We start from the raw sequence: 144179 nt of genomic DNA on the forward strand, positions 1-144179 counted from the left end.
TAGTGGTCACTACCTAGGTCTTGTCCCGTATTTTCCCAGGACACCGCCTTGGTGTTCTTCGACAGTGTTAGGTCAGGTGTGGTGTCTGCAGTGACACTGTTCCCTTTCCTCGTCGGGGTTCCTGGATCAGTGTGTAGTGTCAGACTCAGTTTTTGTATATCCTCCCAAAGCTGTCTTCCCTTACTATCTTTTCTATTGTATCCCCACTCCTCATGCATTGCGTTTATATCTCCTACTATGAAGAGGGGGTTTCTTCCTGCTGCTTTCAGGGCTTTCCTGAATATGGCCCCGAACCTTACTTTTTTTTGTTTGGGACTTGAGTAGATGTTAAGTAGGAAGAGGCCAGGCTCTTCTTTCCTACCCGTGAGCATTTCTACCAAGACTCCTTCTATGTCCCTGGATTGAATCTCATGTTCGATCGTCGCTATATTTCTCTTTACTACAGTCGTTACTCTCGATTTTCTCTCCCCTGTCGCTGTGGAATGCCTGATATCCTGGCAGGGATGCTGGTTTCCCGGTCTCTTGTATCGCTATCGCTAGCGGCTTCTCTTCTAACGTATCCACGCAATTTTGCAATAACGCTCGCTTGCGTTGGAATCCTCAGCAATTCCATTGCCAAATAATGGACTTACTTCGTGCGTTTCTGGCCATATTGAATTTGGGTAAAAGCGTCCTCCAAGTTTTTCTGTCGTTCCCCTAGGGCAACCAGCTCAGTTCTCTGCGTTTGCAATTCAGCTCTTTGCGCCTGTAATTCCGCCATCATGCTCTCAAATCTCTGATTCATGTTCTCTTGTGTCTGGTTGAGTGCTGCCATGACCTGTGCCATGAAGTCTCACTGTTCTGTTTGTATCGCCTTTATGGCATTCCTATTTTCTTCACATTCCTTCTTTACCTCTACCCATATATCTGTTTCGTTGTCCCCCTTTCGCTTAACCGGGGGTCTCCAGACCGTTTCTGCCTCCTCAATTTTGTCCTCTACCGTTTCCTGCCGCTTAGGTGTCGAGGGGGTACTTTGTTGTGCTGCCTGCACGGGCTGTATAGGTAGCATGCGAGGGAGAGGGGGCGCTGCCTTCTATTTTTCCTTTATTGCTTTCGTAAGGTTACTTATTAACCCTTGGAGCTCACTCACTTTCTTTTTCAACGGTTCTATTTCTTTATCTTTATCGTCTTTAGCCTGGGAAGACCCTTCTACAAAGCTTACTTGCTTGGGTTCTTTGGTCGGGGTCCTGCTTCTGCTCTGTCTCCTGCCCCAGGGATTCTTTGGATCCCTGGATCTCGATCTTCTTGTCCCTTTCGGCGTCGCTTGGGCCCCAGGTGTTGCCTGGTCTTTGCTTTTGTTTTCCCCAGTCTCGAGACGTTGTCGTTCCTGCGACGCTCCTTCATCTCGCCTGCTCGTGGTGTTTGGGGCCTGTGCTTCTTCTTGTTTCTTCTCCCATATCTTCTTCTTTACTTCGTACGGTGTTCTGTACATCTCCTTGCATTTCTTGTCTTCCAATGGGAGCTCCTTTCCACAGAGCTGGCACTTCGTCTTGCACTGATGACTTCCCTGTGGGTTTTCTTTCCCACAGTTTCTGCACTTTTTGTTGTCTGGGTCCAGGCATACGTCCTGCCTATGGCCCATCCTGCCGCATGCGTAGCATACTTCGAAGCGTTTCTTGTATAGTACGCATTTGGATGGTGCGGGCGGCAGGTACACTTGCCACGAGGCCTTGTTGCTCTCGAAAAGAATTAGGACTGCCTTTGCTTCTTTCCCAAGTCTTCTCACTCCCAATACGGGTAGGTTCTTGTTTCCAAAGTAATCGAGTCTCTTTAGGATCTCTTCCTCCGTCCAAAAAATCGGTGCATCATATATCACCCCTTTTCCGCAGTTCTCCGGCGCTGCAACGTAGGCGCTTACCGTCGTCTTTACGTCGACCACTATGAGTTTAGTGAGCGACGCGTACTTGTTTCTTCTCGACGCATCTCCCGTTGCCACGAGTATAGACTGCTGCTTCGTGTTGAACGTGATTACGTCTCCCGCTCCTCCATCTTCGTTGCCCGCCATTTTGCTGATTGCATCAGCCAGGAAGGCTCCCCAATATTTCATCAGCCTTTTGAGTCCTCCTTGGGACCTCAGAATGATCTTGTCAAATCCTTTCGGAATCCTCATTTGTTGTCTCTCCACGGACTTTTCCGCGAGTTTTCTCCCCTCGCGTCTCTCCGTCGTTCTTCCTCCGCCTTTCGAGCCGTCCACGTGGCTTCCTGTCTCCGCTTCTTCTGGAATTGTTTTCCCATTTCTCTTCGGTCTGAACACCTGTTCCGGAATCTTCAGTTCTTCTGGATCCATTTCTCTCCCCTCTACCACCTCCATGATGTACGAGGTCGCTTAGGCGTGGCCGTAGGCCTAGCCCTCTTTGTCCTTGCCGCTAGGCCTCGTTAGGCCTAGCTCTCCTCGCCTCTCCTGACGCCTCGCTGGCTCGGTATCGTAAAAAGTACGGCCCACCTGGCGCTGTAGCGTTCGGTCCACCGTCTTTACTTCTTCCTTCGTTGATCCCAGCCAGTTTCGCCCACACTCAGGTCCTTGAGTGCGATGCAGCCCCTGTTGTCGACGGAGCGCGCCAGGCGCACGTCCGATCACTTCGACAGCCGGCGGAGGAATCCCGGCTCCGCGGCGAGGCGGCTGTGGTGACGTCATCTGCCTCCTCGGAGCACCGCCACGGCGAAATCGCCAGTTCGCAGCCAGTAAAGCTTTCGCTTTAAAAGAAACAGTCCAGTGATTGTATAAGGGAGTATCTAGTAGAAGTAAGCCAGTTATACTGCGCCCTTTCATGTCCTGAAAAAAAAATATTGGCGGTGGTTTACCTCTGGTTAAACCTGGAGTGGCGCGATAGCTACAGCTGGCCGAGTGGGACTCGCTGAGTTGAATTGCAAAATCACTTTTTCGCTGCTCCGTTTCGCTGGTCATTCTTCATCTTCGTCCCACTTGGCAGGCGCATGCGCACAGCTGTTGCAGCTCGGATTCGCAGCAGCAGATGCTCCGGACCACGTGGCTGGTCACGTGACCAACAACATGGCGGTGACGTCACCGCCACGCCGTGACTGCACAGACACCGTCACATGGTGCCGCCGCGTTCACGTGCCGCCGCCACGCTGAAGGCTCGAGATGCTACCGCAATGTAGTTGTCGCTGCAAAATACCGCAGTAAATGTCTACCCTCCGCGGTGGCTTCATTGTTTGGGCGCTCGGATACTGATCCGGAGTACCCGGGTTCGAACCCGACCGGGACAGCAGCGCTTCGATGGAGGTGAAACGCAAAGGCGCCCGTGTTCTGTGCGATGTTAGTGCACGCTAAAGTGGTCGAAATCATTCCGGAGCCCTCCACTACAGCACCTCTTCCTTTCTTTTTTCAGTCCCTCCTTTATTCCTTCTTTTACGCCGCGGATCAAGTGTCCGCCTGTATGTGAGATTGATACTGCGCCATTTCCTTTCTAATAATAATATTTGGTTTTTGGGGAAAGGAAATGGCGCAGTATCTGTCTCGTACATCATTGGACACCTGAACCGCGCCGTCCAATTCCTTTCTCCAAAAACCAATTTTCTTTTTTGTTTATTATCTGTGAAAAATGGGAGAACAGGATCGACCTGAGATTATTGCAGTCCAGGAGTGCGGGAAAAATGCTAAATTAGCGGGTTACACACCTTTTGCGTGGTCGGGTAACCCTACCCCGGTGACTACCTTTGTAAAAAGAAACATTTCAACGCTACAACACGAAACGGGGAATGCGCTTATCGATCATGTTTTGGTCGAACTCATCCCTCGTAACCGCATAAACAGTTATTTTTTCATCCTGAACGTGTATAGCTCACCCAAGCAGCGCAAATGTGACTTTGACGATCTTTTTACGAAAACAGTGTCAAACACGTAGCCGTACATGAGAACCTTAGCGCGCTAAATGTTCGAGTCAAGACATGTAACTACGTAAAGAACTTCCTCTCAAATCGGACAGCCACCATCAGCCTGGGCGGACAGTCACTCTAAAGCATCAGATTGGGGAATAGAGCGACGCCGCAAGGGTCCGTTTTCTCTCCGACCCTGTTTAATGTCGCGATGATTGGGCTTCCAGGACAGCTGGACGGAATCACAAATCTGCATCACGCCATATATGCCATATATGCGGATGATTTGACGCTGTGGGTGAGCAGGGGTAGCGATGGACAGATTGAAAGCACACTTCAGAGAGCCATAGATGTCATAGAGAAACGTTTCGAGCCGATTTTGTTATAGTGCTCGGCAGAAAAATCAGAGGCTCTTTTCCTGTCATCTCGAAAACGGAAAAGAAACCGTCACCTTTGCAAGGGCTGTGATATTGCTTCACGAGTAAATGACAATGCCATTCCGACGGTAGACGGTATTCGTGTCCTGGGGCTGCGCATACAAGCAAATGGCAAAAACACAGACTATCACGAGACTTGAAGCGAGTACCAGCCTGACGTGCCGGCTACTCAAGCGCATTTCTAACAAGCATGCGGGGATGACGGAAGCAATCTTTTGAGAATGGTTCAGGCTTTCGTCATAACCCGAGTGCTATACGTTGCCCCCGTCACAAACTGGCCAAAGCAGAAAAGGACAAAATTGAACTCCTAATAAGAAAAGGAATCAAAACCGCACTAGGTCTTCTTCCATACACTTCGACGGTAAAACCTCTAAGGCTAGGTGTCTCCAAAACTCTGAGTGAGCTCATAGAAGCCGCCGCGGAGACGCCGCGTCAAAGGTTTTTACAAACCAAAACTGGAAGGAAAATCATGGAGCGCCTAGGTTTCGAACCCTCGAGTGTTCAAATCGCACAGATAACGTGCCTAAAGCAACCAGGGATAGACTCAAAATTCCACCGCTGCCAAAGCACATGCATCCGGTATTTCAGGAAGGTAGACGCAAAGACAGGGCTGTTGTCCTCAGGGCAAATTTCGAGGTCAATCTGATGTGCTCTACACGGCCGCTGTCGAATACGATCGCAAGGCAGCACACACAGCGGCTGTGGTTCGTGAGAGTGGAGACCCGGTCTCGTGCTGCACCGTTAAAAAAGTGCAACTGTGGCAGAATAAGTTGTCATTGCCCTAGCAATAATACAAAACGGTACAAGGGTGATAGTGAGTGACTCTAAGGCAGCCATCAAGAATTATGATATGGGCGAAATCTCTGCTGCAGCTGCCAAAATTCTGAGAGAAGGACAAGTACCATCAGAGCTAATCTCACTGATCTGGCCCGCGGCACATCAGGGCCTGTGGGGGAACGAGAAGGCGTACACGACCGCCCGAGTGCTCATTTTCCGGCCGATCGCCGCTGACGCGCCGCCTCCACGCGAGGAACACCTCCTATCGGCTGACGAATTCATGTCATTCCAAGAAATCATTTCTCATTATAAGCTCTGCCGTAATATCTATCCAGCAGCAGATAAACAGCTCTGTAGGAGAGAGGAAATGATGTGGAGGAAACTGCAAACCAGGGTGTTTCCAAACCCTCAACAATACCGTAAATGGCACCCAGAAGTCTATCCTGGACGTAAGCACTGCAATAGCATTGCAGATCTAGTCCACATGGTTTGGAGCTGCCATTTCTATAACGACCCGACTAGAAACGTACAATCCTGGGAGACCTGATTGCTCAACCACGAAGCGGAAGAACAAAGCAAAGTCATCAGTCTCGCCCTGACCGCCGCCGAGTCCCAAGAAATTCCGGCCGATGGTTAGGGCACTGAATAGTGGTTTAGGCTACAGGCTTCTCCCCTGTCAATATTCACGGGTGCAAATTAAAATTATTTCTCTCTCGCTCTTTCACATGGCATCTTACGTGCACTCGTAAATAAAGAAATACAATAATATATTTTTTCACATAATGGCGAGGTTAAAAGTAGAAATGAGGATACTGGTCCTAATAATCAACAAGGCTTGAAAGAACGCCACTATGATAAAGAAACTCAAGGACCAGGCGGAGAAAGTTTGTGGGATACTCAGAAGGACCACCGACAGAGACAAAGGCATCAGGGAAGAAGATGCGATAAGAATCATCCAAACATTCATCATCGGTAGAGTGTGCTACGCACTCCCGTATATGAAACTAACAAAACGAGACAACAAGGATATAGAAATCATCATAAAAGGGTGTGCCAAAAGAGCGATAGGACTGCCGATTACAACACCAGACACAATGTTGGAAGAAATGAGCATGCTAAATAAGCTAGAAGAATACGTGGAAGCACCGAAGCAAGCGCAGAAGGCAAGACTCGCCAGGACTGTAGCAGACAGAGCAATATCAAAAATGGCAGGAATAAAAGAAGAGGAACGAGCCCCTAAAAAAACGGCTCAAATCGCAACGAAGGTAACGGACAAAATCACCGCGTCCGACATAGAAAAAGAAGTTCAGTTCTGACCGCACCATGACACTGTATACACTGACGCCGCGGTGGGAATCTACCCCTTCACAGCGTCGGTCCAGCCGTAGATGCGGCTGGGAAATGCAAACGTGACATCATAGCCGAAGGCCTATCAATTACGGGGGCAGAGGAGCTGGCGTTCGCGTTAGCCCTCACCGCTACGAAAGCCAAAGTCATCATTAGCGACAGCAGAAACGCGGTGATGAACTACTCAAGGGGAAGAATCAGCAAGAAAGCGGTCGAAGTAATAGAAGGCGCAATTATAAACAGATATGTAAGATTAACAAGAATCCCAGCACATACTGGGGATCCAGATAATGAAGCCGCTGATAGAGCTGCTTCTCTAGTATTATCAAGACGAGGGCTGTACTGCGCTGGAGCAATCAAGGTAGTGGAAGCGGAACACCACACTCCAAGGGAGAAGATGGCCATGCAAATGGAGGACAGAAGAACGCTGCCCATTCCAGACAGGAAGGAGCTAAACTACAGAGAGTGCAAGATATTAAGATTTCAAGCGAGAAACTCCCCTTCCCCAAGATGGAGGGCATGGACAAAACCTAAAAAGAAATAAAAAAGGCCCTAAGTCAAGAAGAGAGATGCATATTTTGCGGAGAGGCCGACATGGACCACATCAGAAAATGCGAAGATCTAGGAAAAAGCAAATATGAAGACGATGAAATTTGGAATGAAGTATTAAGAAGCCCAGACTCTAAGGTGCAAAAGGAACTGACCAAACTGGCAGAGCTGCAGCATCGTTTAAGTTTTAAGTGCTAGTCTTGTGAATAAACCCCCTGCTCCTCTCCCGGAGGCCTGCGTGCCGTGCCGCAGAGGGTAGGTAGGGGGGCCGGTTCAAACATTGAAAGTTATTCTGAATCTGAATAAGTACCTCGTGAGCTGCAATGCACGCCCTCCGCTATTTAGCCGCCTGTAATAATGCCACGCTTGTCTCTAAATCTCATGTTGTTTGCACCTTCGCAACAAAAATGACTGTACGCTATCGGGAGTGCTTGTTTGTAAAAACTTTTATTATTCCGTGTTAAAACTGTCCATCATTGTCGCACTTAGCACAAAATTGCGTTAAAACTTTCAAAACATTATCCGTTAGTATTTTCCTTTTAAAAACGGACGTACATCTACTGTTTTTTCTTGGGCATACCATTTCGGCTCTAAATGTTTTTATAGGCATAAAGAGGGGCTCCAAAAGTTTTTAGGCGAACTTCGTCCCGCAGCTACATAGACCCTAAAGCCGGCCCTGCAGGTCATACTGAAGCCGAATTATCATCTGAAATATTCCGAACATTCTTTCTGTCACAATGGTTCCCAGCGCAAACAAACCCGAGCCCACAAACCGCCTTCGCTTGCTGTCAAATGGCTCGTTCGGGCGGGTGATATCAGATTCGCCGAAACGCCGGATGAGTGTGCGGTGGCTTGGATGCAGCGAAAAGTGCCGGTGTGTCCGCACGCTGACGTCACACACATCAGCGTGCGCTCTTGAAGCGGACGCTTAGTAGCCTGAAGAAACAAAACAGCCGCGGTGGCTCAGTGGTTAGAGCACTCGGCTACTGATCCGGCGTTACCGGGTTCGAAGCCGCCCGCATCGGCCGCGTTTCGATGGAGGCAAAACTCTAAGGCGCCCGAGTGCTGTAGGATGTCAGTGCACATTAAAAATCCCCAGATGGTTGACATTATTCCGGAGCCCTCCACTACGCCACCTCTTTCTTCCTTCACTCCCTCCTTTATCCCTTTCCTTATGGCCCGATTCGGGTATCGGCCTAGATATGAGACTGATACTGCGCCATTTCCTTCCCAAAAAACCAATTCGAAATAATGATAATAATAATTGGTTTTTGGGGAAAGGAAATGGCGCAGTATCTGTCTCATATATCTTTGGACACCTGAACCAGGTGTCCAAAGATATATGAGACAGATACTGCGCCATTTCCTTTCCAGGTGTCCAAAGATATATGAGACAGATACTGCGCCATTTCCTTTCCCCAAAAACCAATTATTATTATTTCGAATTGGTTTTTTGGGAAGGAAATGGCGCAGTATCAGTCTCATATCTAGGCCGATACCCGAATCGGGCCATAAGGAAAGGGATAAAGGAGGGAGTGAAGGAAGAAAGAGGTGGCGTAGTGGAGGGCTCCGGAATAATGTCAACCATCTGGGGATTTTTAATGTGCACTGACATAAAATTGCTTTTCGGGGCAAAAATATGGCGCAGTATCTGTCTCAAGTATCGGCAAACACCTGAACCGCGCGGTAAGGGAAGGGATAAAGGAGGGAGTGAAAGAAGAATGAGGTGCCGTAGTGGAGGGCTCCGGAATAATTTCGGCCACCTGGGGATCTTTAACGTGCACTGACGTCGCATAGCACACGGGCGCCTTAGCGTTTCGCCTCCATGAAAACGCGGCTGCTGCGGGCGGGTTCGAGCCCGGGAACTCCGGATCAGTAGCCGAGCGCCCTAACCATTGCGCAACAGCGGCGGGCGAGAATAAAAATCAGTTTCAATTTTTCTGTAGCATATACCATTCCTAAACCGGGAAAAAGACTCGAGATTGGGAACCTCGGCCCAATTCCGCTAACGTCATGAAATGGACCACGTTGTCTTAAACAGGCTCCAAATGCACGCCGACGGGGAAGACACGTTTGCTCCATTTGCACTGACAACCGTCCAGTACCCCCGGCAGCGACGTTCAGGGTTCTTGACATGTTGTTTCAGTGTAATACTCAAAACAAGGACGCGGTCAGCCGGCTACGCGTCACGGCGCACCGGATAGGCGGGCTGGTGAGGCGCATTGCCACCCGTTGCAGGGGTATGAAAAAGAGCGACTTAATAGCTTCATTAGAGCCAGGTCATATCGACTGCCACAGCTGGGAATATTTAACACGCTCGCTGAACTAATCGAACCCCATGAGACGGCACAAGTGACCCGGTTGTCGCGCACTGTTGCGGGAAGCGTAATTCTTGACAAACTTCACATACACCCCGCTGAGGAGGTATGTCTTTCATCACGTTTATCAGTCGACATTACTAGTAGACTAGTTGCTAAACCAGTAACCAAGAGCATGCTCCCAGGCAGATACGACACCCGAAGGGAAGCAAGGGCGCAGGCACTTGAGAAACGGTACGACAACGAACCACGAGCAGTGTACGTGGATGCACCTCTACACATCAAAGGCGGAACATACGTGGCATATATTGTTACGGTACACAGGCGCGAAGCGAAGAGGAAGTTAATATGTCTCTGGACAGTACACGACGACAAGGACGCGGCCGCTAGTGCTATAGTGCTGGTTTCTGGTGTTTATTCTGCGTACGGCCCATCGATCCTGCTGCTGAATTAACCCCGTAACATTTGGTGGAGGTGCTGGGTACTACACCACGACCTTGACCTCCGCAGCGGTCGTCACATTGAATCCATCGCTATGCCGTACAACCCTCCTCCGGTCACAGCGTCAACCCCAGCGCCGATCGTTGTCGTGGCGCAGCCTCGCGACCCGCGGGCACCTTTTGTGGCACCGATGACGTCGATGTTGAAGACTGGCTAGCCATGTATGAGCGTGTGAGTAATCACAACCGCTGGGACGCGACCCTCATGCTTGCAAACGTGATCTTCTACTTGGCGGGCACGGCGCGCGTCTGGTTTGAGACGCACGAGGAAGAACTTAATTACCTCATGGGACACCGGTAAGCAGAAGCTCCGCGACTTAATTGGCAAGCCAATTGGACGCAAGCTCGGCGCTAAAAAAGACCTTGCTTCTCGTTGCTCAGTCATCCACCGAGTCTTACATCTCTTACATCCAGGACGTCCTCGCACTTTGCCGTAAATTAAACAGCGCTATGTCAGAGACCGACAAGGTTGGGCACATACTCAAGGGGATCGCTGACGACGCTTTTAACCTGTTCCTCTGCAAAAACTGCGCAACGGTTGACTCTGTCGTCCAGGTATGCTGGCAGGTTGAGCAAGCCAAACACCGCCGCATTTCTCCCCGTTTCGACCGCCTTCAGAACACGGCAGCGACATCTTCCTGCGAAGACCTGCCAACTCTGCGACAGCCGTCCCATCCAGCCAATTTAACCCGAATTGTACCGAGAGAACTGGAGGCTATGACTCCCGTCACCTTCGCCCCTCAGCCGCCTGACGCTACGATTGCCCTGATCCAGGCCGTTGTTCGCCAGGAGTTCGCGAACGTGGGTCTCAATTCTGGCCTGCCCTCTGCGTCGCCAAGTACACCATCCATCGCTCCGTTGGTTGGTGCTGCTTCACTGACTCCGGACACCCGGGCCCGCCGCGTTATACCGCTACCGGAATCCTGAGAGACTGGCGAACCTCAAACGACAGGCCTATCTGCTTCAACTGCTCGCGTGTCGGACACATTTCCCGCCACTGCCGCAGGCTTTGGCTTTCCCCACCTCGCCGTAGCTTAATTATGATCGTCGTGCCGACAATGGACCTCGTTCTGGATTACGATCGACGTGCCGACTACGGCCCACGCCAGATGTGTTTCCGTCCTGAGTTCTCACACGCCAGCGACACTCCGACCAGGTACAGGCGCTCGCCTTCACCTCAGGTCCGTCGCTCCGGTTCGCCAAAACTTCAACGCCCGGCCACTCCGCCCTTAGCCGTCCTTCACATAGTGGATGCCACAGTGGATGTAAATTACATAGCTGATTTCATTACCTGGATAAATCAGACACTCGTTTCTCAAACTGTAAAGGCACTTAATTAATCTCAATAAATTGAGCTGCGCTGCCGGATGTTGCAGTGCCGTCGGGACTGCAACACAATCATGGTTGCTCGGAATCGGTGGTCAGCCCAACCTGAAAGCAACTTAAACTAAGTGCAGCAGCGGTGGCCTCAAGGCTTTCAATGCGTTGAAATCCGCAGAGAAGCAGGCGATGACACGGAATAGTATCGCGGTCAGCACGCATCTGCTATGCGGCCGAGCTGACGCGGACGCAACGGGCACGTAGTAACGCACAGGGCCACCACGGCCAGTCTCGAGGGGGGCGCGTGCTCTCCCCTCGAGACCGACGTGACTGAGCGTCCGGTTAACGCGGCGAGTGCCACGAGGCGGCGCTCGCGATGTGGTCGCTGCTGGCGCCACCATGCCAGCTTATGGAGCTTATAGCTGTGGCTGCTTTTTGCATGGCCGATTCTATGTCACCATTCAAGCCGTATGTGGTCCAAACCGTGATATCAGCCACGTAAATTGTGTGTCCAAAGAGCCTGATGCGGCTGAAAGCCTTGGCTAGAGGGATGAGGGTCAGGTTGAAGAGGAATGGTGAAAACCCTGCCCCTTGCGGGGTGCCAATGTTACCAAGGGTGAAAGAGAGGGTCTATTATCTTTATGCAGGGAGCTATAGGCAATGTGGTTGTTTAGGAAAGTCCGGATATAGTTATAGGCAACCCTAACTGCAGCTGTTGGATGCCCTGCGGGATGGTGCTGTGCATAACTCTTAAAGGCTTTCATGAGGTCTACTGCCAGGATTGCTTTGGTGTGATGTAACATACGTCATTGAGGATAGCGTGCGAAATCTGAAGCAGGGTGTCCTGTGCCGAGAGGTGGGCTCGAAATCCTACCACGCTATAGGGATGTAGTCCATGGGATTTCATGCACTGCATGAGATGGGCGAGGATGACATGCTGAAGCAGTTTGCCCCAGGCATGAAGCCAGTGAGATGAGATGGGGATTTTGGGCATTAATGGGCTTATTGGGTTTAGGGATAAAACTATTTTCCTGTGCTTCCATTCAGCAACTAGCTCCCCCGTTTCCCAGCACTCATTTATACCTAAGTACTCGGTGAGAAGGGAATTGGAAGTCATTTATATTTCTGAGCATTGCAAATACTTCCAGTTCTTCGTAGCCGTTCGATTTCTTCTTGGCGGCCGAAACTGCAGAGCATTAATTTTTTCAACCCGGCTATTAAAATTGTCCGCCAGGCAGAGTCGAAAAATGTGCAGTTAATTTAGATTTAGATGCAAAATAGTTTAGATAAAAATGGCAAGCATAGCCCCATCTAACAATTTTATTTCAGAAAAAAAGCAGCCCTATAGATTGTTTCCTGGTTTCCCGGGCTGAGGAGGAAGTGGCGACAAACATACCACTCTATATATGGTCTCATTCCTCCCATATGGTCCAGGCCTACGATTCACTGACAGCGGATCAGCCCAACGGGTTTTCGCTTATGCCATACTGCGATAGTGGTATCGTTTACCCTGCTCCCAAGAATTCAGTTCGGCGAAACCCTTTAGTATACGGAGGCCTATTAAGAAGGTAGAGGGGGTAAGGTTACATATGTGTTCTCGGTGACCCGCCTCTGTGCCGATGCTAGCGAGTCTTAGTGCGCTCGTGAGAACCCATCTGATTAATCCAAGCCGCGCGAGTATAGTTAAGCAGTTACACCGGTTGACAATGCGTATATTGGGACGCCAGCGTATTCTGCAAGTGTCCACCAAGTGAAAATGTCTGCTTTGTTCCGCATTGATTGGCTGGTGCCCGAAATGCGGATCAAGGTGAGAACAGTTGGTCGGTCTTCCTTGTTGCATCATCTCTGCAATATTACCATTTCCCCTGCATGTGTAATAGTTGTGCAAAAGTAAGCGTTACCAGACTTCTTCGATAAACATATGTAGTGGAGGTGCCCTTCCTGTTCCCAACTTCTCGCTTTCAACCAGTCTACCATTCTCCCTTCGTTTGTATCCACGGCACTCAGGTACGAATGAGGGCAAAGGAACATGGCCACCCCTCCGCCCGCTGCATCTACCATGGCCTGGACAGTCACCAGCCGCCAGCACGATCCCCAGAACTTTGCCCGGCTTCATGGAGACGATGTCGAGGACTGGCTTGATAGTTACGACCGTGCAAGTGCTTTTAACCACTGGGAAGCCACAAGTTGCTCAACGTTGTGTTCTACTTGAGTGACGTCGCAAAAACGTGGTTCTTGAATCCCGACGGCAACATCTCCGACCGGCCCACTTTCACAGAGCAGCTGCGCAAGATCTTTGGCAAGCCTTCTGGTCGGTCTGATCTGGCTAAAAAGAAGCACGCTACTCGTATGCAACAGCCTGGCAAGTCCTATTTGTTATATCGAGGACAACCTCGCCTTTTGCTGTCGGTGAATGCCGACATGCCAGAATCAGAGTGCATTCGCCTCATTCTGAAGGGCAGAGGCACCGTCGCTTTTAACACCTTGCTGGCCCAGAACCCCGCTACTGTCTGCCATTACTTCCACCTGTGACCGCCTGGACGAGCTGCAGTTGTGCTGCCTCCAGCAAGACCTCACTGATGGCGGCGCCCTCTTTGATGGGAACCTATGTTCCATTATCCGTGCCCTGATATGGAACGAGCTGTCCGGGCAGGCCACTCAAGTCCCGCCAAGCTCAAATCTCCCGCCTGCCACAGTGGATCTACGAAGTATCATCAAAGATGAACTTGCTGCTTTCACCTGCACCGTGGCCCCCACACCGTGTAACCCAGTCTCTCGCACAGCCACCTATGCCGAGATTGCTTTACTACCACCTGCCAAGTCTCCCCGCCATGTCCTGCACCTCCACCACTTGTGAGCCACCGCTTCGATGAACGTCTTTAGTCCAGGACAGCCTGGCCCTCAGCGTGCGACCTTCCGAACAAATGCGAACGATAACAATGACGAGTATATGCACTGAAAGAAGTAGAAGTTTGCGCAACGCGCTTAAAATATTTATGTACGATGTACATCTGTGAACTGAAAGGGTTAGCCACATTATTTCATGCAAATCGAAAATGTGCAAACCATTTCTTGAGAAGGCTGTTGTGATAGGAAAAAGCAACAACATGACCACGCGATTAATAACTGAAGCCGAAAGTATAAATGCTTAAGGTGTGACGTGCAATAGCACTTCGTCTATAGTTTAATGTTACAAACAACTATCATTTCTGACGAAATCAGTACTGTTAGCATAAGATAGCATGCCTTTGGCGTATAAATATGACGCATGTGCGAAATAAAATTTGTTGGAAGTTAGCGCTCGTGTTGTTCATTTCTTCTTCGTGCATCCTCCTCCCCTGCTGTGCTACAGTCTCGCTATGCACATGCACCAACAAGCCCAAAAAACCACGCTGTTGAACACTTGTATGGTTTGATGCAGGCGCTTGACAAAAGTCAGGTGCTCAGCATCGACATTCACCAGCCTGATCTCGGACCGGTGAATCGAGGCCTGCGTGAAGCCCGGGCAGAGAGACTGGTCGAGGTTATGTCTTTTTCATGTGCCTCTTCAGAAGTCAAGCGAAGGAAAAAAAAGAGTACACAGGAACACTTAACCGACTGCACCGAGGTGTCGCGCCAACCCAAATCTGTCGGCACATGTGACCCCCGGCAAAAAGCTGCGAGATTGCTTTAGCTTGCCTTGTGCAACTGATTCGACAAGCTAACCTACTATATGCGACAGCTTAAGCAAAAGAAAATACTCCTGTCAGGCACAATATCAAATTGATGAAAAGCCGATTGCTTCGACTGGGTATGGTGGATGGTTAATTTACAGAGTTCATTTATTCAGGTTTTCAATTGAGACAATCGTAATGAATGGTTTCGTTACTGTTGTGAGGTTTGCAACACAGGAGGAATTTTACAGGACTGACCTGGCAGCACTCTTTCATGGTCACTGTTCCCTTGACTATCACCTTGGCATGGGATTTCGTAGCTTTATACCCCTACTTCGCCACTTGCCAATCTGTGTTAGAGGCTCAGCTGTACATAACTTTAGGTGCATGCTCCAGGAAAGAGAATTCAGAAACAAGTAAGCTTCCAAATATCCGGCAGGTGCTTTCATGAATTGAATACTGCCATTTTCTTTTTCTGTAAGAGCAAGCTAGGGAAATGACATACACTGAACTGTCTCGGCCAAAGATGTGACATGCTGAACCGATTCACCTGAACGGACGTTTGTTTCAAGGCATTCCCTGCAGTCCACAGTGCAGTCAGCCGCCCGTCTGTATGGCACCACTCGTGTGAAAACGTGCAAGTGTGTTCTGCTATTCAATGCTCATGTTCACAGACATGAGCTGAAAGGATCAGCGAAGGAACTTGTTTGCATGCTTTATTGCATTTGTCGCTGTTATGCACAAAGGCTGCCACACAAGATGCGTTAACGGTCCAGAGATGATGTAGACCTGAGTTTGTGGCTGTGGCCGAGAGAGTGCATGGCTTCTTCAGAAAATAAAAAAGGAAACATCTTTGTGGTGGGCACACAAATGCAGGCATTCACTCCTCTGGACTTGGTCGGCAAGGCTGCACACGTGGGTACAGCTGCATGAACCAGAATAGAGAAATAAAAGGTGAGGACTGTGCTGAGTAAACACACATAATGAAGCAATACATAAATGCAGCAAAGATGCATAAGCCGTAGTTAAGACCACTCTCCTTTTTGTGGTAAAATCTCAAACTCCCCGAATTCGCAACAAAGAATCTGAAATATTATCCGAATTATAACACACACAAAATAAATACCGCATTTACACGATTGTAAGTCGACTCGAATGCAAGTCGACCCGCCCAAATCACATTTCCGAAAAATAAAAAAAGTTTCCGAGGTTGTTTAAGCTTGGCCCTGAATAGTTGAACGCGATAGCATTATCCAGTGGCCGCTGTTTATCGCCAGGTACTATCGGCTGCCGCGCGCGGGCGTGCCCGTGGGCACACATTCCTGAACGAAAATGCGTTAGTCACTGGAATACTCGCCCACACTTAATTTGAGCCATCGTCCTCACTAGCGCTGCCATCGTGATCGCTGCTGCGGTCCCACAGCACGTCGTTTCAACGTCGTCAACCAGCAAAATCCCGCACTTCGTAAACAGCCACCTCACGGCATTGCGTGGAACAGCTGAAAATTTTCCTCGCTACAGCTGCTACACCTGTATCATCCACTGCGAACGTCGAACTTGCGGCCCGGTGCGCGGCTGTTTGTTTCTTCGGTGTAAAAGATGGCAGCTATCTTGAATGTAGCCGTTAATGAGCGCCGGTTGCTTGCCGGACCTGGAGCACAAATGATGACTGACGAAGCACTACATTAAAAACTTGCAAAACGCGGCCGGTAGTAGTCAAATGTGTCAGAGCCAAAGAGAACTACGCGTGAATGGCGTTAGCTCTTCCGTCAGCTACCGACACACCCCGGCACTGCTGCCGTTTCGAGTGGGGGTGCCGCCTCAACTGGAACAGCGGCCCTTCCATCAACTATCAATGCTCCCTTGAGCGCCGAGCGCGCATTTGAAAGTAAAAAGAAAACTTGTTGGATGCTTGAGCTTCCCCTAGAACACGATTGCATTATCTGGCCGCCGCTGCTTATCAGCAACTGCAGTCAACAGCCACATGTGGGGTGCCCAGTTTGCTGTTTATCGATAGCCGCCATCGGCCACTGCCCGCACGTGCGGGGAGCGGATGCCAGTTTTGCGTGTTGACATAGCAGCTGCTCAAGGCCAGCACTAAGACTGATGCGACGGAGCTGCGCAACCAAAATGCAACCACGCTGTAGCATGCCCGATATCTCATTTGTCTCGCATTTACTTACAGTGTGATGTTTTCGTTTCGATTGTAAGTTGACCACCCCACTAAGGATTTTCAAATTTAACAAAAATAGGTCGACTTACACTCGTGTGAATACGGTATACAGGGTTTGAAATATGCCTTGCATACTCAACAAATGTACCTCCATCAAAATCGACAATAGCTGACACATATCAGAGATAGGCAGTGCTTATCATTTCCTCCACTCAGAATGGCACCTGTCTGATCCAAGGGGACAAAAGAATTGTTCGAAATACAGTGAGTTCAAATGAAAGGAGCTCACAGCAGCTACTTTAATGCACTTGATGCTGAAGAGACCAAAGTGGGAATTCAAATATAAACGGAATGCACAAATGAAGCGAGCTTGAATTAATCAGCATGCACTGTAAGTGGCCTCGGTGGTATCAACTTTGAGTACCTTGTTTTTCTGCAATGCATATGTTTTGCCTGCCAGGTGGTGCCAGTCAAGCCTACTGAGGATCAGCAAGCCTGTTTTGTAAATGTGACCGCTTCTGCACCATAAAATTATTATTATTATTACTATTAAAAAAAATAGCAGACTGCAGTTTGCACCACCTAATACAATGCACTCTCTTTAAATTGAGTTAATTTAATTCAAGCAGCAAGTTTATTCGAACACTGGATGTACAATAGAGGCTCTCCTTAATTATTTTGAACTCTGAACGATTGAAACAAATTTTCAATAAGAGAGTATTAATCTTTAGCATCCACCCAAGAGAAGAAAATATATAGGGACAAAAAGAAAAGCTATACAGCTTGTACAGAAGCTTCACAGCTGAAGAAAAATTTGTTCAGGTCCAGGGTTCGAACCTGGAGCTACAGCCTATCCAGCCACTCTACCAATCTGTCTTTTCCACAAGACGTGGTGCCCTCTAGGGAGCGGTGAAAATTCGTCTGCTACTAGCGGAAAACAACTGCACGTGGGAGGTGCAGGCCTGATCCAATTCCGTGATGTGCAAACTGTGCCTGTGAAGTCGCATGCGCCTGTCACTACCATGAACTGCGCACGCGCAGCAGGAACTGGCTGTTCTTTTTTCAACTAAAATGGTGGATTGAGCTAACAAAGAAGGCTGGCAGATGGCAGGGCGTCTGCTAACAAGGAAGGCTAGCAGAAAGGACTGTAACAAATTTTTGTCCCCCTCTGAGTTCAGAATATTGAGAGTTGACTGCCCATTATACTTAGTGGTATGGGCAGGGACACTTTATTTCTCATTCTTTTTATCGTCCCGCAATAATTTTTGAATTAACTGCAAGAATTAGACAAAAGTCACCTTGCTGTGCTAATGCTTCCCCAGATGTTCTGCGGACCTAATGAACAGTGGACAAGTTGGATTGACGAAGACCAAGCTAGGGAAGAATAATTAGGTGCCAGGCACAAGACAGACGCTAGTCCTTAAAACTTCAGCTCCACAATGCCACTCGGCTGGCATGATAGAATTAGACAAAAGTCACCTTGCTGTGCTAATGCTTCCCCAGGCGTTCTGCGGACCTAATGAACAGTGGGCAAGTTGGATTGACAAAGACCAAGCAAGGGAAGAATAATTAGGTGCCAGGCACAAGACGGACGCTAGTCCTTAAAACTCCAGCTCCACAATGCCACTCGGCTGGCATGATAGCCAATGTTGTGCAACAAAGCATAGAAAACACACCCCGAGCAAGTTCCGCGGCAGGTATCCCTCGCGGCCATCGCGGAGGCGCGCCCACCACCAACCGCAGGGTTGCTCTGCATCACCCTCAGCTCCTCCTCGCCGGAGGATCTGCACCATGTCACCCTGCTGAAAACTGAGCTCGTCCGGCTGTCTCGCCTCGTAGTCAAACACCGCATACACCACACCGCCATTCACCACGCCGAGCTTCTCTTGGACCCCTGCATGAAAGATCACCAGCTGGGTTAGGTTCCCCCCCAGGACACAAGTCCTGAATCTTTTTAGCCTCAGGCAATGCCAGCGGCTTTCGAAAGTATCAAGAGAGCCTGCACTTCTTGGCTTCCATCCCTGCCTGCCCAAATGCAAGCAAACAGCAGAATACAGACACATGGCAGCTCAAAATAAATGGCTAAATTCAATTAGTAATTACTTCCAGTAAAGTGAAACAGTGTGCTCTGGGTAATTTCAGCACAGTCAGTCCAAAATACATAAAGTGTGTCAAAGGATACTTTGGGGTTGAAGGATACATGGATTTAGGCACTCGGGAAACCCAGAAAGCCCTCCAAGGAACTCAATGGGCACACGGATCACAGTCAGAGAAACCCTGCTCCAGGACAAGGGCCCCCTGGTGCACTGAAGCTCTCAGCTATGCTTCTATTTTCTTTTAGATACAATTCTGTCTTTTTAAAAGAATGCTAATTATCTCTTTAGAATTTTTAGAAGAAATGTTGATTACCCACTAGCCCAGAACCTAACTCATCTCTTAAGAATATTAATCAAGCAATCTTCATCATCATCAGCCTGACGATTACCACTGCAGGACAAACGCCTCTCCCATATTTCTCCAATTAAGCCTGTCTTGTGCCAGCCATAGCCAACTTATCCCTGCAAACTTCTTGATTTCATCTGCCCACTTAACTTTCTGCCACCCCCTGGCCACGCTACTCTTGCTTTCTTTTGGTAACCAGTCCGTTACCCTTAACAACCATCGGTTATATTGCGTGCACACTGCATGTCCCGCCCAAGTCCAATTCCTCATCTTGGCTTCGGCTGGGATATTATTAACTTGCATAAACTAATCATATTCAGCCAATAGTAGCCAAATGACTATGGCCACAAAACAGCTGCTTTATACAGGTGTAATAAAAGCAGCTTACTTTCACAGGTGTTCACCGCATGCATGTGGTGAATACAAGGCTCACTGAAAGCTGACAAGTGTCCAAAACACATGTTCTTGTTGTCAAAACCTTGCAATTTCATAGAATTTGTTCACAGCACAAAACACACTTGTGTGATTTGGTTGCAGTTTCAAAGAATAAAATAGCTGAAATAAATTTGCACGTGCCACTGGCATCCTAATAGGTTAATGCAAGTTAAGAAAAAAAATGCTGCTTCTTGTTGCTTCTTGCAAAGTGCACCTGTTATTTTCGCCTTGGATTACATTATAATGCAATTGTGAACATACAGCTGAACTCGTTTATAACAGACATGCACTGGACAGCAGTTTTTGTCTATTGAATGAAAAGCTTCTTTTGAAGCAGGTTCCATGCTCTCATTATTTACACACCCATTACTGTTCCAATATTTGTACAGTTATTTAGAGACATTTACCAAGTGCGGCCAGTAGTTTCGAATTCCGTACAATTATTTCAGAAAGAGCTGATCATGGCACAACTGCTCTCCAAGAAGTTTTGTAATTTTATGCGAGGTTTCATGTCCGGAAGGAACACACTGACTAAGCGGAACACCACAGCGGAGGGCTGTGGACTAACATCAACCACCTATGGTTCCTTCACGGGAACGTGGGGACCAGATCGCGAAAGTCACGAAAAAAAAATCGATTTTTGGAAACCAAGCGTTTTGGTATCTGCAACGCCAATCTACGTTGTATCAAAATGGTTTCGCTGAAAACGCACTAAAAGTGCCCGAAAGAATTTAATATGTCAGTGCGCAGGGCGAGAAAAGTTATAAATTGCACAAAATCACCGCAGTTCGCGGAGCCATATCTCGTCTTTCCCGCCACCAAGCGCCACCATCTTGGTATCGTTTCAAAGCTCAAAGTTCCGCCGTTTTGTTTCTGAATTCTTCAGTCGTCGCCATCTTGTAGCAGTTACACAAACACAAAAGAAGCGCAGGTATGCCAGGGGTGGTCACACGGGCCCTCCGATGAAAGCTGGCCTCCGATTGGCTACCGGTCTGAAAGGCGCCTGCCCGTTGGTTGCTGCTGTGGCAGCAGGCAAGCTGGCAACCACAGCAGACTGCTGTTTTCTGCATCGCAAATCATGCCGGGGTCTTCATTTGACACGCAGAATTCAGATTTCTGAAAGCTCCCAGGTTAGTAATGAATCATCGCTCATTTGAAAAGAAATTTTCGACGAAGCATGCCTTTGGAAAACGAAAGCGCAAGCCTCCTACAGCGAGAAAAAGACGGCGGCCAGCGGGAGAAGCAAAGCACCTGACCGAACATACGGAAACATTCCGCGCTATCTTGCACCGCGTTACTCCAGCAGCGAAGGCGAAAGTCGCCTTGTGCCATCGACGCTGATAATACAGTCAACGGAAGTCGTGCCAACGGAGTCTCTTTCGCCGAGATCGCAGCGTTGGAGGCGACACCGACAGAGACGGTGTGCTATGTTTCTGGCGCATCGTGCAATACAGACACGCAGCCTGTGAGTGAGCCCCAACCGTCGACGAGCTACAGTGTGATAGCTGAAGATTCACTGGACGAATCGTCGCCCGAACGTAGCATCATTCAGGCGCGCCTCGAGCCGCATTTCGTGTCGGCAGAGACGGCAGACATACAGCGTTCGCAACTCCCTTCGCGCAGCGTCCGCAACTGAACGGAAGTGTGGTCAGCACTGTCAAGGGACGAGCATGCCTCGCTTTTGGCGATAGAGACGGCAGTGAATGAGGCAGTCCTGAAGTACAATTCAGAGAGCCAAGGAGCCTACTCGGCAATGTGTGCCACCTTGGGTGTGCATCATGGTGCCCTTGCCGTCCAGAGGGCTCAAGAAAAGGACCAAGGACACCTGAAGAAGGCGTCCAAGGACCACCAAACAAAGCGGCAAAGGTACAAGAAGATGCCTGACAGCAATGATGCAAAATATTACAGATCTGGTGCTTTGTAATAAACGCGCAGTGCTTGCAATACTTTAGAGCCAGTTTTCTCAGAAGTGAGTGTTGAGCCGACTGTCCTGCTTGCAGAAAGCATAGAACTATGCCTTGTGGGATTTGCATGGGGTTTGTTGCACTGTATTTCTTACTAAATTCTCTATGCAGTGACATTCCTATATTTTTAATAACTATCTCAATTTTTTTTTACTGTTCAGCTAAATTGGCATATTGATAACGACCGCATTTTTCGAACATGGACATAATGTCCTGTGTAAAAAAAAAATAAGGGTGATAAAAATATTTGCAGAATGTCACTGCATGAACTACAGTCACCGACCGATATTTCAGACTGGAAGGGACCCGGAAAATGGTCCAAATAATCGAACAGTCCAAAAAATACATGAAGTACAAAAAAACTACCTTATTGAGATGAAATCGGCTTAAAAATGTCAGTGATTTTACCTCGTGACAAATTTCTCTTGCTGGCGACGATTTGCGCCTGTATTTGCGCCAAAGTTATGCTTTCCCTGTACATGCTAGACAGCAAGGTCACCGCATTTAGTTGGAATACTTCCCACGCTTCTTTGATGGACCCGATGGGGCAATGTTGTCCACAACCCGAGTGTGCACCACACCGCTCGTCAAACACACGCAAAGATAAGGCACTTTTCGTTCAAAGTGGCGGAACCGCCGGACGCAATCACAAAACGGCGAACAGATGTAACTCCATGAAGACTGAGCGCCACTCGGTCGACGCGGTCAGAGGAACACAAGAAACGAAACGACGAATGGCAAACGTATGAGACCCGCCGCGGTGGCTCAGTGGTTAGGGCGCTCGGCTACTGATCCGGAGTGCCCGGGTTGGATCTCGACCACGGTGGCCGCGTTTCGGTGGAGGCGAAACGCTAAGGCGCCCGTGTGCTGTGCAATGTTAAAGATCCCCAGGTGGTCGAAATTATTCCGGAGCCTTCCATTACGGCACCTCTTTCTTCCTTCCTTCTCTGAGTCCTTCCTTTATTCCTTCCGGCCGAGATGCGAGATAGCTACTGCACAATTTCCTTCCCCCAACAACCAATTTTCAACGTACGGGACAAGCAATAACTTCCCGCGACAACGTCGGCGACAAAAACAGGTTGACGGCGATGACAATCCGGCTGCCACCTCGAAGTGTCAGATATCGCAGGGACCTCTACTGGCAACAATGAGGTACCAAAAGTATGTCAAGCCAATCCAACTGCAGCGTAAATTCACCTCAATCCAAGATGGCACCTTTTGCGCCAGCGAAAAGCCGATAAGATGGCAGATTTTGGCTCGCAGGCGACTGAAATTAGCCCGAAAAATCAACTTTCGAACTTTTGATGTCTGAAATATCCGTCGCGAATATGTATGTGCTTCTATGGGGTGACTGACGGCACCTCATCGTGTTCCGAAATATCCTACAAGTCCGAATTACCCGTTGGCTACTGTATTCATTTGGCTAAAATATAAAAGCAACTATGGGCTTCTACCACGTTTTTTTGTCACCCCAGGTTTTCTGCAAGATGGGTGCAAATAAAAATTTGCAATGTCAAACCTACTCAAGGAACTTGGTATCTAGTCATTCAGCACACTTCCCAATAATTGTGCCAAATTTCATTGCTCTACTACAAAAAAACAAGGAATTTCACTACGATCCCCGCCTCCCCCCTTAACAAGCTCTGAAATCACACAGCACAGGATCGTTTTTGCATTTCACCTTCACAAAACAGTGAATTTTCACGCCCACTGTGGCCTGAATCTTCATCCTGTGACATTGGGATGAGGAGGGGAATGTCAAAGGTGCAGAGCCATCACAATGGGTCCAAGAAGAAGAGTGGAGAGCATACCGTAGAGGTACTCGGAGCAGCTGTCGAAGCCCTCCTCGTCCTCCTCGCACTTGTCCGCGGCCGTCTCGTGGTCACTCAGGGTGGCTGCAAACACACATGCCCCGTGCTCCACCAGGAAGCGCACCATGGCCAGGTTGTTGCATGACGCTGCACAGTGCAGCGGCGTCCTGCGCACGTCGGCAACAATTGCAACAATGAGGCTCCAAACAGCAAAAACTGAGGCAGGTTCCCGTAAGAAACATTTAGCGATATGTGAAAAAAAAAAAAGTAGACCGATAGCCGTGGCCTGGCTAGGCACAGTTTTGCAGGGTTAAAATCTTCATTGCACAAGATTACTAACAATGCCGTCAGTGACTGCAAGCATACAATCAAAGTCAGAGGTCAAGCCGATGCCACATGGTCGACAAGGCCAACATGGACATGGCCACCATGGTGAATCGTGGTGGCCGTGATTTACCCCGTTATGCATAGTTTGGTATAAAGTGATTCTGCTGCTACGCTGGCTTATCAAGACAGACACAGAGACTTATGCATCAAGTAGAGCTATCGCTCTAAAATGACGGTCGATTTGCAAAGTCAGGCTAAATGCCAGTTAGGTGCGGTAGCATTGCTTGGGCATTGTTGTGCTTTGTTTGGTGTTGTTGCATTGTTTATCATGCAGAAAACAGAAAACAGAGGAAAACACCCACTGTTCGAGCGTTCCACCACAATGCACAGCCGCTGCAGTTGAAGAAGCAATTTTTCAGAGTACTCCCCGGTCCAATTCAGCAATGAAACTTCGGGGCAGCATTAAAAACTAGGCAGACAAGCAGATACATATACCGTATTTATTCGAATCTAGGCCGATAGTTTTTTTTTTTTTCAAATAATCATATTCCAAACTCTAGGGTCGACTTAGATTCGAGGATTTTAAAAAACGCACCAGTTTTTCATTGAAGCTGCTAAATATGGTGCACAGCTAGTGCCATCTAGAAAAGTCAGTATCGCAGCCGCTACTAGCCGTGCCAGTAGCCGACCGTACACAAGCGAGGTAGCCATTTTGACCTGTGTCGTGTTGGCCGTATCGGTGTGTGGCATGGTGTTATCGCAATGACACCAAGCAGGAGATGCCACTACAGTGCCGCTTTCAAGCAAAAACTTGTGACAGCCGCAGAGGCATCGTCGAACCTTCAAGCTAGGCGGGACTTCGGCATCGACGAGAAAAATGTCCGTCGTTGGAGGGGACAACAACAGCAGCTTTTTGTGTGCGCCACAACGAGGATGGCATTTAGCGGACCAAAGAAAAGCCGTCATTACCAAGTGGAGACAGTTTTGGCCGACTTTGTTCGGACGCAGAGAGCAGCTGCCCTTCCAGTGACAACAGAAGTGCTCCAAGCGAAAGCTAGGGAACTTTCCAGGGAGCGAGGCCCAACACCAAAGGATTTCAAAGCCAGCCGGGGCTGGCTTCAGAAATCATGAAACGCTTCGGCTTCAGCCTCCGACGTCGCACTTCAATAACCCAGAAGCTACCAAGCTATTTCGAAGAAAAGCTGATAGCTTTTCAGCGCTACGTGCTGAAGCGGCAGGCTACAACCTTGGGCAAATTGGCAACGCCGACCAGACGGCTGTGTATTTTGATATGCCAGTGGCGTACACCATGAATGAAAAGGGTGCCAAGGAGGTGAAGGTCCTCTCTGCGGGCTACAAGAAGCAGCGCGCAACTGTGATGCTGTGCTGCACAGCTGATGGATATAAACTCCCTCCTTCTATGATATTTAAACGGAAGACACTGCCTGCTCGAAAAACTTTCCCAAGAAATGTCATTGTGCAGGCAAATGAGAACGGGTGGATGACGGGTGCGATGGTGGAAGAGTGGGTTAAGATTGTGTGGCGACGATGTCCAGGAGCCCTTTTGACAAAGAACTCGCTCCTTGTTGTCAACTCTTGCCGTGGGCACTTGACCGACAACATGAAGGCTGCGCTCACCCAAGCGAACACAGACCTCGCTGTCATACCGGGCGGCATGACGGGCCAGTTGCAGTCACTTGATGTCTGCATCAACAAACCTTTCAAGGATCGTCTGCGGAAATATTACACGGACTGGCTGACTGACGAAGTCCGCATGCTGATGGCAACAGGCCGCATCAAATGTGCATCGCTATCGCAGCTAGCAGGCTGGGTAGCTGCAGCGTGGGACGACATCCCAGGTATTTTGATCGAGCGCGCCTTTAAAAAGTGCAGCATATCTAGTGCGCTTGATGGTACCGAAGATAGTGCACTGTTTGAAGGTGACAGTGACAAGGAACACAGCGACGAATTTAGCAGCGACAACACCACTGAATGAGCTCTGCAGGTTCAGATTCAATAAATGCTGCTTGCATTTTGTGAACGCTGTCCTCCCTTTTTTTGTTCGGCCTACATTCGAGGTAATATATATTTTTTTTGTTGGCTTCAAACTTTAGGGGGTCGGCTTAGAATCGGGGTCGGCCTAGATTCGAGTAATATGGTACAGTTGAATCCCGGCGCAACGAATGCCGCTTCAACGAAATTTTCGCCACAACGAAGTATTTTTCATTCCCTGCGAAATCCCCATAGGAGTTCATGTATTAAAATTCCCTCGAAAATGAATTACTTTGTGAGCACGCATTCGCTTCTACGAAATTTTCGCGAGCCTTCACCGATCAGTGGCCCGCCTTTCTTCAAAAGTTGGGTGCTGTACGAGATTATTCCCTGCTAAGGCAGTGGCTTGGAGCAGCTAAATAATGCATGGAAATAATGCATGGTTTATTACATTTTCATGTATTCTTCATCAAAAAATTTGGTTGGGAGTCGTTTACTCGTCATAGGGAAGCAGCGAGGGGACTTGTTGGCGCCGTGCGAAGGCCTCTGGCTGTACGAGGGCCAAAGACGAATCCAAATCCAGATGCCAGCCTCCCCTCCCTGCCTTCTCCGCAGCCCTTGCCGCCATTTTCTCGTGCGTTGGTGTGTGTTGATCGTTGATCTCTCGCTGCAGTCTGATCTCGTCGATCGCCTCTGCCATGTCGCCGCCAATGAAGAAGTGAAAGTTTATTTCGCTAGAAGAAAAGGATAGAATTATCGCCGAAGCTGAAAGCGGGAAGAAGGCAATTATTGCCGTAGATTTCGGCATCGCGCTGAGTTCGCTATCGATGATTTTGAAGAATAAGGACAGCATTAGGAAGGCACTTTCATCTGGCACTTCAGCGCAGCACAAGAAAGTGACGCAATCAACATATGAAGAGCTCGACAAGGCTGTCTATGCTTGGTTCGTCGATACGCGAGCAACAAACATGCCCCTGAGCGGCAAAATTGTACAGCAGAAGGCCCTAAATTATGATTGTTTGCTAGGGCTGAACGACTTTAAGGCAAGCATAGGATGGCTGAATCGCTTTAAAGAAAGGCTTAACATCGTCGGCAAGGTTTTGTGCGGTGAATCGGCATCTGCGGATGTTGACGGCGCATCAGCATGGGCGGCAGACAACACGACTGACATAATGAGCAGTTACGCTTCGTCTGATATTTATAACGCAGACGAGTCGGGCCTCTTCTTTAAGATGCTGCCAGCGAAGACACTTGATTTTAAAGGCCAGCGTTGCCACGGAGGCAAACATAGCAAGAAACGAGTGACTGTGCTGCTGTGCACAAATGTGGATGGGTCTGACAAACGCCCCCCGTTAGTTATTGGCAAACGTGCAAAACTGCGCTGCTTCAAGGGGAACAGGAGCCTAGCTGTCAAGAACGTGGCAAACAGCCGGTCGTGGATGACCCGTGCCATTTTTGCTGACTGGGTGGTGGCACTTGACCGCGACATGAGCAGACAGAATCGGAAGGTTTGTTTGCTCTTGGACAATTGTTCAGCGCACCGCATTGACGACGTCAAGCTGTCAAGTGTGGAGCTGAAGTTCTTCCCGCCGAACTGTACCTCAGTCATTCAACCCCTGGACCAAGGCATCATCCAGAGCATGAAGTCTTCCTACTGGGAGAGGTTGATCCAGCGGCTTCTCCTGAACACCGACACTGGTAGGGAGACGAAAGTCCATGTTTTCATGGCTTTAGAAATGATGGCTGCAGCATGGAGAGAGAAATGATGGCTGCAGCATGGAAAGCAACACGGTGCAGCGTGATCCGTAACTGCTTCAAGCACACCGGGTTTGTCGACAGCAAGGCGACCAGCACGACTGCAGCCGCAGAAAGTGTACCATCGTCATCGACTCCAGGAATTGACGTTACTTGGAAATCGCTCCAGGAAGCTGGAAACGTCCCTGCTGACATAGCGCTGGACGATTTCCTCGACGCTGACGTGGACGTGATTGTCCACGAAGACCGAAGCGATGAAGACATCATCAAAAGAGTTCGCGAGCCGGAAGAGCCCTCCGATCATGAAGATGACTCCGCTCAAGATTTACCTGCCCCGGCAGCCTCATCGCAGGTACTGGATGCCTTCGACGTTATTAGAAAATTCCTTCGCACACACGATGATGACGTTGCGATGTCGCTGTTAACAGAGTGCGAGAGTCGCGTGATGCCGCTGCTGGCAGTGAAACACAAGCAGGCTAAGCTCACAGATTTCTGGTAATAAAACTATGTTTTGCTGGAGTTATTGCCTTGCATTTTTGGTTAATTTCTCAACAGCGAAATTTCGCGACAACAAAATTTCTCGCGTGTCCCATCGATTTCATTGTAGCAGGATTCAACTGTATTACCAAACAATCAAATTTCTGGCAATTTTCTGCAGATTTCAAAGTTGTGTCCTACCTATAGGTGACACACTTGGCAATGCGGATCTGGCATTCAGTTACTGAACCCTGTGGTTATAATGTTTACTGAAGGTGAACTACTTGCATGGCTGGAGTCAAAAATGAACAGGCGGGTGTGCTAGCTATGCGTCACTCTGCTGCATGTCACTCTTACTTCTCGAGGTCCTGGCTACACGCAGGACGAAAATACAGTAAGAGGTAGTAGTGCAGGGTATTGCCAGATGCAGCGTTTGAGCTATGCTGCAACGAAAAAGGCTTGTCCATATTGGAACGCATGGTGAACCACTTTTCGGCACGGACGCAAGCAGTGCTAGCTTTGGTAGTGTTGCACGCTATGCACGAAAAGGAGCATAGCTAATGATAAACTAGTCCAGCTATGTACACTGACAGACGCTGCGGTGGCTCAGTGGTTCTGGCGCTCGGCTGCTGACCCGAAAGACACGGGCTGGATCGCGGCCGCGGCGGTCGAATTCCGATGAAGGCGAGATTCTAGAGGCCCGTGTGTTGTGCGATGTCAGTGCACGCTAAGGAACCCCAGGTGGTCGAAATTTCCGCAGCCGTTCACTACGGAGTCCCTCATAGCCTGAGTTGCTTTTGGACGTCAAATCCTCACAAACCAAACCTATGTACACTGAAAGGGATAGGGTTGTTAAGCATGTGTCCTGGGAGCTTATTCCTACTGCATGTGGCAGAATACCTACATATCCCTCACGAGGAAAGTACATACCGTATTTACTTGCGTAATCCTCGCACTTTCTTTCCCTGAAAATCAACGCGAAGTTTGGGGGTGCGATAATTATACGGGGAAAATTTTCAAGCAAATGTTTCGGAGTGTTAAATGCAAAGATGAATGGGTGCAATATCAGGATTGTCAGGTCCGCAATTGTAAATATAACGAAAACATTACTTTCAAGCGTAACTTACCTTCGTTATGAAAGTACAGGCTGAACATAAGCTCAAGCTGCTAAAGCACTTTATTTGTCGCTCGCAACCTCGCCGTCACTACTCGCGTTGCGTACGTCCTGCAGGCAATTCTACTCTTCATCAGAGTCCGTGTCGACACTGGCATCGATGGTTTCTTCATCTTTCGATGCTTCTTCGTCGTCCCACACCAGGTGGTCCTCGGTCGCATCCAGTGCGTTCGAAATTCCTGTTTTCTTGAAGCTTCTGGCCACCATGTTTACATCAATCATCCCCCATGCCTCTGATACCCAGCTGCACAGCAGCTCCACGGACGGTCTTTTGATCTTGCCGCCCGGCGTCAGAGCATGTTCACCTTCGGCCATCCATTCTGCGTACAGCCTCCGGACGTTATCTTTAAATGGCTTATTCAAAGATACGTCAAGAGGCTGTAGCATTGATGTGAGGCCGCCGGGTATAACAGCCAGGTCCGTGCGCAGTTCCTTGAACTTCGCCCGAACAGGCTCTTGAAGATGGCCCCGAAAGCTATCAAGCACGAGGAGCGACGGAAAAAGAAGCGCTCCCGGTCGCTGCCCCCACACAGTCTTCACCCAGTCCACCATAAGGTCCGCGGTCATCCACCCCTTTTCTTGGACACACACGTGTATAGACCTCCTGCATGTTTGTAAACAAACGAGGTGGCGCTGCAGTCGCTAGCGAGCTCGTAGTAGGCAAAAGGTCGGGGAGTGGCGTCGCGGATAGGTGTTGAGCGCGGGTTTTCAAGGCTTGTAGGCGCGTTTCCAGTTTTTTCGAACAATAGCAATGGTCGATGCTTCCAACTTAGTAATTTGTTGAAGTACACGAGCTCGCGTTGGCCACGTGCGGCCTATAAAGAGAAATAGTTTGCCACTGTATTGTATATATGGTTTGTAGTAAACATGTAGAAAGCGTTCCTGCCGTTTATTTATGCGCCAGGCATTGAATAAAACAAGTTTTGACACTCTGCACTAGCCGGAATGATTTTACTTCGGGACAATAGTGAGGGGAAGTGCTGGCCTTGTTTCGTCGGAGCAGACATGCGCTCATTGTCTGCTGACAAAAGTACGCGTCGCGCTGTGCGAAAAGTGGGGACAGCGTCGTGTCCCTGATCTCCTGTCTCGTTTAGCGCTGTTTTTAGCCGCATGACCACGCACCAGCCAGGCCGACTTGTCCTCTTGTTAAGCTGGTCCATTTGGTGAAAATTTTTGATTTCTAGAATTATTTTCTTTCCTAGCCCTGAAGTCTAGTTTCGTGACGAAAAATTATAGCAGAATATTGAGTACAAATTTATAAATTACGCTTTTTAGAAGTGTGGTCGTCAAAAATTGTGAGGCAATTTCTTTGATTTCAGTGCCGCATTTCTTTGACCAAAGCGAAAGCGAAGATGCAATAAACGAGGGAATAAACTTTAAGGTTCGTTTTGTGACCTCTCACATTTTCTGCGACTGGATCGCTCACCTTCGTAATTCGCATGAAAATCAAATGATTCCATTTGTCGCAAACTATTCCTGAGACGTTGAGGAGCGCAATAAATCTCTCGATTTTTTTCCCTACACGTGCAGTACTGTGTTAGTTATTTCTTGTAAGAAACGTTTTCATGTAACTATGCATGCATAAGTACTGATCATATAGAAAAAGAACTAATCGCGTCATCGTACAGAACAGGGCTTTATGTACATGCTGGCTTAAAAAAACTGCGCACTATCTATTCAATTATTTGAGACCTTAGGGGGACATGACGACGGTGTTAATTATAATTACCCAGAACTGCACCAGGTATAGCTATAAATAAAAGGAATTACTGAAACTAGCGTAGGAATTTCATATTTGCACCAAGTTTAGTTACATATCGCATGCATGAATAACGAAACCACTTTTCATTGCCGCGTCCCCTCTCAATCTTGCCACGTGTCTGTTAGTAGCACGCCTGCGGCTGCTTCTTTCCAAACAATCTTCGCGATCATGTACTACTTCATGAAACATGACACATGCATGATGCAATGAAAAAGCATATGGCGTTTAGCACACTTAAGGTACGCTATTCTAAGCACACCAACGCGACCGCGCAAGATTGACACAACTTACCGGACTTCTTTCTATTCGAATGAAATAATTACGTCGTCATATCAAGAAACAGTTTCAAGTAAATATTAAATGTCATAAAACGCGCCATTAAAACATGGTGTGCTATTAACAAAAAGACGCATTCCTGGGGGGCGAGTGAACGTGCCGGCGCCCCGTGCACTCTGGCTCAAGGTGATAAGTACGTGTGCAGCTGCATATGTCTTTTTTTTCCTTGAGCAATTATCAGCCTACTATCCTGAAGTTCAGGTGAATGAACGCAGTAACTTGCATGCTATTAAGTGCATTGAGTGGCAGTGCCTATCGACTCCCAGACTTCGTGCTTTACTACCGTGGCCCAATGCCTGTTAGCCAGTTTCCGAATGCGGCATTTATGCGCGAGAAATCTATCGAGGCTAATTTAATATTTTTTATGCTACTACACGGATCCAGCAGTGACGCAGCTAGTCAATACATGCTGCTTCTGCACTGCACAGGCTTGAAGCAACCGCCGGTACCTGCGGCAGCTGCGGTAGGCACGGGCGAGCGGAACCTGTTTTGCCTACCATGCGAAAGTCGCTGCTAACATCAGCGCCACCGCATCTTCGTGACGTCGCGAGGTGAAGGAGGTCCATACCAGGGGGGAACTTTCCTTTCGGGAGGGTCTTCCGCTTGAAAATGATGTACGGTAGGAGCTTCCGCCCGTCCGCCGTCACGCCTAGCATGACCGTGCACAGTCCGAGCGCCTGTCTGTTCGACTGTCCTGCTGCTGGGCATATTGAAATTCAGCGGAGTTTGGTCCGTGTTCCCTATCTGAGAGAGCAAGAAGTTTTTCTCCTGCCGGATCCTGATAACGAATCGATGGAAGTCCACTATTTTCTCTTCATAGGCTGCGGGCAGGCGCTGGCAAAGCGTCGTTCGCCTCCTGAGCGAGAGTCCATTGCGCCGCATAAACCGTGTGGCCCACCCGTTACTAGCGCGGAAGTCTTGCACCGGGATGCCCTCCTTTCTTGCGATTACGAGCGCCTGGTTCCGTATCAAATCAATCGACACAGCACACCCATCCGCTCGTCGAGCCTTGATATATTCCAGTAAAGAGGATTCGACGGCAGGAAATTTCCGTCTTGGGTCCACAGAAGGCCCGGCGTGTCTTACCAGTCGTCTTGAGTTCGTCGTGCTGCCGTCTCCAATACCGGACGCAAAACTCGTTGACGCCAAAGTGTCTGCTGGCGGCGCGGTTGCCATGTTCCAACGCATACTCAATAGCTTTTAGCTCAAAAGCAGCTGTGTAGCTTGCGCAGCGTCCCATGGCGAAGCGGCACAAAGAGCACGGTGCAACATGCAAACAAGGCATACGAGGCCTACGAGACACCGGAGAGCTGGAGACACCTTCGCAAAATGGCGTAGCGGTGGTGAGTGGATGAGCGGTAGCGGCGATGGCAGCGGATGATAGCAAAGTACCGCCGTCTAGTAGCACGCGCGCCCAACCATGGCAGTTAGTTGTGGCCGCAGTCAACAGATGGCGATCGCTACGACAAGCAGACGGCTCGCGGCAGTAATTTTGGGGGTGCGATGATTATGCGGGGAAAAAAAAATTTCCCAATTTCTGATAGCCAATGTGGGGGGTGCGAGCATTATGCGAGTAAATACGGTAACAGCTGCATCTTACTGGCAATAACTTAAGAGGCCGAAATGTGGAGGCTGACAAAAAGGGTTTGAGGAAAATGGAGTGAGCTATGGAAAGGCAAGGGAAGGTGTAAAGTTAAGAGACTGGAAGCAGGCAGAGTGGGTGAGGGAATAAACGCGGGCTGATGACATCCTAGTTGAAATCAAGAGGAAGAAATGGGCCTGGGCAGGGCATGTAATGCGAAGGAAAGATAACCGCTGGTCCTTAAGGGTAACGGAGTGGATTCCAAGAGAAGGCAAGCGTAGCAGGGGACGGCAGAAGGTTAGGTGGGCGGATGAGATTAAGGAGTTTGCGGGCATACGGTGGCCGCTGGTGGCTTAGGACAGGGTTAATTGCAGAGACATGGGAGAGGCCTTTGCCCTGCACTGGCCGTACAGTTAAACCTCAATGTAACAAACTTCAGTGTAACAAAAATCCTCGATGTAACGAAGTATTCCAGTTTTCATACTTTTGCGTTGATAGAGCACCATGTATTTTTTGCCGCACTATAACGAAGTAGATTTTGGTGCGTTTTCAATGTAACGAAATTTCATTGCTGGCTGGAAACGAACCTGAGGAAAAATTGTATTGCAGGCCGAGTGGTTCAACGGAGTGAGTGCCGAAGCACGCGTTGGAGCACTTACATAATATGGGTGTCGCACGGCTCTCATATACAAAGCGTATAGACAGTCGCAGATACAACGATCATCATAGAGCTGAGTGCGCCACCAGCCGCGACATCCGGGGCAGTATGGGCGTGGCTGGCACAAGAGTTTGTGCAGCATGCCAGGCCAGCCTGCGGCTTTCGCTATCTCACTCAAAATCGACGCCGAATGTAACGCGCTGCTCGTGCTCGAATTTATCGTGCTTACAGATGCCCAAAGCTTGGTAAAAGGACTAGAAGGTCACCGCCATTGGCACACCCATCAGCTGTGAAGCTCGTCGCGTGCTCCACATCTGACAATTTCGCTTCTCACTCGGACGATGTGCATACGTGCAAAGAGACACGCACTCATACTTGTGGCGGAAAACGAGGAGCGTGATGGGTCTGATTTGATGTCATTGGTTGGTGACTGGAGGACACTCTTCTCTAATCTTTTCGACATAGGAAAAGGAAGGAAAGTAAGGGAAATGGGAGGAAGGGGGCGGGGGCTGCCAGGAGGCCGCCGGCCACGAGGTCTGGTAGTGGTGGAATGCGTCGTCGTGTCGGCAGTGTGCTCGAGCCCTTACAAGAGGGTGATGATGACAGTAAAACCAAAACTCAACACAGCGCGCTGTTTCTGTCCCCCCCCCCCTTTCCCTCGAGATGGTTGGCATGATAATGGTGCGAAAGACGTGCTGAGGCGGCTCACGAGCTCGCAACATAAGCAAGACCCGTGTAACGCCGTTGCTGCTGGAGAAGAAAGGGCAGAAGTAAAGGGGCACTTTAATCGCAAATAAAGGCCCTTCCTGTGAGTTATCCGCAGCGGATTTTTGGCGGTTTATTAGCATGCTAGGAGATGAAATTCGATGTAGCGAAATTTCAGTATTACGAAGTAAATTCAATTCAATTCACTTTATTTTACCAGAAGTTTGGAAGGATATCTGGGCTAAAAGCTGTGAAATCACAGCTTGACATGGCCCAGACAACCTCTACAAGACAGTGGCAACATAGTTATTAAAAATAGTTAAGAGAAACAATGGAAAGATCTAGAATAGCAGATACTATACAATATTAACTTTGAGTAGTATTCAAAACACAAACAAGCTTAGTTTCTAAATATTATCAGAAATAACCCAAGAATACATCATACATACATATTTGAATAAAACTGTAGATTTGTACAATCATAACTGAAATCAAGATAGCATACAGGTACGAGAAATAAATTGCCAATTTTACCGACCTCATTAAATCGAGGCTTAACTGTAGTCAGGCTCGAGATGATGAAGTGGCAAAAGGTGCAAAAGGAGTGGTTAAAACCATTTTCAAGCAATGTACAGGCCACAGATGCAAAGGGACCTCACCAGCCATCGCTGTCCTGCGCGTTGACGTCACACCCAAACTCAACAAGGAACTTGACAATGTCCAGGTGCCCTGCACAGATGGCGTTGTGAAGGGCTGTGATGCCTTCATCGTTGGCAGCACTGGGGTTGGGAACCTGCACATTTTTTTAAAGCAGAATGAGTTCCAGCAGTGGCCTGCGTACGCCAAGCATTACACAGCTGATGACTGCAGTTGATGATCAGCACAGTCTAGCTCATGGGTTATTCCAGCCTGGTTAAAGAAACATAGACACCAAATTTCATAGTGTGCTAGCACTTATAGATGCCATTCCCCCCAATTAGCCATTGTGTGTTATTAGTCTGAAGCCTGCCTTGTGGCAGGCAGCCCATATGCGCACTGGGTTGTGGGCAACCTTCCCAGCTGTGTGTGTCATGTGCATATATATGCAAGGTGTTTCACCTAAAACGTTAAACACTTTTTAAAAATAGGCTTTTTGAGTTAGAAGAGCACTTTTTCCAGCATGGCATTGTCAGCGGTCCAGCAAATCAGAATCAAAGTTCATCAAAGTTCCAGGTACCCACTGTGCAGGCGTAGATACCAGTTTCAAAGTAACGTGCTCTCATCCCTTTGTCCGGTTACGGCAGAGGTGCTGGCATCGAAGCACCTCCCAACCTTAACAGCATCAATGTGTCCGGCGACGGTTGACTGTGCACAATGCCGGCCTGCGCCATCTTTGAGTAGTATGCCATTTTTAGAGGGCTAGGTAGACCTTTGTTCAAAAAAACTATCATCCGAAAACTCGGGGCTGACATACACGCCAAGCTGACTAATCTACAGGGTACGAGGTAGTTTTGGACGAGCGCCAGGTAATACGTGATCTATGACGGTGCCCGTTCCCAGCAAGACACATGGGGCTCCTTGCGTCAAAAAAAGTTGTTAATTCGTATGCAAATCGGTTCCGGAATTCCAATTGCGTGCCGTTTACCCGGCTCATTCATGCTGGAAGCTACAAGTTCACGCCCACTGCCTGCTTGCTCAACAAATTTTGAGGCATGTATTAGGTTGTCTGTAGCATTTTTGACCCCTCAGAAAGGCAGGGATCGAAGACAAGATATGTGGGGTTTCTTGGCACCTCTTGAAACCTGATGGCATTCCTCAAGAATAAAAAGACTGAGAACACCTGCCTTACAGACAGTCGACATACCTGGGCAGCCGTGGTTCGGACCAAGTCAAGCTCCCCCTCGAGGGCGGCGTCCAGCAGCAGTGCCAGAGGGTCGAAGCTCACCCGCTGTGGTCCCTTGCGGCGGCCGGTCCCACCACAGGTGCTGCCCGCTGACCGCAAGTTGCCCCGTGCTGCAAGGGAACAGCACGGTTGACCGCCGATTATGGTACTCTCTAATGCGCAGTCTGAGCGCAGCTTGATTTTGTGATATGCTGGGGCAGAAAGCTTGGACGATGCCCAAGATACCCGTAAGAGTACAGTGCGAAGCACTGCCACTTTCAGCAGAACACGTTCTTGGGCAACTTGGTTCATAGCTTGAGTAGATGAAGTGCACAAAAACACAGCACACAGGAAAGGAAGGCACGAGACAGGCGCTACTTGCAGCTGTTTATTGAAGTCAAGAATGGCTTATTTATAGCCAAGAGGAAGGCGTGGTGGAAAGGGCGACAATAACAATATAACAAATAACAGGTAAATGACTAGTGCGAGGGGAAGGATACTACAGAGGGGGGAACAAACGTGATTACAGTGAAAGCTCATTCATTCACAACTCGTTAATTCGAAATTTTGGATAATTCGAAATAGTCATTGTGGTCCGGTCCGCAGTGCATAGAAGTCTATGCGCATAACAGCTCGTTAATTCACTCAAAAATTGGCGCCGCCACCCATAATTCGAACTGCGGGCCGCCAAGCGCCGCTGTTGAAAACTATCGTTGGAAGCTTTCACGGCACAACAATAGATGGCACAACCATCGGGGCACCGCTAGGGTGCTGGAACAAGTACTACCCAGTCTTTCCTGCCGTGACTGCTTCGAGGAACGACGTTTTAGTGTTTTAGCCCTCGTTTTGCACACCGCTTGCTGTGAGCTTGTGTCCGCGAGATGTGTTCGCGTGGGAAATACTGCGCCAAGACGGTGAAGAAGAAAGTGGCGATTTTACGCGAGGTGGACGAACGGAAGGCCAGCAAAGTGGAAACCGCGAAAAAGCACAGGATTCCACCAAGCACGTTGTCGACCTACGTCCAAAATAGGAAGGCCATCGAGGATGCCTACGAAGCCGAAGATTTCGCCAGCAACAGAAAAAGGCTCCGATTAGTCAAGTATCCGGAAATTGAGACCGCTGTGATCACGTGGGTGAAGGAAATGAGAAGCGCGGACATTCCACTAAGCGGCCCAATTATCATGGCGAAGGCGGCCGATTTCGCCCTGCGCATGAATGTGGAAGATTTTGTCGCCTCCTAAGGATGGTTTCACCGCTTTTGAGACAGACATAATCTTGTCTTCCGGGTGTTGTACGGAGAAGCCAAAGAAGTGGACGCAGGGGAATCAAACGCGTCCATTTTTGCTCACTTTCATTAGTTCGAATTTTGGTTAATTCGAACTGGCCTGGCGGCCCCGTAAAATTCGAATTAACGAGCTTTTACTGTAATATCTTTCTAAACTTATCTAAAAATATACTTTCGTTCTTATGAACGTCCAGCGATGGGCTGCTGACACAGGAACTCCCGTTTTTTTCTAATCCGGTGGGCTTCTAGCAGTTCACGGGCAGTCTTCTCTTTACTGCTACATAATACCCGAGTTTCTTGGACCTTTGCTTCACAAATTTTCTGCTCTTCTTTACCGCAGTCCTTGCAGTGATGCGGCAAATGTGATCCGGTGCCGTTTCTTAGCGAGCGTTTATGCTCCGTCAGGCGTTCATTAATACATCAGCCTGTCTGGCTGATGTACACCTTTCCACAAGTCAGCGGGATGCTACAAACTACCCCCATAGCACATTTTAGAGAAGGGTTTGAATGCTTAGTTTCGCATTCTGCTGATTTTGTGTTATCATTTCCAATCTTCCGACACAGCGATACAAGTTTTCTGGGTGCAGAGAAGACCACCGGGACTTTGTATTTCACGGCAACATGCTTGAGATTATGAGCCACGTCTATTACGATTATGATTATGAGTGCCTGTCTCGTGTCTTTCTTTTCCTGTGTGCTGTGTTTTTGTGCGCTTTATCTACTCAAACACTGCCACTTTGTCACACGAGGCCTCCTAACCACTGCACTGAGTGAGCGTTCCTCAGTGGTGTAGTGCTCCACAGTGCAACCCTTGCCTGGTTGTGGCATCCCCTCCCACGTTCGCTACTTGCTGCGAGGACGCGTTGCAATGTGCTTATCTTAGAGCTTCAAGGAGAAATGCTGAAGCCACAAAGTACGCATGTCCGTTTGGTGTGGGACGCAAGGCGTGTGGTCCGCACATTCAGAGTTAGCACGTGCCTGTTGCCATAATAAACGGCATAGACTCCACAAATGCCCTCTATGGACATGCCCATGTATGTGCTGACTGATGGTTCGACTGCTGGTTCATGACCGACTTAATCCGTGACTGGCAGTTTTGTGGTAGATTTTGTGCCGATTTGAACATAATCAGCTGTGCATCTGTATGACAATTCAGGGGCCCGCAATCCTTGCACAAGGAATCACCACACCTGGGCAAGGAAGTGCGTCGTTTTTCACAAACTCTCCAATGTGTGCTGCCTGGAGGGGCTGTGAACATATCTGCCTGCTACAGTATCCACTGCAGTCTCTTCTGTGCACATGGTTGCGGTGTATGTTTTAAGCATGACAGCCATCCATAAATGCATTTAGAAAGTAGTCATTACACAACAGCCAGTGCAAGCTGGGCATGACCCTTCGCCACTTTCCAGGTTTCTCTCTCCCACTTCTACCTCACCCCACCCCCCGCCACACTACTCGTTATCGCCCTCCTTTCGCTATCACCCTGCATTCATCTTTTGCTGTGCTCTTTGCTTTGATATACTTCTGCCGGTCACAATGACAACAATGCGCAAGTTGGGAACAAAGAGCTGCACTCTAAAGCTGGCAGATTTATAAAGAAAAATGTGATGATGACACAACAAAAGTGAGTGAATTATGAAAATTTTGGCATATCACACAATGATGCAACTGCAAGCAACAGCTGAGTGCACACAATAAATTGGCATAAAAATTTTTAATTGCTCTCTCACCATCAATGCTGCAAAACAGCTGCAAAAATCTTAGGCAGATTTCCCGTTAGGGTTAGATTGCAAAAAGAGTTAACTACAAGTAGGCCCCCTGCATAGCCTGGAAGTTTGCACTTTGATCCTGCTTTGATAAATATGTTGGAAAATGCCGCTACTACCTCAATGTGAAGAAGTATAACATACGAGGGGGTGCTGAAATGTTCCTGGCTTTGCCCCTTTTCATGTCGAAGTGAAAGATTAATTTGGTACCATAAAAAAGCCTGATATATCTATTATTGTAACTGTGCAAGTTTCAGATGTTTCCGGTTTTTATAACTATGTTTAATTTCAGCTAGAACCTGAGATGGCAGAGGCACAAGCAAGTTTCACGCCTGTGGAGTTACAGGTCGTCATGAAATTTTTGTTCCTGCAGGGAAAGTCTGCAAAGGATATTCACAGTGAGGTGTTACAAACACTAGGGGAGAAGTGTCCTTCCTACAGCACTGTCAAAACCTGGGTTCCTTGTTTCAAGGCTGGGCATTTCACTGTTGAGGATGAGCTCCGTAACTGGTGCCCCACAACCTCAACAGACCCGGCAACAAGCAATGCTGTCCGTAAGCTATTTCTTGAAGGTCCGCGAATATCCGCCAAAAAGACAAGCCAGATACTGGACATCTCCCGAGAGCGTGTTGGTTTTATTCTTACAAATATCCTAGACATGCGCAACCTTTCAGCTAAGTGGGTGCCGAAATGCTTGAACAGTGAACAGAAGGAGGCACGAGTTGGGGCATCCAGAGTTGTCCTGACCCATTTTGATGCTACAAAGGACTTTTTGGATATATTAGTGACTGAGGATGAAACATAACTTCACATTTATGATCCCAAGACCAAGGAACAGTCAAAGGAATGGCGCCACAGTATATTCCCACGACCGAAGAAATTCAGCACCCAGAAATCGCCGAAAAAAGTCATGGCGTCCATTTTCTACAACAAAGACGGTGTTCTGTAGGTGGAAGACCTACCTCAGGGCTGTAGTATAAGCGCAAAGTATTACTCCGGCCTGCTCAACAATCTGAAAGAGGCAATTAAGTGCGGATACTGGTCTTAGACCTATTTTCCTTATTTTTAGTCCAATTCTAATGCAACTGTATCACCTTGCTCAGTTGTTTATACTGATTTCAAATATGAAATTGCCTTTTAATGAATTTGTTAGTTTCTAAGATAATTAATTTTAATTAGTCATTTATTAGTACCTCGGTACAAAAAAAATGGCTCAATAAAAACAATTTTTAATTCATGGCTACATAGTATGGTGAGTAAAGAGTGCAATAATTGAAGCAGTTTTCTCATTTTACCCTCATCAGTAATTTTACAGCACTTAGAATAGCAGCATTCAAAGTGTGAATATCATGCATCGATATCATGCATCGATAAACTTTGCACAATTATGAATTTTTGAAGCGCGATTGAACAACTGTGCTTCGATTATTGCATACATTGTGCCTTCAGCTTCCATTAGCAAACAATACGACATGTCTATCTGTCCTAGACGTTGAAATATTGACGTACTAAGACAGCCAGGTGTCCAAAATTTTCATGGTGTTAAATTGCCAGCTCCTGCATAAATTGAGCCCACACAGTGATCTAAATTTAAAATTATGGTCAAATACCAATTTCCTGGAGGAGAAAACTGGTAGACTTGAAGAATAATAGCTATAGACTCCAAAATTGCCACTTTTAAAAAATTGATTTTTGGGTCATTTTTTTGGTCCCAAAGCCCAGTTTCGCCCCTTAAGACAAAACGGCGGGGAAAGCTGAACAAAGGAATCCTTTTGTTGTGGGACAATGCACCAGTGCACACGCCCAGAGTTGTGGCCGTCAAACGGAAGACCCTGGGTTTCCAATTAGTCCACCATCTCCCCTATTCACCTAACCTAAAGCGGCTGTTTGGGCTTGTTGGTCAGTGATCATGGTTAAAGAATGCAGCGCGAAAAGACAAAAACAAACAAAGAAGTGCACAGGACTGGCAGCACCAGTCCTGTGCACTGGCCTTTGTGTCCTGTGTGCTGGCAGCGCCAGTCCTGTGCACTTCTTCGTTTGTCCTTGTCTTTTCGCGCTGCATTCTTTAACCATGATCACCTTACCTAGCCCCTTCTGACTACCATCTCTTTCCGAACTTGAAGAAACATCTCAAGGGTCAGCATTTCGATGATGTTGCTTACGTTAAACATGCTGTTGAACGCTGGCTTGACGACCTGTCACATAGTTTTTTTTTAAACGAAAAAGATGAAAAAACTATGTAACAAGTGCATCAGTCTGAGGGGGTAATATGTTGAATAAATGTGCACTTTCAAAACTCTGGCTGTTTTCTTTCTGTGCAAAGCCAGGCACTTCTCAGCAACTCTCGTAACATCTACAAGCACAAATGAAAAATCCATTCGAAAAATCCTCGCATATTTGCAAATTTCCTAGTATTTGCCAGTGATCAAATACTATTCCAGCTTTCATAAATCCAACCACAGCAAGAACACATTGCTTGGGCAAACTGTCTGAAGACTGAGTTTGAGGTGCCATGAGAACAGTACAAAGGTGTCCTCTTCGCTTTCTTGTTCACCATTTATTTGAGTGAACTGATCACCTTCACATGTATAATTGGTTTTTGGGGGAAAGGAAATGGCGCAGTATCTGTCTCATATATCGTTGGACACCTGAACTGCACCCAAGGGAAGGGATAAAGGAGGGAGTGAAAGAAGAAAGGAAGAAACAGGTGCAGTAGTGGAGGGAATAATTTCGACCATCTGGGGATCATTAATGTGCACTGACATCGCACAGCACACGCGCGCCTTAGGGTTTTTCCTCCATAAAAACGCAGCCGCCGCGGTCAGGTTCGAACCCGGGAACTCCAGATCAGTAGTCAAGCGCCCTAACCACTGAGCCACCGCGGCGGGGACTTTCTGATGTTGCCAAGTTTAGACTTCACGCAGAATTCCGCAAGTCTTTCCCACACATCACATAATGAAGACAAGATGACCGACCACCTGCCCCGAATGGTCACAACACAAAGGTGCACAGTTTTTTTTTATCCTTCAATAATGTGCTCCGTGCTTAACGCTCACACCCATGGCATTTGTCCTATCTTCTTCACAGCTCTTCAAGCGCAACCTCTGCCATCTTGTTTTGGTCAATTACGTCATGCGGGAAAGCCCACTTGCAAAATTTCCCATGGGGCTCCTGAAGGGTGACCAAGTTGAGATGTCACTGAGGGCGAGTAATCATGTAGAATTACGGAGTGCACTCATGTGCTTTGAAAGCGAAAGCATTAATTTTTCAATTGATACTTATTCCTTCGTTTCTCTTGACACACGTACTTATTAGGACACAAGTCGTAAGGAAATGCATACACTAGGTTCACCTTGATTCGCCAAGAAGCAACACGGTTTTGTGGCTTATGGGTTTCGACATGCATGCAAAGGCAGCATGATGATGCTAGGAGGGCCCCTCTTGCTTGTTGATGGTTTGGTGTTGTGTACAGGGTTTAACGTCTGAAGGCGACCCAGGCTACAGTGAAGGGCTGCGGATAATTCTGAGTACCTGTGATTCCTTAACGCCACCGACATCACACAATACATGGGCCTTCAGCATTTGAATGGAGGTGAAATGCGACCGCCGCAGCTAGGATGGAACCCGTGTCTTTCAGGTGGCCAGCTGAGTTCCATAACCACTGAGTCACCGCGCCAACTCCTGTCGCTTACAGTTTCTCAATATTACCTAGAGGGAATGCAGTCGGCATACATTCAGCCTCTAGTCAGCGCTCGTGCCTATCTCTTTTCTTCTGTCCTGTTTTCTTTTGTGCTGTGTTCCTTCATAATGCTCAGTCATCAACTCGCCCAACAACGTACCTTAATACTAATGTGTTTCTTTAATTCAACATGCATTAAGCCCCAGCCTTACAATGCACATTGCAAAAGGTAAACATAGCAAATGCAGAAAGCATTATCTGCACAACAAAAGAGACTATAACAAAAGAACCTACAGCACCTAGGAATGAAGCATTTGAACAGACACAGCAATTCTACATATACGTTAATTCCCCAAGATCGTATCAAGCCATTTTTAGCTATTTTTTTTTTCAAAAACTTGCATTGATTTCACTACGCATTTTAAGCACACAACTAACCGAAGCATGGATCTTCGCATGGCTCTTTTACAGGAAAAGTTTCTCGAACAGCTCTATACACAGTCTCAGCGAAGAGGACAGACTGGTCAAGACGAGAAATGACATCCTGCCTGTCCGACCTTTCACAAAGCATCAAACACTAGAGCAAACCATAGAAACAGCGTACCGTATAAACATGTGTAAGGGCCGCACTTTTTTTCCCAGATTCGGGGGGCAAATTTCGGGGTGCGGCCCATACACGCGATTTTCGAAAAAAAAAATTTTTTTTCAAGTGAAAGCAAACCAATCTGGAATGCGCGGCATTTATTTACCGTTCAGGCATCACTCACGAAGTCTTCAGACTCCGAGCTGGTGCTGTGTTCAGGTAAATGTTCAGCCCACAGAAAGTTGTCTTCGGTCCCGTCTAAACTGTTTGAAATTCTGGTCACTTTGAAACTCCGGGTTGCAATGTCGGTTGACACGGAATTCCACGCGGACAAAATCCATCCAAGCACAGTCGCGAGCGGTGCCCTCTTAAGCCGCCCTGTTGGCGTCTCGTCGTGATTGCCATTGGCCATCCATTCCGAATACTGCCTTCGAAATTCAACCTTAAAAGGCTGATTGACGCTTACATCCAGGGGTTGCAGCATGCCGGTGAGGCCGCCCGGTATCACGGCCATGTCTGTGCGGATACCGCGCAGGCGTTCCTTAACCCTACCCGTCAAGTGACCGCGGAAGCTGTCCAGGACGAGGAGCGATCGTCGGGCCAGCATGGCGCCTGGGCGCTTCTCCCAAATGCTTTTTACCCAGTCGAGCACAAGCTCATCGTCCATCCAGCCCTTTTCTTGGGCGCGAACTACAATTCCCTTGGGGAAAACGCCTTTAGGAATTGTTTTTCTTTTCAGGATGACATAGGGGGGCAGCTTCCGCCCGTCCGCGGTGACGCACTGCATAACGGTACACCGTTGGCGCTCCTCGCCGGTTGTCTGCACGAAAACACTCTTCTTTCCTTTCAGTTCAACTGTGCAGCTCTCGGGACAGTCGAACCACACGGGGTCTGGTCGGCTTTCGCTATCTGCGAAAATATATAGTTGTGCTCACGACGCAGACCGATGACATACTTCTGAAAGCTGAGCACCTTGTCGGTGTAGTCGGGGGGCAGCCGCTGGCACAGCGTGGTCCTTCGCCAAAATGATAGGCCCTTCCTCTTCAGAAATCTTCGTACCCAGCCGGCACTAGCCTTGAAGTCCTCGTGCGGTATGCTTTTAGCACGCGCCAAGGCTTGTGCCCTCACGTGCAGCATGTCCGTTGTCAACGCTTAGCCGTTGTTCCGCACTTCCATTGAATAGCATAGCAGCTCTTCTTCTAGCTCAGGAAATTTGCATGGCTTGCCTCGGAAAGCACGCTTTTTGGAGCTGGTATTCTTCAACGCATCCCTTTGTCCGCACCACCGTCAGACACACTTCTCGTCCACGTCAGATTTTCTGCCTGCGGCACGCTTGCCGTGTTCGAGAGCGAACTCCACTATTTTTAGCTTAAAGCCCGCCGTGTAGCTGTTGAGGTGCTTGCCCATCGTGCAACACTGACAATGCTCGGAGGCAGTTCATGAAAAAGTGAAGAACGACAGCGCACAAGAGCAACAACTATGCCGAGCGACCATGCTAACACAACCACCAAAAAACGCATGCTTTGACAGCCAGAACAGAACAAAGTTAGACCTGGCGATACCGATGCCGATACGGATAGCGGAAGTACAGTAGTAGAAGCTCGCGGCAGAAGAAAAGATGATGATGATGACCCGCGGCCTCGGGCGCCATCCATGGGCGGCACCTCCAAGCTCCTGTGCGCATGTATTTCGAAGGCTATTCTTGCGTGTTTCCTGGAAAGTTTGGGTGTGGCCCTTACAAGGATTTTTTTTTTTTCATATATTTCCTTTGGGAATACGGGGTGCGGCCCTTACACGGGTGCGGCCCTTACACGCGTTTATACGGTATTTCAGGCTTTATGTCTGCAGGCCTGTGCCAACAAATAAACGGCAGCAGTAGTTCCACCAAACAAGAACTACTGGCCTTACAGTGTGCTTACTAACCTGGACGCTGCTGAGGCTCCGGCTGTGGCTGCGACTGAGGCCCATCCGACGCGGTGGTTGGAGAAGATGCTCCTCCTGTGTTCTGCATGGTCACGCAAAGCCTGGTCAATAACTTTGCTGACCTGGAGGCCAGTAAGATACCGAGACATGAAATTAGGGATCTGGCTGCCTCACTTTGAGAGCTGACATGTCAAGTATTCAAAAACACTTGATCTTGCACTTAAGGGGAGACATGGGTGTTGACATGCTGAAAAAAATGCGAACATTTTCATTTTGCAAAAATGACATATCCAGGTTCAATACACTCTAAAATACCTGCCTACAAAGTTTCAGGGTCTAAATCGAACTCCAAATACTAAAAATCAATATATTTCACATTTCGGAAGCGTGGAAAAGGCCATCTCAGAGCAAAATGTGGCAGAACTTCATGCCCCTCACTTCCCACGATTGCGTTCCCTATGATCGCCGCCTTAGTTTTGTTCGAAAGCTTGCGTTCTCGCCTACCATCCTGCTATTACTCACTACTCTGAAATCTTTTTGGAACGTCCACATTCCGCCATTTTCTGAGGCCTCTACAACGACCTCCGAATGGCTGGTGCACACACTTGAACTAAACTATGGAGCTATGCTATTTTTTTATGGATCAGTTGAACATGTAAAATTTTGTGACCCGTAACGTCACCTAACTATATTTCCTAATTACGCTGCTTGGACGTACGCAATTGAACATTTTATAAGATAATGCACCTCAACAGCAATATAAATAGCACTGCTCCGGATGGCAGGCCTTTGGCTACAGCTCCATATAAATCGCAACCAAAATATATTGAGGGAAAGTGTCCTAAAGACCAGCAAGAAATTAACTAATTAGGTTCCAGTTATTTTCTCATAACATGTAAACTAATCGAGATGTACCGAAACTAATTATATTTTTAAAAACAGGAAGAAGAAATATATACGCACACCTAATTTCATTACGACATCTTTAATATTAAAAAGTTTCATTTTAAGACCAGCGTATCCCCTTGTGAACTTTAGTGAGCCTTGACCACAATATAATGAGCTACGAGATTCTGTGTTTTTCAAAAGCTGCCTCACGTGTGCAGGGTGTAATCCATGTTGGCAGAGCCAGCATATTATGACACTTTCATTTTGTTTTTGCATTTCCTACCCACTGTCATAGGCAGAAGTGATGCCACACCCTTGCTATTGCTCAAACTGAGCCAATAATAAAACGCAAACACAGGGTTGTAGTTCACTTCAGCCAATGTCAATGGGTGGGAAATGAAAAAATGGAATGAAATCGTTATCATATCCCAGCCCAGTAGCAGTTCTTTTACATGTTATGAACAACTCCCCGCCCCACTGCAGATGATACGAACACGCTGGCCCCGACCACACCCTCGAGCACCAAATACTTGCTACCTGTACATTGTCAATGTTGCGACTGCCAGTCATGCGGTGCGCACCGCGAGCAGTGTGCGGCGGCGCACGGCTTGTATATCGTCAGCGTCGTGATCGCAAGTCGTGCAGTGCGCACTGCGAAAAGCAAACGGCGGCGCACTACCCTACATCACCGCCGTCACGAGCCGGCGGTGGCCAATCCCGTGAGCCAAAAATATATTTGTGTACACTCTGCACAGAAATTTCTGTTCACTTTGGATGATAAGAATTTCGGATGATACGAATATTTTCTGTAGCCCCCTGAGATTCGTATGATCGAGATTCTACTGTATATGTTTTATGCGTTACTATGTCATAAACAAGTACTATGCAAAATTACAAAACTGTTCGTGTTAAATTTTCCAAGCAGCAAAAAAAAATAAGCTGTTTGTGCGAAGCGCTTTGGGCTACCTCGAAGTGCAATGCCAAGGTCGACACTGGGCTGTCTTGGAGAAAACTCGATCCGCTATACCACTGGTGTCACAGAATTGTTCAGAATAAATCCGATGCCTTTAGAGAGGCTTGGAAAGCAGCGAATCTCCCCGGCAAAGGCAAAAACCAGTTACCAACGGGCATCTGTTGATAGTCCGGGCTGGGCGGAACAGTAATCTCTGTCCAAGCTAACATCAGACAAATGAACATGTTTTCACACAACACTGTGGTTTTCATGTACACAGTCAAGTTTCAATGCTGTGGAATCACAAAAACACCACCGCTGCAGGGCAGGGTTGGCATGAGATGAGGATGCCATCACAAATGCAATGCTTTTTGTGATCATTCCACGCGACCAGATTCAAGAGAAGTTTAAAAATACTCCCTAATAGGGCTGTCTAAAGCACCGAATCCGAAACTGAAGTAAAGCTCTTCTGCAACATACTGCATGCCATTACTTGCCTAGATTACACAGAATGGGCCATTTCGTGTCATCGTTAACATTTAACAATTTTAATACAGTAAGGAAACAGCCAACCGGAAGAGCAATTGACCATCATAACAAAAATTTATTGCTCTGGCTTAAATACCTGTGATAATCTTCAAAATGCTTCAAAAGTTTTTCAAAATTTCGAAAAAATTGGTTGCATCCATCTAAACAAGCTTTATTCCAGTAGGCTCTACTGTCATCGAGGTTTGCAATCAGGGTAGTTTTATTGTTTTTATCTCTGCTAGAGCCAAAGTTAGAGCTCTCTGAAGTTCACATATAGAAAGCAGGAAAAACAGTACCCTATTCAAATTGTTTTCTGTAACTTCACACCTAATTAAGGTTACGGTTTGGTGGCTTTATTGCAAGCAGCAAACACTCAGCTTCAAAACAAAGCAAACATAGTCAAGATCGGATGAACGAAAGTTGAGAAAAGCTTGTCAGAAGTCGATGGGGTGATGAAAAAACAAAAAATTAAATGCAACACATCCAAGCATAGCACACACATCAACATTCTTTATTCTTCGAAACAAATAGCCTAGAAGGCATCTAGCGAGCAGTCTGCATCTCATTTTTGTCACTGGTGTCGCTTTGCCGACCACAAAAATGTGTCCGAGGCTTCAAGTTTTCGCTCAGCTCATGTCAATCTTGGAGTCTTTTTCATTTGCTCTCTTAAAACTCGTGCAGTTCTGCGCTAACTACAATTCCTGAAGTATGCGTGCAGGTGTTTGCTTTACTCTAGAATTAGAGCGCATCACTGCTTTGGCCACTGCAGTCTGTACAATAAACAGTGAGGCATGTTTGTCCTTAGGAATCGGTGACCAAATGACCGAGTGTAGGGACTCATTCGCGTTTTACCCTTTTGGCAGCATTTAAGCGGCTCCTTATTAGATAGCCGCCCATACATCAGGTGCAGTGCCTTCTTTACGTTGTCAAGGAGGTTGTAAGTGTGGCTGGGTGGCATCTCTACTCTGGTGGCAGCAGCATTCTGCTTGCAACACAAATCGGGGCCACTTGGACACAGACTGTCATCAGAACGCATGTCCGTTGAAGTTAATTTCGTCAACAGCACAGAATGACCAGCTGCCACTGTCACAAAGCATGACTGCGTAGCGCAGGCCATGACGTGAAAGCGAACACTCAAAAAGAATCACGGCAGCTTCGACTTCCATGTGCCCCGATTTACTGTCAGTGTTCTTTTTGGTCGTCATGTTTAGACACCAGGTTTGATATTCTGGCTCTTCCTTTGGTGGTGCGAGAGAACCACATAGTCTAAAACATAACCAGAAAAGGGTTCTACCACTGTGCTCACACCTACATGGGATGTAGGTGTGAGCACCGCAAGTCCGGCACACAGCGTTTTGAAGCAGCTTGTTGATCGCCACCAAAATGACAATAGCGTAGGCAGCTGCAAACGCTGGCGGGCTGTCAGCTGTGCATTCTGTAGCAAGTGTCCGCATCTTCTTCTGGCTTGTCAAAGTCCCTGTTATGCCTGCGATTTTATCATTGGAATTCTGCAACTGCTCATGATCAGTGCTGGCCAAAACGTAGTGTCGACTCTAACCCGCTGCCACCGATCTCGTCCGATCCACGGGTTGCTCTGTGTTGAAGGCAGATGCATTACTCGGCGTGAAAGCATTTGTCACAACCGTAGATTCAAGCTCCATGACCTCGCTGTCATTTCTTGGAATCGCTGCTTGTGCGCTGAGACCATCATCCAGCCCTTTCTTGCTTTCCACTGTCACTACGACGTGTTCCATTGCCAAGGCTGCTTCTTCCGCCAGTTCACGTTCTGGCACACCACTGATGCTGGTTGGCACCACTAGCAGAAAACTCGCGTCTTTGGCACTCTTTCCACAGCATTTTTTTGTTTTGTTTTTTTCTGAATTTGTGCATGCTGTGGAATTTCTAACATGATCTTCCCATAGTGGTACTTTTCAAAATGCCGTCACCTGTGGAAGTACGGAGCATTTTAAGGAAATGGCGCCGGCCAGTAGGAGACGTAGATTTTGCCACGTGAGTGCGCCTAGCCAATAGCATGGCTGCATTTAATTGTTTTTTTTAAGTCTTTTCTAGCCTGCGAACCGTGATCAGCCTTTTGTTTTGGTGGGAAAGAAAGATCAGGCGTTGCTCTTTCAATCGAAACCAAGATCGTAGCATTGCGAAGGGTACTTCTGATGTGAGACGCCGCAAAATAGACAATGTGTGATGTTTCTTCGCGAGCAGTTCTGTCGAGATCGCGTTTTGCGATTTGTATATGTGTGTTTGGGCCACCAAAGTTGACAATAACGTGAAAAATGGTGCTATGAACCCAACTATGTTGCTATGTACAGCCAACTACTGAGAAATTTTTGGCGCTAGCTAGCAAAAGTGTTTTGTCAGGAAAGAAACTGTGGTATTTATTTACCTTTTGTAACATTTTGGTGGTTTTCCATGTATTTGTATTTCCATGTATTTGTATATTCCATGTATTTATTTGTATATCTCGCGATCATTTATGAAGGGAAAAGGTGATGAGTACTTATGGGTCATCTTTGTATTGCCTTTTCCAATGCCTATTCTTATTGTCCGCATAATCTTCACTGTACTTTGCATGTATACTTGAAATAGTGTTTACGCCTGGTCGACTGTTTGCCTGTGGCCAGAGCCCACTTCTGTAAAAATCTCTGAAACAGGGATTGGCAGTATTGATAGATAAATAAAAATAAAGTGACAAAATTGAAAAATCAATTTTTTCATTATTTCTCAGTCCCAAAGACCCGGTCCCTCCCTTCAACATAGTCACTCTGAGAGAGGTAATGTTTTCATAGTGGAGACCCATATACCCATATCTTTCCCACCATGTCCAACAAAAACAAATGTCTAATAACACACAGGTGACAGTTTGCAACTATTGAGATGGGTATCCGCATGGCATCTGAGCAGTAAGCATCACTCAAGGAGGCTGTAACTTCGCTACGTTTCAGAAGTCAATGCGCTACAGTGTGCGGCATGCTCTTCTTGTATGCTCAATACACCCGCCCTCTCTCCCTCCTGTGGAGGACACCGATGCCGCTGTCTTGAGGAATGGTGCAGTAACATGTCAGTCAATGTGTGAATCAAGAGGCTGATTCCCTTGACGGTGTTCTTGACAATGTAACCAGAGACGCCATAGAAGAACTGCGGATTGGGCGAGTTGGTTGCAATCCATTGCATTAAGAACCAGTGCTAAAAACACACACAGAAAACGAGAGGAGACACACGAAGGCGCTGAACAGCGCCTTCGTGTGTCTCGTCTAGTCTTTTGTGTGTGTTTTTAGCGCTGGTTCTTATTGCAACAGAGACGCCATGACCAATGATCAGAGCCAAATGTTGAACGGAACTAGTACCGTTTGCTGCTGTTCTTTCTGCTGGTCCTGGTGGTTTTCAGGCAGCCTGTTCCCTCTCTCCTCCTCCTCTTCCTCGTCCCCCTCACTCTCGCTGCTGTCGGGTGGGCTGGGGGGTGCACCATCCACAGTGATGACACGGGGCTCAGAACGGCTGCACAGGCAAACAAAGACGTATCGACACCGGCACTGTATGCATTTTCTGTCATGTTCTGTTTACTGATGCATGGTAAAAATTATGCTGCTCCATCTTAACGCCTTAACGATGGTCAGCTCTTAACCAAAGGCGTTCTTTTCCACTGCGTATAGCTACCCAGAGTCAAACACATTTGTGCAGATGCAGCGACCCTGTGAGGCACTGTCGCTGTAGGCAGACTGTTCCCCATGGCATGTGTTTAATGGTACTACAGCAAAGCTTTGATCTAAACCAGCAAACATGGCAACACCCATTGAGGGAAAATTAGAACAGTCTATAAGCCAAGGTGTAAAGTATTTTGTTTGTGAACAACACAGTTTGTAATTGCTCAGCATCACCCCTCTGTTGTATAAAGCTTGTTTTTGCTTGTGTACTTCTGACCCTGACCCCCTGTCTGACTTCCTGCCAGCAAAAGCTGGGCACCATGTGATCACCCCCCCCCCCCCCCCCCTTTTGTCATTTGGTAGTTGGGTTCCCACTGAGCTTGTCACGGTAAGTCGAGGGCATCTCCTGTGTGACCAGAACTACCCCCCCCCCCCCCTAAGGGTGCCTGGATACGCACACCACTTTTCTTTATGCGACGCCTGTATGTACTACATAGATGGCATGGCAAGCAATGCACTAGCCACTATGACCACAATTATCACATTTTCCGCTCATTGTGTGCTTCAGTAGGGGTTCCACTTCGGCTTGTGGTAAAATTTTTGCTTGGGTTTGTTTGAAGCCAGCAATAAAATTTGCTTCATTATATCCAAGCTGAAATTATACGCCGCCCTATGTACATGGCATTGTCAGAACTAAAATACCTATTTGCATAGAGAATTTTTTTAAACTAAGGTTTAAGTGCTATAATCTATGACAGGTAAAGCACTATATGACAAAAACTTTAATTATAAATTCATTAGCAAGATTTGCTAGTAGCTAATGAAGTTACTGCAACTACCTGTTTTAGACAAATGAATGACCTCACATGTTCTTCAGCTGTTTGCTCCCCGTGCATTAGTGAGGCACTGGGTGAGAAGCTTAGCTGGAATAACAGCGCGATTTTACAGCAACAGCCCCCATGTTTTCTCCCTGTTTTCCTTAGTGGTGACTATTAAGCATTAGTGGCATTTTGAGCTAGATTTTCATGCCATACAGCAGCAAATGCTCTAAAGTGCATGATTACTGCACCCATACTAATATAATGAGAATTTTTTTCCCCACTTCGCTGGTTTCAGAACGTATATCGCATTATAATCCAGAACCAAGGTACGAATATAGTGCAAACTTTTCTCTGACCGATTCTCACGATAAATACAGTAACCTTCACTACCAGACTCGCAGGCTGCTAGGAAAACCCAACTTTTCCATCACCGTGGGCTTGTGTGATGCACATGGGCCGAGGAGCTATGAGCAGCAATATTTTCTGCAGGTCCCAGGAATTCTTATCAGCGAGACCTAACCGTTAAAATAAATTTTCTTTTTTTTTTAATGACGTCTCAAACTGCCCCCTTGAACTGTATACATTTAAGGTAAGCCACACACGAAAAAAAAAGAAAGAAAAAAAAATCTGTCCTAAAAAAAAAAAAAAGATACACCAGCATCAATAATAATTGTTTGAACTAGAACCACTGCTCCAGGGTGAAACAAGCACCCTAAGCGCAGACACATACCAGATAAGAGGCGGAGAATCTTCGGCTGCTGACTCCACCATGGCTTCCAGTACCACCTGCATGAACCAAGGCTTTTACACAGCGCTGGGGTGGAACAAAAAGCGAGAACAAATGGATAGCGTAATAATAATAATAATAATAATAATAATAAATAAAATACTACTCGGGCAAGGCAAGCATGTTTCTCACATGAGTAACTAAAAGAATGCACAGGATGCAAGGTGCACACTACTCCGTAGGATGGTATCAGTTAAGACACTTCAATGTATGCTCTCTCTTTCATCAAAACTCACGAATATTCACACAGCACGGAAAAGCTCTCAAGCTCTACTTTGCTGAGTGTTGCACACCATCCACAAGGGAGTTGCTCAAGCCCATTGTCAACAATGCCCAGAATTCCAGCCCTAAAAACAAAACCCACTAGTAGTACTCGAAGGCACCTTGAATTGGCAACTCTTCAACAAATAGAAGAGCAAAAAGGTAAGAGGACAAATTGCAATGTTTTCAGGCCTTACTGGAAATGTGGGAGCGGTTTACATTGCAAAAAAAGAAAAAATCAGACTTCAACAGATATCAGGTAAGTAATCTGCGTAACATTTTCAGCACTGGTGCTACTTTGCAAGTGGTAAGGATATTGTTGAAGGCGTACATCTGCTCGGGAGGCAACATTTGACGAAAGATTTGTTCATGTGCACTTTCAGACACTGTTGTGCCTTTAGAGCACCACAAGTTAGCAGTGTTTGTGAGAGAGCTCATCGTAGTGTTTTATGCCAGAGCTGAGCTGAGGCATATTCCTGCTTTGGCACCTGCCTTTGGGCATCAATGGCCAACCTATATCAATGTCAGAGTGCCCTGCCAGTGCCGCAATTCTTCCCAATCTGGCACTGTTTCAAAAGCCAATGACAGAGAGCCACTTGCATGCTGGGAGTATCACCTTCACTCTAATAGACTAGCACTGCACCTGAATACAAACCCGGGGTGCTTGGGCAGGGATCGTGGTTGAGCTGCGTCACCAGTTGATGTCATGTGGAGGTACTTGGCCACTGCTGACCTTGCCCACACTGTCAACCATAATGGCCTCAAAACCTAACCCTGACACTCCACACAGTTTTCTTAATCAGATTGCCAGCTAGGCAGCCTGTCCCAATTCGTGTTTCACAAATGCCTTAGCAATCCTACACAAGGCTACAAAAAGCTGTTCCAATATGTTTCTGTATGTGGCTAGACTGAAGCATGTTACTAATTTACCAAGGGTTCACAATCAAGGTTAAATTATGTTGAGAAGGAAGGGTAAAGCACTCCTCTGCTAATATTATGCGGCCTACTTTTGCTGTGACAAAATGCAAAACAGGCATTCTTTGATGGCTTATCACAAGCCATTCTATCAAGAACACTGCTTCCCACACCCAAAATTAACGCTACAAATTACTTCTGCCCCCTTCATATACATCACGCCGCACAGATCACATACCGTATAAACCAGAATAATATAAATCGAGATTTTTTCTTAAAAACAGCGAGCGAAAGTCGCCCCTCGTCTTATAAAGCAGCCTTAGCAGAATGTGAGTCGCAGTCTGGCAACCCACGGAGCCTGTTCGCGAACGGATAGCCAAAGCCGTATCGACATCCAAACGCGATTGCTTTTGTTTTTTTTTTTCGTTCAGAGCCACCGGATTGTTGGTCTTCGCGTGCGCAATTTTGTTTGACCTTGTGCGCAATTCCGTGTTAGCAATGAGTACCAGCGGCACGCGAAGGCAGTTCACAGCGGCTTTCAAGAAGAAAGTTATAGAGTTCGCTGAAGCGAACGGGAACATGGCCGCTGAGCGCATGTTCGGCGTTTCGGAGAAGAGCATGTGGTATTGGCGCAAACAGAAAGATAAGTTGTTCGCGTGCAAGCCGAGCAAAATGTCCTTTCGCGGACGTCGTGCAGTACATCCAAAACTTGCGGACGCACTTGCGGACTTTGTGCGGCACCTTCGTGCGCGGTCACTACCCGTTACTGTGCATTCCATTCAATGCAAAGCTTTGGACCTCGCGCGGGAAGCTGGACTATGCCGAGAAGAGTTCAGCGCACTGAAGTCATGGGTGCGCTGTTATATGAGGCGCAAGGGATTTTCTCTCCGTCGCCGCACATCCATATGCCAAAAGCTGCCAGAGGAGTTCGCCGATAAGCTCGTCAGCTTCCAGCGGCATGTGATTCGGCTTCGAGAGGAGCACGATTACATGCTCGGACGAATTGCGAACGCCAACGAGACCCCTGTCTGGTTTGATATGCCTTCGGCTACCACGGTCAGCGAACGCGGCGCCAAAGAAGTAAAACTTCTGTCGACAGGAAGTGAGCACTCGCGCTTTACTGTCACGCTTGCGTGCACGACAGATGGCAGAAAGTTGCCTCCTTTTGTCATTTTCAAAAGGAAAACCATGGAGAAGGAAGCCTTGCCTTCAGGTGTTGTTGTGCGTGTGAATGAGAAAGGGTACATGGACGAGGCTATGATGATTGATTGGATTCGCGTGGTGTGCAATCATCAACCCGGTGCACTGCTGCGTCATCGGAGCATGCTGGTTTTGGATGCTTTTCGCGGCCACCTGACCGAATCAGTAAAGAGCGCGCTCACGGAAGCTAGGACCGACCTCGTCGTCATTCCTGGTGGAATAATGTCTACCCTTCAGCCACTCGACGTGGTACTCAACAAGCCCTTTAAGAAAAGAGTGCGACAGGAGTACAATGAGTGGATGTCCGGCGACAATCCGAAGACGCCGACGGGCCGTCTGCAAAGGCCTCCGCTTTGCGACCGTCTGCAGCTGGGTGTTGTCGGCCTGGCATTCTTTGCCAGATGCCATGGTGCAAAAGGCTTTCAAGAAGTGCTGCATAAGCAACACGCTGGATGGAACTGGGGACGACGCACTGTGGGAGGCGGTGAGCGACAAGGAATCGTCTTCCGAAGACACTGATGAAAGTTTGGAGTGAAGTCACAGCTCCGGTGGTCCAGGGACGCAGCCGACGTTCCAAATAAATGCGTTTTGGCAATATTTGCTTCTCTATTTTTTTCAATTTTCTTCACTTCAAGGTAAGGGGGTCGACCTATATTCCCACTCGACCTATATACGGTTTATACGGTACATAAGGCAGGCATTTCTACATGCAAAACTAAAACATTCTCGGACTCTTTTATTCCTCGCACGTCATATGACTGGAACCACCTTCCTTCCTCAGTCGCTACAATTCCTGACCCTGTACTGTTTCGGTCTGCTGTTACCGCTTCCATTGAATGATATATTGTGATGATCACTTATTCTAAGTTATCTACGTTTTGGTAATTTATTGTTCGCTGCCGTTGTTTGTATTTTCAGTGTTATTATGTATTACCCAATCCCCTCTGTACTGCTTTGCCGCGAGGGTAAAATAAACAAATAAATAAATAAAAACCATCCTGCAGTCAAGTCCACCTTCAATCAAAATGACTGTCACGCAATATTTGTTTTTTTTTTAGTGCACAGTTTATAGTAAGAGGATGAAACAAATTATTGAAGACACGTGAGATGAGTTTCAAGAGTGCGTTTTTTTATGCAGTACGTGTCAATCACCATTAACCTGGTAAAGTTTTGGCAATGGCTGGCTGATTTCCTCATCACTGCTCATTTCTGCCTTGGCTAGAAAGCAATGCCAACACTGAGACCAACCAGCCTACTATTAGCATACTGAGGGATGCTAGTCTTTAGTAAGAGTCCATGGTACATACATTTCTGTTTCATTTGGATGATAGGAGAATTTTTTTCCATCCCGTGAGATTCGCACCACCGAGACTCCACTGAACATGCAGGTGCAACAGAGACTTTTCAGGCATAGATATGTTCCATGTTGCTTTGGCTTTGATTTTGCACACGAGCCAAATTCTGAGCCTCGATAAAACATGAAAACATGTAGCAGGTTTTGCACAAACGCATGCAAAAAGTGTGTCCACAGAGTTGTCTAAAAGCACCAGCCCTGGGTAACTCAATGAAAATGATGAAGCACCACGAGTCAGTGCGCAGGAAACACTTGTCCTAGAGCAATGCCGCAAATAAACACTGACTATCACAGCGATTAGGGCCAACATCCATACCGCCACACACCCTCCCACGCAGCATCTGCCTGATCAATCAGGTGAGGCTGGTGGAAAGTACACAAAAGGAATACTGATGGGACGACAGGAAAGCATCGCTCAGGAGTGAACAAGTGACGATGGAAGCACACTCACTGGATCTGCTTCCTTGGCCTTCTTGAGGTCTGGAGGACTGCTTTCCTCGCCACTGGTGGAGCCCTGCCAACATACATGTTGCATGCACTTAGGCAAAGTATGCACACCAAATGTGGAGTGCTGTAAATGCGAGCCAGGGACAAGAATATGTGTAGCGGCACTGGCATCGCCAGCGGCGCTGATGAAGATCTGCCTCACGCATCAGAGAACGCTCTCATCAACCAGCCCGGCCTGCCAGTCACGTCAACACCCGCTCCGCCGGCTCACCAGCCACGGCTACCGGGACGTCCAATTAATGTGGTTCACCCTCCACATTCTGGTGACCCGGACGACACCCCCGACGCACGCAACGCCACTCCCACCGGTTCTGCGCTCCTGCCCGTCTTGTTCCTCGACTTGGCCTTGCCGCTGCACAGCCGCAGTTCGCACCTGCCTTTCGGCAGCCTCTCGCCGCCGTGTACGCATCTCCCACCACATCCGGTGAGCTCTTTCAGCTATATCAGCGCCCCTACCTTCCTCGGCTGCCCGGCCTGCCTGCTTTTTACGCCAGGGACCCTGTTTTGTGGCTTGCGCTGCTGGACTCGCACTTTCATGTCCACAACGTGTCCAGCCAGCTGCTGCGCTATCAGCACGCCAGCCGCGAAGTACCACCCAGTCTCCTGGCATAGCTGCGGTTGCTGCCTCCCGGCGCCGACATATACATCGATTTCAAGAAGGGCCTGACGGCGTATTTTGGTTTGGAGCTCCCACCGACTCTCTACGCTCCTGTTCCCGACTCCACTGCGGCGCCACTGGACCCACCGCCCCTGGCCGCATTCCCTACCCGAGCTGTTTCGGCTTTTCCCCCGACCACTCCTCCATCGGCGCCCCTCCAGACACCAGTCTCTCCACTGTCGCCGCCACCGAATGAGCCCCCACCCACGGTTCGGCAAGTGCCATGTGACCACGCATTGGTCTCTTGCCCACCTTCACACCCAGCTGTCTCGTACTACACCCCCGTCTCTCCCAAGATTGTTCACTGGCTCCTATGGACAGCCATTCACCTGTGATCTCCCGTCCCTGGGTGCTTCCTGTCCAGCCCTGCTTCCCAGCTGTGGCGCCTGCCCTTGGGCCATCACCGGCAGCACTCTCTCTCGACCCGGGCCTCAATTCGCTTCTAGTCCCAAGTTCGCCTGCTACCTCAAGCCCACCACAGTGAGCTCAACTGCCCTTCCTGCTGCGCGGCACGCATGGACGCCTCCCCAGGGCCTTGTCGTGTCTAACGTGCCACTTGAAACGCCTGCTGCTCATCCCTGCCCACCTGGCGCCTTTTCCAGTGCCTGTGCCTCCGCGACAGACGAGACAGCCTCAGCAGGTGGTGGCATGCTTGCGATGCATCGCAGCGTGCCCCATCCAACACCTTCTATGGACTCGGCCCTACCGTATCCTTCCCATTCCTACAAATACTCCCTGGATTTGCTTCTTGTGCCCCCAAAAACCGGTCCCAACACCACGGTGAGCTCACTTTTGCAGCCATCCGGTACACCCCGTCGCCCGTTTCAACTACTACCTAACAAGGTAGCACGTGCCTCACGCCGCAGACCTCACGCTCAGTGCCGTCCGCCGTTGTTTCGGCATTGCCCGCGGCCGAGGCATCGGCTCCACTTCTATGTCTTCCCCACGCCATATCCTCGTCCGCACCAACTGAGCCAGCGCAAAACTGCCCCCCAACCGCCGGCCCCACCCGTAGGCTGTCCGACTGAAGAACGCCTAGCTCGCCTCCCATCCCTTGATGACTTTTCCCGCCTTGTGCTTCCGTCATCCTCATCGTTTGGCTCCCCTCGCCCTTTGTGAGGCAGCCAGGCCCGACCGCCAGAGCTCTTTTCTTCCGCCCGACAGCCTTCCCCAGCTCTGACCCGGCCTTCACGAAGCTGTGTCCTGGACTTGAGAACCTGTACAAACTTTTACATACTGTTTTTTCTCTTTTATCGCGCATCGTGCTAGGGGGGGAGCATCTGTAGCGGCGCTGGCATCGCCAGCGGCGCTGATGAAGAAGATCTGCCTTGCGCATCAGAGAACGCTCTCCTCAACCAGCCCGACCTGCCAGCCACGTCAACAACCCGCTCCGCCGGCTCACCAGCCGCGGCTACCGGGACATCCAATTAATGTGGTTCACCCTCCACATATGCGACAGTGCTAGCAAACTGAGACAAACTTTTGTACGGCAACAAAAAGTGCACAGAGAAATGAAAGCCTGAAGCGCCCTTGATATGAAGAAGGAAAGTCCTCAAATAGAAATTCCATACAGCTCAAATCTTGCAAACAATTTTTTTAAAATTTAATGATACCCTGAAGAGCTTCTTCATCTGCTCACAGGAAACACCTGGGAAATGGTGGTGCCCCTTGCAAACAGTTCTGGTGCGAAAAAGTTTTTTCTAAGGTATTACGGAGAAATTACCATGAGATATGTAGCCCTTGCATTTTCTTTGAACTTGAATTCTCCCTTCTCTTGATTTACACGTTCCTACCAGTAACCAAGACAGCATCTGATCGCTATTTCCCACAGAAAGCCTGCCGATGCCGCTACCTCACGAGACAGCCCTTGGAGCAGCTTCACAGTGAATCCCAAATACATCGAACTCGACGGGGACTGCGAAGTATTTCGACATACTGATAGTCTGATATATAATTTGATATATAAAACATGGCAACAGATAAATTTATCTGTAACCCATAAATGTGAATACGGTGCACCCATGCTAACAGCACACTTCCTGCAGCAACATGCTGCCCGCCACCATACACTATTGTGCATCTTTATCATGAAGACTTCAAATAATTTTCCCACCTCAACTGCTGGCTCATTCATGGTGAAACTGCGCAAAGAGCTTCAGTATTGCTATAATTTTTGTCTCATATTAAATTTGACAACAGTATTGACTGGTTTAGACATGCCACTGCAAACCTGTAATCATCTCTGCAAAGGTCAACGAACTAAATGCTGCCAGCACCGGGTTGCCGCCACCAAAGGACCCGCGCACATTGCAATGCTCGCCTCAGCATCTTTCGTGTTATGGTGCTTTCTCCTACAGACAACAGATGGTGCCACCACTGCCCTTCAGCGAAAACCCTGCAATGGCAGCTTTTGATTCGTCAATCTCGGCGCAGACGGATTTGCATCATGCGTGGCTGACCTAGGCGAGTATCGGTGTCAAACCTGCTACGGCACAAAAGATAGTGTGGTACCCAAGCTCTGTGCGAAGTTTCAATGAAAATGAGCTAGGATTGAGGCAGGAAAATTTTTAAGTCTTCCCTATAAAGATGTGCAATACTGTACTGGCAGCACACAGCTCGCTGGGTGTCACTAGACCTAGCTCATTTTGCATCAAAGCTGCAGCGAACAGTCTTTCGGAAAAGTCACTGCTGATCACAAGAGGACTAATTCTGTTATCGGCGCACTATAAATGCTATTATGTCTGAATTACAAAGTTACGGTACAGCTGATTTCTGCGTTGCCATCGGCAGCGAAGCAGGCCACACGAGAGACGCCGCAAGCCTTCGGACAGCTAGGCAGGCTGGCGTCACCGCATGGTAATCGATGCACCGACCGCTGGCTTTACCGCACGACAATAAGGTGGCGTTGAAAGTAAGCGTGCCAGACCAAAGGCCAGCCTAACGCACGCTCCACATTCACTTTGTCACACATTTTTACGGCACTAGCACTGCCAAGTGGTGCCCAAGGCGGTGCAGCCGACCGGGCTCCATGCATGAAAACAGATTGCAGGAGCGCCAATGAGAGAAGTGCCACATGAAGGGGAGAGGCACATAGTTCGAAATATCAAATGTTTCGCTGAATGTGAGTTTGAGAAATGCGAACAACACTGCTAGAGTTTTGTAGAGTATTTTGTAGAGCGTCTTTGTCTATCTGATGGTGCCTTCTGACGCTTCTGTCCAGCAGGCACAGAAAATGCACAACTGTTTCTAGCCTAAACAGCTAAAAAAGCAAACTGATCCATCGGAAAGGAAAAGAAAAGAAAATCAAGTTCCCACACAGTGGCACACTTCAACTCATACCGGACAAAGCAGGCACAAGCCAACGTAATAAAGAACGGCGGCTGCAAAGCGCGATGAGCATGAAATTCAGATGCAATGAAGTGAATGAAAAAGGTGTGAAAATTCCCTCTAAAGTGACTGAAAACTGCTTTCACCAGTTTTTGTCGCCACTTCTCTTACTGCACCGCTTTTGTCAACGGTCAACAGCCAAAGCAGCCTGCTTCCAAGCCGTGCAGTAGAGCCTTGCAGTGAGACCTCATTACAGCGAACACGTAAAAAAAAAGTGAAATAGTTCGATATAAACAACATATGTAATGTAAACTTTTATCAAAAATGCATGAAAGAGTAGAGCACTTTAGTCAATGAAAGAATAGCTACTTGGCAACCCTTACTAGAGAGTAGAGAAGTACGTTTTCAAAGTCTTAGCACCGTTTCGAAGGCAGTCATGGCAATTCCCGAGGACATGAAAAAACTGAGCGCCAAATGCCAGTCAGGGTCAGCTTCCCGGCATGGCGCCACCAGCATGCAAGGGCGGCAGATTGAAGAGCAGAGACGGTGGCTTCCCCACATCACAGAAATGGCTTCCTCGCATTATAGGAATGTCGCATAGAAAACATCATGCCAAAACAAAAGCTACTGCCATTCTCACCACTTCCATGATAACCAATGTGAGAGCAGAATACGAACTGCAAGGCTATGACCATCCATGCCGCTACTTCCAGGGCCCTGTCAACGGGAGCGTGAGGTATGAATGCATGCCGACCACTTGCTGCACCATCACCAGTCGCTTTACCAATGACCTGTGCAATGCAGCAAAACCTGCTGCCGGCTCTCGGAGAGGGCCCTGATTGGCGCTAGCATGTTCGATATGTCATTTTTACTCACGTAATGGGCGCGCTCGTATAATGAACACGTCCCCTACTTCGGTTGTAAAAAGTGCAGTTCCTTTTCCCTCGTGTGATGTATGCACCGCATTCATTTGGCACACACACAGTCTTTTGCCAATGATAGTGAATGCCAGCAGGTGCCCTTTTTTGAATGCTGAAACAACAAAGAATAATATGAACCACCTACTACCAAATATCAAAAATACTACTATATATCTCGCCCTACCCGAAAAATGGCCAAGAAAAATGTTTCGCAAGGATGCCAAGCACCAAAAGAAACCACGCACGGTCGCGAAGGGCTTCTCTATTTAACCTGCCACACGAAGGTTTTTAGAAACTTGTCGCCATGGGCCCTCGCACTGAACTCTCAGGGTGGGGCTAGAGTGAACTCTGGCGCTCTATTTAAGCGGTATTGTAGGCCCCTATGTGAGTTACACGAAAGGGTTTAAGATAGATGCTTTGGCTATGTTCTGTAGCACTGAAACTGTGATGAGAGAACGTTTGATTTTAAGAAGTATTTCTGGATGAAGTATTTATTCCGCCAGTCTACTTTTGCACCATTTCTACTGCTTCGAATTTTTCCTGAACCTTTTCCTTCGACAAAAACAGATTTATTGATTTGATAGCCAATGTTGACTGGACAGATGTGTTGCAAGAAAACTGCGCTAACGCTTCGTATAACATTTTTTCGAAGAAATTTATCGATGCAGTTGACGCACACACAACAGTAACGTCACTGGTAAAATGGTATTCTGCACCGCGAAATCCATGGATGACTAACGGAATACTACGCTCTATTAGAAAAAAAAGTAACCTTCACAACAAAGTGAAAGCGCAACCGTTCAACCTCGCTTTAAAAAAAAGATTCAAAATCTACTCAAAAACGCTATCTTCTCTAATTAAACATCGTAAAAGGAGTTACTATGAAAACGAAATACTTAAAAATGGACACAACACTCATAAGAACTGGCAATTGATTAAGGAGTTTTTAAATCTCTCGGACCAAAACGGCAACATTACAGAAATTAATGATGGTACGTGAAGTTTAACTAACCCTACGGACATAGCAAATGCGTTTAACTCATTTTTTTCACAGCTTGTCAAAACGCCTACCGCTGAAATCACGCGACCCACTTGTTGTCCTTTCTCTTTCTATTTGCGTCCAACATCCCCAGATGAAGTTATAAATGTAATAACCAGCTTAAAAAATACCGGGTGTGGCTTAGATTCTATCCTTCCATCTAACATTAAACTTGTTGCACACGAACTGTCGCCCGTTCTCACTAATGTTATCAATAAGATGTTTAAGTCTGGTGACTTTCCAGATCAACTTAAAAACGGCAAAGTTATTCCTATACATAAGAGAGGCAATAAATACAGTTTGGCTAATTATCGTCCGATAACTATTCTTCCATTTTTCAGTAAAGTAATCGAAAAGCTCGTTGTTAACCGTCTAATGAACTACCTTCTAAAATTCAGCCTTCTGATACCTCATCAATTTGGTTTTTGCCCTAACTATTCCACCGAGCTCGCACTGATACAATTTACTGACAAAATTAAACACTTCATTGATAACGGACTTTGGGCGGCAGCTGTATTCATTGATTTTACGAAGGCATTTGATACAATCAATCATCCCATACTCCTTTTAAAGCTAGAAGCGCTGGGAATTTGTGGGCCCACTCCTAGTTTACTACGTAATTACCTCGCTAACAGAACTCAGTTTGTACAAATATCGAATACTTTATCCCAACCAATTACAATTAATCAAGGAGTTCCACAAGGATCTGTTTTAGGCCCCCTTCTATTCTTAATTTACATTAATGATCTGCAAAAATGCCTCAATAACACTGACTGCATTCTGTATGCAGATGACACTACCATATTTTCTTCTAGCGATAACTTAAGTGACCTAACATCAAAAACTAATGCCGACCTGTATACCTAATGTATGTATACCTAAGATGTATACCTAAATAATCACATTATTCTCCCATCAAGTTCTGTAACATTTCTCGCTGTGACGCTTGATTCACATTTAAAATTTAACCTTCACACTAAATCTATTAGCAAAAAAGTTGCACTCGGTATACGTATACTAATTAGAACGCGTTATTATTTCCAACAGCATATTCTTCACTCACTTTATTGTGCATTCATTCATAGCCACCTCAATTACTGTTTATCATCGTGGGGTAACACGTACTATACCCATCTTTCTTCTTTGTGTCATCTTCAAAACCAATCTGTTAGAATAATGACATTCAGCTCATACACACCGCATCCAGTGCTCCCCTTTACCGCCGGCTCAATATCTTACCTCTCCTTTGTTCACTCCAACTGAAGCTAGGTTTATTAATTTATCGCGCCCGTCACAATAGCACTACTCTCCCTATATTTACAGGTTCCTGTTTGTGTAACGTTAATAATACTAGATTCGCTGAACAACATAATCTTTTGCTTCCGAATGTCAAAACTAATTATGGCAAACAGTCCGCTTTATTTTCAGCAATCACTGTCTGGAACTCGCTACCCGCAACCATCAAATCAATCCGCACCGAAACACAATTCCATAAAAACTTGAAAAACTATGTACTGCATAATTGCCTTCAATTGCCACGCCAGTGAAACCTGTTAGTATTGTGTGCGACTTCTATTGCCTGAGTGCTTGTTCTATGTTCTCTCTTTGTGTTTGCAAAATGTGTTTTTAAAATTTAGCATGACTAAACTGTTATTTCAGATCTTACTTTTCATTGCACCTGTGTTCCGCTATGTAATTGCTATCTGCCATATATTTATCCTACTTCAAATATGCAATTAATTACAGGAGGTCCCCCTGACAGTTTCCACTTTGGGACCTCCTTCTGTAATAATCAATTTATGTACATCTTACCTATGCATCTTTTTCAATAAAAAGTTTCAAACTAAAGAACACATGCCCAATAAATTTTGCAAACATCTTTTTAGAAACAAAAAGTGCACTCATTATGCGAGTAAAATGGTACCTGTTTAATGGTTGAGGCAATGAATGCTAAAAGACATGGTTTGCAAAATTCACTAAAGTAACTAAAATAAAAATGCGTTCCAAATAGCTTTCATCGATGTTGAAGCAGCAGTAAGCCTAAATTCATTAGGCATCATAGTTTCAAGCCTTTACCATGCAGTTTTTCGTATGCTGCTCATTTCCAATATAAAAGTTGATGACAGAGTTTTGGGGCACAGAAGTTTCGGGCAGGATCCGTACGCCAGACTTGTACGGCACTGAGTCATGCCTTCCACAGAGTTTAGCGGACGACCACTGCATCTGATGCCGCAATTTCTTCGACCTTACTTGCGTGGCACAAGCTCGCATGACTGTACTGTACACGCGTGATCATGTGCTTGTACCACTGCCACTGGAGGAGGCATGCACTTTCTAATCGCGATACCTCGAATAATGGCACTTCATCTCTCATTTAATTTCACTGCCGCCGTGGTGGCCGAGTGGGTATGGCGCTCGGCTGCTGGCCCAAAAGACGCGGGTTCGATCCCGGCCGCGGCGGTCAAATTTCGCTGGAGGTGAAATTCTAGAGGCCCGTGTACTGTGCGATGTCAGTGCACGTTAAAGAACCCCAGATGGTCGAAATTTCCGGAGCCCCTCACTATGGCGTCCCTCATAGCCTGAGTCACTTTGGGACGTTAAACCCCCATAAACCAAACCAAACCATTTAATTTCAGCCTTCAAATGATGTAAAAAGTAACACACCGCCCGCTTCGAAGCTAGTTTTCAGCGACACCGCAACAACGAAAGGTAACGTCAAGAGAACACTTGTCCTGGGCATGTTGGTAGTTCTGGATTCTTTTCTATCTCATTATGTTTGCCTTTCAGCCTTCCATGTGGTCGGAGCAGAGCAGTTCCTGTCGCGGCAAGTTCGCTTTCGCACCTGGGCTTTGTCCCATCACGTACCGCATTTACACGATTGTAAAATTGAAAATCCGAAGTGGGGGGATCGACCAACAATAAAAAACAAAGCATACTACCATTAAATAAAGGCGAGACAAATGAGATATCGTGAATGCTACAGCGTGGCTGCAGCTTCGCTTGCTTTGCGGCTCTACCCAATAGCATTTGGCTATTCTGCGCATTTTTTCTGAGAAATTTTTCTTTTTTGCTTTCAACTGCGCACTCGGTGCTCAAGGGAGTATCGATAGTTGAAGGAAGGGCCGCTGTTTCAAGCGCAGCAGCACCGCCACTCGGAACGGAAGTGGCGCCGGCGAGTGTCGGTAGCCGACGGAACAGCCGACACCGCTCAGGAGTAGTTTCTTTGGCTCTGTGTGATGCATTTGGCGACTGCCGGCTACATTTTATTAGTTTTAATGTAGTGCTCCGTCAATCGTCATTTGTACTTCGGGTCCAGTAAGCGTCCGGCGCTCGTTCACGGCTATATTCAAGATGACTGTCATTCCCTACACCAAAGAAACCAACGACTGCGGGCCGGGCCGCAAGTTCGACGACACAAAGTAGGTGTTACAGGTATTGCGGTGCAGCGAGGCAAAATTTTCAGCTGTTCCACGCAATGGCGTAGTGCGGCTGTTTGCGAAGTGCGGGATTTCGCTGGACGATGACATTAGAAGGACTGCAGGTGCGATGGGACTGCAGGAGCGATGGCGATGGCAGCGCTAGTGAGGACAATGGCGCAAGTGTGGACGAGCAGGCCAGTGACTAATACATTTTAACGCGAGAACATTAAAAAGCTCATGAGGTGGAAAAGCCGGCACTGTCGTCGACATTGGCGTTAGCACAGTCTAAGGCTGCTGCACTCCATCGCATCGCTCTTTGTGCTGCCATTGAGCAGCTGCTCCGTCAACGCGCAGAACCGGCACGCCCCATTTTTTTTCCTGGCATGTGATATGGGCAGTCTACTTACACTCGAACTGACTTACAATTGTGTACATATGGCACATTTCCAGCAACGTGCCGAACAGTGTAGCTGCTGAACGTGCCCAACTTCCACAGCGGTGCAATCGCATGAAAGTCTCAAAGCGCACACAAGAACCTTGAATGCTTCTTCCAGGAGCTTATTATCATATATACTCGTGTAAGGGCTGCACCCCCAACTTTGGAGCTGAAATTTTGAAAAAAAAATTATTTTCTTAACCAAGCGTGAAAATTCATGCACCAGCAAAAGCTAAATTTCACACGTTGCCACTAGATGGCACTAACTGCTTTCAACCCCCTATCATCATCAGTGCTTTGAGATCAGGTGGGGATGCGGTCTTGTTTTTGCAACTGTTTCGCTCTGGGAGCCATTTTTTCTTTGTGTGGTGCTGTGGTCGTGGGCAGTGTGTTGGTGCATTGTGTTACTGTGTGCAGCGTTGTTCAGTGGGTCGCGGCCTATGCTGACCACTTGGTGATGATGGGCTGAGATTTGGTTTCATACACCACGACCTACCAAGCTGAAAGTTGTCACTTACGTCGAAGAACATGGCAAACGGGCGGCTGGATGCAAGTTCGACAACGAGAAGTATGTGTGTCGGTGGAGCAACCAGAAAGAACAGCTTGCTGGTACAAACTGAAACTGCAAAGCATTTTGCGGGAGGCAGAGCAAGTTTCCGGAGCCTGAAATGGAACTTGTGGAGTATGTCACGACAACAAGAAAAAAACAGCTATGCAGTGTCGACTGAGATGATCTGCGTAAAAGCCATTGCCATCGCTCGCCACGCGGGCATTCCACTTCCGAATTTTAAAGCAACTAGGGAGGGCTTCAACACATTATGAACTGTTTACTTTACTTTATGAACACTTTATGAACTCTCCATTTGGCGCAGACTGGAATTCGAACCAAGGTGACTGGGATACCATACCAGATGGACAGCACCGACGACAACTACCTCTGGGAACGCGTCCATGAGATGAGCTCTTCAAGTAGCTGCCAGAGTGAAAGCGACGAGGAATTTCCTTAAATAAATATGTGTGGTCACTTAGCAATGTTTACATTATATTTTAGAACAGTCACAGCAACAGTGTGACATTTCTGCGGATAGATATAGGCCTGACTCGTGTAAGAGCTGCACCCCATCAAAATCTCGGAAAAAAGCTGTGGCCCTTACTGTGGCCCTTACACGAGCATATACGGTGGTATATCAACTGCTCGAGCTTCGAAAATATTCAAGGTTTAAGATTATTGCTAGTTGCTTTGAAGGCCAAATTCAAAGCACATTATTCATTATTCCCTTTGCTATTCAAACGTAGGAATAATCGCACAACCCTAACTCCGATGCACGATGCTCCCACACTGATTACTTTTACTTTCCATGCCTTCCAACCCATATGTATTTCCCCGCACCATCCTGCATCTAGCACCCTCCTATGGCACTGCCCACAACTCAGTCTGTTGTTGCAGATGCCTTCACTACTGCACACATTGCTAACAGCATGTCTGCATGAGCTGCAGTTGAAAGTTTGTCAGTGCAAACATACAGCCTGTAACAGAAGTTGGATGGTGCAACTGACCTCCGGTTGCCTCTGGCTGGCAGGAGGTGGAGGTGGTGGTGGCAGTGGTGGGGGCTGGAGAGGTGGCGCAGGCGTCCGGAACTTGGTGTTGTAGGGCAGTGTCTGGTACTTGGGGTCTGACCGGGGTCGAGGCTCGACAGCTGCCACATTAGTGGCCAGCAGCAGGGACGGGGGTGGTGGAAGGGTGCCCCCACCTCCTCCACCGCCCCCTCCCCCTCCTCCGCAGCCGAGCGGCAGCCGTCCGTGCTGTTGCTGTAGTGCCTGCTGCTGCTGGCTGTTGTGGAGGCGCTTTTTGTGCAGCCGCTGCCGCAGCTCCGCAATGCGCCGGTCCAGGGCCTGCACCTCCGCCTGCCGCTGGGCCAGTTGCTCCCGCTGCTGGCCCGCACGCTGCGCACGGGCCTGCGTGCGCACGCATTCCAGGTTGCGTGCATATCAGAGAGCCAAGCTACCAAACCTGGTTAATGTTACAACTGTGAGAAACAAACAAGTGTCAGTCACTAAGACCACCAGGAGCAGGTGCAAATCATGAACTGCTCAGTCGGCAGACAGAGAGAGAGAGAGACAATCGGACTTAACTGCTTTATACCAGAGGTGTGACAATTGTAACTAAGCTAACAAGTCCAAATTTGCCTCCTTCAAATCTGCCTTTGCTGTAGCCCAATGCAACTCAAGAACCAAGTGGCAAACGCTCCTCAATGGAGACTCCAGCCAATGGCGCTGACCGACTGCCATGACATTGTAGTATCGCCTTGCACCAGGTAGCATGACATAGCAGGGGGTTCACAGGTGCAAGGGGATTTACAACAGATTAAATGAATTAACCACAGCATCATGACAATCAATCGACGCCATTGGCTGGAGCACCTCCCATCAGGGGCACCTGCTGCTTCGCTCTTGGGTTGTATCCAGCTATACCGTATCGTCAAAACCGGAATATAGGTCGAATTTTTTTTTTAATAACCATGGCAAAAAGTTGATCCCCGTATTATGGTCATTGGCGGAAAAACTACGGAAGTCTTACAACAATGGCGGTGCCTGAAGTCAACAGCGTCCATCACCATCGCCATCAGCAGCAGTGCGGCGTGGCGATGTTCCATTTTGCATTTCCGTTGTTTGGTTAAAGGCTGCTTTGTCACATTTTATTTCAAAATGAGCGGAAGCCGGCGGCAATTCACCGTCCGCCTTCAGGAAAAACGCGATAGAGTACACGGAAGCTCACCGCAACCTGGCGGCACAGCGCGAATTTGGAGTATCCGAAAAGAGTATTCAGTACTGGCGGAGGGAGAAGCTGCGTATTACAACTTGCAGCAACCAGAAGAAAACATCATTTCGTGGGTGGACCGGACCGCAGGGTATCCAGAATTGGAAAGAAAGGTTGCGCTGCGTGAATGCACCTGCGTGAAAGCGGTAGAGATCGCCTGTGCCTCTAGACTCACGAGGGCGCAATTCAAGGGCTCGCCATCCTGGGTGTGTCGATTCATGAAGAGGAAGGGCTTTGCTCTATGGCGCAGTAAGCAGTACTTCTTATTTTTGTTTTTAGCCTTTAGCTTTTTGCAGCCTCAGCTTTTGCGTTGTCTGCTGTGCAAACCTTGGCAGTGTGCCAAGATGCTGCCCACTGATAACTTCACCGCATGTTTGTTTACCTTTTGAGAGGAGCTCCTACCAGAGGGGTGGGGGATGTGGGAGCAGTGGGCGCATGCTCAGCGAACTTGGCAGAGCGCCAATCCCCATGCTCTTAGCTAAGGCTTAAACATTCGCATTACACACTCGTAACTGTCTTGTGCGCTTTTTTTAACATTGCGTAAAAAACGTGTGCATGACCTTTGGTGCCGGTGTTCAGCATGCTTCCATTATCTCGCTGCAATTGGCAGGCGCTGTCGGCTACCACAAAATTGCTGGATCGCGTCAAAGTGAACGATGCTAAACACCCATGGCATGAACACGTCTGACCAGGTGCGTTTGTTGATGACGGAAGGTTGGACTAAGGTATACAGTTGAATCCCGCTACAACAAAATCGACGGGACGCGCGAGAAATTTTGCGACAAGTTGTCGCGAAATTTCGCTGTCAAGAAATTAACCAAAAATGCAAGGCAATAACTCCAGCAAAACATAGTTTTATTGCCAGAAATCTGTGAGTTTAGTCTGCTTGCGTTTCACTGCCAGCAGCGGCTTCACACGAGTCTCGCACTCTGTTAACAGCGACATCGAAACGTCATCTTGTGTGCCAAAGAATTTTCTAATAACGTCGAAGGCATCCAGTACCTGCAATGAGGCTGCCGGGGCAGGTAAGTCTAGCGGATCGTCTTCATGATCAGACGGCTCTTCCGGCTCGCGAACACTTTTGATGATATCTTCATTGCTTCATTTCTCGTGGACAATCACATCTGCGTCAGCGTCGAGGAAATCGTCTAGTGCTATGTCAGCAGGGACGTTTCCAGCTTCGTGGAACAATTTCCAAGTAACGTCAATCCCCGGAGTCGATGACGATGGTACACTTTCCGTGGCTGCAGTCATGCTGGTCACGTTGCTGTCGACAAACCCGGCTTGCTTGAAGCAGTTGCGGATCACGCTGCACCGTGTTGCTCTCCATGCCGCAGCCATCATTTCTAAAGTCATGAAAACATGGACTTTCGTCTCCCTACCAGTGTAAGTGTTCAGGAGAAGCCGCTGGATCAACCTCTCCCAGTAGGAAAACTTCATGCTCCGGATGTTGCCTTGGTCCAGGGGTTGAATGGCTGAGGTACAGTTCGGCGGGAATAACTTCAGCTCCACACTTGACAGCTTGGCGTCGTCAATGCGGTGCGCTGAACAATTGTCCAAGAGCAAACAAACCTTTCAATTTTGTCTGCTCATGTCGCGGTCAAGTGCCACCACCCAGTCAGCAAATATGGCACGGGTCATCCACGACCGGCTGTTTGCCACGTTCTTGACAGCTAGGCTCCTGTTCCCCTTGAAGCAGCGCAGTTTTGCACGTTTGCCAATAACTAACGGGGGGGCGTTTGTCAGACCCATCCACATTTGTGCACAGCAGCACAGTCACTCATTTCTTGCTATGTTTGCCTCGGTGGCAACGCTGGCCTTTAAAATCAAGCGTCTTCGCTGGCAGCATCTCATAGAAGAGGCCCGTCTCGTCTGTGTTATAAATGTCAGATGGAGCGTAACTGCTCATTATGTCAGTCATGTTGTCTGCTGCCCATGCTGATGCGCTGTCAACGTCCGCAGATGCCGATTCACCGCACAAAACCTTGCTGACGATGTTATGCTTTTCTTTAAAGCGATTCAGCCATCCTATGCTTGCCTTAAATTCGTTCAGCCCTAGCAAACAAGCATAATTTAGGGCCTTCTGCTGTACAATTTTACCGCTCAGCGACATGTTTGTTGCTCGCGTATCGACGAACCAAGCATAGACAGCCTTGTCAAGCTCCTCATACGTTCGTCGCATCACTTTCTTGGGCTGCGCTGAAGTGCCCGATGAAAGTGCCTTCCTAATGCTGTCCTTACTCTTCAAAATCGTTGATAGCGAACTCGGCGCGATGCCAAAATCTGCAGCAATAATTTTCTTCTTCTTCCCGCTTTCCGCTAATTCTATCCTTTTCTTTTAGCAAAATAAACTTCCACTTCTTTGTTGGCGGCGACATGGCAGAGGCGATGGACAAGATCAGACTGCAGCCAGGTATTGACAATCAGCACACACCGACACACGGGAAAATGGCGGCAAGTGCTGCGGAGAAGGCCGAGAGGGGAGGCTGGCGACTGGATTTGGATTCGTCTTTGGCCCTCGTATGGCCGGCGGCCTTCGTACGGCGCCAACAAGTCCCCTTGCTGCTTCCCTAGATGAGTAAATGACTCCCAACCAAATTTTTTAATAAATACATGAAAATTTAATAAACATACATTCCGTGCATTATTTAGCTGCTCCAAGCCACTGCTTTAGGAGGGAATAATCTCGTACAGCACCCAACTTTTGAAGAAAGGTGGGCCACTGATCGGTGAAGGCTCGCGAAAAATTCGTAGAAGCGAATGCGTGCTCACAAAGTACAGTCAAAACTCGATTTAACGAAACCCGATTTAACGAAAATCTCGATTTAATTCCCCCTCAGACGCCCATAGGGTTCAATGCTTTGACTAACCCGAAATAACGAAACCGATTCCGTGATCTGTCCCGATTTAACGAACTTTTTTTCGAGAAATAAAGGTGAAAAAGTGTTAATTTTTGGTCTATTTTGTAGACAGCACCCCAAAATTTATTGATTGCGAGTCAGCGGTAACAGCGCGGAGCATCTTCATCCCGTCGCTTTTTTCAAACTGCGCGGCGCAAAACGAGTTTTAATTTTGAGTCGAGCTCACAAGATGGCGCCGCCAGCAGTAAAAAAGTTTCGTGCCACATTTCATAGATGGCGCCGTTGCAGTTCGCGTGTTTTTTTTGTGTGTGTTTGTGTGTTGTGCTCTGTGTTCGCTCTTGTGCGGATTTCCCCGTGCCTGTGAACGCACGTCTTTGTCAAGCTCAGCTTGTTAGGCCTCCATCAGTCTAGCCTTGCTATCGTGAACGCGGACGTGGTGTGTGCGAGCAAGCGCGCCGCTAACCCTCCTGACTAGCAGATGGAGCCCTGCAAGAAACGAAAAAGGCTTACCCTGGACGAGAAAGCGGACATAATTCGTGCTGTGACAAGTGGACAGAAGAAATGTGACGTGGCTGCATCACATAGCATTCCAGCGAGTACTCTCTCCACAATATTGAAAGGGAAAGATGACATCCTCCGCGCCACTTCGTCGGGGAATCTCTCGCGCAAAAAAACGCTGAAGACCACTCCTCAAAGCAAAATGGAAGAGGCCCTCTTCGCCTGGTTTATGGATTTGCGGGTGAAGAATAGTATTCCCGTGAGTGGAGACCTGCTCCAACAAGAAGCTCGCTCTTTCGCGTGCTTGGTGGGCGACAACGAGTTCAAGGCAAGTCCCGGCTGGCTGTCGCGCTTCAAAGAACGACACGGCATCGTCGGGAAAGTGCTTAGCGGTGAAGCGAGCAGCGTAAGCATGGCTGTAGTCGGCGACTGGCAGTCTGAAAACGTGCCCGACATTCTGGGAAAATATGCCCCCAGCGACGTCTACAACGCCGACGAGAGCGGTCTATTCTACCAAATGCTGCCTAAAAAAACACTCGCCCTGACGGGGCAGGCTTGCCACGGCGGCAAACACAGCAAACAAAGGCTGACTCTTTTGCCGTGCGTCAACATAGACGGCACCGACAAACGAGACCCGCTTGTCATCGGAAAGAGTGCGAGGCCGCGCTGTTTTAAAGGCACCAAAAAGCTTCCTGTGAAGTACGTTGCCAATTCAAAGGCGTGGATGTCGCGTGCCATTTTCGCTACATGGCTGAAGGAATTTGACAGCGACATGTGTCGCCAGAAAAGGAAAGTGTGCCTGTTGCTGGATAACTGCACGGCCCACTACGTTGCAGAGGTCGAGCTGACCAGCGTGGAGCTCCGCTACTTCCCCCCAAACGCAACGTCCGTGGTTCAGCACTTGGATCAAGGGATAATTAATAGCGTGAAGTGCGCATACAAGCGTCGAGTCGTCGACAGAGTTCTCCTCAACCTGGAGCTGAAGCGCGAGACGAAAATATATATTTTTATGGCGGTTGAGATGGTGGCGGCGGCTTGGAGAGCATTGAGGCCGTCGATAATTGTCAACTGCTTCAGGACTGCCGGTTTCGGTACACTAGGCCCTGAAACTGCCGAAGCTGGTCCGGACTGCGCGAGCGCCGTGCACGAGGATGAAGATGCCTGGGAACACCTTCGCTCAGTGGATGAAGTGCCCACAGGCATAAGTTTCTCAGACTACGTGAACGCCGACGCAAACGCAGTCACAACGGAAGTTTTGACTGATGCCGATATGTTGCGGCTTGTAGAAAGCGTGGAGGGAGTGACGGCTGAAGACGCTGCCGACGACCCTGCAGGTGCCGAAGCTCCCGTGCCGACACCAGGTCAGGTGATGGATGCTCTCGATCTGCTGCGACATTTTGCCAGCGCACACGAGGGGACGGAAGACGCGCTGGACGCACTTCAGACCTACGAGAAATCGGTGCGGCCGTTGCTCACAAAGCGCACGCAGGCAAAGATCACCGACTTCTTTGGCGGAAAATAAATTTGTAGTCCCCTCGGGCCTTTCTTGGCGAGTAAGAATTTTTGTTGTTTCTTTTCATACGCGCTAGCGGCGCCAGTCGTGGTGTTGGCGCTACCCACTCGAAAGTAGCGCGGGAGGTCATGACGATGACCATACGGACCCCCAAAGATTGCGCTAGTTGTATGATTACCAACTTTGGCGCCAATTTGTCATTAGCTGTGTGGCTTGCCGTCCCGTCGGCGGTATTTAGGGAAGATTGTTGCGCCGCTAGCCGAACCGTCCTTTGGGTCGGTGCTACCGGCGTGAATTCGTCACGCGCGAGTGCGACGAAAAGTGAAAATGGTACGTGCTAACCGATACGACCGCGATAAGCTGGTACGGTTTATGCGGATGCAAAATGCATTATGTTCAATGGGTGCTCAGTCGGGGACTTGACTTTACTACTTTTAAAACGAAAGTACTGTTTAAGCGGGTACGTTTTAACGAGGTTTTACTGTAATTGAATGTACTGAATTATGTGCCCAAGAAATGCCTCATTCAATTTAACGAAGTTCTCGATTTAACGAAATAATTCACGGCTCCCCTCAACTTCGTTAAATCGAGTTTTAACTGTAATTCGTTTTAGAGGGAATTTTAATACATTAACTCCTATGGGGATTTCGCAGAGAATGAAAAGTACTTCGTTGTGAAAATTTCATTGAAGCTGCATTCGTTGCGCTGGGATTCAACTGTAATATGAAATTTCGACCCTTCCAAAAAAAAATCTGTTGAAACTTTTTTCCCCACGTAATGAACCTTCCCCCAAACTGATGTCAACATTTCTGGAAACAAAGTGGGTTCATTACGCAAGTATATACGGTAGTTAACCTCTCTTCCCGGCTAAACTACTCCTGCACCCTTATCGGTCAATCATCTGTGCACTTTTAAGAGTGCGCCTGTTAAAAAGGTATTAGTGACAAATACCACCAGGCTCAGCACTTTCACCTTTCTGTGCTTATTTAAGCAATGTTTCAAATTTAAAAAAGTACTGCCCAGAAATTCACACTTTTTAAAAACAAATTCCACTTACTTTCATGCTATGGTTTCACGCTACTCATCTTCCAAGTGGTTTACTAACCGGTAAGAAGCCTGCAACATCTACTGCTGGGCAAAAAACTAAACTGTGTTGTGTTCGATGCCTCTCTAGTGCAAATGTGGTGTTTGCTGCGAGCGCAATGAGCAGATGTGTGTTGATTCATGGATCGCAACTGGAACTTGCACTACCCCACCATGAGTTGCGCTGTGAAAACTCTTTCAGTTTTCATTAATGCAACTCTAGGATTGATCACCTGCCTAACAATTCCGTTATTTTGCACACATCTCCTCTGCATTCATAGCAAGCAAAATACTAAATTTAGTGCACTAAAGGAAGCTGTTTGCTTTAAGTCTGGCCCAGCTGATCAGCATTCTCTTGCCTAACCTTCATGGTTCAAAGAGGAAGCACAGCCTACCATGAGCACGTCATGCCGCGCCCTGTCTGCAACACTGGCTGCAGGTGTGACCCCTGTGTTGCCGGAGGCAGAGGAGCTGGTGCTGCGCCTCAACTCCTCCAGCTGCCGGGTGAGCTCTTCAACTTTGGCCGCGGCCACCGAGAGCTCCTTTTCCTTGGCCGAGAAGAGCGCCCGCACTGCCTCCAGCTCTGCCGCTGTGTGACAGACAGACAAAAGCGGGACACTCCTTCAATCAGCACAACAGCTGCACCAATCTCCACACAGCAATATGCCCTGCACTCTAAGCACACCTACATGGCAGTAGAAACAGAGTAACCTGTCCCCTGGTGCATTCCCTTTCATAAAAGGAACTGCGCCAGGGGACAGGTTACAGTCCCTTTCTACTCCTTCCCGTTTACCTGCCCTGGCTCAATAGTCAGGTGCTAACTAGACATCAAGGTCCACTGCAGTGATTATCATATACCTGTGCTGACCATGCCATCTGTTTAGGTTCATGAATGCAAGTCAGAGAGAGGGAAAAAAAAGAGCGAACAGTTCATGTCTACAGCGTACGTCCACAGACTTTATGGAAGAAAACATTAGGACAAAAATTAATTTCATCACTGTTTTTTCCATTCCTCTTGACACAGGAATATGCAGCCTGATTGTGGTTATAATAAATACACTGTGCACTAAATAAATTTCAAGCTTTAAGAGATCGGACGTCCCGCGCGGTCATTACCAGCTTCCCGGTGTGGCACTTTCCCACAGCGGCGCCCCTTTGACCCCCCCCCCCTTCCTCCCTTCGGTGGCGGGCGGCGGCGAAAGGGAGTGCCCTTGACAGCGACGGCCGAGCGCTTTTGACCCCCGCACTGTTCGCGCCCCCTCGTCTCGGCAGGCGCTAAATGCGGCGTGACCTTGCGGCAAGCATTTCGTGGTACTAGTAATGACCACGATCGTATCCTGATGGGACGTTGACAGAGCTAAGCCGCGTATGCGAACGAGAACGCTAGTTCCCCTGGAAGGCTCAAAACAAGCAGGCAGGCAAGCACAGCGGTAGCACCCCGCTGTAGTCCGATGACAGGGCTAATGGCAAAACATCGTTAAAAGTTGCCGACTGTCGACGAAATCAGTCGCACGGGTGGGCACGACGCGTGGTCGTTGCTTCCCTGCTCCCGAGAAGAGGGAAAGCGGGGGCACACGGGGCCATGATGTGTTGTTGTTTGTGCTTCTCCAGAAGAGGAAACCGACTGCACATGTGGGCACAATGTGCGGTTGTTGTTTTGCTTTTCTTCTGAGGTAGAGGGTTTGATCAATACTGTGGAAGCATGAGGAGTGGCACTAAACCTGGTGGGCCAGTCATTTCTAGAGTCCATTCCCGGAATTCCATTTCCTTACAGCAATTTTGATGTTATTTTCCTGCTATGTATTTTAGGGAGAGGATTTTGAATCTGGCCGAGACTGGAAGGCGTGCCATGTGGCATGCAAGCCAATCATGTGGTAGTTTGTGGTGATTGGGTGGTGCAAGGGATGGGCCGGGCCTTTGGGTCTTTAAAACCAAGGCCCGGAGCCCTCGAAAGGGGTTCTGGACTACGGTCTGATGTTATGCATCTTCGGCTATGCTGAGTAAGGGCCTCCCCTATTGGCAGCTAGTCCCACCTTTTTGTTATTTAACCTTTTTGCCGCTTCTAATTTGTCTCTTGTGTATTCAACCTACTTGCAATGTAAGTATTTGAATAATTGTGTATAATACAGTCAAGTCATACTCCCCTTAACACCTGCTTCCTGAGTCGTAGCAATACCGTCTCCGACAAAGCACGCCTGGTGCGAGAAAGCCTTCGGTCATCAAACCAAGTAACTGCCTCGGGCGGTGAGCACCTCTGGTGCGGCAAAGACATCGAACCTCGTAAGGTCAATCAGCAAAGGAGGCAGACCTTACGGAAACCTTCACTGCACCCTGGGTGCAAAGAAATTAAATTTCTTCCACAGAGTGACCTTTAATAAACTTACAGTAGGTTCACAAGGATTCTGCCGACAGAAAGCCCAGAACACCAAACCACCCTTTTTGTTTTCAACAGCACCCTTCCTTCTTTTTTCCCTGCATAAATATGGCCACCCAAAAAATGGCACGTGCTGCCGTTTCACTATACTACTATTTCCTGTTCACCTGTTATCATCAACACCACATCAATACTTTCTTCTGCTGCGTAGCACTTTCCTGTCTGCATGCAGCATTAGTTTTTTTTTCACTGACAATTCTTGTACGGAATGTACGAACTGGACAGAATAGTTTGTTACACAAAACAAACAGATTTTTTTTTTTTTTTGCTTGGAAGTAATGAAATGTTTATTACAACACCTCTCAATGAAATTCTTTTGCTTCTCCGGTTTCTGCTTGAGCGGTACATACTGATGCATGATACAGCAGAAAGAGTGAGTCGCACATTGTTTGAGCATTCACACTCTAGACTTCATGACTCCTGCCACGGATAGTTGATATTTCTTCTGCCAATAACGAAAATTAAGGATTATTTAGATATAGTTCACATTACCTTCGACGAATAGAAGCAATTAGTCTACATGCAGTGCTTTGCATGTTCAAAAGGGAATCAGCTGTTTTCAGAAACAACCCCCAGGGTCAAAGTGCCAAACGAGTACATCTAAAGGCACACTAAAGACATGCTCACGAGGTAGGGTGTTAAAGGAGTATAGAAACGAAAATTTGGCTGAATGTTTTCTTCTTTGCGATGATGCCTAAGACATCCGTGTTATGTGTGAGCAAAAAGTATTTTTTCACAACCAAAACGTATAAGAATATTGTAGGTTTAGCAAGGCAGAAATTTGGGCGAGTTGGTAAGTGTTCATTTTCGCTCTCAGCGCAACACGAATGGGACACAAGACGTTTGTGCTAGTCCTTCGTCTTGTGTCCCGTTCATGTTGCGCTGAGAGCGAAAAAAAAAAAAATATTGTAGGTTTGCAACCAAATCGAACATGAGTGGTGTAGCTAGAAACTGAATCGAATATTTTTAAGAATATTCCCACAAGAAACAAATACCTGTACGTGCGGAACAGTGAAGTGCTAGCAGCAGCTTTGAGGTATGGCACTATAACATATGAAGGTGCAGCTGTTATAACACGCAACACTGACCTTCACAATTACACGTAACATTACTTTTTGATGGCGACATCAAAAATTTTTTAGGCGATTCTAAGTGAATTATTTCTAATGCGTTTGCAGTAGGGGTGTGCAAATATTCGAAATCTCGAAAACGAATCAATATATTTGATATTCGGTTCATATTCGCATTCCAGAAATTGATATTCGAGAATTTCTGAATATTCGAAAATTCCCGCATACTCGGCAGCGATCACATACCGCACCGACTTTTGTAAATTCGGTTGTTGCAAAACCGCAATGTCTGGGCAAATTATCTGAATATAGAGTTTAAACTTCCAGGAAAACAACAGAAAGGCCCTGTTCTCTTTCTTCTACGTCATTTATCGCATGGACCGATCGCATTCTGATGCCGCTAGGCTTGACTTTGTTCGCTATTCCACAAGTGGGCTTCCCCACATACCACAAGTGCTGGGAACAAGATGGGGGATGACCTGCTTCTAACAATTGCAATGCGAAAGCGAGCTTATTTTTTTACCCTTCCATAAAGTGTTATATAATTAATGCCCACACCTATGGTATTCATTCTGTCACCTTAATAGCTCTCTGAGCATGACCACCACCATCTTGTTTTGGTCAACTACGCTATGCTGGAAAGCCTACTTGCGGAATTTCGCGTGAGGCTCCCGAAGGGGCGAGTCGAGGTGTCACAACAGGGCAAGCGATCCTGTAAAAATCCCGTGTATTGCATGGTGCACTGTAACCCATGCACCTCTTAAATGGGCCTAACGGCAGGCGTGACAACGTTCGGAGGGCAATTGTCACTAGGTCAGAAAAATAACTTGGCAGTGTAGTTATATCATGTTATTTTTGTTTCCAGTCTTGTCATGTTATCGATTTCATTTTGCATGACAACATTACAGGCTTAGATACTGTTATGCTGTTCAATTAACTAGTATACATTTCTGCACACATCATGTTTTTTTTTTATATGGTGCTCAGGCAGTCTAGTTTTGTTTAATACAAAAACTTTCTATTCTAAACATTCATCTAACGTGCTAAACTGGATCAAGGCCTTCTTAAGAAATCGCTTTCAGTCAGTCATTGTAAATAACCAGTCTTCCAACCCTCTCCCTGTAACATCCGGCGTCCCACAAGGCTCTGTTCTTGCACCCCTATTGTTTTTAATATATATTAATGATCTCCCTCAATACGTATCCTGCCAAATTCGAATGTTCGCTGACGACTGCGTAATTTACCGCCAAGTAACAAACATAACTGATCATGAAGCCCTCCAGCAGGACCTTAACCAAATTGAACAGTGGTGCGCAGATTGGCTTATGACCCTCAACCCTAGCAAATGCAAGCTTCTTTCCATCACCCGTCGCAAAAAGACTCATGCCTTCCAATACAAAATCGCTAACGAGTTCGTAGAATCTGTATCATCTTTCAAATACTTAGGCGTCACATTATCTAATGACCTAACATGGAATGCACATGTTACTAACGTGATATCATCGGCTAACAAAACTCTGGGATTTCTTAAACGTCACCTTCGCCTCACCTCACATCACGTGAAATTGCTCACCTACAAGTCACTCATTAGACCTAAACTTGAATATGCATCCGCCATATGGGACCCGCATCATATTAACCTCGTAAACGATCTAGAAGCCGTTCAAAACCGCACTACAAGGTTCATTCATTCTTCTTACTCCTACGACGTCAGTGTTTCAGCCTTAAAAACCAAATCAGCACTATCGCCTCTTTCCGTTCGTCGTCGCATAGCCACGCTATCACTGTACCACAAGTTCTTTTACTCATCACTTCACCGTGCCCCTTACATCACGCCAGCATCATACATTTCTCATCGCACTAGCCACACGCTACAAGTTTTTCGCCCACGTGCCCGAACTGTTACTTTTTCAGCCTCCTTCTTCCCACGTGCAGCTAAAGATTGGAACGGCCTTCCCCAGCATATCGTCGACATTACCTGTCCTTCATCATTTGCAAGCAATCTAAACAACATTTTTTGTTCATGATCACTAATGGCATTGTTTTGTGCCTTTTCTGCTAATCCCACCCCTTATTTATTTTGAAAATAAATATGAGCAACAATGTTTGCTTGTCTATCTTTTCTTAATTTATTTTTTGTGCTGACCAGATACTCAATATTTGATTCGATATTCGAAGCCATTTTTTTCTTGATATTCGTATTCGATTCTTATTCGAAAATTTCAATATTTGCACACCCTTAGTTAGCAGCCAAACGTTTGTCAAATCTGAGGTGCTACACTTAGGTTCATTATATCCGAGGTCAACACTCTGAGTTCGTTAGATCTGAGGTCCAGACATGAGGAAAGTTTGCTGTATAGTACTAGGTGGCACGAGGTTCATTATAACCGAGGTAACAAATGTTATATCCGAGGTTGGCATACAAAAGTTCGTTATATTCGAGATGGCATACTAAGGTTCATACATCTGAGGTAGTATACTAAATTAATATAGGTAGTATACTATGCTCATTTGTAGCCAGGTGAGTAGGTTGCCACCTGGCCACTGTGGCATGTCTGCCACTAGTACTAAGAGATGGCATTTGCCATTTCAGCTCGCACAGGTCCTTCTAATGCTAATGCAATTAACAAATCTGCACCCCATATCACCAGATAAGAGGGTTGAAAGCTGCGCATGAAGCAATAGCTCCCGAGCTTGGGCATCAAATCTGGGTTCGCCAAATATCCACAAGCCCTGCAACCGTGCTTTATCTTGGAGGTAATGTATGAACATTATGAACACAGCCACATAAGTGGACCGCATTGTGGCACTGAACCGTCCATTCCGTGCAAAGCGATCTCAACAGCATGCTGCCCAGCATTGGAGTGAGCTCAATTTTCGAAATGGTGCCCAAAGAAAACTATGCATCCCTTATTCAAACTTCATGCCAATATTTGAAAAGTATTCGAAATCATGATGTCATATCTCATTCATTTGGAGTAATTTTGAACATGCACCAGTATTTGATTTGTTCTACAAACAAAACAATTTTGGATTTGCTATTAGCAAACTTCAAATATTCGCACACCCCATTATTATACATGGACCACCATGTGCTACATTTGCCCATAGCTTGTAATGATTCATAAAACCTTTTCTCATATGCTGCTTCAGTTTCAAAACCAGAAAGATGCATGGTTGCGGCATTAAAATTCCGCATAAGTTATGTCAGGCTTCTAAGAAAACTGCTGCTTTATAGTCAATGCCTAACCTAGCTTGCATTGAAAGGCAGAGTAACAATGAATATGGGAGCAGCAGCTACCCGACAGTTTTTGTATGCCTCACATGAGCTGTCTGTTCACTCCTTTATCATGCTCAGTGTGGCAGCTAACTTATTGGAACCAACAACACTAGGCAATGGCAGCCTGGCATGTATGGCTTTCGTGGGGTCTTTGAAAAATCTGAGCTGTCCCATCGCTTCATAGCGCCACTCAGTATTGGTGCCACGTAGCAGAAGTACACAATGCTATATGCAGTGCACATTCTAATACATCAAACTGTAGCTTACTAGTTATAGTACTTACGAACAAAAAATTCATAGTTGTGCGTTCAAAACGTTTCAGAAATTTATTGGTGACATATGCTGGTAACACAAAAACAAATACAAGCATAACAAAAATAAGCCACTGCACTAAGCCAGAAATTGATTACAAAAAGTATGAAATATACAAAACATGGTACATATTCTTAGCTACCATTCTTGAGATGTTCAGCTGCGTACATAACACACTGCACTTTCGGTGGCTTTTCAAGTTAGGGAAGATGACTGCTGCGCCACTAAAGAATGTAGTCGCACGAAGACTCGAAGTGGAGGTAAGACGTGGGATGTGCTGCATATTACACTTGTTCCAAGTTCTGTTGTTGTTTCTCTTTAGAGCAGAGCTTGCAGTTCCTCCTTTTCTAGACATTTTTTTCAGTTGGTAGCGAATAGGTTCAATGGGTGAAAAAAAGGAGTGGCCTTCCTTGACATCATCATAACCAAATCTCTGCTGGCACACTTGACAAAATATCTTGTCAGTATGTTACGAATACCCTAATGCACCAAACACAGCACTCTCATCATTTATAAATCAGGCGAACTACATAAAATGCAACATCAATGGCAAAACAAAAAATATACAAACATGTGGTGGTGTGCGGGGCCTCCGAGACGAAGTCTCACAATCGAAACTGAAATCTGACCATTCCAATTGGTTGTCTAACTCACCACTCCTGCTCTAAAAAAAAAAAAATGTCAGTATAAAAGCCGACAAATGTGCTCACTATAGCCTTTCACATTTGAGGAGCTTGCGTCATAATCAGCGACCGGCTGACTACGCCCGGTGAGTTTCATTTTTAGTGTTGCCTTCTCATCCCTGAAACCTGACAGTTAACAAGGAGGCACCCACCGAGGCTGGCATTGCCGGCCTGCTGCTGGTCGAGCTGTGCCCGCAGCCGCCGCAGCTTCAGTTCCTGGGGCTCATGGGGAGCAGCCTGGCGGAGGAAGCGTAGCCGCTGTTCACGTGCCACCAGTTGCTGCTGCTGCCAGGCCAGCTGCTGTTGTTGGCGCAGGGCCACCGCCCGCAACTCTGCCACACTCAGGGCGCCACCCGCTGATGCCGGAGAACCATCACCAGCTGCAGGGGCAGGCAGCTGCAGGAGGGCGGGAAAAGGGTGCTTCAAAATCAATCTGGTGAAATGACAACAAAAAACCAATTCTACTGCACTAAATCCACGTGTTCACTCTTTCTGTACGCATTGTGATCTCAGCAGTTCTCACCGCTGAGTCAGGTTGCAGCACTGAAATGAATGCCTAACCTTGCCACACTGTATTTTCCAAAGGGAAGCATCCCTGGACAGCACTGTTCTTTGTGTGCATGCCATAGCATTTGCCTGCGAGTTCCTTTTGAAAAAAAAAACTGATGCAGTAAACTTGGCATGCTTCATTAAAATGCGAGTAGATTGAATGGTAAAAGAACTTTTGTGCAGTTCCTTTAATGTAAATTTTAAGTTTCATTCGAAACGACAACACAAATAGAAACAGAAGGGTGCCAATCACAAAACAGATCACACCTTTTACACCTGCATTTCCTGCCATGGGTGGCAATCAGCGTCCATAAAAGAATAGAATCGCCAGCATCGTCCGTGGCAGCGGTAAAATTTGCAGCGAGCTCAGACTATTCTGCACCGCAACACGCAATAAGTCACAAGACAGCTGGTAACAGTTTCCATGCACGAAAAGTGTGCCCTTGGTAGCATTCGACATTTCACTCGAGAGTGCCATTGTTCTCCACCTTCTACTTTTTCCCTGTTCGCCATATCTTGGACATATGCCAGCATGTCGAACTTACCACACTCAACTTGACGGACTAGCTCTCAGCACACATGGTTGTGCGACAAATGGAGCAATTCGAGAGAGATGATGCAGCTAACATCCAAAGCACTGAAAACAACAAGGAAGACTGTGAACTAAATGAATGAGAAGCAAAAGACAATGGAAGCTATTGTTATTATTTGTACACATCACAGGCCTAACTTGGCCCAAGCAAGAGTGGCACTGCAGAAAAATGAGGTTTTTGGTATCTGCGCAGCTGTTGCATGGGTACTAGGCAGAGAGAGAAAATGAAGTATCTGACTAGTAGGTGTGAGGTCGTGACAGAGAACAAGACATTTGAGTATAGTTGAAGATAAAAGTTGATGACTGAGAGAAGACATATTCAAGAAAAAAAATGTTGCAGAAAGTGAACACTGAATGCTCCATGAGACATGAAGAGGGAAATTGAAAGAATAACTTTTTCTCACTCTGAGTGAAGCACTTTACCATTCCAGACATAGGCTGGATGCCTAGAGAGCTCTTGCTCATTAAGTTTTAATGAAACTTACAACACACACTGTTGCCACGTGCCAGAAAGGGCAGTCATGCCACCTATGCAATGCTCTTCCAATCCAGCCACACTGCAATCCACTGCAATACCCACTGGTCTCAAAAGTATACGTGAAAAAATAATAGAAATCACTGAAGCTTCAGCATTTGAAGACACCTGCCTAAATCAAAATAGAAAAGGAAGAACTCAATTGAATGTTTTGGAAATAAGGTGGTTCAAAATGGCTTTCCACTTGGATCCAGTCATGGTTTTGGGTTTTAGAGAATCACTTTCTCCCCTTGTCACTGGGATAGGGGAAGATATTTAATAAAAATAGGAGATTAATAAGGGAGGAAGTAGTAGTATGATGAAGGACAGAAGAAGGTGGTATCACAGCATACAGGATAACTCCATAGGCAGAGACAGCTGTCATTCACTGACAAAGCAACAAATAAACCTTTCCTTGCAAAAAAGATTACGCCACTGAACACCATTAATGCCTCCAGCAAAGGGCATATGTGCAGCAAAAGCCATGCCTCAAAATATTGACTTTGGGAACTGTTCCACTCTACTGAATCATGTTCCTTGAAACCTAAAGTTCATGGTGTATCGAACAGAATAAAACAACACAAGGCAAAAAGACTGAAAAGTATACGACGGCCAGAATTGAATGTGTGCTTCCTAACTTTGGCATCTCGTGGCTGCCAGGCATTGTTTAAGAAATTAGGCATGCATGACTGTGTCGCCTTTTTCAAGTAAAATTTGTTCAAATCTAACATCCACATACGCACATGCATTGGTGATTTCATCTGCGCATGTTTTTTGAAATTTTCTTTGAATTTTTTTCATGTTTTCCTGTGGACACATCAGTAGTGGCGCAGAAGGGTATCGCAATGAAAGCGCCGGAGGGAAATGCACTGCGTTACTAAATAGGAAGGCTTTGAATACTACCTCCAAGTTATGCAATACGCCGCGTTTCGCTGTTTGCACTCTGAAGGAACAAAGCCCAATGCGAAGTATGAAACGTGGCACACAGGGCTGCTCAAATGCAGGCCACTCAAGCTTGTATATGCAGCAATCCTTGCAAACATGCTGGTTTTCTACAGCTGGATCAATGTTGCTCTTAAGAGGGAATTCCGTGTTAAACCACTGTTTGTCAGAAATCAGGTTCCCAAAGCTGAACTAGTGGTTACAACTTGATTTTGGAAAAAAGAAGACGTAACAGATTACTACTAATTCATTAGTGAAAAAAAGAACAACAACTGGAGTACCGAGAACGTTCGACCTTACAAAATTCAATGATAGTGCAAGTTATTACAAGTAATCAATTACTTGTAACTTGCAAGTCTTATCATGAGCGATGAGACGAACGCACGCAGAAAAAGTGTTTTAAGGGACACTGACGAGAAACCATCTTATTTTTGTTTTCAGCAAAATTCTCAAGTTTTCAACTTATTGCAACTATGTTGACATTTGTTTGGGAGCAAGAGATGTGTTTATAACTGAAAAATTTGGAGTTGAAAATGAAATATTTTTTGCTGCCAGCAAATCCGAACCCACGATGCTGATAATGACAATGAGAGAATTGTGCACTCCATGATCAGTAGTTGGAAGTGCGAAGCGGAGCCGTCTAGCTTCACAAAGAGATTCACAAAGAGGAAAAGTACTTGACACCACCGCATTTCGTACGTAAAAATGGCCTGTGGCAATGATACTATCATTTCAATTACTGGCCTTAGCTAGGTTATAAAAGCTTCATTTTCAGTGAAAGACATCATTTTGTAATTAGAACGCAGTAAGTTAACAAAACACAGGCTAACTTCAATACCAACCAGGTCACTGCAAGCCTTTCTTTCAGATGCTGTTATGGTGACATGGGCAGGGACATTTTATTTTTAAACACTCTTGCTCTCTGTGCCTTCAAGGCTGTGAAGCTACTCACCCTGTTTCAAGAACTGTTTCAAGCTCTCTTAAGCATTGCAAGTGTGTCCCTCTAGCGAGGTAACTTCACTGCACTGCTTTGCAGGTTCGATCAAAATCACATGTCATATCCACTTCACATTGATGGGCAGCTTCCTGAGTTATCCACAGGCATGTGCTACAGGTGAGTTGTTTAAGGTCACAAAAAGAATGAAGACGCATGAATTGTAAGAGGCAAAGCACTGTTTTGGTATTATATTGCATGAGGAAAACAGAATCAAGATTAACTAGAGGATTACTTTAAATTAGGTCCCTCCAAAATGAAATAAAATGTTCCAACCAAAGGCTGTTGAATTTGCAAGACATATAATTTATGTGAGCATGCTGACGGCATTGTTTCGAAAATAAGGAACTAACTTGTCATGGAAAGTAAAGCTAAAGCTCGCAGCCACCAAAGTGTAGCTATTGCTTTCCATCCATATTAAACAGCAAGGTACCTAACATACGTTGAACAGTTTCCTTAAAATTTGTTCTAAACAAGTAATACAATCACCATTTTTGAGAAAAAGTTTAGATGTGAAACTGACAGAAATGCGCAATTTTTCAAGCAGCAAGAAGTGAGACACAAGACACGATATGTGCATTTTTCAACCATTACTTGTCCTGACAGACACCATGAAACTGCTGCTATCAATCCTAACCACAATGCCACTACAGTGTTCAACAATGCAACGTGCCAACTTAAAAGCTCGACTAACTGCCAGCCAGGTCACTGCGAGCCTTTTTCTATCAGTGACTAGCAATGAGAGAAAAACCCAATGAGAAGGTAACTACCAACAGTAGTAAGTACAGTGCACATTTTTGGGGGCAACCCACGACATGCACACCATGCAGACACCACATCCAATACTTTACCGGGAACGTTCACATCAGCTGTTGACCACACAAGAACTCGGGCGGCTGGGCATTCCCGCAGATTTCGTGATTCGATAGAAGAAAACATTAACAGCTGCTCTAATAACCCGAATATTGCAGCAACGTGTCACATTACATTGTATTTCACGCGGCAACTTCTTCGAAATATAATAGCCCAGTAAGTGAAACAACGACCATCATGTATCCTACGACCGCACGCTTCGAAGGTACCACAGTCTACGGTCCGTGACGCTCATCTAGACAGCGAAATAGCACGGGATGCGGACAGCCGAACGGATTGTCGTTTCCGATTGTTATGTGAGACAGGTTGTTCCAATACTTCCTGGACCAAGGTCCAACACACCGAGGGCACAGCTGCATTTGGCACACCATCAAAGCAGAGGCGAAGGCCAACGCAGCAGCCTCGACAGCACTCCAAACGCGCCTACGACGGAGTGAGGGACACGGTCCGTCACGAAAAGCCAACCGCGCGCGTCAGCTTGAGACGGAAAGGCGCTCAAGGCGTACTTCGACATCCAACTCCAGGTGGATGTCGAGGTGGATGTGGATGGTGGTGGATCACGGCACGCTTGGAGTACAGCGATCCATTGGTCGAAAAGCACGTGTACGAAAGGCGCGCGGTAAACTGGAGCAACCTGGCGATTCTGGGAATCGGCCGCTGGAATTCGCCATTATACAAGCGCTCGCGGCACGCGAGATGCCTGTTCCGGGTACGAACAATCCAGCCAAATGTTTTCAAACTACGTGCGTGGTCTAGCGAGAATACGAAATGCGGACGTGATTGATCGCTACGGGCTCAGGCGCGTAGCAGCACCGCTACTCGATCGCAATGCGATCAGTGCTGTGCGCAGAGCACGGAAAGCCACAGGCACGGTTTCTCGCGGGAACATGTCAAAGTGGAGCACGAGCGACGACAGACCGCCAGGCCTGCGCGCGTCAACAGGTTGCTGCGCGACGCTGCTCAACGCTTACCAGAACCATGGCTGTCGGCCCGCTCCTCACGTCAAGGCAGCCACGGAGACAACCCCGACCAGTAACCGCCGCATTCCCGAGGGCTGGTGCGCGATCGGACCGCCTCGGACGGGAGGAAAACGACGCCGCGGCAACGCTCCTTGCACCCGTAGTGGGCTTCGCCCTTTGCGCCTTCTCTCTCTCTCTCACGCGCCGCCGCTCTATTTACACCTTTGTTTTTTTTTCCGTTCCGTAATGTTGCGTTGAATGGGATTCCCCCGTTTTTGTACATTCAACAGCTCACGTTTATCTGTATCATGCATTTTATGTTGTGCAGTGCTTTCGCCCCGCATTTAGCCTACTGAGACGTATTTTCTATGCAATAATTCTTCCATTGCCAACAGCCTTCGCTGCTCGCGAGCGCATACGGGCGTACTTGTTAGTAGTACGTGCGTGCGTGCTGCACGCATGCTGCAAACAAGCGAACGACACAAAATTCCTCAGATGGCAGCACCTAACATGTAAACTCTAGAATAAAGCGTAAAGCAATTGTTCAGGAACTAACACATAACCGCGGAATTCAAAATTGTTATTCCGCTGTCCGCTTTCCAGACACCGAATCCACGGAGCTGTGCTGACGTGTCTCGCATGGGCTCCCGCCTCGAAGCCACTTTTCGGCAGAAAGAGTCAGCCTTCGGGCCCGAATATTTTGGACGACATCCGGGCCATTGTCCAGTGCCTGCTGCAGCCGGACTTTGCCAATCTACGGACACCTAGGCATATTGCCGGCTGACTGCCGGCCTAGCCATCGAGCTCGACCTAGCTCGTCACCTCTCCGCCGGGAACTGAGCGCCCAGGGACCCGCACAGATGGAGTACGCCGTGGAAGGCGAGAAAATATCACCGTCGGAGCTCGAGGCCGGAAAATGGGAAACCATTCTTCGTTACCGCGACCGACAACGAGGCCTGAAGAATAAAGGGCCCGCATCAACCGACGACGAGCCTGCGCAGGGGCACGGCCAAGGCAAGTCTAATTCCAATTTTCCATCGCGAAAGAACGGGAAGAAGCTACTTGCACTCAGCAAGAAAGCCCCTCTCCCGCGCTTACCGACCGACGACTACAAAATCGTCTGCCGACCACAAAGTTGGAATCTGAGGGACTTTGCGCCCGGACTACTACTCTTCTGCACCTGCGAGGTGGCCAGGCTGCCGTATGATACGGTGAAGAATGAAGACATTATCAGAGTCAATACGGCCAACAACACCTTTACGCTATGCACGCCCGATCGTCAACGGGCGACTGCATACTCCAATATTGAAAAACTGAACCTCCAAGATCAAACCTACAGCGTAACGTCGTACGTGGCGGCGCCCGAAGACTCGGTAAAAGGGGTCATTTACAACGCCTACGCGGGAGACTCGCCCGAAGCGGTTCGCCAAGGCTTCGGAAACCGAAACGAAGGAATAGAAGTTGTGGATGCCCGAAGGATCGGGAAATCCAGAACAATACAAATCACCTTTTTTGGAAAGAAGCTACCCAGCCAAGTAATCTATCAGTGCGGCGTCTTTCGGGTCCACCCCTTCAGGGAGCAACATGAGGTATGCTACAACTGCAGGAGAGTAGGACACCGGGCCGATGTCTGCTACAAACCTACAACGAACCTTTGCCGCCGCTGCGGAGAAAATCACTCGCCTCCACCTGAGGGAGAACAGCCAACCTGCCAACCCGTATGCATCGTCTGCAACGGGGGCCACAACAAAGGCAGCCGGAACTGCAAATTCCGGCTGATCAACAAGAACAAACAAGGAACGCCCCATGGCAACCAGACACCCAAGCAAGGGGACAACGACTCATCACTACACGGACACCAGTCTAGGCCCAGGAAGAAGGACCACGGTGCTACCGGAAAAGGAGGAAGCCACAGCCGGAACAACTCCAGCTCCTTCCCGCCCCTGGGGAACCCTGCAGGGAACGACAAGAGAAGCTCAAGCCGCGGACGCAGCGATAGCCGCTCCAATAAAAAGGTGAGCTGGCCAGCAGAGGCCTCCCAATCTATTGACGCTCGAGAGAAGGAGTTTCAGATCCAACTACAATCCCGAGACAGAGAAATTGCCAGCCTTAAAAAAGAGTTGGCTGACATTAAACGCCTGTTACAAGCGCATCAGGTACAGAATGCCACTGCGGCTAGAATGCCACCCACCGCGTCCCAGGATTCGACCAATAATGCGATGGAAACAGACGCTATTTGCCACACTCCCTCCAACGCGTCCCAGTCTTCAGCCCATAACGCGACGGACACAGACGCCAGAATAGCAACTAAAAGACCGCATCCTACAAAAGAAGGCGAGGAATCCAAAAGAAAGGCCGAGGCTTCGGAAGCCGACACCCCGCAGCCGTCGAAAGCGCCTACCAAACTCAGGGCAGACATCAATACTCTGTCAGAGAGAACTAGCGCTATATCAACAGAACAAGCAACCTTCCAAGGCCTCGTTACTACCAAATTTGCAGAGATAGATATTCGCTTTGCAACACTAGAGGGACAGGTATCCCAAATAGCCACCTGCATGCAGCAAATAATGGATAGGCTTACAACTATCGAGGCCCGCCTACCCCCCACCTTGGATCTGTCCACGACGCCACAACCATCTATAACCCAACATGGCACCACACCAAAAATTTGAAATTTGGCAATGGAACTGCAGAGGCTTTCGCCGCAAGCGGGCCCACTTGCAGCTCCACATCCTACAAGCACCGTCTGTTCCAACCCCAGACGTGATTGCATTGCAAGAAGCTAGCGGCAGGGCTACACTGCCAGCCTATAAAGCATATCTGCCACCTCATTATGATACTAGTAACGCAGCCGGCTCCTTCACAGCCACTCTGGTGCATAGAAATATCACCGCAATTCAACATTTTATAAATGATTCGGAAGAAGATTACACCCTACTTGAAATAGTACCAAGGCAAAAAGGAGGCTCAAATCTCTTCATCCTTAATGTATACAACCCTCCCAGAAACAAAGGCAATGGACTCCCACACTTGTTGATAAACACAGTAAAGCTGGCTGCTAGGGCTCAACTATTAATTGTGGGAGACTTCAACGCTCAACACCCAGCATGGGGATATACCAAAGCAACTCCGAAAGGGAACCTGCTCTGGCAAATCATACAGTCACTAGGGCTCACAACGCTAAACAACCCGAGCGACCACACACGCATGGGTAACAGTGTATGTGTAGACACATCTCCAGACTTATCCCTCTCTAAAAACGTCAAGGACGCAAAGTGGGTCAACACCGGGCAAAACCTTGGTAGTGATCACTTCATCCTTAGCATCACCTTCCCCACGACAAAACTTAAAAACAAAGCAAAAGAAATACGAACCACGGATTGGGACAAGTTCAGGCAACTTCGCGACAAAACAGCTCCAAAGGAGATCTCTAACCTTAGCGACTGGGTTATCTCCCTGAATGAGGATGTCAGCTCCACTAGCGTTGTGGTGCCAGTTGAGAAGGAGGAGCAGATTGCAGAATCAAAACTGTTACACCTGTGGCAGGCACAAAAAGGCCTCCAAAAACGCTGGAAGCAGCAAAAACACAACAAGCGACTACGCAAAAAGATCGCTGAAATCGAGAGGCGAATCGAGGAACATACACTTACTCTCCAAACACAACAATGGAACCAAATATGTGAAAGCGTCAATGGACAGCTCGGAAATAAGAAGACATGGCATCTTCTAAGACACCTGCTCGATCCAGAACAAACACGTCCCGTGCAACAAAGTCAACTGTACAGACTCATACATAAATATGAGGGTACAACTGAAGACCTAATCAAAGAGCTAGCAGAACGTTATCTAAACACGGATGATAGTACCACACAACCAGACTACCGGGGGACTCCTAATCCAAATTTAGACGCAGACATCACAGACGCAGAGGTCTGGTACGCAATTGGATAACTGCGGACAACATCTGCGGCAGGACCCGACAAAGTAACAAATAAGACTCTCAGGAACTTAGACGCAACGTCGATCGCGGCGGTTACAGACCTTATGAACAAATACTGGCATGCAGGCAACATACCACCAGAGTGGAAACACGCGAAAATCACTTTTATTCCTAAAGCTGGTAAGAAACTCAGCACTGAGAATCTACGCCCTATTTCATTAACATCATGCCTACGCAAACTCATGGAGCATGTCATCCTCAATAGGCTCCAAAACTATGCGGAGGACATGAACCTCCTACCTGAAACAATGTTAGGATTCAGGGCCCAACTATCTACCCAGGACATTCTCTTGCAGCTTAACAAGGACATAATTGAAGCTGACGAGGGAACAGGAACGAAAGCAATATTGGGTTTAGACCTTGTTAAAGCTTTCGACAACGTCACCCACAAAGCCGTCTTGACAAACTTGTCAGAAATCAACCCCGGAGAAAGGACGTACAACTACATCCGATCCTTCCTCACTAACAGAACAGCAGTGATAACGGTCGGAAAAATAGAGTCTGCCCCAATAAAACTAGGAAGTAAAGGAACGCCACAGGGCTCCGTCCTGTCCCCTTTCCTTTTTAACCTCTCCCTCATCAAAATTCCCCCCAAACTGGCACAAATACCAGACCTACATCACACGTTCTATGCAGATGACATCACACTTTGGGTAACCAAAGGATGCGAAGGCTACATAGAAGACACACTCCAAGCAGCAGTGGACATCATCGAGGCATGCGCATGGGATTCCGGCCTCACTTGTTCTGAGCAAAAATCTGAACTCTTCGTGATCCGTCGTAAACAAAGAGGTAGGCGTACCACGACATCCCCCCCGCAAATAAACGTCTATGTTAATGGACGATCTGTCAAAGAGGTACAGACCATGAGAATACTGGGGTTGTATTTACAAACAAATGGAACAAATACTGACACACTCACTAAGCTAAAACGCACGGTAGAAGCGACGGCGCGATTACTCCGACGCATAGCTAACCGCAGACAAGGGGTGAGGGAAAGAGATCTATGGCGCCTAGTGCAGGCCTTTGCGCTGAGCAGGATACTCTATGCCGCCCCTTATCTGAAATTTTCGAAAGCAGAAAAGGACAAATTGGATAGCATGATACGGCAGGCCTATAAGGCTGCGTTAGGACTCCCACTAAATGCCTCAACCGAAAGGCTTATGAGGTTAGGAATACATAACACCTACAATGAACTGAAAGAAGGCCATTTAATGGCTCAAACAGCGCGATTAGCCAATTCCAGAACTGGCAGGAGTATTCTTACCAGGCTCGGAATTAACTTTCAACCTACGAATAACGATGCTAAAGTAGACTTACCCCGCGCCTATAGGACGGCCCTACTAATCAAACCACTCCCCCAAAACATGCACCCCTTACACCATGAGGGTAGAAGACAAGCACGAGCCAAAGCCTTACATAATAAATACAGACAGTGCGCTGCAACACTTTATGTAGATGCGGCAGAATACAAAAATACCAATGCCTTTGCAGTTGTGGTTGTGAACGAGAATGGTGACCACATCGTCTCGGCGACAATCAAAACGAAATCCTCTGAAACGGCAGAAGAGGCGGCTATAGCCCTCGCCCTAGCACATACCCAAGGGAGCATCATCCTCAGCGATTCCAAAATGGGTATCAATAATTTCGCTAAAGGGCGAATTACAAACACCTTCCTTAGAATCCTTAACGCAACCAAATTCTCACCAAATTATTCCGAATTGATATGGGTCCCCGCCCATTCGGGGAATCCGGGGAACGAGGCAGCCCACAATAAAGCCCGAGGTTTCGTCGACCGGGCAGTGGATGAGTCTGGCTCCCTGAATTTCACGAAGGACTCAATGATCACATATCATGATCTCACCAATCATTTTAAACTAGAGAGGAGAATTTTCCCCCCTCCAGCCAAAAGACTTACTAAAGAACAAGAGGTTACGTGGCGTCGTCTACAGACGAGATCGATACGCACCCCATCACTCCTCGCGCACATTTATCCAGATCTTTACAACCCAAACTGCAAACACTGTGGCCAACGTGCTACCTACGATCACATCCTGTGGGACTGCAAAATAGAGCCACCTCCGGGTGATCTAGTTACAGCTCCTTCTCTCGAGCGGTGGGAGACCGTGCTGGCTAGCCTGACCCCAGAACGCAAGTTTTGGCGGTGGAGTGGGCTGACAAAGTCGTCGAGGGCTATGTACTCTCGACCACTTAACGCGACCTCTTGCCAAGCTCTTCCCGGCGAATAAAATGTTTTACAATCAATTTCCAGACACCGTCCGTCAGGCGGAGACAGCTTACTACAAGACTTTACGCGGTCTCCGGTGCTGAGAGCCGGCTGGGAGGCACCCCCTTCTAATTGCGGCGCCCCGACCGTGAGGCCCCATGTTGATGGAAATAAAGTCCATTCATTCATTCACCACTCTTTCCAGACACGAGCTACACAGACATCCGTGCAGGCTCTATGCGTGAGCGCTTAACTGAAAACGTCGAGCACCTCGGTGTTTGGCGTCGACCCGCATTCGTATTTTGTGCGAATCAGTCAAAGTTGTGAACAATCACCTTTGGTTTATTTGTATGCCTCTAGTACCTCTAGCAGGCCGGATGTGGACACACCGCGGCATGGCGCAAGAGTCCAGTAAATAGTTTCGGTTTCGAAAGCAACCTGTAGCCAGCAGCACCGAAGCATTTCGCTGGAACTTTGGGTCACCATGGATGGCTCCAGGCTAAGAGCCAGCACATACCCGGAAATTCTGAACAAGAATATTTTTCTACGGGAAATTGTTTATGGACGCAATTTTTTCACATATCGTAAGATTCGCAATAACGATCAATATATCCGCGCATTTCCCCTCGGAAGGCTTGTGCTTTTTTGCTATTAATGTTTTTGCTATCGTCAAAATTAAACATTCCACATTTCTTTTTTTTCTTTTGTGGCAGTCTTCATTAACTACTCGATGCGAGCGATGGACAAAATAAAGGGAAATTTTGCTGAGCGTGAGAAAAACGGACAATTGCCTTCAATATTTCCATAACACTGCCTTACAATATTCCACACACATCTCACAATTAAAACTGATGTCCAGTAATCCTAGACTTTAACAAAAAAGAAATCGCGGGTTCCACTGAAAAAAAAGCTTACAAATTGGGATTTTTTTACCTAATCGATTACAAAAAATTCGCCGCGTTATGTCACCAATCTTCAGTACTCACATTCAAGCGTCTGAGCAAGACCGACATGGCTTTCTCCGTACTTTGCGAAAATATTCAACACCAAAGCAACCATTTTAAATTCGTAAGATCTTTCATCAGGCCGTCGTTAGCATGGGTAACGCATACTGCAGTGATTCCGATAAGACATCTGGTCGGTAGCCATGTTTTGGCCTCTCGCTTCTTAACTGCCGAATTAGAGCCTATCCTCAAATAAATCGGCCTCATGAAAACGGGCATTGAAAAAGGTTCGAGATCCCCAGTTGACCGAAGACGCCACTGTGGAATAAGCACTACATATTCAGAAATTTTATGTTTTAGTGTTTTCAGCTTTGTGAACTGGAAAACCAGCGTTATCTAGAAAGCTCCCTTTCGGCCAGAACTCCAGTTATGAAGAAGATTTCTAAGAAATATGTTTAGGGTTCGTCCTTTTTTGGGTAAACGGATTCTACGTACCCTATTTTTGCACCCCGAAAATGTTCCTTCAAAATCGGGTGAAACGCAATTTTCCCCCAGTTTCTGGAACAACTGCGCCCGCGGAACTACTCTGCCCCCAGTTGGCGCGCGGGCGAGAGGCTGCTGAGATGGAAAGAAAACGAAAGCCATTTGATGAATGGGGCAAATTTAGAACATGAGGATTTAGAGATCGCAACGAAAGATTGGAAGGGACACTTACGATCCGTTTTAAAGGGGCTGCGAAACACTACTTGAACGGATGATGGGCACTGCCGTATTGTTCACTGGACTGTCCTGAGCACTGTGGAAGCAGCGGTGGAACCAGTTTCAGACAGTTCAGAGAGGAGGCGTTTCGACAACTCCCTCGCCCGATGCAGACATCTATACTTCGGATGGATTCTTTATGTCACACAGATGGTGACTCAAAAAGGATTACCGGAATCGATGCATACGAACTGGACCTATTAAATGGAGCAATTTAAAAACACAAGCAAACAAAATGCTGCCCTCACTCGATTTTCTTTCTGCTTCCCATTCCCATTTCACTCTCCCAATCGCCCTGTCTACATGAACCCGACAGGACCGGGTAGAGTCAGCGTCGGGATAGGTGACTCGCCTCTGATTCGCCCCGATTGGTGTCTACATGGACTCTGTTCAACCGCGTAAGTATCGCAGCGGCGCCTAGCGTCGAGTTCGCCGTTATCGTGCAAGTTTCCGGTTCCTGTTTTTGGCCAGCGGGTTCCCGCAGCGCGCTCATACCACTTCCAAGCAGACGGTGCAGCTCCACTTCTCTCTTGCTCCAACCGTTCCTGTCACACAAGACAGAATTGTGCTGCAACGTCGTATCATTCCGTATGGGTGTCGAAATTCGGGTGAGGGAATGTTTATACTCACGGCCGTGAATCGCTTCTTCAAATTCTTCCAGCAGTTCCGCAACTGCTGTCACGTCCAGTGGTAGCCGAGATTGGCCATTTCGGCCTGCATATCTTTGAACACATCTTGGTTGCGCTACCGTCTGCTGTCCAGCGCCTCGCTCACCTTTTTTTTCATTTATTAGCCCCAGAAAACATTCCACTTCCCGGTCGGTCCAAGAAGCTCGGGTGGAAACAGCGCGGGGACCAACGGCGGCTGCCATTTTGGTCGACTGATCACATGACCGAAAACTTTCCTAGAGTTCCCTGTTACCCGACTCCCTGACCCAACTGCGTATACATGGTTTTTGAAAAGGCGGGTCAGGCGAGTTAACCTACTCCCTGCAGGCGAGTTAACTCGACTCGCTCTGCCGCTTATATTGCTCGAACCGACAGCGTCTACATGAACCCGGCAACTGCTTTTTTACCCGACAAGCAAACTCTACTCGACTCTATCGGGTTCATGTAGACAGGGCTATGACAACACGGGGCGGGACCAATCAAAACAGCCTATCTGAGCACGTCGCGGAAATTTGCACACTATGGTTGCCTAATCGCTGTAACTCGTTCTTGCCAAGGCTGGTAGCGCCGTTTCCATGGTTACAACAACCACGTGAACGCCCAGCTGACCCAGCGATGCTTCGTGGGCACTACTTGAGACGTCTAGCCGGACAGCCGCCATCTTGGGACGCGTTCCATTTCTCGGCGAAGCAGTCTCATAAGACTGCTTCGCCGAAGTCCACATCGATGCACGCTAACTTGCTGTCTAAAGATGGCGGAGCTGATGTGCGCGGATGAGCGAGTCGTGCTCTTGCGGGCGTCGGACTGTACACGGAGTATAGGAAAGGAAAAATGTGAGTCATTCCATTATGTTATTTGGTACGCAAACTAGTGGCTAATTAATCTTCGTGGATGTGCGATTCCTAGCAGTGAATCACGCAGGAGAAAATCATGCAGTTGAGAGCTTTGCTACAGCAGCGGACGCTGTAGGTCTGTTTACGTGATCCGGCATCTGACGATGCCGGATCTTAATTAGCACCTTGATTTTAGAGAATACTCGTCGCTGTCGTTGGTATCCTCGACGGGCGTTAAGACGGCTGGCGTGACGGTTAACAAATGTGTTCTTCTGTTGCTGTATTAGTTGCATCAACTCTTTCGCGTGCATTCCTTTTTATCTATACACTCTCAGAACAAATACACCGGCATGTTGCGAATTGATTTTAGTCTTTGCAGTATTAAAGATCGCTGCTGTATTTAGGTCTCTCGCTGTCTCCGAGTGCCACGTACGGCAGACAGCAGGTTTAATGTCACGCATGTGTTTTCCTGTTGCAGTGTATATTAGCCGTGTCGCATTTCGCGCATATTGATTACAGTCTTTCGTATTCTTTCTTATGTTTACAGGGCCGTTTGGACGAGCACGTTCGAGGAGCATGTACAGTTTAGCATCAATAATAAAAGAATAATCGCATATCTCTTTAGCGTCGTCTTCGGAGAGCGGCCCCGTCTGCTACAAGTAGACTGACCGATAGGCACATCCACCAGTCCGGTTTACGCGCAAAGTCATTGCAGAAGAAATGTGTAAACTTGTTGAAAACCCGTTTTTAATTATCGTTATTGCTCAGTTTGTGAAAAATAGTAGTACAACTGTTCATAAGCTTTAGTTACATTATTATGCCGCGAGGTGGCGTGAGCAGTACACAAGTTCCAATACATGGACATGTAGACTGCTTCCTAGACGTCACACTAGACGTCTTGACGTCTATAAAAAACGTCTTGAAGTCTATGGTCACGTCGACGGCGCAGAAGGGAACACTGATCAGTGACGTTCCCTGACTTATGAATCTGAACTGGTTCCGAACTCGAGCGCGAGATACTGCGACGGAGTGACGGCCTGCGCAAGATACTAGATATATTTAGCATAGCGCGTTCCGCTATTGCTTACCGCCTACGATGGCCCACACTAGGAACGCCCTGATTGGGCACAGCGAGCAAGGCGTGCGCGCTGTTGACTAGGGTGCCTGGATGCGCGCCTCGCCCCCGCTCCGTTCAGGGTGAGGACAACCGCGTCGTCTGCTACGGCGTCCGCCATTGCATAGCCCTCTCTCAGGGAGCGCGCTGCAAGCATACGACTATGCCCCTAGTTTCTCGCCCGCGTGCACGTTTCGTGCTGATAAAATTACTTGAAGAGGGGGCAGGACAAAACAATAGACCAAGGAAGCTAACTTTTTCATGGTACAGTTTTGCTCAACCCATGCTGCGACATGATATCGTTCACGAATGCAGCGTGTTTTGCTTCGAAACAGAGTGCAGTAGTTGTTCGCTTAGAAAGTATGCGACGTGAATCGCTCTGTTCTCGCGGTATGGCAGATGCTGTAGTTCACTGATTTTTACTGTCGTGGTGTGAGCTTCTCTTTAGCCTATGCGAGCTCTAGGTGTTGCACCTTCCCAAGGCAAGGCGGGCTGACAAAATTTTATTTTTGCTAAACTGTCATTATGGGACATTAATTAAGATATGAAGTTCAATTGCTGAAAGAATGAATGGAAGTAACCTAATGAACGAAAACTCTGGCATTTATGTAAGACTTGGGGAATAAATTTAAGCAGCAAATTTCACACTAGCTTCGAATACACAGTTTAAAACAGACACATTGAACACACCGAGCAAACTTTTGAAGGATTTTATTCGGATGCTGTTGTAGTATGAAGGGGAAAATGAGCTCTGCAGCGTAAAAATACAAGGTAATACACTACAGAAAACAATTAAAAATGCAGGTCGAGATGGTATTGAAGAAAGGAGCAAAAAAAAATACCACTGTTACTAAGGTAATATGAAAGGGGATATGTTGCGGCGATGTACAGGGCACTGCAGGGCAATTTCAGAGTTCACGGCAGGCATGCTCCTGCACATGTCTTACTTGCGTTTCCACTGACTGTTCTTGCTCCAACCTTACGAAGGTGTATACGCAGCCGCAGCCGTGCGTAGCTTGAGATCAGCATCTTCTGGACGGCTTCCTTGTGCTGCTCGCAAGTTTCGAGATTGGGTCGCAACATTTTGTTCAGATATGCAGTTACGACCTGCACTGGCGATTTCATGGTGAGCACGTTATCCGTCCAAGTGGTGATTCCCCTGAAATGCTCCTCACAAGACTGTAGAGTGCTCATGACTGCATTGTTCGGATAGTGAAGGTTGTTGCCATCGCAAACATATTCCTTGAGCGCAGTTAAATATGCATGCTCGCTGCTGCTGGACCCCAAGACTGCAGCCTTGCACTGGCCACACGAGTTAACCGCTTTGATGATGCTTTTTACCAGAAAGCCGCCAATGTGAAACAGGATGGCACAATCAGCTGATGATAGCGCCTCAATGAAAGGTATTTCCGCGTCGTCAGTGTCTTCCACTTCGGCTTCGGTGTGCTCCTTCAGGCCTTTCGACAGCATGTCAACAAGGTATTGGCCATCGTCGACTTCATAGTTCGTTGTCGTTGGTGTGTGCTAAAACTGACTCACGCAAATAAGCTTCAACGCACACTTCATATCATACGCATTCGGAACCGGCTTCCTTATGTGTACGACAGAAAATAGGTTTTCGAGGCAGTCCTGCAGAATCCTGCTAGTTAAAAAAAACTTATAGCCTTCGCTCTTTAGGAGAGTATCGTGAAGTCGAACAACGACTGTTGTTGATATTACGAGGACTGCTTGAGACGGTTTCCACTGAGGCGTGCTACCTGCTTTCATACCTTGAAAGGTTTCAAGCGCCAACATAAGTGTGCCGATGGCTGAATGGTATTTCTCCATGTTTTCAAGGCTTAGAGCAGTTGATGGGTGTCGTGAAGACATAATTGTGTACCACTTAGATACCAGTTCGAGGAACCATGCGGTAGTCTCCGCTTCTGGACCCAGAATTTGATGCCTCACCAAATGTCGGATTGCGGCAGGAGCCTCCCTGAAGAACTGCACAGCTACTCCCACTTTCATTTTGGTGAAGTGACCCCCAGTAACATGCGCCTCTGAGAGCTTTGGCGCGACTTTTAGCTCTTTGTCACTGTCGTACTCTACTACAGCGCGTACATGACCCATTCTTACTTCGTTAGATGACAAGCCATGTTGACATACAGTTGCATCACTAAGAGTAAAAACAGATGAATTCAGAAGCTGGCCCCTGATATTCTTCAGCACGTGTGCTGCGTCCGCAGTAAAAAATAGCTCTTTACCTTCAAGGAAAGGATGTGGTATTGAGCAAAGTGTTCGAGAATTTCTGTGACTCGTAAATCCAAGATCTCGCCACATCGCCCGGTTTGAAGCTCCCATGTCCGAAGTCGCGACGCGGATTCTCAGAGAAATGTCGGCACAAAGTTCAACAATCTGCAGAACGCACTCCTTGAGGGTCGGACCATCTACGTGACTACCAGTGAAATGGTATGCAATTACTTGCTTCAATCTCTGAGTTAGGCGGCCCACCATGAATACCAGGGCATGGCGAGCAGGCTCATCTGGCTTTAGAGGCAAGGTTTTCCCCCCATACACAGCCTCTCCAGCCCGATCGAGCTCATATCCTTGAGCGATCTCCATTTCATCGAGGAATAAGGCACAGTCTTTCTCGACATCCTGCATGCCTTCTGCTTTCATCTTTAGCAATTCAACCACCTCAGTTAGGATCCCCGGCGTAAAACTCAGGCCTTGGAGGCGACGCGCAAGAGTCCTATTGGATGGAAGTGGGTATCCGAGTTTCCTGATTGTTTCGTAACCCGAGGTTCCGCATGAGAATTTTATCTGCAGTGCTTGCCGGATTGTTTTTGGTGACCATGTGTTGCCTTGGTTGCTATTTCGAGAAAGTGCTTCCACTTGATCTTTGTTCAAGAATTTCACGTGCTTTCCAAGATTTTCTAAATTACGCTCTAGCTTTTGCACCTTTTTTTTAAGGCATTGAATTGTTGCATTTGCCTTGCTGTGCGCGTCACGGAGTTGATTGTACTTCCTCTTCATATCTGCGAGTTGCTTATTTAGCTCTGCGTGCGAGATATTAGCAGATTGTAGATCACCTTCTCCAGACAGTGCAGCAGGGGACCAACCTTGCATTCGTTGCGCATTGCTTCCATCACTTGGCGAATGGCTGAGGCTGCCTGCTTCTGGGCAGCAGTCCTGTTCTAGAGGCAGATCGATGTTGCTGGTCAGTAACCCCGAGGCTGGATCCTTGCTTTTATCCCATGAGACTCCAGCTGTTACAGAAGCATCATCTTCACACGGCGGCACGCTTTCTCCTTCACATGCCCCAGATGGCACCGGAGGTCCCATCCTTTCTTTTGGTGGCTTCCTTTTCTGGGGCAAAGCTGCAATAACAAAACAAAATAAGTTGGTGGTACAAACAAGAATGGCCGTTGTCGTAATTAGATCTATGCAAGCGATTGCAAGCTCGAATGCATTAGTGCCGGTGAAGTTCTTCAAAATAATGCAGAGGCGAGTATTTGGTGCATGCAACGATGATACGAATTATTGGCGGTACTTACCGCGAAAGGGAGACACAGTTGGTACAGCATTTGGTTTCAGCTTTTCCCAGCCGTCGGCACGGTTTTGCTCGAAGTTGTTCTCTTCAAAGTGGGCCTGCAGGCAATGTCAGAACCACAAAAAAAAAGCGTGAAGCTTGTAATACCTTTATATAGGAGCGAAACCGGGAGCATCGACGCATAATTTTTTCAGCGCTGGGCTCACGTCTAATGTGTTTTAGAACCATATAAAAATGCTGGCATCGTACAGTTTGATGATGCAGGCACGGAACACTGGCTCGTGTCACATGGCAGTATTTCTACTGCTTCTGAGCACACTTTTGCACACTACAAAATGATGGACTCCGAGCACGGTTATTACGTGCACGGCAGTAAGTTTTAAATACAAAAGCGAAGCTCATAATACTCACATTGCACACGCATGATCTCTTCGTCGGCTGCCACTTATCACGCTTGACTTTTGCGATCCACAGAAGTCTTCTCTTCGGCTCTGTCGGAAAGTGATACATCTTCCGGCCATTTCTAGAATGGTTGGTGCACAACGGCACACAGCAGCCAGGCATTCCGTGCCGAAAACCATGGCCAGGCGGACGCGCGAAGTTCACACGTGCTGGCTCCGCGGAGAGTGGGCTAGGCAATGGCGGACAGCGGCTACGAAAACCGGTCGAGGCGGCAACAGGTCCTACAAAGAATGTCCCCACCCTGAACGGAGCGGGGGCGAGGCGCGTATCCAGGCACCCTACTGTTGACGGGAACGTGGCGCCGTCTGGCGCCGCCTCCCAGTGATCCTACACAAGCTGACGATGCGTACTGCTAAATGTGAAACGAATGGCTTTTTTCTTTACATCCTTCCTTGGGACCGAAACGAACTTTCAGCTCTTGTAGAGTGCAATGGCTCGATTGGATCGATTCCGCAAAGCCGTTCTCAAATACGTAGAGAGTAGCCATAAGTTTTGTGTGCTAGGTCGTAGCAACGTTTTTACTGGGTCGTAGGATATCTACTGAGAGGCGCAAAGTCCTTCGATGGATGGATGGAAGGTAGGAGCTTCTCCAATTTGAAACGGGGTGATGGCAGTTGCCACAATGCACAGTTTTTCCCCTTTATTTTTGTTTAACTGTGTTGTAAGTTATTAAATTCGCCATTTTCTTTAAAAACGTCTTCCTGCACTTTTAACCTAATTATGTCACCTCTCTGCTTTTGAGCCACAATTCTTCCAATCGCTTTTTGTTGATATCCACCGCAGATTTATTTACATTTATTTACATGACGAAAAAGTATCCAGAGCCTCTGATGGTGTATTTTTGTTGAACTTGCATTACAGATCTTTTATTTAAGGCAAACAAGCTGGTTTTGTTGATTTAATATAAATCACAAAAATTTGACAAGGCGTGTCTGTATTTATTAACACAAGTTGCAGCGTATTTACTGTTTGTTCAATCATCAACCTCCTTTCTAGTGATGTAATGTCCACTATTAAAAACCAACAGCACAAGGTCACGTGACCTAAGTGGTCCACCTGCCTCCTAGGTTGCTCTCTGGGCACCACCTGCCAGAGTCATGCTCGTGATTTTTTGCTCACAACGCCGATGTCGAATTTTTGGGTAACGGGCCGAGCCTTTAACGCTAGCGCGTTAAAAACTCAGAAGGCAGCTAGATTCTAAAAAGCAAAGACATTTAGAATAGCGTATGAGCGCTTACGTGCGTTATACGCAAGCATTTAGCGGGAGGTTTCAGTGTAAATCGCATAACCACATTTAATTTATCGTAGACCAACCTGAACTCAACGATACAGCAGGCCGCAGTGGCGCCATCTGGTGTTAAAATGAGGAAATATTTTGTGACATTTTTCGCATTTAGCCAAGGTTATCCAACTTCAGTTGTTAGCCCAGCGTTGTCCTGTGTTCTTCTTTTCCTGGTGTCTCGTGCTTTCGCTGGTGAAGTTATGTCTGAAATATACCCCAACTATAGTCCACATGGTTACCTTGTTATCCAAGTTGTATCGCGTAGACAGTCAGTTCCAGGGCCAGCTACGTTGAGCCACGGTCCAATTTCTTTTAGGCAACTGAACTGAGTTATTTCGGGCCCTTCCGCTTACCGCCGAAACGACTACACTTGGCAAGGCTACCTTGGCGTAAAAATCCAAATCAAGGCAATCCACCGTCGGCGGTGTCTTGTTAGGGTTAAGAACTGCGGAATCGTTACACATATAATGGAAATTTGGGCAACTTTATCCCTCATTCGTTATGCTGTTGGCGAGGGGAGGCAAAGTGAATATCACGTGTACTATTTAAAGGCAATGAATATGCCTAAAAACCCAATAACATTGACGAATTCTCTTCGAAGCGGGTGAAGTGGGCGCCGGCATCTTGACAACGCTATTTTTCCTGGTGTAAGCAAGAGCACGCACGCTAAATTCGAAAGCAGCGCAGTTACCGCGCACCTACGTTAAAACTAAATTTGCAATAGCGTTTGGCGCATACGCAGTATGAAGGATGCTATTTTATAGCGTTCGCTATGCCTTTGCGTATGTCTGCGTACGCTATACGCAGACGACACCACTGCGCCCAGCGTTACTATTGATTGCGCCGGCGGCCAACAACTCCCAGTAGTACTTGCGAAAGCACGTGCCACTATCTCAAAGAGTCGGCACCTTCAGTCAAGCTGTTACGACAGCTTTTAATCCCGACTCCTCCTTTGTAAGAAAGGAAAATAATCTTGAACTTTAAACCCGTCATAAGAAGTCGAAGATGGCGATCGAGGAAGCTAACCAGGAAGGAACATTTCAGCCGACGCTCATCGATATTACCTGTACGCTACGTGCGAAAGAAAATGAAGCAGACGGCGTGATCCACGACTTCGTTTCTGCCCTGGCATATATACTGCCACTTAGTGTTGCCAGGTGGCGCAAGCTGTCCGCGAAGACGATGAGGTTGCAATCGGGCTTTCGCGGATCGGCCGCCATTACCGTCTCCTCTTGCCGACTCCAGCTGTTGAAGCGTCTCTCCGTGAGAACTCCGTGACAATTTGGTGGAGCCTGCTGGGTACGAGTATCCCATGCAAGAAACCCCTCCAGGAAGCCGTGCCGCCAGCCCTGCGCCGATTGACACCCCGGTACACCGCTTCAGCCGGAGGCTGCAGGGACTTTCACCGGAGCTTGGACCACTCGCGACAGTCATGATGCCAGCCACCGGTATTCTCACGCAAGCTGCCGGTGCTACACCTGCCCACTATACCTTGCAGACCCCGCGGGTTCCCAAGGCCTTCCACGGGGACCTTTTCGAAGACGTGGAGGACTGGTTCCTTCACTTCGAGCGTGTGGCTGCTTATAACCAGTGGGACGACGCCGCGAAACTAAGAAACGTCTACTTTAGCCTAGAGGATGGCGCCCGCACGTGGTTTGAGAACCGTGAGGAAGTTCTAACTTCCTGGCGAGAGTTTCGCCGTCGCCTGCTGGAGGCCTACACCAGCGCGGATCGCCGCGAAAGAGCGGAGCGGGCAATCCAGTCCCGCGTCCAGCTACCGAACGAAAGCGTACAAATGTACGTCGAGGACATGACGCGGCTCTTCAGGAGAGCTGATCCTGCCATGCCTGAAGAGAAGAAACTTCGGCACTTAATGAGAGGCGTCAAAGAGCAGCTGTTCGCAGGCCTGGTGCGCAGCCCACCATCTACAGTTGCTGCATTTCTTTCGGAAGCCACAACGATGGAGAAGGTCCTGCAACAGCGTTGCGCCAGTTACGACCGGCCCGTGCATGCTGCTGCAGTCACATCATCGTTTGCCACCATCGGACAGCATCCTGATGATTTGCGGGAACTTATTCGCACAATCGTGCGTGAGGAGCTTCACAAATTTTGTAGCCCGTCGCAGCCTGCGCTCGGTTCCATCTCCGCTCTTGTACGAGAGGAGGTGCAACAGGCGTTCCGGGGCCCTGTTCCTGTGGTCGACGTACCACCTCTGCCTGGGGACTACCACCGTCCGACGTACGCCGAAGTTGCAAGGCGTCCGGCTCCCGCTTCGCCACCACCAATTCACGCCACGCCTCAAGCCCCGCGGCCCTCTGTGCAACCGGTGCAGTACTTCGAGGATCGTCGAGCACCCCTCCGAAAGGCCGACGTTTGGCGTACACCTAACCGACGACCGCTCTGTTTTCACTGCGGAGAGCCAGGTCATCTTTATCGAAATTGTTATTACCGACGCATCGGCATCCAAGGCTTCCGCACCGACTCACCGAGACCCCGTCAAGGTGAACGACCCCCTGAAATTGAAGAATTCCTTGCGGACCAGCGCAATCCATCCCGAGCGCAGCGGCAGTCGCGCTCACCCTCACCGAGGCGCTCTTCCCCGACACCTCCCGGCTTCTCGCGAGCGGCACCGGGCCGATCGCCAAGTCCTCGTCGGGAAAACTGAAACCCGCGACCTTCGGGGGCGAGGTCGCTGGGGGGCGCTGTGCTGAAGACCTCCCGTCGTCGCCGCTACAATCCGACAAAAACCCGCCGACGCCATCACCAGAGTTAAAAAACCGCGTTTCTTTAGAAATACCCGTTCTTATCGATGGTCGCAGAGTAAGCGCATTAGTTGATACCGGGGCCGATTATTCGATCTTAAGTGGACAACTGGCGACCATTCTGAAAAAAGTGATTACCCCTTGGCCTGGCGCGCACCTTCGAACTGCCGGCGGTCATCTGGTTACGCCCAAGGGTATGTGCAGTGCTCGCGTTCAGATCAGCAAGTCCACGTTCGTCGTCAGCTGCATCGTCCTGGGCGAGTGTTCTCGGGACCTAATCCTCGGCATCGACTTTCTGCGGGAGTATGGAGCAATTATCGATCTGCGCAACCGAATCGTCATGTTTTCCACAGAGCAAGCCGCCGAACTCGACAACTCCTGCCAACGCAGTGCCGCACTTCGCGTTTTCGCCGACAGCGTCACACTTCCGCCCCGTAGCAGTGTTTTGATTGAAGTCGCCTGTGCTGAGTTGCACGACGCTGAAGCAGTCGCCGAGGCTAATCATTCGCTCCTCCTGACTCAAGGCATCTGCGCCGCTCGAAGCTTACTAACAATTCGCGCTGGCCGGTCTGCGATCCTTGTTACAAATTTTTCTCCAGAGCACCGGCACCTTTTCTCTGGAACTGCGATCGCTACCGCTGAAGCGGTTGTGGATGTTCCGGTCTGCTTTGCGTTCGCGGCAGCGGCCCCTGACGACCAATCATCGCGCGCCACTGACGACCAATCTGTTCCGAATGTCGACATCAACTGCAACCTCCCCGAAGGAAAGCGCCTGGCCTTAGAGCACTTGCTATTGGAGTATAAACAGTGTTTCGCTTCTTCGTCGAAAGTTCGTCAAACGCCCCTAACGCAACACCGGATCATTACGTATGACGACGCTCGCCCTATCCGCCAGCAGCCTTATCGTGTTTCCGCCAAAGAACGGGAAGTAATCCAAAAGCAAGTTCAAGAGATGATTGACGACGGTGTAGTTCAACCTTCCCAAAGCCCGTGGTCTTCGCCTGTTGTCCTTGTTAAAAAGAAGGATGGAACACTTCGATTCTGCGTGGACTACCGTAAATTAAACAATGTGACTAAAAAGGACGTCTACCCGTTGCCCCGCATTGATGACTCCCTGGACAGATTACGGCGTGCTAAGTACTTTTCATCCATTGACCTGAAGAGCGGTTATTGGCAAATTGAAGTGGACGAACGGGACCGCGAAAAAACTGCCTTCGTTACACCAGATGGCCTCTATGAATTCAAAGTGCTGCCTTTTGGCTTGTGCTCTGCGCCAGCGACGTTTCAACGGATGATGGACACTGTCCTCACCGGCCTCAAGTGGCAAAGTTGTCTTGTATACCTGGACGACGTTGTCGTTTTTTCAGAAACTTTTGAACAGCATCTCGTGCGCCTGCGAACTGTCCTGAGAGCCCTCCATTCCGCTGACCTTACGCTGAAGCCCCAGAAGTGCCACTTCGGTTACACAGAGCTCAGGTTCCTCGGTCACGTTGTGAGCGCCGACGGAGTTCGACCCGACCCCGACAAGACAGCCGCCGTCGCCAATTTTCCTACTCCGACTGACAAGAAAGCTGTCCAGCGTTTTCTGGGTCTCTGTGCATATTACCGACGGTTTATTGCGGACTTCGCAAAGATTGCAGAGCCGTTGACGCGCCTCACCAGGAGCAACACCTCCTTCGTTTGGACAATAGACCAAGAGACGGCTTTCTCTTCGCTCCGCCAACGCCTTCAGACATCTCCCGTTCTTGCACACTTCGACGAAGAGGCCGACACCGAGATCCACACCGACGCCAGCAATATCGGTCTTGGAGCTGTCCTTGTCCAACACCAAGAGGGCATTGAGAGAGTTATAGCCTATGCTAGCCGTACTCTCTCCCGCGCCGAACGCAATTACTCTACGTCAGAGAAGGAATGCCTTGCTGTCGTATGGGCCACCATGAAATTTCGCCCTTACCTTTACGGCCGCGCATTCAAAGTCGTAACCGACCACCACTGCCTATGCTGGCTGGCTAATTTGCGAGACCCGTCTGGACGATTGGCCCGCTGGAGTTTACGGCTCCAAGAATTCGACATTACCATCGTATATAAGTCGGGCCGTAAACACGAAGACGCCGACACGCTGTCGCGTGCACCACTCGACTCTTCCGGTCCCGAAATCGACGACGACAGCGGTTTCCTCGGTATACTTAATGCATCGGACATAATAGCCCGGCAGCGGGCTGACACGGACCTCCGACCGCTGATTGACAACCTTGAAGGTCACGCCATGCCTCTACCACGACACTTCGCTCGACGTCTCGGCTCTTTCTGTTTGCGCGAAGGTATCTTATACAAGAAGAACTCGAGAGGCCAAGAAAGAGCTTACCTTCTGGTACTTCCGGCCGATCTTCGCGCCGACATTTTATTGGCATGCCACGACGAGCCCACTTCAGGCCATCTGGGTTTTTCCCGGACGCTCGCCAGGATACGCAACATGTACTACTGGCCCGGACTCTCGGGCGATGTCCAAAGGTACGTAAAAAGCTGCCGTGAATGCCAGCGCCGGAAGACGCCACCGCTTAAGCCGGCGGGTTTTCTCAAGCCCGTTACTACACCCCGCTCTCCGTTCGATCAAATAGGAATGGACCTTCTCGGTCCTTTTCCGTTGTCACTCTCAGGAAACAAGTGGATCATAGTCGCTACTGACTATTTGACTCGCTACGCCGAGACCAAGGCGATACCCTGTGCCACAGCTTCAGAGTTCGCCAACTTTTTCATGCAAAACATCGTCTTGCGGCACGGAGCCCCTTCGTGCGTTATTACCGACAGAGGCACAGCGTTTACAGCGCAGCTAATCGACCATATATTTACGTTGAGCTGCACTAGCCATCGCAAGACCACAGCTTATCATCCGCAGAGCAATGGGCTAACCGAACGCTTAAACAAGACCATTGCGGACATGCTGTCAATGTACGTAGACGTTCAGCACAAAACTTGGGATGAGGTGCTACCGTACGTCACATTTGCGTACAACACGGCCCTCCAGGAGACTACACGCTTTACTCCCTTTCGTCTTGTATATGGACGTGAAGTCCAGAGCATGCTTGACGCGATGCTACCATGCCTCGATGACGACCAACTCGCACCCGATGTTCATGAAATTGCCCAACGCGCTGAAGAAGCCCGTCAGCTTGCCCGCGTACACATCGGCCAGCAGCAGGGCACTGATGCGCGCCGTTACAACCTTCGACACCGACAGGTCGACTACAATCCCGGTGAACAAGTTTGGGTGTGGACACCTGTCCGCCGCCAGGGCTTGTCCGAGAAACTACTCTGCCGGTACTTTGGCCCCTATAAAGTGCTACGGCGTATCAGTGATGTTACCTATGAAGTGGTTCCCGACGGTGCCGCGCAACCGAGACGTCGACAGCCCAACAGCTCTGACATTGTGCACGTTGTGCGGCTTAAGCCGTACTATGCCCGATAACGGCTTAGCGGCCCTCCGTTGTGACTCTGTGTGTGCTCCGTTTTCCTCGCGTTCTTCTCTGTTTCCCTTCTGAACCTTAGCGCGCCTACGCTGCTGGCGGCCCCACTGCGATGCCCTTCTTTTTCGGAGGGGGGAATAATGCCACTTAGTGTTGCCAGGTGGCGCAAGCTGTCCGCGAAGACGATGAGGTTGCAATCGGGCTTTCGCGGATCGGCCGCCATTACCGTCTCCTCTTGCCGACTCCAGCTGTTGAAGCGTGTGAAATCAGCATGCACCAAGCGGACGGACTTCTGGGAGATTTTGTGTGCAAATACTAAACACGAAAGAAGATTTTTTGGTCAACGTCGACAGATTTAATGCTTCAAACACCTACACAGTGGGAAGGGTAGTCGGCAAGGCCGTCCTGACAGTGGGCAAGACATAGAACGATGTTGTGGCGGTAGCTGCAGACTCAGCGGAGTACATGCGAAAAATGGCACGAGGAGACGAAAGTCTCGGGCTCGAATCCGGCCGCAGCGGCCGCGTTTTGATAGAGGCGAAACGCAAACGGCGCCCTTGTGCTGTGCGATGTAAGTGCACGTTAAAGATCCCCAGGTGCTCGATATTATTCCGGAGCCCTCCGCTACGGCACCTCTTTCTTCCCTACTTCTTTCACTCCCTTCAGGTGTCCGCCGAGGTATGTGAGACATTTATTGCATAATTTCCATTCCTCAAAACCAATTTTCAGCTTTCCATCTGTGAAGCTGAAGCAATCCAGATCTTGCATGTGAAAGATTTAGCGCTTCTGAGTCATGTGAGTGTTAACCGTACCATTTCTTCACCTTGCGTGTCTGATGCTCGATCCATTGCGATCAAGTTTGGAGCATTATTTAAGCACGATAACAAGATGCACCGAAAGTATATCAAAATTTGTGCTTCTAATGGCCTGTTTGGTTCTGGTTTGTAGGGATTGTATAGCGTCACAAAGCGACTCAGGCTATGAGGGACGCGCTAGTGAAGTGCTCCGGAAATTTCGACCACCCGGGGTTCTTTCCCGTGCACTGCCATCGCACAGTTCACGGGACTCTAGAATTTCACCTCCATCAAAATTTGACCACCGCGGCCGGGATGGAACCCGCGTCTTTTGGGTCAGGAGCCGAGCGCCATAACCACTGAGTCAGAGCGGCGGCCCTGTTTGGATGTGATGCAAAGAAGCTTCCTTCTGTATTCCCGAAAAAAATGGCAAAGCTTCTACAAAGCTCTTGTCGTCGTATAAATGTGGAGCCCATTGACAGAACCTAAAGCTAACATGATAGCAGCAAGGCCGAAGCTATTCGAGCAGTGCTTTCTGAAAAGAGGTTCTTTACACGAAGGAAGTCTTAATGAGAGACGCACTCGAGTCACCTTTAGATGCCCAGAAAACGCTTGAAAGCGGAAAGCTTCTGATGCCAAGCTTCGATCACCTCGTAAACGTCAAGCCACGGCAGACGGTCAACGAGCCTTCCACGATGACCGATGCAAGCGATCAGGCAAGAAGTGTTTTGTCTACATTATCGAAGAAGAGCAGCGCCACATTAGTAAAAACTTGTGGCGAATTTTGCACGAAAATCTCCACAAAATGGTCCTCAACTTTGAGACGGAACGTCTCAGATGAAGACGAAAACCAGTTGACGTTATGGAAATTGCAGCCGTATTGGATCCGCTCCAGAAGGGGCTACTCAGTCGTTTGGTGACTATCGATTTCTCTTGATTTCAATGACCGACGATGTAGACTCAGATCAGGAGGAGATTAACCAGTACTACGAAACCTGTGCACGATTCTACAAATGGTACCTGAGTCTGCTCCGCAGTTCAAGAGGTAAATTTACTGAAGCATGAAACCCGCCGCGGTGGCTTAGTGGTTAGGGCGCTCGGCTACTGATCCGGAGTTCCCGGGTTCGAACCCGACCATGGCGGCTGCGTTTTTATGGAGGCAAAACGCTAAGGCGCCCGTGTGCTGTGCGATGTCAGTGCACGTTAAAGATCCCCAGGTGGCCGAAATTATTCCGGAGCCCTCAACTACGGCATGTCTTTCTTCCTTTCTTCTTTCACTCCCTCCTTATTCCTTCCCTTACGACGCAGTTCAGGTGTCCAACGATATATGAGACAGATACTGCGCCATTTCCTTTCCCCAAAATTCAATTATTATCATTATTACTGAAACATGAATATTCATAGTGCACCCATGCATTTGCTTGCAAAACTTTTGGTTGCAGATGACTAATACTCCCAAAATATGGTGATTTGGATTTTTTTCTTCTGTAATTGTTCAAAATTTTTATTGAAGGAATAGTGGTCTAAATATATGTGAGATGTATCATCCTGAAACCGCACATAGACTGTGAAGGATGGCATAGCGGAGGGATCCGTATTAAGTTGGATCTTGCGAAGTTCTTTAACGTGCACGGACACTGCACACCACGGGAAAACTTTTGAATTCCGCTTCCGTCAAGATGAGGTCGCCGTGTTCAGCATTTGATCTCACGGATTGGTCTCAGTAGCCACGGGTGAGCGGGCGCCTGTTCTGCTATGGCCAGGGCTTTTGAGCGGGCGCATAGTGCATGTTCGAGTTTCAAGGGCTGTCTTCGCGTTTCGTCCAGTTGAAATGGTCATGTCGCAGGGTTCCGTTCTGTGATCCCATCTGTTTAAGGTGGCGATATCGGTCGTGAAACACCAAAGCCACCAAGGTGGATAACTTTTCCAGAATTGTTAGCCCCCTCCGAAATAATGTTAGTCATTAAGTCTATAACGAAAACGAGCGAGATCTTAAGGTAGCATTTTGTAAATTAAAAAAAATTGTTAGTTACTAGTATTTTGTCTTGCTTTTCAACCAAGGAGCCCGGAGTGACAAAGGCTACAGCATACATTACACCGACAGTATTACCTGTAGTGCAGTAGTTCGGAGTTCGAAAAGTTACCATAGGAAGCTCGATACTTTAAATGTTCGGTTTGATTATACTATGATTTTTCTGTCTTATTGCCAGTATGACAATCAAATGAAAACAGACACTATAGCTGCCTCGCTAACTGCTGTTACATATTATGTCCAGCACCGGTGCTGTATCACGCACTGCTTTAAAAACACATCGGTGATGGATCCCTAAATGCAGCGTAGAATGGGATCGTTTTCCTCTCGCCCCCTTTTTTTCAGTCTGCTCAGGCGTCACTAACTGACCGAGCTACGGTGGTGCCACAGAATATAATTTCATCGAACATCGCACCGTTTTGTCAAAACTCTTCGGTAACTGCATCGAAAGGTTAGTTTTCTGCATAAGTGTGGTAATTTACAGGGAAGACTTTCCACCAGTTGCGCTCGGTTGCACTTAGCACACATGCGCATTGGCTCGCCATACTGCAGCGGCGTCGAAGATGTGACCCCTCTCGTTGAGCGCTGGTCCATCTCTACCTCTGTTTTTGCAGCTATGGAAATATCTTTCTTTGGAAAATACGAAGGGGAAATCTCAGCCACTAACTTGAATCACTGTGGCCGCAACAAGGCGGCAACGAGGCCGGCAAACGCGTGCCAACGCGGGGGAGCGCGGCCAGTGGACCCTGCCGCTGTTTTCAGAATCGGCCGCGAGAGGGATTTCTGTGGCGCCTCTACAGGCCGTGCTCATCGCGTATACAGGCTTATGGAACTATTCGCCCCGGCTTAATCCGCGGTGTCATATATCATGCCAAGGGGTTAACAAGCGAGCAGCTCATGGCCAACCTCACGTGCTACTCGCACAAGATAATTAACGCCAGGCCCATGGAAAAGACCGGAGGAGGTCTTATCAAGTGTCAGGGCTGCAGAATTTTCCGTAAAGTCCGTCAGTACAGCATAAACTTACCGGCAACACCTCATCACCCGAAATCTGTCATTTGTGAGACATGCCACAAACTCGGGCACCAGACAAATGCGTGCACACAAGCCAACTAATGTCGATGCTCGTTCTGCGGTCGCCTCGCACATAGCAACCGCGAGGTTTGTCCGACAGAACCACTATGCCGAAATTGCAAAGGTCACTACATAGCCACAGACCCGAAGTGCCCTGCTCGGCGACTGGCTACCAAAAACCTGAGGAACGGCATGGTTCGCCGTATTCGAGTATCCTGAAGAAAGGAGCGCAAGCCACAAGCCGAGCTTCTGCGTGGCAATAAAACGTTGTGAATGGCTGGGCACAAGACCCCTGCCAGTACACAGCAACCATCCTCGGAGCCAACCTCATGCGCTTCTTAATGAGGACTTCCTACCAACATAAGGTCACCCATTACCTAAACCACGAGGAAGAGAACATAAAGCTAAATGGCAACAAGATGCATACAAACTCTCCACACAATCTGAGAGCGTCCCTAACAACTATTTTTGTGCATCCTGTCACGGCACTAAAGCAAGCATGCATGTCGTACGCCGAAACTGTCCGTGCTACAAAACACGGCGCGGAAACGCATCTTGCGAAAAATCGCACGCGCAAGGTACGCTTACATGAACACCAGCTCAAGCACATTATCGAACTGGTCACTGCTGAGATGATCGAGTGCATGCTTCCACTGTTAGAAAAGCCACATGTTTCTCCGAATCAAGAGACCGGAATCGGGCACACAGCATCTTCATATAAGCGCACCTTCCAGTTCAATAATGGCGGGCATTTACGCGAAACCTCATGACATTTTTGCTTCGAACTCTCCTATATGACATTTGCAATGGAACTACCGGGGGACCTGTCACAAACAAGCAGAACTTCAGAGAAGACTGTCCATCACGCAGATGCTTCCTCTAGCAATCCTACTCCAGGAGATTGACACTAATAGGCCGAGCTTAATAAGGTGCCCATTAACCTTACTGCGCCTCTTCCAAATTGCACGACGTCCTGGACCACGATCGCAATCTACGGATCCGGTAGCCAATGGGCAGGCATGCGCTCTTGTTCTCCCGCACGCTGCCCGCACTGGGCTTGATACTTCCGCGTAGTACACGCAGACGCAGGAGGTAGCGGGAGCGTGCCTTACTTTAGATGGTGACCAACAAACCTTGTTTTTTTCGGTTGATGCTAGATCGTTAGATACTTCGAGATATATCGAGTGGATATATCTTTTTTAGCAACACTCCTCAAGGATATATCCTCAGGGTCATGTTGTTATTGGGGGAGACTTTAACGCCGTGCATACAAGCTGGGGATATTATCACTCAGATCATAGGGGAAGACACCGTATGACAGCACTTTGTCAAGGCCAAACTGACCATTGCCAACGAACTCACGCTACCCACACGCTTTTGCCTGCACAGATGTTAACAAGAAAATTCTCTACACCTGACACTTGTTTCCCATCGCAGTGAGATCCTATGGTTACGGACTGATGATGTCATAGGCCTCTCGAGGGCGAAAACCACTACAGCGGCAACAAAGCCATCGAATAGAGGAGCATGTTTCATGGGACGATTTCTGTAGTTTGCTCGGTGAGGTAGACGTTTCCGCAGGATTAGACGAGCTCAAGAAGAAAGCTACAGTGAAGCTTTCAGTCAAATTCGACGCCCCCAAGCCGGACTCCAACCTTTTGAGTCCGTGGAATTGTAGGCTTCGTGCGCTCAAGGCGTATCATATGGCCGGACATCGCCCTGTAGGCGCGCTCTCACTCGCTTTACTCAACAGGTTGAGCAGTATACTGTGGACCTGGCTCTCCAAGATTGGCAGCTGCTGTGTCACTCGCTCAATGGAGCAGTTAACTTGTCGAAGGCCTGGCGCATATTTAGAGCTTTACTGGGACACAAAAGGCCGTTCTCCTGCCCAGGGCATGGTCCTGAAATTGAGCGTCCCCCTGCTGATCTAACTATACAAGCAGGAAAGGTCTTTTTCCAAAACATGAAAGTGTGAATGCGACGTCCCTTTCATATTAGACGATCTGGAGGCAGCCTTAATTATATGACTCAACCATAATAGCACCCCAAGACCGGATGTTGTACGCTATTCAACACATCTATTCAACGCTATTCAACCTCCCCAAGTCCCATAAACTTGCCCTGTTGAAAGAGATCAACGAATACTGGACGAACGGTGATCTTTCCTCTGCCTGTAAGAAATCAGTGGGGATACCAATTCCAAAACCTGGCAAGCCAAGTCTTACATTGCAAGACCCCAGGCCGATATGGCCAACGTCCTAACATTGTAAATTCATGGAACGAATGGCTCTAAGACGGCTTGAATGGTACTTAGAGATGTACAACGTCCGGTCCCTTATACAGTAGGATTTCGTCTCTTCGTCGGAGGCTCTGCGCTCAAGATATTCTCAGAAGGCTTCACAACGACATTCTCGCTTATCCTAGCAGCGCACAGCTCCGGGTGGTTGTTGGGATATACGCAAAAAAGGCGTTTTTGATTCCGTGCACCACTCGACCATACTTCACCGGCTACACTAAGTGGGGATAGGCGGGAACCTCTGCCGCTTCGTTAAAGGCTTTATTGCGGATAACTTTCTCAGTAATGGATACTCAGGGTGAATCGCAACATAACCAAATCCGTGCCCCCAAGTCGCTGCCATATCGCCAGCTATTTTTAGCATTGCTATGTCAGGTCCTCAGGAAATGCTAACATCTACACCCGTTCTTAATTTCGCCGTGTATGCGGAATATACAACGCCATAGACCGATTCGGTGTCCCCAGCGGAGCAAGAACTAGCCCTACAGACAGGCCTCAATGCCATCCACGACTACATCAAGGAGGGAGGCATGGAAACCTGTCCGAAAAAAAACCGATTACGGGGCAGTCATAAACGGCCCGCGGCAGCGAGCCGAGGGCGAAAGGAACGTTATCTGTCTTTATGTAGGGAACTGAATTATTTTCCGGAAACAAACAATCCGTATACTCGTCATGCTTATTGACGAGAATGGAGGAGCCAAAAGCTGGCTTCACAGCACGGTGCTTACCTATCACAAGACTTTATGCCTTATGCGCCGCGTCTCTGTGCGTGGGAGGGGAATAAGAGAGGTAGGGCTCCGCCACATAGCCCTGTCACACAATAGCCGCCGCGGTGGCTCTGTGGTTATGGCGCGTGGCTGCCGATCAGAAAGATGCGGGTTCGATCCCGGATGCGGCGGTCGCATTTCGATGGAGGCGAAATTCTAAAGGCCCATGTACTGTTCGATGTCACTGCATGTTAAAGAACCTCAGTTGTTTGAAATTTCCGGAGCCCTTCACTATGGCGTCCCTCATAGCCTGAGCCGCTTTGGGTCGTTAAACATCCATTAACCAAACCAGCCCTGGAATACATAGCATCAAAAATCCTTAACACATATTCGTACAAGCGGCTTTACACGACCGAATGCCTTCAGCTTAATTGAGTGAATCAATCGCAAGGCAATGCGCCTGGTTACTGGTCTGCCGTAGTACTGCCCAGTAGTAGACCTGCACCCATGCAGCAAAAAAATGCCCTGCAGGATGTGGCAGAGCAGCAATTACAGGCCTAGTGTGTCCGCCTCTCCACAATGGCGGCTGGCCGTCACATCGTGCGGTAATTAGGCTACAGCGTTGACAATCAAGAGCCGCTCTCGTTTCCTGCCCCACCATGGAAACTAATCTGTTTAATAGGTGTCATTACATTACCAAACAACATGAGTTCATCTGATCCACAAAGGCGCAAAGCGGCCCCTAAACGTCATGAGAAGATGTCATACAAGCCAGCCCAGGATACACAGATGCCGCTCATCTTCAACATAGCGCAGCCATAGCTTGTCACGATTCTGAGTCAGATACCACTGTAGTTCAACGGATCTCTGAGGAACTCACTGTCACCAATGTCGAGCCCAATTCCATAAGCCCTGTCATTACTGGTATAGTAGAAAGACAGGATATGGCTCCCTGTACCTACCACTTTTGAACTAATTCACAAGTAGCGTACACCGCCTGCCATGCAAGAGGGAGCAGACTATGCCAGTCGGAACACTATTCGAACAGAAGCCCGTCTCCTGCGAAAGGACGGCTACACTATAGTTACCAAACGGATTCATGCACACGAAGGAATCACTAAGAACGAAAAAACACACGCGCCGCAGCTCTTTCCGCACCTTTGCCTGGATCCACACTAGATTCTGCTTCTTTAGTCCCTGCTGACGTGGCACATCCGTCGTCCCTCCCATGAATAGGGCCGAGACATGGTACCGCGCTCAAAGCTATCGCCGGACCGTTTTCCAGCACTTGGCCAGCCCTGAGCAACTATATCGCCGCCTAGTTAGTACATTCCGAAGGGTAGAGACGATACTTATTCGTCGAGCCCAGATTGGTCAGCTTCTGTCACCAGCAAAGTTGGACCTTATAAACCCGCACTCGTACCCGACCCCTCAGTGCCCCGCATGACCGGCCAATGGCATGGCTGACCACCTACATTGGCGCTGCCCTGCCTTTGACACGGTGCGGGAGAGATCCATTCAGTCCCATTCAGTTCCATTGGACACACTCCGGCTCTGGCGGGCTTTTTTTCAGTTCTTCAAGGATGACGGTTTGGAGTCGACTCGGGACCACCCCACCTCGAGGAAGAAGCGAACACGATTTTTCCGGGGGCATGTCTTCCGGGGACATTTTTTCCTACACCCGGGAAGCTGAAACTGACAAGTTTACTGTTTTCAGCACCATCTGAACATATGACTTATAAACCAACGACACGCAGCTGCAGCTGCAGTGCTGAGAACCTGTAGTAATGTGTGTCAAGACACTGGACCGACTAATGACGTGGCTATCTTTTCAGAACGAAGCTAAAAAGGCACACACCTACTGCTATTTCCGTGCTTGTCACAGAGACCACTGCTACTTTTGCCCATTATCGTTTAAACATGCAAGGATATGCTTCTGAGGTACAAAAAAGAAAGAATGTAGAGGTAGATGCAGAGTTTGAAGAGTGCTTCAGGTATCAGACGAGTAAGATTTATCACTGTTTGAAAGCCCCCCTTTAATAACAGAACATACTGCTCATGTGTCTGGAGGGAACTTCATTCAGGCCATGAATGAAATTACAGTGTGCATTTTTCATCTGGCACCCATGGCAATCGTACCGACATATCGAATTAGGATCAATCCAAAATCGTGCAGCTCAGTTAATCCTCTCTTGCTGCTCAAGATATATCAGTGTCACCGCGATCAAGCACTTCCTCCGCCAAAATCATGCCGTGTCAGTTCGCGCCTACGCCTACTTTATGCATTCTATCCCAATACCAAATCACGACACTCTTTGCCAAACGCCCCACTAAGGTCGTCCTCCCTCCTCAACCACATAACCCGACAGCCCGTATAAGCGGCCGCTATTCCGCTTACGGCCACTCAATTGTCCTCAGCGCAATAACACTGTAGAATTCATTACCTAAAGGCATTGCTTCATGCACATTTCATAAATTGTTCTTAGAGAAAATAAAAGCTCCTCTTTTATACTCTCTTGGCTTTCGCATGTTACCTTGTTTTGTTATCTTGTTTCCTGTAATATCAAACATGCATCCTGTGTGAAACATTGATATTCTACAGGCTTTATCATTCCTGTTTTTGTAGTTCTTTTCCGTTCTTGTGTGTGTGTGTGCGTGCGTGCGTGCGTGCGTGTGCGTGCGTGCGTGCGCGCGCGCGCGCGTGTGTGTGTGTGTGTGTGTGTGTGTGTGTTTTAGTTTTTAGGGCTCGTGCGACTCTTTTGTTGCTATGCATGCTTTCACTGTAATTCTCTGTATACATGAAACAGATACCTCCCCCTCCTTATGTAATACCCTCAGACCCTTAAGGACACAATAAATGAAGTGAACTGTTTACGGCTCTACATTCACACCAACATAATAAGGAAATACAACTGCATTGCATGCAAACTGTTTTCTGTAACGAGGTTGTAGAGTTGATGGTAGCTCCGTGTCATGTCAGCCAGCAGTAACTACATTCTGGTGGCCGGAGCAGCACGTTCCATTTCGGGGGCATTGATGAGTTGTGTGCCGTGCACAATGGGTCCCGTGTAGCAGCTGGTGGTATCTGTACCCAGTCATTTGGTGCTGGGTACGAAACGAAGCCCACCTGCAGCCTTTTGCCACCAACTGCAGCAACTCTATGCACTGCTGCCATGTGAACTCATTTTTATTGCCCTTGCTTGGTTCTGCAAAATTTCCCTTTTTATCTTATTCTATCACGCTTCAAATCTGCCTATAGTCGCCATATGTCTCCTGTGGCCATATTTTACAAGCATTTTGGTTAATTATCTTATTACTCTAACTAATCGACCCCGATTTAAGAGCTTTTTTTCGAAAAATAAAAATTGCTTCATTCCTCAGAATTCGCTGCTGATAGAACCACTAGGTACAGTTCTTCATGCTACCACAGCGCAAAAAAGGCATCATTTCACACACACCACACACTGCGATGTCCCTCATGAATAAAAGTTTTAGGCTGAAATGAGACAGAGCCATGAACACTTAGTAGAGGTCTAAACCACAGCCATATAAACTTAGCAAACATGTCATAACAAACCACACTTTCCTAACACTTGTGTCAATCATCTCTGCAACTTCACATCACTCGAGACACAGACAGACAGTCTATACACAGCGCACATGTGATGTTCCCATACATCCGAAATAATGAAACTGCAGTGACGAGATATAAAGCAAACAAGATGCACTCAAAAGACAATGTCACAATTTGCAACATACCACTCACATTTTGTGTGGAAAACAAGATTTGAAAAACTGTGCACTGGAAGCATTGTATGGAAAGAAGGAATTGTGCACCACAACTGTTGTGACTTGTGTGATGAAAACATGCGAGCAGCTGCAGTGTACATGTGGTGATAACTGCATCGTCATGCAATTGCAAATTTAGCACCAAAGGTATTGCTGCAAAAAGTTTTCCACAGGCAAATATCATCGAATCTCCACTACGCACAGAAGAAATGGTGCTGTTAACGTTAACTACAGGTACAGCTCTTCTTGGACATATCAGCTTCGACCACGAGTTAGTGTACAGGTTCGAAAGGAACTCCATTAACTTTTTTCCGTACACCAAATGCTTTCAACGCAAGATAATTTAATCAACTTTGAAAAGTCCAGAGCAAAAGATATCCACAGTAATGCCGAAAAAACTTCATGGAAAGGTTACGTGTCGTCTCTAAACAGCTCAACCACATCAAAACAAATGTGGGGATCGTTAAAAAGATAAATGGCACCTACTCCTCATTCACAACTCCTTGTCTGCCAGCCCCCGGTATACAGACAAATTTAGATAAACAGCAGACATTTTGGGTGAATATTTTTCTGCAGTCTCTAGTTAATATCACTGTACAATCGTACGGTAGACCAGGAATGTTCATGTCAGCTCTCAGAGTAATGAGTGTAAACTTATGGGTGGTAATCGTAGGCGATGTTCCAGAACCAAGGATCGTACTTATGCCACAGGTAGCGATCGCTTTGTGCGTACACTTGGGATCTCTAGGCGGCAGTGGATGTCAACATAAAACTATGGCGGATTCAAATGACACCTGCGTCGCGTGGGTGACCAACCCACTGTGCTTAGTGTGTCAAGGGCTGCAAAGAAGTGACTGTGTGTCCTAGCTCGTAGTCGACGAAGAAGCATCTGACCTGTACGGTTCTCTCCAAGGCAAACTAATAGTAAAAGCAGTTTTTGGAAGTCTGCGGGTATAACGAAGGCACGGGATTCTTCTAAGACCTGCTAGAAGAAGCCTGGCATGGAACTCTCAACACAGTCTTTAGGCCTTTTTGGTTGCTAATCTTAAGGCGCTTAGACTGACTATCTGATGGCGACAGAAAAGGTGGAGAGTAAAGAAGCAATAGCTGAGTGCAGCCTCAACATTGTTGAATGGACACCGCTCCACGCCACACCTGCGAATCGTTAAGGACACTGTCCCGAGGAGTGCCGCAAGAAGCTGTGCTGTTTAACATTGTCATGGCAACTATGCCAGACGCTTTGCCACGTGGCCGTAAACCACTGCGAATGTCCATTTACGATGAAAAAATCTGCATGCGGGTGTCCGGTTACCAGCATACGCGTATAGCAGGGATAGCACAGCAGGATCTTTCTGCAGTACAGACCCATTTGGTCCCGTTATGGCTCTCCCTGTCAGCATAGAAGTGTTGCTTCGCGCTGTTCTCGGGCGAAAGACGTCCTTGCAGGAGCTAAGACATACGATTGCAAGGAACTCAGATTCGTCACGCATGTCACGTGAGGTTCCTGGGATTCATCCTTGACTCACGTCTCACGTGGAGGAATGCGGTGGACGGCATAATATGGGCTGGCGGTGTTCTATGGAAAGTCGTGGACGATATTTTATTAAGATTCCTGAACAGGCTCCGGCTCCTTTACTTATATATAAGCCGCAGGGTTAGGACTTCGTCTCTCGTGGGCCGACTTCGGCCACAGTCTTCCGTACGGTGGTTTCGAATACTAAAATTGCATGCACGGGAGGCACACATCCGGGGTTCATCTTACTAGCCTTCACACATGGACAGCGCGCGTTGCTGTTGTACATGGTGCAGATGGCGTATACCTATATCTGAAGTATGCACAATTTGGTGGTATACAAAGATGAGTTGGAAGAGTGCTGCTGTTAATAACTCTCCTAAGACTTCCACGGACCAGTGAATTTGCACGAAGGGGAAGTGTTGCTTCACAGGGAATGTTCGGCAAAAGTTGACGGATGAAAATAGCTAATGTTTAAGGCAGAGACGTGCTCTGTACCATAATATGTTTATCGATTCCTTAAAGGAAGTCGACGAGGCTATATTTATACAGGAACAGGAGCAGGCTCTGGCTCATAAGATTGCCCAATAGCCACAGGAAGAAGCCTACCTCCCTCGCAGCCTTAAGCACATCTTTCTGCATTTGTTTTGTTTTTGAAGCCTTTTTTCTGTACACGCCCACAAGAGGTGAGAAAAATAATGACCGTTTAGTTTCATTCCACCGTTCTGTTAAAATGCAACGCAAATGAAGTTAAGTCGAAAAAAATTGCGGTCTGTTTGCTCATTTAGGCCAAACGCGAATTAGGTACACTAGCGCTTCGGTTTTCCCTTCGGTTTCGTTGTTCGCATAGCGATAATTTGTTAATGTACATACATGCGGATTTGGTCCCTCTCTGCTTAATAAATCCTTAAGAATCCTCATACCACTTCTGGCGCACTGGTGCAGCAGTTAAGCGATGTACCACTACTCTGCGGTGGCAAGTGCTGCCATTGATTTGGCTTCTGAGGCATCGGTTGCTCTTCCTGAGCAACGTCTTGCGACCAATCATTAATTGAACTACCGCTTGGCACGGTGGATAGTTTGCTAGCAATCAGGTGGGCAGGTTGCTCACAATCTTCTGGGCAGGTAGGAGCCTGCCATAAGGCAGGATTCAGACAAAGAAACACAGAAACACTAAATACGAGGTATGGCGTCTATAAGTGCTAGCGGACTAAAACATACTACTGAAGACTTGGGAGTTTGTTATTTGAGTAGAGACTGCCAATTTTGACGGTCTGTCGATTTGCGTGTAGCACCTTCAAGTGAAGGTTGCGCCCACCACCACCCGCCTGCTTGTAAACAGCAACTGAGCGCCACTCGACCGGTTTTATTCATGCCAGCTGACGAAAAAATCTCCAAATTCAGGTCCTTAATCGCTCATGGATGTCCACGTTTAAAGTGTGCAACATAAATTAGTACTTACTGCAAACCACTCACGAGCAGCCAAGGGTATTGCGATCGTGCACAGCATGAGAACATTTCGTACCAGATGTCGCCGTCGAAGCTTGAATGGCCTTTTTTTTTCTTGTGAAGGAAGACAGTGATTACGATGCGTTTTCTTGATGCGTTTATTGAAATTTCTAGGAAATTCTTTCTCAACAAGGGTTTTCGTGTAGACAGGCAACTGCTTTATTTTCCTGAAAATAAGTAACCAGAAGCATGGGTACGTTGCTTGCTTCCAGAAAAGTGGAAAGGAATAAAGCAGTTCCTCTTTGGCCAGAGAAGCCGCATATTATCGAGAAGCAAATATTGGTCCACTAATACTTCTTTTAAAAGAGTGAGGAAGGACAGTTCAGGCATGATTTGATTTTAAATCTCGCTTATTTTAAACGCGAAAAGTGAGCAAGCGAGAACAGTAGTGATGGTTTAAACATAGAACTTTTCATACACGGCAAGCTACCTACAGATAGGAGTTTCAGGCTCCTTGTAAAGAAAGCATTATGGCGAGCTACGCTGTTAAGTGGAAGCCCACGGGGCCGATGCCCCCCCCCCCCCCCCCCCCGCACCTGTTACCAGGAGCGATCATGCCCGGGGAAGGGGGGGAATCGAGGAATGTACGTCGTGGCGTGACGCCCGCGCTTAGGGTGAGAGGCGGCACTAATCCTTTCTGTCCCGACGCGTGGCAACCGGTGGATCGAATGCGCATGCAGCAAGCTGCGCATTCCGCTGGGCTCGGACCGGCGAGCCCTGGGCTCCGCCCACTAGTACATACGATGCAATTGCTTTGCTATTGGTCCAAATTGGGCGAGAGCTAGATTACTCAAGCTCCGCCCAATTATCGAAGGGGTTAAAACCCGCGGGAAACAACGACTTGGGACGAGCGCGCCGAGTCTCAAGCTCGGCCGTTTTTAACAGCCTTTTTTATCAGCCCTTTCTTTAAACTGCCTTGTCATCACTACCTTGTATTTCAATCCCGTCTTTAATAAATAACTTTTGCTTTGAGAAGTTGGAATTGCTGCCCCAACCGGCAATGTGTCGCCGGACGAAGACCTGAAGTGCTCTTCGTACTGCTAACTGCCGTTCCCATCAGTAGGAGGGCAGGAAAGATTAACTGGTGCCGTGACCAGGATTGTCGGAGCGGCTTCCTGAAGAGCGGTTGGAGGCAGTACCTTCCTGAAGATTGACGGAGCACAAAATCTTGGGGAGAAGCCCCGGGGACGAAAATCCAGGCGAGGCCTCGGAGTCAAGGCTGAGGGGCCAGTGAGGCGAGACCGACGGAGCGAAGCGCGGCGACTTCTTCGGCGCCTGCGGCTGGCGACTTCTGCGGCACCCGCGGCTGGCGACTTTGAAGGCCGGGAGGACGTGAAGGGCCTGCTTCAAGCTACAGATTCCAGCCACCCTTCTGCGCCTCAGGACGTGACCTGCTGCTGCCACGAAGCAAGTGCCATGACCGACCGCCCGACAACGGAGTGAGTTTCCCCATTCTCACTTTACTTGCCTCGGGAGTTCTTGAGCCGTAGAGTTAGAATTACGCAAGGCACAATGGCTACATTCAGTTGGCAAAGTGAATGTCTGTGGCTATGGGTATGAGTATGAGTATGGCGCTCAGCACGCATAAACTTCAAAGGCTGAGCGACTTCAAAGGCTGCCGTTCCCATCAGTAGGCGGGCAGGAAAGTTTAACTTACACCTTCCACAGGATTGATCTAAATATTTTCTAGAAGAAATATCGCCACACAACGGATATTTAAGCCATAAATAGTGTGAAGTGGTGCAATTCCACAACACTTTAAAACCCGCTTTGGGAATTAGGTGCGCAATATACGGCGAGCCCATACCATGTAGCAGCCGGAGCTTCCTTTCCAGCCATCCAGCATAACACGGTAATAAATGCGTATCAACAATGTGCTTTTATTAAAGAATAAGTATGGACTTCAACGTTTCATATAAAAGATTACATGAACATGCTTAAAAATAAATCATTATAAACAACAATGAGGGAGCAGGAAATCTGTGAAAATGCAGTAGTCGATAACGGACAAACCAACTGATGAAAATGCAAGCATTTGCGAATTGTTGCCTCACAGTTTTGTAAGAGTATTGCTGCTTATGTCCGGTCAGTGTAAATTACATTTGAAATCTTGTAAGATAAATCCGACAAAACTAGCCGCCGCGGTGGCTGAGTGGTTATGGCGCTCGGCTACTGACCCGAAAGACGCGGGTTTGAACCCGGCCGCGGCGGTCGAATTTCGACGGAGGTGAAATTCTAGAGGCCCGTGTACTGTGCGATGTCAGTGCACGTTTAAGAACCCCAGGTGGTCGAAATTTCCGGAGCCCTTCATTATGGCGTCCCTCATAGCCTGAGTTGCTTTGGGACGTGAAACCCCAATAAACCAAAATCCGATAAAAATGCTTATTCTCGGGATTGTTAATTTGCGAAACGCTACACTCATGCGTGGACTGTTCGAAGGTATGTAATAGGCCCATCGGATATAAAGGGCTTCGTACCGCCTTTCTGTTCCTCTACTCCCCACGGTTCTGCGAGCGGCGGTTTGAATGCATTCCTCATAGCACTTCCACCTCCTATCGAGGAGCTGCTTGCACACTAGCGCTGGATACTAACAGCCGCCGGCTTCATCATTTTCCCCTTGACTGCTATTACAACTTACAGAGTACGTTGACAATGTCCTTTAGTGCGACCGCTAGGTGTGAACCTCCCAGCGAAGGAACGTCGGTGCGGTTGACGAGGTCGTACAGCAGGGCGACGATCGTGGCCTGTGGCGTATTGGGCTAGGCGTTGTTTACCAGACACTCAGGAGTGGACCAGGGCTTTCAGCACATTCTGAAAAAAAATTGAAGGACAATTGATGTTGAAGGACGGAGCTTCGATGACTTGTGGTTGCATTTTTGTTGTACTTTAAGTAAAATTCAAGCTTATTAGGCTTTAAGAATGCAGGCAAAACAAATGCAAGCAAGTAGAGTCGTATCAGGTCCCGTGGTTTAGAAAACTGTAATAACAAGTAAAAGAGTTTAAGTACAACTCTAGTGATCGCTGTAGTCACTGTCACATGAATATGAAATGATCACAGTAATAACAACATCGTTAGTAAAGAAACTAAACAACATAGGTAGAAAGCATAGCAAGGAGCGATATAGTGGAGTGAATCAATGGCAAACAATGACAAAAATAACATCATGGTACGTAGAAGTCATGATTTGGAAAGCTGAATATTTTTAATACCATTATGAAAAATGGAACTCTTAGCCCATGATTTAATTTCGTGTGGTAAGGAATTCAATGATGTTAGAATTTTCCATATGTATTACGTACTCTTGGAAGCAGCAGATAACGACGCTCTGAAAACCTATTTTGATTAGTATTGTTCAAGTAACGGTTGGGGAAGACTTCAAGTACTATGTCACGATGAATAACCCGATAAACAACAACGATAATTTTAGTTTGAGTAATTGGCTCAGAGGTAGCATGTTTATACAGGAATAGTGCGGAACAGAATAGCAACCAAATGTTCTATATGTAGTTAGTCTAAGTGCTTGGTTTTGTGGATGTTGCAGAGGATAAATATGAGTAGAACATACGCTGCCCCTGTAAAAAATACAATAAGAGAGGTTGCTGTGAATACAGGCATAGTAGAGTGAACGAAGAATGTGATGCTGGAAATATGGGCGAGTCTTTTTTGTGATGCGAATGCCAAATGATATATTTTAGCGAAAAAACTGGACATGAAGACGATAATTAAGATTCTTATTTAAAGCCACACCCAGAAAAATAACACGTTCAGGATAAGACTGCAGCTTTATTATTTTTACTCCAGATAAGTATGACATTGTGTACAGATTTGAGGTTTTCCCGGTAAAATACAAATTTATTCGCATGTTTATTGTTCTGTTACGATTGCTTCTAAGTTTTGTTCATTAATTGAGGTGAAATGGTATTGCAGGAGTCATACTTTTGAAATCTTTGCGCTAACATTCTAGAATGAACAAAACATGTCCTGATATTTTTCTTGTGTGGCTCTTTAGTTAAAGGTTTATTGCAGTCTACAGAGGCTTTATGCCAACTGTCAAAAATAATTTTTTGCCCCGAAGTTTCCGATTTAGTTATGTGGTGTTAATCTTACGTCTAGGCTTATATGTCAGGCTATGCAGTTCAAATGGTCTCTATGATGTTGGTGCCTGCTTTAAGTCTCTTACTGAGTGCGCAAGAAAAAAGCGTGGTGTGTCTAAATTAATACCCAGTTATTTGCAGGCTCGATTTTCCTGCGGTAAGTTAGCCCTTCAAACTTTCACAACAGTCGAGAGCTTACCAACGCGATCTTTACGAGCGGAGATACTAGGCTTGTCTTAAATGAAAAGACAAAAATAAATGAGTCCGCGCTGCAAAAATAGCTGTTTCTGCGACATCTGCTAGTCGCTTTTCCACTTTTTTTTTATTTCGCTCCAAAAAATTCAGGTCGGTGCCGGAAAACAATACACTCAAACGATTTTTTGGTTGTTTCAATTCACCGACGAAGTGATGACATCGGCACCAGGAAAATACTTCATTAAAAGGGTGGAAAACTAAGCGCGAAAAAGACAGGGACACTGGAAGACGACACCACACAGAGATTACTTCCAACAAAGATTTATTTCGCAAAGGAAGGGTGGTTTTTTGTATCCACTTATCATACAACCACTATCAAACCACGCGCTAGCAAAGCGTATCAGACAGATATAAGAGCTCCTTTGGCAGCAGAGCGACTGAAGGGCTACTCACACAGTCATCTTCCAACAGAGAAATCCATTCCGCTTCAATTATTTCTCGTGTTAAGTGGTTTTTGCGCACATTTACGACCACACATATTTTAGGAGCGGTATGCACTGACAAACATGGCAATGGGCTTATAAACCTTTCCCGCACATATCCCTTACGTCACGCCCATGTTCCCGAAGCCTATCGTTCAGGCATCCGCCTGTTTGACCTACATACTGCTTGCCACAGGAAAGAGGTATCTGGTGTACGACATTTTCAATGCAATCATCAAATTTATTCTTATGTTTCTTAGTACAGCAAACCGCCTTTTTGGACTCGACAGAACTTTTTCGTGCACATATGACTCAACTTTTTAGGGGCTGGAAAAACCACTATAGCTCCCGAACGCAGCGCTATTTTTTTAGATTGTGTAAAATCCGATGAAAGTAAGAGATGACGGCGATTTTTTCTTTCTTACTCGTAGCCTCTTCATTTTCTTGCGTTTTTTTCTGGAAGAATTTTTTTAGAACGCCTTCCGCTACAGAGGCCAGAACATGGGAAGGGTATCCAGCGTCCTCCAGCCGATTTCACTGCTGAGAAAAACTTTCATGCATGAGGTGCAGGCAGGACTTCATGAGAGAATTAAGAAATGAAGTCGAAATGAAGTTGAATAGCGAACCCCTCAGGTTGCTTCGCTAGTCAACCGTGCCTGAAAACATCTGTTCCGACCCAGCAAGCCTTGATAATGAAGTGAAGCTGGTAACAAGGGGTCTTGAACGAAACGATTAGGCCAGAAACTTTATCAGGAAAGTGACGAAAAAAGTCGAGCACGCGCGTGGAGCACGGCAGCTGACAGCGGAAAAGATAAAACGCGCTGCAATTCCCCATGTGCCTCCGGTCAGCGAAACTTTTTCTCGGATCTTCAGAAAAGACGGAGCGCACATTGCACACGTTCCAACAAATAAGCTTCGAGCGCAGTTGTGAATGTGAAAGACCGGCTAGCACGTGCCAAGTTCCCCGGTGTTGATTAAAGAATCCCTTGCAGCGACTGCCCCTCACTCTACATCGAGAAACCGGAAACTTTCTGCGACGCATAAGGGATCTCCAGGGTGATGTACGAAACAACCGCTCATGAAAGAATGCGATTGCGGAATACGTGCAGTCCACCGGGCACGAGATAGGCTGGGATGGGACCACAATTTTTGCAACGGAAAGAAACACTTCGGCACGATTAAATTTGGAGTTCCTAATCATCCAGACGGCGGCCAACACGCTGAGCAGTAATCAGGGTACGCTTCATCCTATCTACGGGAAATGATTATGAAGGATGCTGAAGCCTATATAGCCTTCCCTTATTCAGAGGCAGGCTTATTATGAACAAGGGCCCCGTATGGGACCTAAAATGTCATTTTCGTTTTTTGACTTGGTCAATGACCCAATCATCATGTTAACGCTAATGAGTAAGTGTGTCATCAGAAAGTAAGAGAAAGTAAGAATAAAAACAAATGAAAATAAATATAATGCTTTCGCATGCAACTTAAGTAGTTCTAAGTGGCCTCCTTGTTTTTTATTTCATGTCACCATTTTTCTGTTTACTTTTTTCGCATCTGGTGCAATGATATGTGCCTTCCTGTCAAGCAGCGCAGGTTTCTCTGGGGACCCTATATATATACTGGTCCTGTTATGTGGCACAGGGCATCGGTAGATTTTGTAGAGGCCTTCCTACAGTTATCGTCCTGCGGCTACGAACTGTTTTTTAAATGCGTTGAAAAGGAGCCACCAGAAGTTTTATTCTTTTTGCGAGTCAGTTAAAAAATGGCTTTAAGACGTATTTGTCAGAATGGCAACAGCTTTCATAGCAAGTTTTTAAGTATGTTGGGCTTTGGATTGAGCGCTTTATAGAACAGTGACAAGGTTCGGTCTTTGTTTTTTGCGCACGCGGTGACGCTCAATCACAATCCTTTGCTGCGCAGCTGGAACCACTGCAATTGCTTCAGCATATAAGTGGAGTCTACAAATCATTTCAGAGATTGGCATTAGACGACGGCTTTATAAAACTTAGAAGCCTGTAGCAATGACAAACGAGATGTCACCTCCCCCTCTCCATTCAGAGATTTAAAGCAATGCCGATTAAAGTGACTCACATTACAAGGCGAGAGGCAAAATTCAGTGCCTTCTGTATTTTTTTCCACGAAGGCTGGACGCGGTCACTGCGACTGACATTTAGAGGCGCATAACTACCTAGGGCTACGCAGCCCATCTTGTGAGCAATCATTTTTAGGGAACGTCCTTCAAGAGTGGCATTCATTCCTTCAGATCAGAGCGATTCAGACCTGCTGGGTGATTTAAGCATGCTGTTATCATTGTCACTTCGTTCTCTTAGCTCCCAGTTGGAGGAAACATAGGGCCAGCTGCGTAAACACTTCACGAGCTTTAAGTTGCCTGGAATCTTGACACTACAGAAAGCGAACAATTATTAACTGCATCTTTGATGTGGATGCAAGAGTAGCAGGGGGTGGGAGAAAGTTAGGTGGGCGGAGGAGTTATAAAGTTTGCCAGGTTATGGGGACCGCAGTTGGCAAAAGACAGGGCTAATTGCAGAGACATGAGAGAGGCCATTGCCTTGCAGTGGGCCTAGTAAGGCTGGTGATCATGATGTGAATGGTCGAGCTAACTAATGGAACGCACTGGTAATGGTTCTCCGCCGGATACCTCTTTTGAAGCGACCTTTGCGGTATTCTGAGAGCGGTGGAGATTTACGTCGCTGCAAATACGGAAATATACCGTGCTAGCTAGCAGCATGCCTTGTGTAAAAACACCGGAAATATTAACAATTAACAGCGTATGGCTGACATGATTGTTTTAAATTTGAGCATTACATGTCGTAAAAAGAAGAAATTTTTGTAGAAGGCACTGATTTTACAACAGTGAAAGCAAGAAAGCTGCTTTTCAAAGTGCGAAGCGACAGCTTATGGTGACAACTGGCCTGCAGTTACTTGCGGGGGTTCCCCGTGTTTGGCTTAGCTTACAACACTTGCGTTAGTTTGTTTATTGCATAGCATTTGAAAGCACTGCCATTATCGCTTAAACATGTGATTAGTAGCTTTATTGGCTTTCTTCAGCCAGAACACTGAACAGGAGATTAGACTTACCGCGATAGCGTTAAGGGTCCCGCTCAGCGGAGAAACCGCGGTGAGTTGGCGTGTCAAGAATATCCGGATTTATCGGAAGGACGTCGTGACGACATTACCACGTGACCTCGCTCGGGTAATTCGAACACCGCACAACGATCGCGCAATACAACACTGATGACAACACTGCGCAATTCCTCATTGGTCAACAGGTTGGTGGCGTCATTCTACTGAGGTTAGTTTGTTCGACTTGGCTAAAGGGATTGTTTGTGTGTCTTGTGCTAAATAAAAGAAGTAGGAATAAAATAACAATAAAACAAAATAACGAGCTTTGTCTGCAAAGTGATATGCAAAGAGGACCTCAAGCCGCAAGGGACCCATAAACGCCATCGCTTCGTGCCCTAAAGGCGGAGTTGAAGTGTCCCCGAACTTTGTTTGTGCCTTCATAAAAGCATGAAATGTTGAAGGACGCACGTGCTGCACTGTTCGGGTTGGTGGTTGCGTTGACGAGTGCGTAGATGACGTCGCCATACGCCACAACTACGTCAGCAGCCTTGTTCAGCTCCTTGAGGGGTCGTATATATACGCATTGCATTTGGAAGCTTTATTAACTGGGCACTGATGGATTAGAGATCTAACATAAAAAAGAACGTTATACAACTCTCACATATGCGTAGAAATAATCCGTTCCAAAGCAATGTGTCGTGACGAGGTAGCCTGGAGATTATGTTGCTGAAACATTTCGGCTACAATGAAGCACAAGGTCAGTTAATAGGTTTTTACCTTTCTTGGTACTGAACTTAGTAGCGCGCTAAAAGGTAAAGGACGCAAAATAATTCATATTGCCTTTCAGGTTAGTTTCGAAAGAGCAGTCCATCGCACGAACTTGTGCCATTTTTTTTTCACGTCAGCGGTCTGCGCGGGTATCTCATTCCCATTGTGCGACTTCCATAAATACAATGCTTGTCGATAACGGCACAGCCTGCAAGGAGAACACGTGAACGCTGCTTTCAGCTGAGTCGTTCAGGCTCATACGTTTTGCTGTTGGGTACGGATTTCCTATCCGCACGGCACGAGCAATTATTATATACGCGATAGCGTAAGGAGCTCGTTGTGATGCAAACCCGGAGGCGGACGTTGTCCTGCGCAAGTAAAAAAAAAAAAAATCCGGGAATATAGAAAAATCTGAATATGGAAGTAACTCGCTAAAAAAAAAAACAGCCGCCACTGCCAATTCGAACCCTGGCCCTCTGCGTTCCCGGAGCGCACGCAACGCATATAGGCCTACGAAGGGCCGTTGGTTCGAGCGAGTTACGGGGGGCACCGACTGAACGTGTTGTGGTGTGTACGACTTAGTAACTTGTGTTTGGGATGAGTACTGACGTTATTGTACTTACTGAAAAAATAAAACCAAATATAAATTTGCTAATTAGGCATCAAAAATTGCGCACAATGAAAAGGCGGTGTTATGCTACTTCATTGTACTGAAACAATGGTGTACATCTGTATGAGTATGTTTGAGTTTGAGTTTATTGAAAACTTTGACAATACATTGCATCGTTGCTAAAGGTTCCGGGGTAAAAAGGGAGAAGTGATAGCTCTGACTAGGCCTGTGGCACCCTACAGCTGTCGCAACACAAGCAGCAGGGGCAACGGTACAACATTCTTGCGCAATATTGCCGCGAATATTTGCAGTGTTTGTTCGTTTTTCAAATCTGCCGCGACACCACTTTATCGCTTTGTTTGCGGCGCAAGACGCGACTAGATTTATCTCGATTGATCGCAGCCAGGCAAAGCTGATTCTACGTTGTTCCGGAATGTTCTAGTAACTTTGCGCCCATTATCTCGAATGTTCGCTATCAGCTTTAAATTGAGCACGGCCGACAGCGGCGGGCATTCTGTTCGACGACCGCCGAGCACGCTTCTCGCTTCGCCGCCGCCGAGTGATTCAGTCCATTTTGGGTGCAAGTCAGCCCAATAAACAGTTCTTTTAGAAGATCCTTTCGTCCGTATTCATCGCTGCTTCGACTGCCGTCACCACTACGTGACATCTGGTGGAGGTGCTGGGTAGCTTCCATGTTCCGGACGCCCCCGTCAAGTCGTGAACCTAGCCCTAAGCGCTTCACACCCGAGGACGAACCAGCAGTTCAGCGAGCCAGCCGACGTCTCCAGGGAGAGGAGCCTGAGTTTGGGAAACTGCCGGACCGCACCAGACAGCGAAAAGACGCTGCTACCAGCACTGCAACCTTGCCAAAGATGTCGACACCGATCATATTGCAGCAGCCGCGGGTGCCGCCAACTTTCAATGGATCCCTAGGCGAAGACCCTGAAGAATGGTTGGACCGATTTGAGCGCGTGGCGTCATTCAACAAGTGGGATGATGCGGCAAAGATTGGACACGTTTTTTTCTCATTGGATGGCTCCGCACGCACGTGGTACGAAAACTATGAGTCGTCCCTTACGACATGGGAGCTATTCAAGAGAGAACTATTGAAGGTATTCACCAGTGTCGTGAGGAAAGAAAGAGCCGAACGACTCCTCGAGTCCAGGATCCAGCTTCCGAATGAGCCCGTCCGCAGTTACGTCGAGGAGATGAAGCGCCTATTTCGCCGCGCCGATCCCGGGATGACCGAGGAAAAGAAAGTTCAGTTTTTAATGCGCGGCGTGAAAGAACAACTTTTTGCAAGCCTCGTCCGCCAGCCGCCAAAAACAGTCGAGGAGTTTATGCAAGAAGCCTGCACGATTGAGAAGACCCTCGACGTTCGAGCTCGGCAGTACAATCGACCTTCCTCTGCCTGTGCAATCCGTTCGGACACGCCGGCCACCACCAGCGACAGCTTGCGGGAAGTTATTCGCGAAATCGTCCGAGAGGAGCTACGCCGATTACTGCCATCTTCCCCACAGCCACAAGAAGCGACTCTAATGGATGTGGTACGGGAAGAAGTGCAACAGGCACTTGGCACCCCGAAAGCCACAGAACCCCAGGCCATGACCTACGCCGCTGCAGTAAGTACTGCTCAGCCCCAGCGACAACCCCCACGTCCTCCCCGAGATGAGCCAATCGTTCCACAACGCCGCCTCCCAGCCCCCGCCCGCCCAGCCTATGACCGACGCTCAAGCCCCAGGAAGTGCGACGCCTGGAGGACTTCCGACAACCGGCCGTTGTGCTTCCATTGCGGTGAGGCCGGCCATATTCTTCGTCACTGCCCGTACCGACGTATCGGTCTTCGAGGATTTGCCGTTAACGCCCCACGACCACGCTTCGGACAACGTCCGCACGAAATCGACGAGTACCTGCGTCGAGAAGAGTACACGCCGAACCGCTTTTCGCGCTCACCATCGCCGTCAACCTCGCGATTTGCGTCGCCACGCCGCAGCTACGCAGCCGCGGTACGAGGAAGGTCTCCCAGCCCCCGTAGGGGAAACTAAAGGCAGCAACCTCTGGAGGTGAGGTTGCTCACGAGCTAAACGCCGAAGATCCTCCACCGACCACGCCCCATGAAGACGCTGCACCCGCGACGCCGCATGAAGAACCGACACTCGCTGCACCGACGCCGCACACAATGATGACCTCGACCACGACGCAAGCTACCTTGAAATCGACGCCGCCACCCAGAGGAGCTTCGACCACACGCCCAACCCGTGACTCGCATACGCGACGAAGCCGTGACCCGACGCCGAGAGCGACATGCAATGCAAGAGCCAGGACCTCCAACCTAGAAGTGACTATCGACGGCCGGAAAGTTACCGCTCTAGTCGACACAGGAGTTGATTACTCGGTGATGAATGGTACATTCGCTGCGCAGCTCAGAAAAGTCACAACGGCTTGGGACGGCCCACAATTTCGCACCGCTTGGGGCCACCTTATTACGCCATCAGGACGATGCACAGCGCGAGTGACTGTCAAAGGACATACCTATCCTGCGACCTTTGTTGTGCTACCGCAATGCTCCCGCGAAGTGATCTTGGGTATGGATTTCCTTAATGAGCATCAGGCGATCATCGACCTGCGATCCAAGCTGATCACGCTTTCGACGGACGAAGCCATCGCTTCGATGAAAACTCGGGAAAATCACGTTGCCCTAAGTGTCCTGGAGGAAGAAGTGAGCGTCCCACCCCGTTCAAGCGTTATCGTCACCGTAGGCGCCACGAAACCCATAAATACTGAAGCCATCATCGAGGGGAACATGCAGTTGCTACTAGACCGAGGAATCAGCATCGCAAGAGGCATCGCACATTTCCGCAATGGCCAGGCCGAAGTACTGCTGACTAACTTCAGCGAAGAATACCGGCATATTAACAGAGGAACGACGATTGCTTTCTACGACGAAATATCTGACGTACGAGACTCCTTCGCCCTCTCCGACCCCTCCGCAGAAGATCCGCCTGACCAAGAGAACTGGCCCACTTCCGCATCAACCCAGCCCTGCACCGGAACAGACAAGACCAGATCCGCAATCTGCTTCAAAACTACAGTGAGTGCTTTTCGACATCGCCGAAGGTGCGACAGGCGCCAATTGCCAAGCATCGCATTGTAACGGATCAACACGTCCGACCTCTCCGTCAAAGCCCCTACCGTGTGTCTCCGCGAGAACGACAAGCCATCCGGGACCAAGTCGAAGAAATGCTTCGCGACGACGTCATCCAGCCTTCAAACAGCCCATGGGCGGCACCGGTTGTTCTAGTGAGAAAGAAAGACGGCGCACTTTGATTCTGCGTGGATTACCGCCGCTTGAACAACATAACAAAGAAGGACGTCTACCCCCTCCCCCGCATCGACGACACACTGGACCGCCTCTGCAACGCCAAATATTTCTCATCGATGGACCTCAAGAGCGGCTACTGGCAAATTGAGGTCGACGAAAGAGATCGCGAGAAGACAGCATTCATAACTCCGGATGGGCTGTTTGAGTTCAAGGTGATGCCATTTGGTCTCTGTTCCGCACCAGCGACGTTTCAGCGAGTAATGGATACAGTGCTGGCAGGCCTGAAGTGGCAAATTTGTCTGGTATATTTAGATGACGTCATTGTCATTGCCTCAAACTTTGAAGAGCATTTCAAAAGACTTCGAACAGTACTAGACGCAATCAAGTCGTCTGGCCTAACCTTGAAAGCAGAGAAATGCCACTTTGCCTACGAAGAGCTGCTGTTTCTAGGCCACATCGTTAGCAAGGAAGGAGTACGCCCAGACCCGCAGAAAACAGCTGCTATTGAACAGTTTCAACCACCGGCCGATAAGAAAGCAGTGCGCAGATTTCTCGGACTATGCGCATATTACCGACGATTTGTGAAAAACTTTTCGCGCATCGCCGAGCCCCTGACCCAACTGACGAAGGCAGACGTGCCGTTTAAATGGGAAGCGCCGCAAACAGAAGCCTTCAAGGAACTTCAGCGTCGTTTACAGTCCCCACCGATCCTTGCACATTTTGATGAAAACGCCGATACTGAAGTTCATACCGACGCAAGCAGCGTGGGACTAGGCGCCGTTCTCGTTCAAAAAAGTGACGGGCTGGAGAAGGTCATCGCATACGCTAGCCGTTCCTTTTCCAAGGCCGAGGCTAACTATTCGACCACTGAGAAGGAGTGCCTTGCCATCATCTGGGCTACGTCGAAATTCCGCCCCTACCTCTACGGACGGCCGTTCAAGGTGGTCAGCGACCACCACGCGCTCTGCTGGCTTGCCAATTTGAAGGATCCCTCTGGCCGACTCGCTCGATGGAGTCTGCGTCTCCAGGAGTTTGACGTCACTGTCGTTTACAAGTCCGGATGCAAGCACACTGACGCCGATTGCCTCTCACGAGCCCCTGTAGATGCACCGCCGCTGGACGAAGATGAAGACGCCTTCCTGGGACCCATCAGCGCAAGCTCTTTTGCTCAGCAGCAACGCTCGGACCCCAACCTAAAAGGCCTCATCGAGTACCTGGAAGGCAAGGTTTCTTCACCCCCCGCTTCATTCAAGCGAGGACTGTCTTCTTTCTGTGTGCAGAATGAGGTCCTTGTGAAGAAGAACTTTACAGCGAACAAAACAGCCTACCTCCTTGTTGTACCTGCTTGTCTCCGCGAAGAAGTTCTACAGGCTTCACACGACGAGCCGACAGCAGGACATCTCGGGTTTACTCGCACCCTCCGCCGCATTCAAGACAAGTATTACTGGCCCCGACTGTCTGCCGATGTCGCACACTATGTGAAAACATGCCGGGATTGTCAGCGACGAAAGACTCCTCCCACACGACCAGCAGGATTTCTGAACCCCATTGAACCTCCCTCAAGGCCTTTTCAGCAGATTGGCATGGACTTGCTTGGCCCTTTTCCAACGTCAACATCAGGAAATAAGTGGATCATCATAGCGACCGACTACCTGACCCGTTACGCCGAGGCGAAAGCCCTACCGAACGGAACAGCAGCAGAAGTGGCCAAATTTTTCGTGGAGTGCATTCTTCTTCGACACGGCGCCCCCGATGTGCTCATCACGGACAGAGGAACAGCATTTACTGCGGAACTCACGCAAGCCATCCTGCGCTACAGCCAAACCAGCCACCGGAGGACAACTGCATACCATCCGCAGACCAACGGACTGACCGAGCGCCTGAACAAAACCATCGCCGATATGCTCGCTATGTATGTCGATGCCGAACATAAAACCTGGGATGTCATCCTGCCTTACGTCGTCTTCGCCAACACCGCAGTGCAGGAGACCACCCAGATGACGCCTTTTAGGCTCGTCCATGGCAGGGAGGCCACGACCACGCTAGACGTCATGCCGCCCAACGTTACAGAAGAAGAGAACGTCGACGTTGCCGCCTTCCTTCAACGCGCAGAAGAAGCTCGAAGGCTTGCCCGATTACGGATCAAAGATCAGCAGCGGTCCGACGTCAGACGCTACAACCTACGAAGACGCAACGCGGAATACAAGCCAGGAGACCAAGTCTGGGGTTGGACGCCCATTCGCCGCCGTGGATTGAGTGAAAAGCTTTTGCGCCGCTATTTCGGCCCGTACAAGGTTCTTCGTCGGCTGGGTGAACTGGATTATGAAGTCGTCCCTGACGCAATGACTGCATCCCAGCGACGCTGCGTACGACCAGAAGTAGTCCATGTAGTCCGTCTGAAGCCGTATTATGCGCGCTAAAGGCCGCTGCATTTCCATGCTCTATTTTCGCAATTTACGTTTTTTCTCTTACTAGTCGCATTATTTGTTTTAAATTTGTCAAATAATAGCGTGCAAAATCTTTTGATAAAAATTAATCTGTTTTCTCTGCAAATGTACCTAGAGAGTAACCAAGCGAAATGGCTTGTAATCAGTACTCCTTTCAAACCGCAAAGAAAAGAGTACATTAGAGGTACCTAAACATCGGGATGTAGAAATCAATGATAAATACCTGGTCCCCAGCAAAACAAGTGAAACCATTGCTGTCAGTGAATCGCATGTATTTTATCGGATACTAAATCGAAGCCCTCCAGGAGAAAATTCTCACAACTGTCATTTTTAAGGCGAAAGCCGTTAATGGCTCACGCTCGCGGCGACGACCGTGTCCATCCGTCCGTCCGTCCGTGAGGCTTTGTTTAGTGAGAACTAATAAATATAGAAGAAAAGGAATGGTTGCTTCAGATAGAAGAGGAAAAATAATGCTAGAAACAGATGTTAATGACTGTAGAGCAATTAGGTAATTAATTATAGGCAAAAATGACGAAATTGCATCGAAAGAGCGCGGACGTCGATAAAGCCGCGGTAACGGTGGGACGTCACATCCATCGAAAGTCGTTATAGTATATCGAAATAACTCGAGAACTAATAAAGATAGGAAAAAAAGAAGAATTGCATCAGATATAGGAGGAAAAAATGAACCCAGAAGCCAAGTTTGATGACTGTAGAGTGATTAGTTGTAGACAAAATGTAAAACAATTGCGTCGAAAATACGGTGTGACGTCACATCAATCTTAAGTCGTCACAGCACAGTGAAAAACACACAGAATGGACGAAGGAAACCGCCGGATTTAATAAATAGTAATTAACAACCGTTAGCAATTAGTAATTAAATAATTAGCAGTTAATGATACTTCCTAGAGGCAGCAGCACTAGCAGCCAAAGTTGCACGGACAGGCTTTCGCCTCATGCAGTTTAGATCGTCAAAGTGCACCCCGAATTTGTAGAGTTTTAGGATCTGCGCACGACACTGTAATGCTTTATTGGTGGTTGTGTGACTATGGGTCGTCCTGCCACACTACCGAAGCATATGTGATGAGAAAGGCGCAAACTTGACTGTACCAATGCTTGAAGAGCAGCGTACAGAGTTATGCACTTCAAGGAACTAGCGTGGCTTCTTGTGGGCGATGTCTTATGTTGGCGGCTTTTGGTTGATATAAAATGCTAGTTTTTTAAAACCATAACGTGGTATTGGCTCCCAATCTTCAGAAATGAAGGGGAAAGATGATTTGGGAACGCGGAGAACCTGAATCTGAACATTTGGATGAGTACGAAGCGAAACCTATGTGATATATTCCGAAATAATCTTCCGAATGGCATCAAGAAGAAAAAACTATAAACATGCTAATGCTCCAGGCGGGATTCCAACTAACGGCCGCAAAAACAGACCAGCTTCGTTTCCTGATGCCTCAGAGCATTCGACCATCGCAGCAGCTAAGGCGCTGGGTGTTCTAACAGATTGTTTCACAAGCTCCGTGTTCTACCTCATCGCCCTTGGCTTCATAATACTCGACACCAGTAGCGCTTCCGCCAAAGTTCTGCATTTCAACCGACTGATCAGAGAGGTAGGAAGACTCGCCTGTGTCTCAAAGAGACCAAATTTACGTAGCCGCACACCACAGAGAAAAGTCGGCGAAAACGACCAAACGCGTCGCCCAAGCCGAAGAAAAGCAGGAAAACGCAACGGTGCGTCAAGGGGGAAATCAGGGAGGGACGCTGAACTCAGTGTCCACCACCGGTAATAGGATCTAATGAACGCTGCGCAGCATAGAGTCCCGTAGGCGCCGAAGGATGCCGAGCGCACTCGTCCGCTGGAAGAGAAGCGGCTGTGCTCGCCAGGTCGCCTTTAAGTCTGACGTACTGCTTACGGAAAAAAAAGAAAAAAAAAGGTGAGCGTGGTGGCAACTGTTAACCCCTCGTCTCAAATGGAACGTTTCTATCTTCCTTTCATCCATCCATCTAGTCGCAGAAAGGAGGAGGGAGGCCATGTGCGCTGTTCAGCTTCAAAGGCGAGGGCACATCCAGCAGCAAGCCCTTCCCTAATACACTTATGCGCCTACCCTCATCCATGAGCTGTCGTAAAATATGCTAAACCTTTTCTGCAATGCTTTCCTGATTTACCGGTAGTCTCGACGCCGAGATGGTAAAGAAGTATTTTTTTTTTGGCATTTGAAATACCTGTGCAGCCGATAAGTTGCGAAAGTCTCACGTGACCGGCAACTAACTGTCATATTTCTGCAAGCACAAAAGCGCCCAGCCTGCAACTTCCTTCACGTAGCATTTTTTGAACTTGTCAGTGTACTGAAGGTAGCATTGATTTGTGTGTCGGCCGTATATTCGATTATGTAAGGATTTCAAACTCAATAGCTCCTACTAGAAAAGAAAAATAAGCCGTACATGTCGTTTTCTGAGGACCCCATATTCTAAGAAGGTGCCACCAGTCCTTGATCTTCTTGCTGATCTCCCCGCTTCTAGGCTTAATAGATTGAGGCCGCTACTGCGATCCTCTTCCACGCGCCGCCAGTGCACACGCGCTGATTGGTCCCGACATGGCAGGTGTGACCGCAGCTGGTCGGAACCTGCAGCCATCTGGCGGCCTCAGTGCAATATGCACCTGCGCAACGGCTCCCCGTCTGTAAGCGGAAAGCAGTCTGCAATTCCCTCCATCATCTATTTTACCACCCATCGGATGTAAGATGGGTCTGAAGCTAACGATCAATGAAACCAAGGAGCATATGTGTCTTTTTTAATTTGTAGTTTTTATCAGTAGGAGATTAATAAAAGCAGAAGAAAACACAACCACATGCCACCGGTGAATTCGAACTCATGACCTCCAAATTTTGCGTCCGGTGCTCTACCAAATGAGTTATGCCGACGGCTGTCCAAGCTTCTGTTTTCGGGGCTATTTATGCGTAGTGTAAACAAACCTTGAGAGTCTTCTCCAGCGCCACCCTCGCCCATAGCAGCGGACGTAGTACGTCCCGTATTACCACGAGCCCCACGTAGGAACTTGAGCTGTGCCAGAACCCTCTTATGCTACTATGGCATCAAGACTGCGAGGTTCGAGGCCCTCGATAAACAGTTCAGCAGACAAGGCAATGTACTCCTTTCCATTTCCATTTGTGCTGAATACGATGGGACTGGTGCGCCAGCGGGATGCTGTCTGCTGCTTCCGCTTCTTTTTGATTGCTTCAGAAAAAGTGAGAACTTCGGCGCATTTGTGAGACGGAAATGTGCGAGTGATTACGGAGTCGGATACGGCTATGAACTATAAACTAATTGTTATCACGGCGCAGAAGACAATCGAATGTTCGCAATTTTGAAATGCGCCTAAAAGTTTTGGCCCTTATTTGGGCGCTCGTAAGTGATGCGGGCACGGGCATAAAAGGTGAATTTTGTTGCTTTCCTAGTGCAGAGGTATATTGGTTCTACGGTATTTCAGACACTGTACATACTTAAGCAGCAATGGGGGCTAGTTGGTGTTGGCTCATGACGGAGAGAACGCTACTGCGCTAAGAAGACAAGACAAACCACTTAAAGGCAGGGCATTCGCAGAACATGGATGACATGCAGGACATGCACATGAGAGTCGCGCTAAGAATGCAAACATTCTTCAGAGTATTCACATCCGGAATGCTGACATTCTTGCAGGAGCCTGCAGAAAACCAAGAGAAAAATATCATAAGATTTGACAAGTGCAGCTAGGGTCACCCATATGACTAACCAAATTGTGATATCGGCAACACGACTTTGAAATCAAGCGAAACGCCTAATTCTTTCAATGCGAAAGCACTACCTCGGAACGTCAAAGCGGCTCAGAGAGTTTGTGTGAAGCTTGGCCTTGGCGGTGACCTTGGCTCAACCATAGATAAATACATCAATTAAGTAAAAATTCTCAGGGCACTTAAGGCTGCTTACCTGGAGGAATGGGAACGCGTAGAACTTTCTAGAACGCGAGTGTTTTCCGCGACGCCAGTATGCGATGCATTTTTCTATAAATCTTATTACTTATTTCTGTTGGTTACTTTATTTTCATTTATTTTATATTGTTCTTGTTTTTTTGTTTCATTTTTACTTTATTTTAATTTTGACGTCTAGGTGCTCTGTAGACGTCCGTGGCTGTTTTGAAATCCAGGTGCTATGTTGACGTCCGTGGTTATTGTGTCGTCGATGTGTAAGTAATTAACTAATGCGCTTTCCACGTCCCAATCAACCACCCCTCACTATTATCGAGCTAGTATCGTTGCCAGATAT

At 47.8% G+C, this 144179-nt stretch overlaps 1 protein-coding gene across 2 annotated transcripts; it reads right to left on the reverse strand.

Annotated features, from left to right (window-relative positions):
• Window positions 1-15477: 15477 nt before the first annotated feature.
• On the reverse strand, window positions 15478-89300 carry ASPP (Ankyrin-repeat, SH3-domain, and Proline-rich-region containing Protein). 2 transcript variants are annotated; one of them, XM_077638372.1, is made up of 13 exons: window positions 89126-89300; window positions 83843-84086; window positions 76307-76500; window positions 68696-69094; window positions 57284-57346; window positions 53046-53101; window positions 51198-51348; window positions 45468-45549; window positions 36214-36362; window positions 35030-35163; window positions 23603-23769; window positions 18627-18844; window positions 15478-15702 (listed from the first exon to the last, which is right to left on the reverse strand). In XM_077638372.1, exons 1-13 carry the CDS (start codon window positions 89132-89134, stop codon window positions 15658-15660), a joined length of 1911 nt encoding a protein of 636 aa, XP_077494498.1. In that variant the 5' UTR covers window positions 89135-89300; the 3' UTR covers window positions 15478-15657. The 2 variants fall into 2 exon arrangements, with proteins under 2 accessions (XP_077494498.1, XP_077494499.1); XM_077638373.1 differs by lacking the exon at window positions 57284-57346.
• Window positions 89301-144179: the final 54879 nt, after the last annotated feature.

This window comes from Amblyomma americanum, chromosome 9 (genome assembly GCF_052857255.1).
Source record: "Amblyomma americanum isolate KBUSLIRL-KWMA chromosome 9, ASM5285725v1, whole genome shotgun sequence".
NCBI lineage: Eukaryota > Metazoa > Arthropoda > Arachnida > Ixodida > Ixodidae > Amblyomma > Amblyomma americanum.

Excerpts from the sequence above, each read along its gene's own strand:
- ASPP (XM_077638372.1), bottom strand. Across the intron at positions 53,102-57,283 it reads AGGCCAAGGAAGCAGATCCA|GTGGTACTGGAAGCCATGGT; the intron begins GTGAGTGTGCTT and ends TGGTTCATGCAG. Across the intron at positions 18,845-23,602 it reads CTGCTCCGAGTACCTCTACG|GGGTCCAAGAGAAGCTCGGC; the intron begins GTATGCTCTCCA and ends TCTTTCATGCAG.